At 39.5% G+C, this 143,859-nt stretch overlaps 7 protein-coding genes across 16 annotated transcripts in view; 6 read left to right on the top strand and 1 right to left on the bottom strand.

Moving 5' to 3' along the window:
- Positions 1 to 22,490, top strand: part of dlgap4b (discs, large (Drosophila) homolog-associated protein 4b) — a 177,499-nt gene extending 155,009 nt beyond the window's left edge. For all 4 annotated transcript variants that reach the window (XM_017697914.2, XM_017697911.2, XM_017697913.2 and 1 more), the window contains 6 exons: positions 13,302 to 13,705; positions 14,657 to 14,748; positions 16,062 to 16,573; positions 19,857 to 19,948; positions 20,502 to 20,657; positions 21,253 to 22,490. In XM_017697914.2, the coding sequence (XP_017553403.1) occupies positions 13,302 to 13,705; positions 14,657 to 14,748; positions 16,062 to 16,573; positions 19,857 to 19,948; positions 20,502 to 20,657; positions 21,253 to 21,471 (1,475 nt within the window). In that variant the 3' untranslated portion in view covers positions 21,472 to 22,490. The remainder of the gene's footprint in view (positions 1 to 13,301; positions 13,706 to 14,656; positions 14,749 to 16,061; positions 16,574 to 19,856; positions 19,949 to 20,501; positions 20,658 to 21,252) is intronic.
- Positions 22,491 to 29,433: 6,943 nt separating this feature from the next.
- LOC108427628 (homeobox protein TGIF2) lies at positions 29,434 to 41,341 on the top strand. Its single transcript, XM_017697908.2, has 3 exons — positions 29,434 to 29,763; positions 33,602 to 33,864; positions 36,723 to 41,341. The coding sequence occupies exons 1-3, from the start codon at positions 29,745 to 29,747 to the stop codon at positions 37,665 to 37,667; spliced, it is 1,227 nt and encodes a 408-aa protein (XP_017553397.1). The 5' UTR covers positions 29,434 to 29,744; the 3' UTR covers positions 37,668 to 41,341.
- A 539-nt stretch (positions 41,342 to 41,880) lies between these two features.
- Positions 41,881 to 49,657, bottom strand: myl9b (myosin, light chain 9b, regulatory). 2 transcript variants are annotated; one of them, XM_017697909.2, is made up of 4 exons: positions 49,530 to 49,657; positions 44,976 to 45,177; positions 43,474 to 43,635; positions 42,597 to 42,772 (listed from the first exon to the last, which is right to left on the bottom strand). In XM_017697909.2, the coding sequence occupies exons 2-4, from the start codon at positions 45,157 to 45,159 to the stop codon at positions 42,597 to 42,599; spliced, it is 522 nt and encodes a 173-aa protein (XP_017553398.1). In that variant the 5' UTR covers positions 45,160 to 45,177; positions 49,530 to 49,657. The 2 variants fall into 2 exon arrangements, with proteins under 2 accessions (XP_037390832.1, XP_017553398.1); XM_037534935.1 differs by lacking the exon at positions 49,530 to 49,657 and having other exon boundaries at positions 41,881 to 42,772; positions 44,976 to 45,159.
- A 2,467-nt stretch (positions 49,658 to 52,124) lies between these two features.
- zgc:123305 lies at positions 52,125 to 70,562 on the top strand. 3 transcript variants are annotated; one of them, XM_017697907.2, is made up of 20 exons: positions 52,125 to 52,246; positions 59,304 to 59,504; positions 60,420 to 60,515; positions 60,606 to 60,847; positions 61,507 to 61,614; positions 62,268 to 62,376; positions 62,477 to 63,368; positions 63,979 to 64,072; positions 64,787 to 64,998; positions 65,155 to 65,248; positions 65,372 to 65,441; positions 65,549 to 65,641; positions 66,124 to 66,197; positions 66,353 to 66,491; positions 67,607 to 67,755; positions 67,848 to 67,934; positions 69,048 to 69,200; positions 69,520 to 69,634; positions 69,715 to 69,818; positions 69,991 to 70,562. In XM_017697907.2, the coding sequence occupies exons 2-20, from the start codon at positions 59,313 to 59,315 to the stop codon at positions 70,130 to 70,132; spliced, it is 3,165 nt and encodes a 1,054-aa protein (XP_017553396.1). In that variant the 5' UTR covers positions 52,125 to 52,246; positions 59,304 to 59,312; the 3' UTR covers positions 70,133 to 70,562. The 3 variants fall into 3 exon arrangements, with proteins under 3 accessions (XP_017553396.1, XP_037391043.1, XP_037391044.1); XM_037535146.1 differs by lacking the exon at positions 52,125 to 52,246 and adding an exon at positions 59,034 to 59,123; XM_037535147.1 differs by lacking the exon at positions 52,125 to 52,246 and adding an exon at positions 59,084 to 59,104.
- Positions 70,563 to 73,022: 2,460 nt separating this feature from the next.
- trim107 (tripartite motif containing 107) lies at positions 73,023 to 76,165 on the top strand. The gene is made up of 2 exons (XM_017697777.2): positions 73,023 to 73,369; positions 74,523 to 76,165. The coding sequence occupies exon 2, from the start codon at positions 74,543 to 74,545 to the stop codon at positions 75,995 to 75,997; it is 1,455 nt and encodes a 484-aa protein (XP_017553266.1). The 5' UTR covers positions 73,023 to 73,369; positions 74,523 to 74,542; the 3' UTR covers positions 75,998 to 76,165.
- A 1,733-nt stretch (positions 76,166 to 77,898) lies between these two features.
- Positions 77,899 to 91,154, top strand: tpra1 (transmembrane protein, adipocyte asscociated 1). Of its 2 annotated transcripts, none has more exons than XM_037535151.1 (11): positions 77,899 to 78,102; positions 79,203 to 79,381; positions 80,738 to 80,870; positions 80,983 to 81,033; positions 82,776 to 82,848; positions 85,213 to 85,292; positions 85,434 to 85,544; positions 86,246 to 86,306; positions 86,409 to 86,511; positions 86,707 to 86,787; positions 89,109 to 91,154. In XM_037535151.1, exons 2-11 carry the CDS (start codon positions 79,215 to 79,217, stop codon positions 89,353 to 89,355), a joined length of 1,107 nt encoding a protein of 368 aa, XP_037391048.1. In that variant the 5' UTR covers positions 77,899 to 78,102; positions 79,203 to 79,214; the 3' UTR covers positions 89,356 to 91,154. The 2 variants fall into 2 exon arrangements, with proteins under 2 accessions (XP_037391048.1, XP_017553395.1); XM_017697906.2 differs by having other exon boundaries at positions 80,983 to 81,069.
- A 282-nt stretch (positions 91,155 to 91,436) lies between these two features.
- On the top strand, positions 91,437 to 135,810 carry chchd6b (coiled-coil-helix-coiled-coil-helix domain containing 6b). Of its 3 annotated transcripts, none has more exons than XM_037534794.1 (9): positions 91,437 to 91,645; positions 95,851 to 95,944; positions 98,071 to 98,119; positions 104,935 to 105,079; positions 108,677 to 108,697; positions 111,793 to 111,876; positions 124,453 to 124,523; positions 127,144 to 127,279; positions 135,464 to 135,810. In XM_037534794.1, exons 1-9 carry the CDS (start codon positions 91,562 to 91,564, stop codon positions 135,488 to 135,490), a joined length of 711 nt encoding a protein of 236 aa, XP_037390691.1. In that variant the 5' UTR covers positions 91,437 to 91,561; the 3' UTR covers positions 135,491 to 135,810. The 3 variants fall into 3 exon arrangements, with proteins under 3 accessions (XP_037390691.1, XP_017553393.1, XP_017553394.1); XM_017697904.2 differs by having other exon boundaries at positions 108,674 to 108,697; XM_017697905.2 differs by lacking the exon at positions 108,677 to 108,697 and having other exon boundaries at positions 91,438 to 91,645.
- Positions 135,811 to 143,859: the final 8,049 nt, after the last annotated feature.

Genomic DNA, 143,859 nt, shown 5'->3' with positions numbered 1-143,859 from the left:
AAACTCAGTTCCTCTGAGGGATATCTAGAGCTTTATCTCAGCATCTTTTCTGTGGTCTTTGTGTCTTTGTGCTTCTGCTGCACTTCACTTGTATGCAACTCAAGCTCCTCAATTATTGAATGGCTTCTGCCTTTATACAGCTGTGTGTTAGAGAGCTTCCGTACTGAGGACAGGATTGTGTTTGTCAATCTTTGAACAGTAAGAGGGATCTATAGTTTGACTTTGCATGAGTGGAACAAAGAAATATGCACTTATTTGAGCTATTTTTCACCTTAAAGAATGTGGAAGTGCAAAAGTTGGCTATAGTTTATACAGAGTTGCCAAGAATCCAGACAGAACATTGGCAGTGTGAGTTTGGCTTGGTTAATGTTTACAACATTTGTGATGTTAGTGTCTTTTTAAAGAAATGTGACCTTATATGCAAGCAGAGGCATATAAAGGTAACAGTGATACATTCGCATTGAACTTTTTAAAGTTAAGAAAGGGATCAACTGAAACCAGCTTTCAGGCTGTGAAAGCCTCTTAATCACAGGGACAAAGAACATGTTGTTTTCCAGATAAATTCCGCATAAACTGGCTGATATTACAACATATTATTAAATCAGTAACTAAGCGGGAGGTGAAAAAATATGTGATTCAAAAATCTGTTCCGAAATCTGTTTTCCTCGCACTGCATACGCTATGGGGAAAGTGAGAAGATTCGTGTCTGTGGCAACCAGCACAGCCCAAAAAATCATCTCCTAAAGTGTACTCACTGTATCTCTAAGAATAGCAGAAGTGCTCCTCCTTCACTTCCTACACTCCTTCTTTAAGAAAGCATTCACTGTAGAGATGCATGCTTAAATAAGTTCGGAGGAGCACTGAGATGAGAATGAGAACAGAATTAAGAAGAGAATCACAGTTTCTAAGCATTCGATTCCATTTGTCTCTGGTTCGCATTGCAGATCTGAATACTGGATAACTCTGTTGTTACTGTATATACTGTCCATCTTTGCTAAGTTATCCAGAAGCCTTGCACTGTATAACTTCAGAATTAGATTTTTCTTTTTGTTTGCACAAGAGATGTTTGTACAGTGCTGACAGAAGTTCTCTTCCGCACTGGAAGGTATTACTAACCGCGTGTCTAAATTATAGTGATTTTTACCATATGAGTTCAGAAAAGCTGAAATGTAGGCTAAGTCTTGGCTGGAAAATTGTGTAACTTGTGTAATGCCAGTATTGCATAGGTAAGTGGTGGTTCTGTATTTCAGTCATCACCTTATTTTATTAATTAATATAATTGATAACAATTGTCATATTTTTTTGTCTCAGAAGTGAGGCTAGCATTTTCCACAGCCATTATCATCACTGACAGCATAAATTAACAGGAAAACATACATGATTAAAACAGCCAAGCTGAAGATTAGCATTTAATTAGGATTCCCTTGTATTTCTCTATGTTTCTGAGCAGATGGTGTGGGTGAAGATGTTTGTTTTTTGTCAGAAATAGATAGGGACACTGTAGTTTGTGTGGGAAGGGGGCGTGCAAGGGCGGCACAGTGCCAGCATTTTTTTGGTTTTCGACTCGTGGGCAGAATGAGTTGGCAGAGCCTGAGAAGCCCCTCGTTAAGATGGCAGCTTGAGAGCATCCCCTAAAAGAGTTAAGGAGGGAAGAATGAGTAAAGATCTTCGAGCATATCATCACTAGGGACGGACTAGACAGAACAACATAATCCATGAAAGATAAGAAGTGAGCGAAAAAAGGCCTTCTGGTAAAGACGTGAGGGAAAGAAAGTGGAGTGAGAGACAGATCTCTTTATTTGCTTGAGCTCCATCCTGGCACTCTCCTTCTATTTACCAAACTACAGTTGCCATGGTTATTGGCCCTTTAGTTTGCATACATCATTTAACAACAACAACAGCAGTAAAAAAAGCTGACATAGCACTCTCCCATGGCTTCTCGTCTGGCGCTGGATAAAAGGCGGTAACCTAGTGAAAGCCTCTGTGGAAGAGAATGTGGGTGAATTTTGTGCAACATACCAAACACAATTTGACTCTTTTAGAGCAAGATTTTATGAGCAGCCATATGTTAAGCTTGTTTCAAAGCCAGAGTTTAAATCTGGCAATATCAGATAATCTTTGCCTCCATGCAGGTCTGATGGAGGCTTAGGTTTGGCATAGTTGGGCCCACAGCTGAGTTTGGTCTGGCTGATGATAATGATTAGGTTGTCTCCATCTGCCAAATTGCATGTTCTGGGTGAAAGAAAACTGGCAAGAGAAATCAAAATCCCTTCTCATGGTACAAATTGGAGTTTGTTTTAGGTCAAAAGGTCAACTTCCACCATGACAGCATATCTACATGCAATAATTGGCTGAATCTAAGCCCGTTTTCTGCTTGCCACTGTAGACGGAGACTGACTTTGAAAAGCTTTCTGCTCAGGGCACTAAAGAAGGCATGCATTATTTAGAATCCACATTTCAGACCTACATGGGATAAAAGATGCTGCACATTATGGAACGTCTTGCACTGAATGCAGGCTTCCATGAATATCTAATGTACTGCAGTCGCTCTGCAGTGGTTGCACATTCATTTAACTTTGTGGGACTTTTCTCTTAGTGTTTCTGTAAGGTGTTTTCCTTAAATGTGAGAGATGTTATTGCCTGTGCTCTTAAAAATAAAGGTACCTAAATGGCATTTGGTTTGGATGTGATTGTTATAGAACCTTAATATTATGTGGAGGTTCCTTAAACTTTAAAAAGGCTATTCAAATATGCACATCTCATTTATAAGCTTGATTCTTTTAAGAATTGTCTTTTGAAAGGGACTTTTACTTTAGGGAGCCAAAGGTATTTCTTATATTCGCTTACAAATGATTCCACTAGCACTAAATAGGGTTCCACTAGCACTAAAAAGGGTTCCACTATTGTTCCAAGTCATAAAATCTTAAATCTTTTTCTGATACTATTTAAAAACTTTTTTGCTCTGAGTATAAGGATGAGCTTACCTTATGGGTTTTAGAGCCAAATAAGCCCATATCAGATTTTTTGGACAAAAAGCTCGCACTGTGTAGGGTAAACGAAACACATGAAACACACTACCACGTTTCCAGTACTATTAGCTGAAGATGCAATATAATTAACATTTTTTGCGACACAAACTTATATCAAATTCTTGAAAGAGAAATCAGTTGCCTATTTAAATAACATGAATCAAATGAAGTGCTACATTGAAAGTAAGAGGCAGCTGGCTGTTTAGCACAATGAATTATGTATAATTATGCTAAGATATTTTGGAAAAGGTGCAGCAGCAGCACAAAAAAGAAAGTGGTGTGTATAGATGTGTTTTCAGTATTATAGGTTTGTTCTGGATTGTTAGTTTATATTTGGTCTCGATTAGTTACCTAGGCACCAAACATCTAAGGGTGTAGAAATATATAATCGTACATCGCTGCTTTTCATCAAGTTGTTTAAGTTCTTCAGTCAAATTGTCATATTTCTCCTGCTTCCACGTATTATTGATGTTACTGTTCAGAGTTATTTAGAGGACATGACATTGTCCAGTGCCTGGAGCATCACATGCAGGTCGGGCGGTCTTATTCCTGTCAATTTCTCTCTCTCTCTCTCTCTCTCTCTCTCTCTCTCTCTCTCTCACTCTCTCTCTCTCTCTCTCTCTGTCTCTCTCTCTCTCTCTCTCTCTCTCTCTCTCTCTCTCTCTCTCTCTCTCTCTCTCTCTCTCTCTCTGTCTCTCCCACAGACACACTCTTGGTCACAAATTTCATCATCACACCCATCACATTAATGATGACACATTCCTTTCCTGAGACATTGCTTGGGTGTATACGCGTGTGCGGGTGCTTATGTACATATTTAACCAAACCCCGCAAGTATCATAATTTGACCTCACAGTTGGCTTTCTCAGCCGGTGTCTTTTGCCTTGGCTTGGCTTTCCAGCCCAGCAGTAACACTGACCCATTAAGTGGGCACCAAGAGAACCTCTACTTCTGCTGTATGCTCTGCAGTTCAGTGGCTCACAGCTAATCCACTGTTACATGTTCCGCAGAGGAGATTACAGAAAACTAAAGAGGATGACGAGAGCTCATGCTGAGCCAAGACGGTGGATGAAAGGAGATCATGGAATGAGCTGCGTCTGTATGAATCTGACTACCCATGAAATGTTGCCAGTGGCATTGTCCAGTCTGCTGCTGTAATCGACTGTCATTTTTTTCGGTATGGACTAGACATCCTGTGAGCTCTAGATATTGGTAGTCTTTTTCCACTCAGCCCTCTCTGAATAATTTTTTGATGGCAGGAGCTCACAAACATGCTTAACGGTTCTTAAATGGTTCTTGGCTTAGATGTATGGTTCTAAGAAGTGCCTTTAAAGGGTATGGAACATATATAGTGTAGAAGTTGGACAAAGGAATGGTTTGGTGAAAAAGTCTGGAGTAAGCTGAATAGGTAAAACCATGATCAGCTGAGAATGTTTGGTGTCTCAATCTTTAATTTAGTGTTGGAACCATGAGGCTAATGTAACTAACACTAAAAGTCAGTAGTCACCCAAATCTTTTCTGGAAATACTCCCCCAAAAACCTTTTTCAACCCACTCAAACTGCATCAAGGTTCTTAGTAAGGTCTCGCAGACTTGCCAGTGTGGTTTACTCAACAGTACAACTTACTGCAAACTATATAAATGAATAAAACTTTACAGTGTAGCTGAGCAGTGCAGTGCAGTTCACTGAATCTGGATCTTATTTACGTGCATGTACATTGTATGGATGTTAGATTACACTTTTTCTGTTTGTGTCTGTTATCAAACATCAGTTAGAAAATTCAAGTTCAGTTATTAATTTAAAAAAGCCACAGAAATGGTAAAAGTAGGTTTTGAGGATGTATTTATGGAAAATATTTGGGTGTCTGTTGACTTCTAGTATTTGTTGCCATCATTTGTCAGTTTGAAGGTAGAATTTTTAAAAAGATTCTCTTTTCATTTTTAAGTAAGCGAGTCTAGGGAGCAGGCTGTATTTTGAGTAGAGGCTGTGTATGTGGTTTCGGTGTTTTAGGAGTGTAATATCTTAACAACTTTTTTATGTTAGGTATCATATGAACAGTAAAACTTGCTTTTGATTAATATGTGGTTAAGAGAGACAGATGAGGCCTTGCTTCTCCCTTGAGGTGAGTCATTTGATAATGACAATCTAAACTATATAAGCTCTCAGCGTTCTGTAGAGTAGATGTGTGTGTGGTGAGAGACAGGGTGTTAAGATCTAGATTCATTCCGAAGAGAGCAGCTGCATTTTAACAGCATGACTACCATTCACATTCCAACACCTCCCTGTCTCATCACTCAGGCTACAATCAGCAAGGCCATCAACAGCCCTTAGAAGTGTGGGCAACTTTGGTAATACTTCTGTCAAAACAGTATACCTGTCCCAGTCAGCCCAATTTTCTACTAAATTGATTGTTTCTGGCTGGCAAAGATAGCAGGTTGATATGTTCTGAAGCATTAGCATTGAAAACACTGCTAGCTCTGCTGTCATGGCTGTTTTCACCAACATTGGCTGTATTTCTAAACCCACAGCTGAACAGGAAACCTTAGGTTATTGTATGAATTGTAGGGTGGATGCCAAGACACATGTTCATTCAGCAAATTTAGATTAGGGCTTAGCAGCCTATTTGACTCGAAAGCTGATAGGTCACTGTTTTGTGGCCTTTGAGTAAACTGTAATTAGCCCCAGTTCAGCATTCTTTAGGCACAGGCCCTCTTAGAACATAGGATAGAGGCCCCAACCAGTCTGCACAAGGATCAAGTTTCTGTTTGCACAGTTTAGCTATTCTCAAGTACATCTCAGGTTAACACTGTTTCAACAGTAGACAGCTTTTCAGCGACTACACATTCCAACAGAGTTGAGAACAGAAACTGCCTGGCCGCTTTACATAGCTAAAGTCGGCCATCTCAGCTGTTTACAACATTTAGAACAATGGCACTGTTTGTCAATGCAGTTGTGTTTTCCTCCAGAGTATGAAAAGCTACTTATTATTGTCTAATAGGATTGAATCGTTCCTGTACAGCTGACAGGATATTCCAAATGAGGCCTGTAAAATGGGAAATGGAGCAGTATACAAAATGCTTTTGTTATTTTGACATTATACTGCTTCACTAAAACAGCCTGAGCTAAGGTTCTGTCATACCCAATCGATCGTTTGTGCAGGAGCTTGTTATATGTTTGTAGCTATTTAATTGGCTCATTCATTTCTTTTATTCAAATGTAGGTCATTCAGAACAAAAAAAAACATTGATCTCCACTCAGCATTTGAGTAGTGAAGCCATGGACTTTAAAATATCAGGAACTGTTTTGCAAACAGCTGTAGAAGTTTTCCTTCCTATCATGTGTAGCCTTCTTCCTACTTCCTCTCCTTTGTGTTGATTCCTGTTTAGCATGTCCCGTTTCATACATAGTTTTATACATGCCCCAGAAGTGACCCCTCCAGACCATCAATGAGCATTATCTCAAGTCACATTTGCGGCATACTTATGCCAGTGAACACTGGGAGGCATTTGTGTGTGTTTGAAGAATGACTTCAAAGCTCTCTTATCCTCAGTGTCTTCTTGAATTTCTTTGTTACTTTATGTTTCTTTTTACCATCCATGAAATTTGAATCTTATTAACCAGCTTTCTCTGCTGAATCTGAAGTCTTTGTGAGCTTGATAGTGAGGAACTATCAGGGGCTTCTAGGCCTTCAGAGATGGCCCAATGATTTCTTTGAAAGTATGAAAATACATGTCTTAATTTTAACTTCATTTTTGTGTAAAATAATCACATCAGTGTGGTATTTAAACTCCGCAAGCGTTGAAGTAGTACTGTGCTTCATTAAATGAAATGGAAAACAACAGCAGCTCTATGTCAGGATTCTTTAGTCAGAGTCACTTTAAAACTGCTATGCAGTAAATTATGTTACGTTTCAAATAAAACATGGCGTGTCTTTTACAAGCTTCGGATGTCCATGTTTTATCTAGAATGACAACAAAATGTCTATGTGAATCGCTGTTAGCATACTTTGTGTTTTTTGTCATGATTTTTAACAACTTTTGACATATATGCCCTGAACTGAAGGCCTAGCTTTAATAGTCATGGTTCACCACTGTTGCTCTAAGCTTATAGTAGTTGGGTAGGGCACTGCTTCAAGCCATGTGTTATCTCGTGTGATCCACGCTCAGTGAAATCTGCATAAGAAGTGATTTTGAATGCAGTTGCTTCACCTGGACAGCCAAACTCACAAATCTACAGGCAAAAATGCTTAATCAGCCGTCAGTGATAATAAAATTTAAGCCTTACAAGAGCTTCGCTAATTCTAGCCTTTTTCCCCCAAATCCTAATATGAGTCATTATGGAAAATGCAAACTGACCTGAAATCAGCAGATAGAGTCAGTCGCTGGTTCAACTCACTTATAGTCAGGGATCATGAATCACCCATATGAAAATATAATTATGCCATGTTGTTGAGGTCTACATTGAACATATTGTAATATATTTTAAAGCTTTTGATTTTTACGTAGAAAAGTAGAATGTGAAAGTTTGGAAGTCGACTGTGCATTCTGTTGGGAAAGAGCATGAGATAAAAGCTTGCTGAGATGTGTCCCTCTCAGGAAACTACATATTTTGAACCACCCTTCTGGGCTTAAGTTCATTTCTAGTCTTACACAATCCATTGAGAGATTATTATTAAACCACTGAATTCTGTCCAAGCTTGGCTGGGGCCTGGTCACTCACCAACAGTGGAGGTATCATTAATCATACAAGGTTAGTCATGATGCTGTAAGCCGTCTCCAGACAGGGGAGTAACACCACACCAGTGTAGACTCAACTGACTCAGACTAACACCAGCCTCTGTGCTCTGTGACTGGAATTCCCCCTTCCCCTACTCCCCCTGCAAAACTGATTCAGAAATCTGAACTCAAATTTGGGATTAGACAGAAAGTTGTAGTGAAAAACAGATGCAAGCTCTGTTACTATAAGTCCATATTATTAAGATTAGTAGGGATGCACCTACATTGTGTGCCATTGTCAATGTCGTTTTTTTTTCATGATCTGCTAGAACTGAATGATTTAGGGACAATATCCAATTGCTTTTAATGTAAAGTTTTAAAAGTAAAGTTTTTTAATGTAAGTTCAGGTCTAGGTCTGTCATTTTGGCCAAGAGGCTTGAATGTTTAAAACTGGGTGTTTGGTCACTTTTGATTATTCTAATTCATCTAAAGGCAATTCAGAAGCTCCATGTTAAATTTGCCCACTTTAAACCTAGGCAAATAGTGTTGATACACTCTTGGTTCTTTGGCTTGTAGCAATAGTGGAACCCTTTTTGGTGCTAAATAGAACCCTTTTCAAAAAGCTTCTATGTAGAACCATCTACAGCACATTCTCCATCAATTTGAAGAACACTTTCATGATACAGAGAAACCTTTAATCATGCAAAAGGTTCTTTGGGTGTTCATGGTTGTATATAGAACCTTTTTTTTTTACTAAAGAATGCTTGAAGAACCCTTTTTAGGAGTGTATAATTATAAATACAGCTCATGAAAATTGTGCTCTTTAAATTGACATAAAACAATCTTTCAGCCCTACATTGTACATTTATGAAATATAAAAATTGGGACTGCATCTATGTGGATTGGCTTTATGGAGAAATATAACATTGATTTCTAAAGAGTTGCAAAAGCAGTAAAATTAAAACTAATAATAAATGTTTTGTGATTTTAGCACAGTATGCCTGTGCCAGCTAAATGTTCTGCTCTTCTAGAGTACAAATGCTTCATCAATAATCAGTTTGAAATACGGGTCAAATTTAAACTTGTCAATGCCAATCGTTTTGAAACATTTATCTTCCAATACTGATATGATTCCAGTATCATTGTGTATCCCTTATGATTAGGGATTAGGTATAAATGTGAGTATCAAATGATCTTGGAATCAGAATGAAAATGGACAGCCTTACTTTTTGTCTTGCTAACTCAGACTGGTATTTAGTGGTGCAGTGTTAGTTGAAGGTGGGGGCCATGAGGCTTGTGTCTATGTCATGAGGATGGTATTTAAAGACTGTTCAAACTGTCCTCTGTATCCACTCCAGATATGTAGAGTCAGTCGCCTAGACTTCTGGAATCTTTAACAGAAAAATGGGAGGATAGTCCTAACACTGTTGATGTGAGTGCTTTCAGCAGATTTGACATGCAGTCCCATCTTACACATTGGGCAATAGCACGGATGTGTAATTAAGTTCATGACTACATGCTTTTTTGTTAAGCAGCATCGTCATCAGCAACGAATCAACATCATTCAGCAGTAATAATTCACCACTGAACGTGGATCAAATTCAACAACACCTTTGTCCTGCTTGTTTTCCTCAAACTCTCACATATTTGGGCAGTGGTCAGCAGTGACTGAGCACAGTTTGAAAATATACTGTCAGACCAAATAAGAAGAGGAGTGCAGATGTAGCTTTTTTTCTTCTCAACTTTTTAGGAGAGATATATGTGAGAAGTTGGAGATAAAAAAAAAAGTGCTTTGACACAGGCTCAAAAAGAACGTCCAGGTCAATGTTAAGGTCTTAAACGCAAAATGAACATTATACTGATGAAAATATGATGACAGTAGCAGACAATTGACTTCCATCCTTGGAAGACCCGTCCTTCACCAAGTTTTGAGTTCTCTCATATTCTCCATAGTCTCCATATTGCCCAAACTTACATAGTTGTGTTAAGGCTATGTTTCCTATTCATTCAGAGCACATTAAAACACACACTGACATACACAGAGTATGAAAAACTAAATTAGTATAAAACTGTAGTGTAGCACAAAAACACACCCTAATGTCTAGGTCAGTGTGTACAATATGCAGAAAGCAAAACAAACACACACACACACACACCATGTGGCGAGATTCCTGTGGTCTCTTTGCCATCATTTCCTTCTGATTTCAGGTCGGCCGTCTGCCAGCTCCACCCAAATCCCCCAAAATATGCCCGTGTCACCTCATGATGCCCCACACACACATACATAGACACAAAACCCACATTTCTCCTAGCATAACAAACACCTCTGCAGACCCCCCCCCCCGAATGCACCCGCAAACCCACAGGATCGCCTACACACTCATAAATTCTCTCTCTGTCTTTCTCTTTGTGTCTTACTGTGTGTCTCTGTCCCTGTCTCTCTCTCTGTCTGTCTTTCTCTCACTGTCTCTTTCTCTCTCTGCCTCTCTCCTTTGCTCTTTCTCTCTCTCTCTCTCTCTCTCTCTCATTCTTTCTCTCACAAGCACACACACTGGGCACTCACCCACCTACTGAGACCTCATAAGGGCTGGAAAAACAACAGTGGTGTTGGAAAAAGGGGAGCAGTGGAGTGAATTTGCGTCAGAGTGCTCTGCTACCATAAACATGGGCAGCTCACACACATGCAGTGAGAGATGGAGATGCTCTCAGTCAAAGGCCAAACTATGGATCCCCACTGCGAGCGGCCAATTTTCTGCAAAACAATCTCTCCTCCATTTATAGCTGATAGTAGAGGTGTAACAATATGCCCGTTTCAGGATATATGTATTGTGGTTTTTGTTGTGAAATATGACCATTTCATTTAACTCTTATGTATTGTAATGTAAATGGTTTCAGGCTGGAGATTTCTTTTTCTAATTCATGGTCTTTTAGGAATATCAAGGAGTGCTAAAAAAGGCTGCCTTAAAAGTGTGAATGAATTAAAATTCAAATAATATGTTGACCGAGCTTAAGACACAGATTTGTGTTCTGTTAACTTACCTTTTTTTACTGTGATGAAATGCAGCGATCTTGGAGTGTTATAACAGATTCTTATCTACTGACAAATTGTCCTCAATTTTTAACAGTTTATAACATGATTCATATAAAATGCTACCATAGTGGTGGGTGAAATAGCAAAACGTAATTCTCATGATACTTTAAGAAGTTTTCATGAAACACGTCTCCTGTATTTTCCTATATGACCTATAAGTTAGAACAGACAAACTAGTGCCATATCTGAAAATATCAAAAAATATCAGTACAATTATTTGTATGTTATTTGTAACTTTGCACATACTATGCTGCACAAAAGCCAGCTAAATTATACTTTTTCTAATCAAACATGAAATTGAGAAGTGGCTTTTGAGTGGTGCCAATATCTACGACATGCTCAGATAAACACATTGTGACATATTGGATAAGTATCGTCATATTACCCACCTCTAGTGCCACATTGAAAATAAGAGGCAGCTGGATATTTAGCTCAGTGAGTCATGCATAATTATACAGAAACGTTTTGGTCAAGGTGTAGTAGCAGCACTTAAATATAGCATGTGTCCAGTTACCTCACTCATGATATTTAAGTCATAGAATTGCATCACAGATCAACTAATTTCATAATAATAAACTGTTTGATTGGCAGTTACATGTGTGGAGCAAAATCTGTCAATTCCAATCTTGGTTGATTCCGGCTGTGCATCTCTAGTGTGGATTTATGTCAGTATGTTTGATATCACATATTGTTGTCTTAAAATCTAGCTGTTTTTTAACCCCTTAAATAGCCAGGACCTGCTAAGAGGCCCCGTGTTTTACTACACACTTCTAGAACCTAAAAACAGCTCCACCAGTTTGCATTGAAGTCCCTGTATTAAATGAAAAATAAGCCTAAGTATGTAATAAGCCTGAGTTTTTAAGGGATTAAGGATATAAAGATCCATATCATAGCACTCCTTGATCGCAGTGAACTCCCCGTCTTCAGGGATACTCATCTGAGCACGTTGTGTGCGCATGTATGCTGACGTTGAGACACAATTGCTTCTAGTCCATTATATACAGGATGTTGAACTTGTGTACCACTCATATAAAGGAGACTGTGTAAACCCCACTTAGTGCTTGAACAGCGCTTCATCACAGACTGTGTGAGGTCCACTTCATCATGAATATAATGGATGCTCTTGTAAACACTCAGCACACGCCTGCTTCAGCCTTTTGTCCGGGCCATATCACAAGCAAGCCTCAGTTCTGCTGGTTTAATGACCTGGAGAATGCAAAGTTGTGCACATACAGATTGATTTTATGCACATATAGGTCCACAGTTAACCTAATGGGTCGTTAATGGATGGAGAAACAGAAAGAGAAAGAGGGAAAGGAAGATGGATGGAGTAAGGAAGTGAGAGAGGAGAGAAATCAGAGAGAGAGGAGATCTTTGGCTGTTTGGTGTAATAAGGTTATCGGGGGGAACATTAGAGCCAGTGAATGGACTGCACTTCATTTCCTGTGTTTTTTCCCACTCACATTCTATCCCAGAATGCTTTGGGGTGTGGGCTGAATGGATCTTTGTCTTCACCATACCCTTTCTATGAAGCACACCCAAACAGATAGCTGTGAATACTTGCTGTTGGTCAGCTGTTTTCTGCATTTCCAGAAGGCCTGAAATCATATTACAGCTAATTGTATGTCTTCGCTTGTGCGTCACAGGGAGACACTGTGTAAGCAAATGGTATGTGGAAACTGTATTAGTTGGTTTGCAGTCATCTTTATAATACCAAAAACTGCATTCCCTGTAACTTAAAACAAAGTTAATATGTAAAAAAAACAAGTTGGAAGTTCTGTGGTAGCCATTTTTCTTACTTTCTGTATTATTAGATCAGTGGTTGCAAATCCTGGTCTGGAAGAAGCCTTGTTCCTGCATGTTTTAGTGTTCTGCCTGTTGTAACACACCACTACAGGAAGGGTTTCTAAATGTTTGATTAGTTATATCAGGTGTGTTAAAGCAGGAACAACACTAAAATGTGGATATTTTGAGGTGCTCCTGCGCGAGCATTGGGAACCACTGTCTGAAACCCTATACATGTTGGGGTAGTTTTACCACAGGAGGTACTGCACAGTAATTTGTAAGATATTTAAATGACTGATTAGCAGCATCAGGGTGCTACTTTAAAAATGTCTTCCAATATGGGTTATTTTAATATGTAATCTGCAACATAATCCAAATAATTGCTGAAATAAAATGCATAAAATAGGTAGAAATATGTTCATGTCTTAATACTTTGTTAAATATGTGTGCTTAAGCCTTAACTGTGGTAAGTGGTAAATCGAGTTGAACAGGACATATTTGTTACATAATAATAATAATAATAATAAGTCAGATAAAAACTATGGACTGTAATCACTTAAATTATGTTGTTTCACATTATTTCAAAGGTAAAAACAAATCCAGTTTAAACAGGGTTTTAGAGGTAAATAGCTGTATTTGCATGTTAGACTAATCTGTTACCCTTCCTGCTCTTCTCTACAGTCTCAACATGTATAACCACATGTAAGAAGGTAGCTCCACCCCCCGTGCCCCCTCGGACCACCTCCAAACCCTTCATCTCCGTCACAGTGCAGAGCAGCACCGAGTCAGCCCAGGACGGTTACCTGGACAACCACGACCGCAAGAGCGAGGTCAACAGTCAGTCAGGCCACAGCAACTCTTCGGACAGCCTCGACAGCACACGGGCCAACAGCTTGGCCAAAGGTTCGCGGCCGCAGCTGCCTCTCGCCACTTCCCGAGAGCCGCAGATCCCCGCGGCTGTTGTGGTTTCTCCAGAACCCCCTCGAGAGACCCATAATGACCAGGTGAAGGGGGGCGCTCTCACAGCAGACGAGCCCAGAACAGAGCCTGTACCCCGCCGGAAACTCTCCTCCATCGGAATACAGGTGGGTGGAAAACACAGACAGACCCCAGGCCCACCTTTTACTAGAATTTAGTCTACATTTTGTCATTAGTAATGTGGAGCTTATTCAGTCTCTGGTTGGTGGTTTGGGATTGGGACAGAATTTTGTTGGGCTGCAGTTGGATTTGGATTCAAAATTGGTCCTGTGGATTGATCTCAGATCTCAGACACAGTGTGCTGATCTTCAGGACTAGACCAGTATTTCAAGAATTCTTATGTATGGTTGTGAAGAATAGAAGTCAGGACCCTCAACAGCTCCTGCAGTGTTTTCCAACCCAGTCCTCAGGGCCCCGAGACAGTTCACATTTTTTGCTCCAACCTAGCTCACAACACCTAGGGCTAGAGGAAAAATGTGGACCATCTGAGGGGTTTTGGGTAACACTGCCTAGAGTATCAAGGGTTAATCATATGACTTTGAGCAAATCTTACACTGGGCTCAGGGATTCAGAGCCTAAGCAAGAGCAAGCAGTTTCCAAAGCAAAGCATTTAGCCCTGCAGCTATATTCCCAGTGTACCATTTAAAGCTCCTTGGGCAGTAACTTTATGTGTATGGCAGAGGTGCCAAACTTCAGCCACAGAGGACCATAGCACTGCCCAGATGTTTTTTCTTCTCTCCTTGTCTACAGCACTGCACAGCTTAGCACAGAGGCACAGCTCTTTTTTTAATCAGGTCATGAAGGTCTTGTTAATTACCTGGTGAGTTGAGTAAGCGTGTTAGAGCAAGAAAACACTGAAATCAGCAGAACTGGCCTGCCAGGACTGGATATCTGTCCTAACATTGTATAGAAACCATTAGTGCTCTTATTTCTGATTGCTGCCTGGTGTTTATGCCTGCAAAATACCTTGAACTTTTAGTTATATTGCTTTCTTCTGACATAAGTGAGCATTAGATTGAATAAATGTTCCTAAACACAGTCCTCTGATTAAATGCTAGGTGGACTGCATCCAGGAAATCCAGAACAGAGTGGAGACACCACCACTGGCCAGATTCCAGTCGATTGGAGTACAAGTGGAGGACGGCTGGACGTGAGTTTTTGCTGTCTCGCTGTTTTCCTCTTCCTGTTTCCTGTAATAAGAAACAGATGATTTTATTAATATGTGTCAAGCAATTAAAGTTGTTACCTGTATCGTACATGCTGTAGTTCTGTTTTTGTTTTTGTAGTATTTTGCAAGTGCAAGCATACATTTATTGTGTGATATATACGTTGTCATGCACTGCAGTAAAGATCGCTGTGTATGACGTAATCATATCAGTTTTGCACTGCATTTCCTGCCACAACCTCCTGCTCAAATCTGCTGCTCTGTCTCTGTCTGCTGTAACAGTAGATACAACACATATTCAGCACTTTTCAGTCAAGATTTCACTTTGTGCTGTTTCCCGTTGTATGTATTGGTTTTATATCAGTGACACGTAAGACAGAAGCCAAGGTCAGGTGCTAGTCATGCTGTTCCTTGACACAGCACTTTAACAAGAACCTGCCAGTCAAGACTAAATATGATACATTGCATGACTAGAGTTGAGATAAGATTGTTCAGTAGCAAAGTCATTACTGTTCACTATGGCAGCGTAATTTAACCCTGGGAATCTGGAGTTATTATTACAGTGTCACTCCAATGTTAAAACAGTTTCACTGAAAATGAAAAATGAGGCTCACCTGCCAAGCAGGTCAACATGTCTCAAGTTTATTGTCTTGCTATACATTTGATTGCTGCTGTCGCAATGAAAACTCATCTCCAAAATGATAACTTTAGAGCAGAAGGAAAAAACATACTTTACTTTTAAATCAGTAATACTTTGCTTGTAAGTCAGTACAAGCCATCTTTTAGTCTGTACATGAAATTTACACACAGTGTAAATGGCAACGAACATTTTCAAATTATGTCAAAAACTGAAAAACGACAGAAATGGAGATGCAAGGTTTTGTTCTGACAGCAATGATATATTACATAATTATTGAAATGTAATCACATAGTTAAATATTTACATGGCTAGTTTGCATGGCATTTACATTCACAGTTAAATTCAGTGTATATTCTGTATTGACAGGTTTATGTTTGCATTTCCAGTTTTTCCTATTTGTTTTGAATTCAAACGATAAAAAATGACCAAAATGTAAAGCTGTATTTCTTTCCTCAAACCATGACAGCACAATAAAGCCTTTTCTCAAATTTAAATCATAAAATATCGTTGAGATTGGACAGATATTAACAGAATTTCTCAGTTTGTTTCAATGTGCTACGAGTAACAGTAACTCGGACATAATTACAGCATGCTTTGTTGATTTGTTAATGGACTAATTCCTGATTTGTGTCCATTTGTGTGATTTGTGTGTACGCAGACTCAGCCGCTCCAGTAGTATGGCCTCGAAGCAGGAAACTGACTCAGATACACAAGACCTCTCGCTTACTTCTGTCACCACTGTCACGTCCAACAACACTTCCAGACCCGCCGAGAAGAAAGTCATGGTCAACAGCTCTAGTCAATCAGTGGACTTCTCCACACAACTCTCCCTCGACAATGGTAGCCATGACGACGATGTTGTGACAACCAGCGGCCCCTCTCGGCAACTCCTGACCAACCGCTCGACGACGAGGAGTAGTTCTTCCTCTTTCTCTGAGAGTTTAGACCCCGCCCTCGACCCCTCCTCACTACCCCCACCTGACCCCTGGCTTGAGAGTGGGAATGGGACCGGGAACGGAGGCCCCGCCCAGACGTCTACAGGTGGGATGTCGGCATGCAGACGGGATGGTCACTGGTTCCTGAAGCTCCTGCAAGCGGAGACTGGACGGATGGAGGGATGGTGCAAACAGATGGAGGAGGAGACCAAAGAGCATCAGCTCTCTGAGGAGGGTAAGAGGGCCTATATTGTGGAATTTTGAAATAAAGAAGCATGAAGTTGAACAAGTACATCCTGTTTGATTCAAAGGGGTAAAGTGTGGTTGGAAAATGGTTTTGATAAAACCACACAAATGTTATAGCAAAAAAAAAGCAAAAAAAACAAGAAAATGTAGCATATGAGCTCATTAAAATTGTTCTGAAGGCCAGATGTACACGTGCAGGCGCATTGCAATATGCAGGAGGAGAGAAACACAGAGTTTCTCCGTGCACATGGCCAGTAGACTGCACGTTTCGTACATAACATTGGCAGAATATGTCTAATTCAAGCCTGATTCTGGCACAAAAGGCTTAGCACATTGATGCCTGAATAGAAAAGTAACTGAAGGAACTTTATACACAGTAGTGTAATGTATGGTATGTATGTATGATGTGAATGTATGATAAAATAATGCAAGCACTTTTCTGAAGTGTTCACTTTCAAGTGTCCAAAACATTAGAGCTTACTTAATTGAATATTATCAGAATCGATTAGAATTAATTGAAAATACAACTCCAATACAGTTGAATTACCACCTTCAGACTGATGCATGATGATGAACTGATGCATTTTTACACCACTTCTGTGTGTGTGTCTGTCTGTCTGTATTTTTACACCACTACTCTGTGTGTGTGTGTGTGTGTGTGTGTGTGTGTGTGTGTGTGTGTGTGTGTGTGTGTGTGTGTGTGTGTGTGTGTGTGAGTGTGTGTTGCCATTGGCTAAAATAACTCATGCCTGTCCGAGTCCTTAAAACCGAAAGCCATGATTGGCATGCGTTTCCCGCAGGCTGATCCCAGAGTTCATCTCCAGGACAAACACATTTGCAATGTGTGCCTATGTGTGTGCACTCTAGGCTGCTGCTGTGGCGCTAATCTATGGTTTAATCAGGACCTGAGTAGATTATCATAATTCCTCAGATTACACGCCTGTCTGTCTGCTCACACCAGGTATCACACACACACATACATACTCCAGTCACTGCACACCCACACAATGGCTCCAACATCAGTCTGTATCTATACTGATGTACACACACACTGATGAACATCCATAAAATACACAAAGAAGCTCAAAGCCTAGACGTACCCGGACATTAAGACTTTAGCTCATTGCTTCTGTTGCTACATTAATTTAAAGGCTGAGGTTAGAATTAATTTCTTAAACAGCCCTCCTAGCCCTCCTAAGGTCCTATTCTGAAGTGTTTCAGAGATCCAGAGAGTAAATCACACTCAAATAAGGCCGGGTGTACACGTCATTCGGCCCATAACTTCATCAGGATAACTTGATTATACAGTGATCTGATTGCACGCGTACACACTTGGACAGAAGCTCTTCCCAGTACCTTCTTTCATAGAAAGAGGAAGAGTTTCACTGAAAGAGCAAGAGGGCCATGTTGAGTGGGTGTGGGAAAGATATATAAAGAGTGAAGGGCTTGTTTCAGGGTTGCTCCCAGCTTTACTAGAATGGTCATTACAGCAGACTCAACAGAGCCACGACGCTCCCCTACAAGAATTTGATAGCTCTCCTTAGTGATGCACAACTCCAGATTTTCAGGTTTTTCCAGGTACTCTACACCCAACTCCTTTGCTGCTGGATGAAGATGACTCCCTGACTCTTTAATCAATAGCCGAGTGGTAGATAAAGGGATTTAAGAGAGATTAGACCATTCTAAATGTAGTTTACACAGTGATATGAGAATCTATGCTGTCTGACTCACAGAGTCATTGGCCAGGACTTGACCCTGACATCAAAAAATGGACTCTTTTGGAATCCACTCTCCATCTCTCAACCTACAGCATAATGAAATGTCCGGAATGTTATGTGGGACCACTTTTTGCAAGATGGCGTGAACTACATTACTAACTGTAATGCTGTAATAAAATTCAGTTGTAGCAAAAATACAGTGACATACAATATCGGTGGCAAACATCTGCAAGTATGAACCATGGTTGGGATAGTGTAGTGGTTAACACCTTTGCCTTCTATGCTGTAGCCTGGGTAAGCACCCTACACTATACCAATAAGAGTCCTTGGGCAAGACTCCTAACACCACCTTCGCCTACCTGTGTAAAACAATCAAATTGTAAGTCGCTCTGGATAAGATCGTCAGCCAAATGCCGTAAATGTAAACCAAGAAAAGACAGCTCACTATTATGTCCATGTTCTCAGGGAGAAAGTGCAGTGCACAGAATTGAGAGCTGCTGGGGCTGGTAACTTTAGTTAGAAAAGGAAATAGTCAAAAAGAAAGAAGAGAATTTGCAGGTCATATAAAAATGCTGCTGGTATTCTAGGGACAATGAACTGACCACTCCATTGAATGTGTGTGTGAGTACATGGATCATGAACAGCAGAAAATGCAACCAACATTTACGACTGAACTTTGAAGGTATGGGAAAATATCCCTGCAAATTTCTTTGAAAAACTAAAAGCAAGTCTTCCAAAAAGAATGGAAGCTGTAATGAATGCAAAGCATGGACACAGTTAATACTTACAGTTTCATCTTATATAATTATCCATGAAATCTTTGTTTTCTGCTGTTTTCCTAATGCTGAAGAAATGAGCATACTTAGGCATTTTTACTGGACATTAAGTAAAAGTGGGGTGGACTTTTGGCACAGTACTATATGTTTGGGGTGAGGGACAATGGTGTAAGTGTAATATTTTGATGAACCAAGTTTCAAGTTTGTTTGTCATTCTCACAATATGTCAGGACATTTATGCACTGAAATGTGTGAGGTTTGTGGTGATGCTCAGGTAATCACTCTACAGAAAGTAAATAAGTAAAAGTAAAATATAAAAAAATAAATTGAAATATATTAAATATACACAAAATATAGAGACAATATACACAAAATATAGAGACAATATACATTTAAAAGTAGCTTAAGTAACTCAGTGTTATTGTTCTTTAAAGTGGCTTAGTGTTAATGTGTTATTGTCCATAGCAGAGATATGATATAATAATAATACTGACAGAGTGACTGTGTGAAAATGGTAATTGGGGAAGGACCCACAGCTTCACAGCTTGTTCAGAAGCCCGACAGCCTGTGGGTAGAAACTTCATTAACCGGGTTGTCCTAGCCTGTATGCTACGAAATCTCCTGCCTGATGATGGGATGGTGAACAGGCTGTGTGCTGGGTGATGCTGTCTGACCAGATCTAATTGTAATAAGGCCTGTAATCCCATAAGAATATTTACTGTTAATTGGTGTTTTTTATTTTTTTCTTTCCCCTGTGTGTGTGTGTGTGTGTGTGTAGTGTTGGGTAAGGTGCGCAGTGCTGTAGGCAGTGCTCAGCTCCTCATGTCTCAGAAGTTTCAGCAGTTTAGAGGGTTGTGTGAACAAAACCTGGTGAGTCTCTCTCTCTCTCTCTCCCTTTCACTCTCTCTGTGTCTTTCCCACTTCATTCCCTCCTTCCTATGTACACACACAGCAAAAGTACATAATCACAAGATTACAGACATTTCAAATTTTGACGTTTCTTTGAGCACACCTGCTGTAACCTAACCAGCACCACAGAACATTTGAGACTGTAGCATGCATTGAGGCCCACTGCCACTCTGTAAATGATGTGCTCTAAAAAAGTAGCGTCAAGCCACAGTATGTTGATTTACTAGGTCAGCTCATTAGTCATCAAAGGGCAGAGTTCAGAAAGTCCAGAGTTCAGATGTTCATGTTGTTTCAAGCAAGTTTTGAGATCAGATCAACATGATACAACATGATGTATAATAATGACTGACGTTAAGAATGAGGCGAGGTCAGAGTGCCTCAAAAGTGTAGTTTAAAACGCATGAAGATTGTGCTTATGATTAACGTTGTAACACTGCCCTCTTGTGTACAAATGAGGTAGGATAGGTAAACCATTTGAGGCACGTCCTTCATAGTTCTCTCTGTCTCTCTATAGAATGTGAATGCTAATCCCAGGCCCACGGCTCAGGACTTGGCTGGTTTTTGGGATTTGCTGCAGCTCTCAATAGAAGACATCAGCCTCAAGTTTGATGAGCTCTACCATCTCAAAGCCAATGACTGGAAATTAGATCGAGATTCACCCGACAAACAGGTACACGGTAAAGCATATGCAGTCATTCCTGGTATTATGTGTTTTGTTGATTTTGAAAATCTCTCTCCTCTCTACAGCTTAAATATGGTGTTTTATTTTCATGTTTTATGCACAATTTCTATTTATTTGCTGAGTTTAATATTAAAAAATCTAAATATAAAAAGTGCCAACTGAACGCACTTCATGTTTTAGTTTAATCAGTTCAGAAAAATAAACAGTAATTATTCATTTAAGTGATCTAAAGTACGTTCTCTTTGTAGAAACTGTTTTCATTTATTTAGAGTATTTTGCATAAAACTCTGCTTGCATACAGCAGCACACAGACATATTATACTGCACTACACTACCATCCAAAAGTTTCCTTTAAAATGTTGATATTAAGTATATTAAAAGTCATATTAATAAATCTTATTTTATTCAATTATCTGTCAGATAGATTGTGATATTGTATTGATAAGTGAAATATGAATAAACTGTTATGTTTTTGTTCAGTATTTAACTTTTTTTAGAACAATTAGACAATCTGAAACATCTGAAGCTGTTAGCATCACATCCTGTATCTTCCTTCATTGTGAATGTTGTGCCTTCACTTCAGGAGAACCAGAAGCAGGCTCCTCCTGTGCCGAAGAAGCCTGGGAAGAGTAAGCCAGTGCTGGGACGGGAGAAGAGCGGAGAAGCAGTCGATAAGCAGAGGCAAGAGGCCCGTAAGAGGCTGATGGCGGCCAAAAGAGCCCAGTCTGTCAAACAGAATTCAGCTACAGAGAGTGCAGACAGCATTGAGATCTACGTCCCTGAGGCCCAAACACGGCTGTGAGAGAGAAAGAAGGGGTTAAACGACTGGAGCAGGAAGAGAAAAGGGGGAGAGAGAAGACAGAACAGCGTGAGGAGACAGGCATCGAACAAACCTGCTCCAGCATAAAATGCTGCTTTTTTGGTGGCATTGTATAATCATGAAAGGAGAGACCAGAGAGAGTGGAAATTATGGACAAGACACATGAAGAGCTCTTTTTAGAGACTGCCAAGGAAAACCTCACACAGACTTTATTGTTAGTACATCAATTATTATTATTATTATTATTATTATTATTATTGAAAATGTTATAGATAATGAAATCACCTAAATTCTATATCAGACTGTTTTAAATGTTCTAATATCTTGGATAAGAGATCTTCTAATATGTGGTGTAAAGTAGCCACACCTTTTTTCTTTTTTTGCCCCCCCCCCCCTCCACCCCCCACTGCTCCCCCTCTCCACCCTCCACCGCCCCATTCAGTAAAAACAGCCTTCTCTGTAGTTTGCATAGAACACACACACCTACACACACACACAGGCTCAGAGGATTCCTCGTTGTGTCTGCCCTCTCTGGAATATTTGTCTTCCTGTTAATTCATGTGCTTTTTAAATTTCAGTCCATCACTGTCTCTATTATGAGCTGTAGACATCTTGAAGTGATGACAAGAGGATAAACACATGCCTTTCAGAATGAAAAAAGAAGGAACACAAACAAGGAATCATACACAGAATTCCGTATTGAAAAGGATTAAAGATCACTAATCAGTAGTATGTGTAGGATGTCACATGTTGGGGAGAAATAGATGCTTTTTCCATTTTGGAGAAATGATTGCATGGAGTTTTCTCTCTGCTCCAATATCAAGAGAAGTCTGTTACATGTGATGGACAAATAAGTAAAAAAAACATGTATTGCTTGTTTAGATTTTTTGTATTTTGTCATAGAGAGTGGGGAAGAAGAGGTCAACTGAACAAGTCTTAAAGGGGAATCCAGACAATTTTTCAAATGTTCAAATTGTTTTAAAATAAAATTCAGTTTTTCAGATGTAAGCCAAGTCATTCTAAGTAGGTGGGAAACAGTTTGTTGTGGAAAAAAACTGACTCGGTTTTCTTCACAGTGCTGGTACCAGGAACCAGGGGTCACAGTGTCTGCAACACCTATATAGCCATTTTATTTGTTATCCCAAACCACCAGTGAACCTACACACATTGAATTTTTATATTTTCATATGTAATATTGATGATGGTAACATTGTGGTAAATATTTTTTTAAATATCTCTGGGGAAGATTTTGCCTCATAACACTCTGCATGTACCCCTCCTCTATAAATGGATTGAAAAATGTGATGTCTACACCATAAATGGGGACTATTTTCTGTAATAACATTTATTGAGATAGCTTTCAGAGGCATTAAATGCTTCAGACATCTGGTTCCCATCACTACCCCATGAACAATTCTAACTGAACAGGTTTCGTTAGAATGGAGCATTTCACATCAGACCACTCTGGATGACTTTGCTTACATTTTAACAAATTAAATAAACAGCAATTTAAAAAATGCAGTGGAATTCCCCTTTAAGCACATTTACATGGAGTTTGGAACGAGCTGTTGCACACCTCAGGCCTAAAGTCTGTACCCCTGGTCATCTCAGCCATGTTGAAGACTCAGGTCCAGCTCCTTTACACATGTAGCTCTCCCTTTACTTCACACTGCTGCTGTGGACTGACCACAGATCAAAACAACTGTCTGCTTCATGCCTTTTGGAGAGAGGATGAGGCTTCTCAGTCCAGGTTTTTCTCTGTAAGGCTTCAGCTACAGCTCAGTGCAGTTTCAGGCCAGTCTAAACTGTTGACGCTGGGTTTTTTTCAGTCATTTTAAATATTCATTTCATAGGTTTGTAACTCCACAGCAATAGCAAATAATGTATAGTTCAAAGTAAACCATGGAGTGCCCCCTGTGGTGTATTTTGGTACTATAGGTTATAGGTGTTAATTGTTGTAAGCCCAAGTCCCTGAGCTGGTGTGGTCAAAGTAAAGGCATTTTATAATGTTTTGCATAGTCAAATAAGTTTTTCCTTCCTAATGTCTTTCAGTTTTATACATCATTACTCTTCCTCAAACTCTTTGATGAAGACATTAAATGATGTTACTTTTCAGACAAACTGGTTGCCATTTCAAGTTGTTTTTCAGTTGTTTAGGGAGAAAGTGCACAGTTTAAGCTTGTATTTAGGCCAACAGTTTAATGATTAGTTTAGCCACTTACCTACTTACTTTTTAAATCACTATGTGTAATCAATCATGCAGAGCCATGAGTGGGCAATTCTTAGATTTAAATTTATCTGTATTGCTTTATCAATGGTTTATTTTTTATCAATCAGCCTATGTAGTTATCAGTCCAAAGCCAGACTAAAAAGAGCACATTGTCTTTTCCTCAGGGGTGATGTGAGTTCATTTGCCTCGTGGGCAGCAGGAAGGAGATAACACCTTCATAACAAAATGGCTCCTGGCTTGTCAACACACAGCGGGATGTGCTTTACATGTGTCATACCAAGCAGTCACTGAATTGGACGACATTCAGGCCTCCGTGAAATGGAGATGTGGCTGTAACTTCATGAGCATTAATTACAGGCACTTTTTGTGTGCGTTAATGATTAAAAATGGCTTTCATTAAAGCAGAGCACTGAACATGTAGGATTCCCAGACACATGTGCATGAGTCATCCAGAGAGATGCTTTCTGTACAGGATGTTCACTCACTGCATTCATAGTCCAGTTAGGAATTTGACTGGACCAATATGGGTTTAACAGCAAAAGTCCTTTCCTCTGATGACCCTTCCCTCCACTTAAGAAGGAATGAGCATTTTTAACTAGGAAAGACCTCTCCTTCACCCCCACCCGCTTTCTTTAAAAACACTCTATACGGTGAGATGGTTGAGTGATTGGGTTCTATTGTCTGCAGTGTTATGTGTTAGCCAGGTCAGTGATGGCTCCCTTTGCTGTCTGCAATAATGGTGTGAATGGGACCTCCTCTGTCCTCTGCCTGCGTCCATTTGGTGCGGGGGTGGGTCATTGACGCCTGCGGCTTTGTGTGCTGACGGCCTGCTGCTTATCCCTCCTTGGGGTTTAAAGGCAATGTCTGATGAGTCTCTGCAGACCCATGGCCATCAGTTCCCCTTAGAACACATGCAGACTGGCATTTTGTGATGGATAGTAGAGCATGCATTTCTGCTGATAGAGTTGTCCATAGTTTGAAATAACTGTCAAAAACAGGACTGTATAAAATCTTATACAGTTGCATGCAAAAGTTTGGGCACCCCTGGTCAAATGACATGTTTTGTTGATGTTCTAAGTGAAAATAAGTGAACACATCATCTACAGTGAGCACAATTACGGTTTATTTGCTGCATTTAACATTTTGGGGAAAATTAAAACTATAAAATGTGGCCTGTGCAAAGTTATAGCACATTTTATAAATATATTTATTTTTACAATATGTATATTGGAAATAAATAGAAATTGTGCAGTAAAATTAGCAGAAAAATGCCACGTGTAAGTTTGTTCCCGTAGAGGATGTGCAACTTATTTTCACAAGTCAAGAACATTGTAATTTGACAGGTATTCAAACTTTCGCATGCAACTGTATCTCAAAATAACTTCATGACAAGAGACAAAAATGTTCTCAAATTTAATGTTGGTCAAGATTGACGTCATTTTGGATGATATCTATTGGTCCACTCATTGTAACAGGTTCACGTGATGTAAAGAGGTAGCTGGCATTCCCAAATGGTGAAAAACAAAACATTCAAATATTGGGGGGACTTTTTTGATGTGAATGAATCATCTACAGGTGCCATTGCTTTTCTCAGGAAAAATGTCAGATTATCACACAAATGCTGTCTAAGCTTCTCATGCTCTCAGAGACTAGGCCAGATATTGTTATAACAGCAGTGGCTGCTCTTTGATGCCACCTAGAAATGAAGTGCAAACACGAACGAGTGAGTGCCAGCGCACAGGTCCGTCAGTCCTGGTTAAAGCGCATCTGGAAGTGGAGTCATTTTATAAGAACAAGGCTGGGAGTGCAGATAGGAGAGTGAGGGATTTGACATGAGTGAGGATTTCTCCTTGCTTCAAGAAGGGGTGAAGTAATGTGGGCCGAATCTACAATACATTAATAGCAGTTACAGTGCAGATAGTGAGGAAATTTCAAAAGAGGGAAAGATAGCGTGGAGGAGGAAGACAGGTTTTCTTTCAAAAACCATTCAAACCAATCTCCCCTCTTGATTGTGGACTTCTTCCTACATCCAGGTTCCCAGTATTCAGGCCAGTGCCACATGGTGGTACCACCATTTCCATCTTTGCTCTGTTGACATAGTTGTTATAGAATTTATTTGCTTTGTACTTTCTTCATTTAATGTATTGTTTGTTTCACAGTTCTTTTCTCATTTTAACATATCAGGACATTAAAGAAAAGTTCTTATATCTTGAAATCATCTATTTCCTGCTTTTCACATGTTGAGCTCTAAATGTATTTTACTCTGCTGGTCTGTGTTCTTGATCATATTTGCGGGCTTCCCTTAGGACCACAATGGGCCGATGTACTTCATGTCTTCTGTGACAACAGAGTGTGCTTAAATCTCTGGAAAACAGCTGGGAATCTGTTTCTCTACTGTGCAACTTTTGTACATCACAGTTTGCACCCAGACATGGAATTGCAGGACATTCAACATTTTGGAAAAAGATTTCAATTGGAGACTCACTTCAGGGGGGACGTCCAGTTTCTTCTCCTTTCACGCTGCTTGGATTCTACAGACTTTTTTATATACCTCTTATGTGACTGGCACACAGCACAGATGCTAATATTGGTAGGCTACAATGAGGAGACAGCCCCAACACCCCCCTCACACTCCAGGTTAACAGAAGCACAGATAAGTGACCCTGCAGTAGGACATGAGTCTGCTCTTCTCCCTGGTCTTCATCAGCCTAACATGCAAAAATGAGCTAGTCATGCTCTCTGTCTCCTGTCTTTCTCTGGCTATGTTTTGCTTTGAAATCCATTTGGTTATACTACCGAGGTTAGGGGGGGTCAAGATAAATCGATACTCTTAATGCAAGAGTCTGTAGCAAAAAAAGAGATAATTGTTACTATAATGATCGATAATCAATATTTTATGAGACAAGCACATATTTTACTGACTAGGATTTGTTCAATATCTCTAATGCTATATAAATTTTAGGCTGTGTATGTCAGGGTATTTGTTTTAGTAAGAAATAAATAAAATGGAGTTAAGTTAGCCAAAAAGGTGTTAATTGTTGTTCCTTCCTTCCACTGTTCTCAGGGGTTTGCATACTTGTGTGTTAAAGCCTTAAATAAGTTGAACAAAAGCAAGAATGGGTGAGCAATCTCAAACTGAAGATCGCTAGCGACCACCCATTCAACAGTACTGTAGGCTTATAGTAGCTTAATGTATTTCCCTACACCCTACAATTAACTTCATACAGTCGCTTGATATTTAAAGACCTGGCTTAGCACTTTAAAATGAACAAAGTGAGATCAAATAGAAAAATACTTCACAAATTGTTACATAAATTGAGTCAGGTATCTTCAGACAGACATGATGTAGACTCTGCTAGAAAAACCAGCATAGACCAGCATGGCTGGTCACCAGCAAAACCAGTATTGTCCTGTTTGTCACAACAAAATCTCACATCTCCATTTTTGACATTTTTCATGATGAAAGGACCAAAAGAAATGGCCTAAAATGACTTGGAAAAATGTCTGGTTCCATTAACTTACATTACAGAACAAACTTCTCTTGTAAAGTTACCATTCTGGAGATACAAGGTTTTGTTTGGAGAACAGCAATGTGTTAAATGATATGTGTTTTGGATGCTGGTGTGTTTATAAACCAGCATGACCACCCTGGGTGACTAGCTAAACCAGCACTAGACCAGCATAAACCAGCTTAGACCAGGAGGGAATTCTGCTGGTCTCTGCTGTTTTTTCAGCAGGGATATTCAAGCGCAAGGAGGCTTCACGAAGGATACATACGAAGCGAAATGAAACCATATGCTTATCCCTTTCAAGATTTTTGAACACAGGCTATTCACTGTACTTAGTCATCGAATAAAGAGGCTGAACTTGTAAAACACTAGGCCTACTATTTTGTAACCAAGCATTGGGAATCTTGCACTGTAGCCAGTAGCTACAAGCTAACTTTATAGAGCATTTCATTGACAAGGTGCATCACAAATCTACTCCCCAGGCTAACACTCTGGATTTCTTTTTTTCCCCCAAAACATTTTCCTGTTGCTAACACAACCCAGATTTTTTCTCTGCAGCATATGGCTCTATCCATTAGCCCACTGACATGACAGGCTTCAAAAGAAAGTTAGAGGCCTGCTTTTAGGAACGTCCATTTCTTCTCATTCATCTGAATCGTGGTCCAAAGTAACAAAAGACAGTTTTATTAAACACATACATATCATAAAAAGTGAGAACAATGTTGGACATCATACAAAGAGAACAGATACATGATGGACAGACCCAAAACAGCCAAAGCAGCTTATATTTGCTGACACTATCATTAGTGGAATTCCAGTTTTTTCCATTTTTAAAAATTTCTGGATAAATCAATTTCCATATGATGTAAAAATGTCATTCTAAATGGTAAAAAATGAAATGGTGACGCATATTATCTCTGATTACTTTACAGTGGTGTTGATAGGAACCAGGAGTTGCGATGTCTGCAACACAAATATTATCATTTTATGTACTATTGTCTTAAATGACCAGTAAACCTACATGTGCCTTCTGGTTTTATATGTAATGCTGATGATACAACTAAAGCTATTTTTTTTTTATTTAAAACTACACTGTGGGGGGACTGTTTTGTCCTGCATGTACCTATTTGTCATGAATGTATTTTAATATATTACAATATGTTTTGAATTGTCTATCAGGTGGTTTCTAGAGGTATTAAACATCTAGTTCCTATCACCAACACTGTGAACAATTCTTGTTTCTAAGCAGTTGTACATCAAACCACTCTGTATGACAGCTTAATCATTCAAAAGTATTTTTCTTTTTCAAAATCTATGCATAATTCAGTAGTTGAGATGAAACCAGAGTCCTTCAGAGTGGTTTGGTGTCAAATGAAATGATTTCTTTACGGTGGTGGTGATAGGAACCAGTGGTCACAATGTGTAAATACAAATATAGCCATTTTACTTGCTATCCGAAACCTCGAGTGAACCTACATGTGCCTTCTGAGCTTATATATTTTCATGTGTAATATTAATGATGGTAAAATTGTGGTAAATCTGAAAAAAACATTTTTGGGGACTATTTTGCTTCCACACCAGACATGTACCCCTCCACCAAGAATGGGTTTTGAAAATACACTTTAAGTCGAAATACACTTAAACCTTCACAAAACTATCATAAAACAGTGTAATCGTTTTTTGTTTGGGAGAATTTAGAGGTGGACATCTGGTTCCTATCAAGACCACTGTGAACAGTTCTGTCTTGGTAAATTTCTCTAGAAAGTAGAATTTGAAGTCAAACCTCTCTGAATGGCTTTCTGTACATCTTAACCAACTCATAGTGCCAAAATTTGTAAAAGTTAGTGGAATTCAACTTTAAGCAGGTCAGGCTGTAGGTTATGTGCTTTGACATAATCAAAGAGGCTGCCTTTTGGCGACAATGTGCAGTCTAGCCACAAAAATAAGAACTTTATTCATTATTTCTGTCCTAAACAAGAAACTGCAACAGCATATTATATCAGACCCGTTAAAAGGCAGGTTGACTATCAGCGTCGATGAGTTTCTCGCGAATCTGTTGGCTGAATTTTGAATGAAACGCTTAAACTCGGCTGTCACTCATTAGGCGGTGATGACATCCTGTCGTCGCGTAGCAGCAGCCGGGGGTTCTGATTGGCTGGATGGCCACGAGGAGGCGGGGCTTAGGGGCGCCGCTGTCACTGGCAGACCGAGAGTTGGCGTCGCTGCTACTGCAGGTAAAGCGGGACAGATTTGTCAACAAGATTTGATGCTTTTGGTGGTATGCGCAGGAAAATGAGACGGATCCGCTAACGAGCTGCGGTGCACTTCGGCGCGATACACAGAGAGCGGCTGTCGAACAGACTGAAGGAAAGAGAGAGAGCAACAACACCTTGTCTTGGCGAGAAAGAAAAAAAGGAACGAGATCCCGTTGTCACCGTTTTGTCGGAAGCACGCATTTCTTCGCCAAGGAATTTCGAAAGCTGCGGATTTTTTTGTGAAACATTATCCAACAAAGGATGAAATCTGCTAAAAGAGGTAACTTGAAATTTGGCAAGTTTTCTGTTCTTTCGCAGAGCCGTTCTCTGTGGTGGACGACTGGCGAAGAGTGAGCGACTGTTGGTTTTAACAGGAATGTGGCTTTTTGTTGGGAGCAAATGCAGCGTGTGTTTGGGTTTGAATGCGGACGGGGCTGTTAGCTGTAGCCAGTTAGCTAACGTTACTTAACCTACAGCCAAGCATGGTGTCCATCTGGCGCTGCCAGCGAGGACAGTTGTGCATGTTTGAGGAGAGCGTGGCTGGATGTGTCCTTTTGTAGTAGCCATCGCGGGGATTGTGAATCTTTCCGAGCCTTGTGTGTTTTTCCCCTGTGAGAGCGGTCTGACGTGGTCCCTTCGTGCCCTTTGTTATGTCCCGTAGCATAATGCGGCTAATTTGATGTGTGCTGATGTTGTTGTGGCTGATTGTGGACGTGGTTTTTGTTTCGGACGCAGTTTCGTGAACTAAGCGGTTAGCTAGCTGGCTGCTTAGCACACTGGGCTACGGGGAATTCCACTTGGCTGGTGTTCAGTGTTTGGAGGCAAAACGCGAGCTGACTGTTTGAAACGGTGACAAAGTGCCGTCACTGGCTGCGCTGCGTGATGCACGCTTGGGAAAGTTTGTCGCCGCGTCGGTTGTGTTTGTAAATCTGAGGGTTTTAATTTAACCTCAGAGTTTTATTTCTCACTACTCACCGCGAATGTTTTTTGTTTTAAAACGACTGCAGTACAAACAGGTAGCTTTACTTCTATTAGTAACTCTTAAACTCATTTAAATGTGAGCAAGTCTCGAAGGGGAATTCCAGCGATTTTTCAAAATTTCTGCCTAATTCAGGGGTTGATCTAGGAATAGTCCTCCAGAGTGGTTTGATGTGAAACTGTTCATTTGCAGAGAAAGTTACCGACACCGTGGTGGTGATGGGAACCAGGAGTTCCGATGTCCACAATGCAAACATTTTATTTACTCAATGCACTTTTCAAAAACCACAAGTGATCCTACATTTGTTTTCTGAGTTTGTATTGTAACACTGATGAAGGTAAAGTAACGGCTTGGGGATTATTTTCACTTAGAGCACTCATCGTATATCCCTCCACCTTATGATTTTTAAAATTTTATTTAAAATGTTTTAGATCCAAACTTTGTCTTAAACTACCGTAAACCAGTCTTTTGGACACCAGACAGTGCATTTTTTTAAAATTTCTCAGTGAGGGAGTTTTTAGAGGCGCTAAACTCAGACGTCTGGTTCCTATCACTACCGCTGTTAAAATTCTGACTCTGCAAGTGTCTCCGAAACAAAGCATTTCACACCAAAACGCTCTGAATGACTTTGTTGACATGTTAATCATTTTAATTATACAGAAGTGTTGAGAAATGGGTGGAGTTCCCCTTTAAGGACACGCACACATCTCCAAAGCTCAAACTTTTTATCCCAGCCAGTATGACAAGAGCAGCAGCGCAGTCTCATGACTGTCGAGCCCACGCAGCCACAAACCTGCTGTCAGCGCCTTCATTTAGCCTCGTGTCTACTCGTTTCTAGTGACTTTCAGCGCAAAATCGCAGCAAAACTAGACGTAGATGCGGGTCACTAAAGCGTTTGAATGGTTTGTCGACTAGTTCTAGTTAATGAAAATGCAGCGGTGGTACCAGATTCGAATTTTCCATTCCACCTTAAATGTGTTGCGGTTACATTCTGGCGCATGTGCAGCAATATAATACGAATGCTGCACCATTTAAGGTGGAACGGGGAATTCGAAGAAGAAGCCAGCTTCAGCCTCGTCCACCGATGTGACTGTAGGCTGGCTGCACGTCCGGAGGGACGGAGGGAGGGGGAAATGGCAGCTCTGTGAATGGAAATGAGCACTAAAGCCCTCAGTGCTTCAGACGGATACTGCACACACAATCTCCTTTGTTAGAGGGGCACGTAGGAACTCCCACATTTCTAACTGCTCTTGAGGGCTTCGGGTTACACCAGCGGGGCGAAAGACAATCCACACCGCCGCATTTCTTTTCAGTTGTTCTCTGAGGAAAACTACTGTGTTGTTGCTAACATTTAGCAAGCACGCTTTAAACGGAGACGCTGCGTTATTGTTTCACAGGCAGACTGGTGTCCATTGTAGTGCTGTTTTAAGTCATGTTCAGCAGTTCAGGGGTTATGAAGTGGGCATGGACTCCCAGCCAAGGGCGTCACATCAAGCCTGGTTTTTCACAACAAACTTGTCAACAAATGGTTGAGGTAGAAATGTGGGATTTATTTTCCTCCCCTAATGGGGGGAATTGTGCACTTTAGCCCAGCGTTTTTCCAACACATCGAAGGCTCAGTGTACTTATGGTATTAATATTTCAAATGATTTAGTCTAGAGATTCATAATCTCCAAATATTTATTTGGACCAACATTGTTGATTAAGGTGCTAAATCTGAGGGCTAATTTTGAGTAATTGCAGAGTCAGAGACCTTAAGGACGGGTTTCCCGTGCAAGGGTTAAGCCAAGTCCTGCACTAGATGTGATTCTGGTTGGAGATTTTTCACTGAAGGGTAAATTCAGTCCAGGACTTGATCCTTATCCAGCAAACTGACCCTAGAAGTAGTTTTCCCTCACAGCACTTTAGGTGTTAAGACAGTAGAACTCCTGGGGCTGGTGTCCAAGGCCCACATTAAGCCTAAGCCTAGGCTAAAAAGATTTCAGTTTAGACCAATATTTGATTTAATCCATCCCCACAGAACCAGCCCATAATTCTCAGATTAGTTAAGCAAAAACTAAGATTTTGATTTCTGGCACTTGTTTGAAGTCTGGAGTATTTACTTGTGGATGGCCCAAATGAAGAAGAAAGCTAGCTGCTTAGCAATCCACACTTAAGTTTGATGGGACAGGCTGGAATGGTGCGGCCTAGTTCCCAGATTTTGTGTGGTAAATCGAAAGAGGAGGAAGCATAGGGGATGAAAGGGAGGAAATTAAAGGGTAGATAGATTAACTCCCACCCCACCTCTTCTTTGCCTTCACTTTAGGTAATCATTATCTAAGCTCTAAAGATGTGTGTGCTCAGTCTTTGTAAGCATATTATTCACATCTTGTCACACTGCAGTGCCAGGGTGGACATTTGGTTTCTGCATTTATATACAAGATGTTACAGCAGTCAGCCTCAGTCACTTTTAACAGCTCTTCCAGCTGGTTTTGGAGATGATCTGATGTTTACTGAAATTTGTGAAGCTCCGATGCATGGAAACCTCTTTTTAAAAACAAAAACAAGCAAAAAAAAAACTCCTTTATCTACCAGATTTCATTTTGACATGGCGATGTTGGAAAGTTGAGGACAATTGTGCAATTTTTGAAGCCATATTAATGCAATGCAAATTTTGAAGTACTGTTTAATTAAGAACAGTGGGTCTTAAAATATGCCTCCATAATACTCTTGTTATGCTGTAAGGGTTGATGTTGTAAAAGATGCATGCTGTGATATATCTGAAGTAATGGCTTTCTGTTCCCTGTAAAGAGTTGTTCTAAATATATGATTAGAATAAGGTATTTATGATATCTGCCATAGTTGGAGCTTTTCCATATTCTGACCACAATAGGGTTACCATCTGTGAAAATGTAGTAAATGTCTGGCCAAAGGCAGATCAATGTGTGTGGACATGTTTTATCTGATCCACTGTTTTGTCAACATGGCTTGTCATTAAACTGAAATGCATGCTGTATCTGTATTGTGTAAGATGATGCAGGAAAACCAGATCTATTCACTTGTATCCTCGAGCCAGTTTGAAGCACATTCCTCTGCCATTTCTATCCCATGTGTTTTTATTTGAGACCAATAAAATCCTCTGTTGCTCTGGTTTCCTCAGCCTTTGAAGAGGAGCATGGTGGAGAGACGGAGTTTTCCGCCATGTCGGACAGTGACCCCTGCGAGGATGACAATTACCCGCTTAATCTTTCCACTGGTTCCGGAGGAGCAGGGGGTTCCGCCAAGCGCCGCCGTCGTGGAAACCTGCCCAAAGAATCCGTTCAGATTCTGAGGAGTTGGTTGTACGAGCACCGTCTCAATGCCTATCCTTCTGAGCAGGAGAAGCTCAGCCTATCTGGGCAGACTAATCTGTCTATCTCACAGGTGAGCTTTGTAATGCACATCAATCTGCTCAGTATTGTGGGTGTAACAGTCTCTGTAGCATGCTTAGTGTCAGACAAAATGTTCACATGTTCCCATAGTCAAATATTCCCTGTCTCTACAGTGCCCATACATTTGCATTCAGCAATGATCAAACTGTCAAATCCATTAACAAAAATGGCATTGAATGGCTGGACACACAGGGTGGGAAATCTCAGCCTTGTTCTGTCCTTGACTGAGATCCGGGAGCTGCAGTGTTGTCAGTGTGAAGGAATGCAGGCACTGAGGCCTTTGCTCTGTCTGTGGCTTTGCATATTTCCCTCCAATCTCCATTAGAGCCAGCTGTTTGAAAGCATGGAGTACACAGTTCAGCCACTGGAGGGTGCACGCAGACACCCAAGGTTCTGTAATAAGCTGGAGCCAGGTGCTCTCATCAGTCTATTAAAAGAAAGGTTCACTGAAAAATCACATCTACTGTTTGCCCCTTACCTCAAATGTAGTTAATGAGCCAAAATGTGCTTGGTTTCCAAGATTTACTGCAAGACTAATTTAATCTGTCATTATTAAGTATTTTGGGTAACCTAGACCTTCATTACTCTACACATCAAACATGTCTCAGCTGATCAGCTGTGTTTGGTTTAAGGGGGTTTAAGTTTGAGTTTTTATTTATTCCTTGTCAAGTGAAGTAGTTCAGTAATTTTGTTAATAGCTAGTCAGATCTGAGCAGTCTCATTACTGATCCAAGTCTCTGTGTCAGATCAGAGCCTCCTACTCTGTAGGCTTTCTTGTTGTTGCATGTTTTCTGACTGCACTGTAATGAGTGATCTCATTAGAGTCTTCAGTGAAAAGGAATGTCGCTGTAAAGTTTGAACTAAAAGAAAATGCACTAAAATACTGAAAATGAGATGTAAAGTGAAATTAAATCTTAAAGGGAACTCCACTGACTCAAAATTACTGCTTAATTCAGAGTGGTTTGATGTAAAATGGTTCATTGTGGAGAAACCTACCAACTGGGATTTCTTTACAGTGGTAGTAGGAACCAGAAGTCACAATGTTTACAACACACACAGCCATTTTATTTAAAATTCATAACCTAGATTGTGAACTTAGCTGTGTCTTTTATGTAATGTTAGGCCTGTCACAATTACATAATCACCTGACCGCAGTCATTTAATCTGTCCGCAGTTATTTTTCACAATCATTAGATTTCACAATCACAGCAAGCATAATGTGAGCTGGATGCATTTTCATTCATTTGCCTGAGCCAAACAAATGTAAATAAAAGAAGTAACTTTTTCTAGTTCTCCTAACCTAGAGTTTTACACTTCAACTGCGTGGTATAAGAGGAATGTTTGTTAACCTGATAGCTAGAATAACTAATGCAGATTTTAGGATGCATACTTGCAGTTTTCTGCTCACATCTCTGTTGTCGCAATGAAAACTGAAGCTTTGGCTTACTGTGACTGTAGATACTTATGCGAAGTGCAGTCTGTCTAGCTAAGCAAGACAGCTAATAAGACAGTTTAGATGCTTTAGACTTAGTTGCCTAAAGTAAATAAAACACAAACCATTAATTGCAGTTATTTTTACAAGAGTTAATCTTCAGCAAAGAAATTTTACTGTTGATGGTAAAATAGTGGTAAATCTGAAACTTTTGCCTTACAGTACTCCGCATGTACTCGGTCATGAAAGTATTTAAAAATGATTTAAGCTAAAATCTTCCATTGGGCAGTGTATTCATAATCTGTGTAACGTCTTTCTGTAAATGAGCTTTTAGAGGCTTTAAGCTCTTCAGATGTCTTTCTTCTCACCACCACTAAATGTTTGTGACTTAAATGCAATATTCTAGAGAAACTTCACATCAAACCACTCTGAATGAGTTTGTTTAAATCTTGATGATTAAATTGTGGAGAAACTGAAAATATGGTGGAATAACGTTTAAAGGGGAATAACATGTTAGTTCGGTAAGGATGAAACTAATCATGAATGATTCCGTATGCAAGGCTTGTAAAATCTTATTGATGCAGAAATGTTGCTGTTGTTCATTAGTATCGGCTTATAGAGTAGCCACAAAAAGTATTAGGAAACCTTTAACCATTGAATCACATTTTCTAAACCTAAAGTTCTTTAGGTCACTTCATTAAATGTTTAGTGACGTTATCTCTGCTAGAAGTGCTTTTCTCTGAAACCATGTCAAACTAATGGTTGACACTGTGTGGAGAAATTGGGGAATTCTAAACAGACTGCACTGAGGGTATTGTAAAGCACTGACATGGGGCTGTTATTCTTACAGTGATGTCAGTGAGCAGGTGTTTATAGACGGGATCATGAATTCATAAGTAAGAGAGGGAAAGATATTTTGAACTATACCATGGGTAACACCGTCTCGTCCAAATATAGCCATAGAAGTGTCCAGACCTTCTGAAAGTTAGTAGAATTTGATGCTTGTGATTCATTCATTTTTCCAGGGGACTGACTTTGCTACTTGGTGTGAGACACAGAGCTTTATACACTTAAGTGTGGCACAAATGTCCAAATGATTTTTTGGGGCCACTGTATGAGCATTAGTACTCATTGACAGTGTAGTATAAACAGCAAAATAAATGGTATTAAAGAACTTGTTGTCACTTTGTAGCATAGTCGATTACAACAGATAGCACTCAAATTCAACGTATTTGTAATAAAAGCCAATGGGAGGGGGGCTTCAGTTTTTCTGTTGCTTTATTATACAGTTGTCTGCACTGATTAACTGCATGCTCCAGATGCAGCGCACAGATTAGGTTAAACACTGGGGCATTATTCAGTTTTGCAGTTTGGCATTTTACATTGTGTAATACTTCTATATTTTCTATTTGTGATAGATCTGTAACTGGTTCATCAATGCCAGACGACGGTTGCTTCCTGACTTGCTCAGGAAGGATGGAAAAGACCCCACTCAGTTCACCATTTCCCGGCGCGCTGGCAAAACAGACAGTCGACCTATCGGCTCTTCTTCTCCAGACCATGGTATCCCTCCTTCTGTGCCCACATCTCGCCCCTCTGTCATTCGGCCTGCCCCTACGCTGGATTTGAGCATGTTGGGTAATACAGCGACGGCCATTCTGGCGGGGGCTGGCTGCCTGGTGGGTTCCAGTTTGACAAATCGAGATGGAGGTGTCAAGGCTCTTATGCAGATGGACACTCAGGGTTTGTTGAAAAAAGAGGGTTTAGCTGGCTCTCCTAACCCCAGCATCACTACCATTCCACCCTCTTTATCCAGCAGTTCAAGACTGGGTACGATGAGCCCTAATGGGGTGCTGTTCAACACGCCACCCCCTACCCCACCAGAGCTCTGCCCTCACGATTTCAGTGACCTGAAGCTGTTGGTGGACGCAGCGCTACAGAGAGCAGCAGAGCAGGAAAGCCAGAGACAGAAGGAGCAGCAACAGCAGCCACCTTCAGCCACAGCACCCCCTGCTGTTTTGGGAGCAGAATCTCTGAGCAAGGACCTAGAGCAAGAAAGGAGCAGCAGAAGCTTGGTGTCCAGCAGCCAGTTGGACTCTGCTCTGAGCTTGAAGGAGAAGGGTGTTCTCCCAGTGTCTGTGCCAGTGTTAAATGCTTCAGCTCTAGCACCCCCTTCTGGAGGGCCCAGTGTCAGCTTGGCTTTGGTGCCCCAGAGGGTCACTTCAGCTGTGAGTTTCCAGCCAAGCAGTGTGTGGAGTGTGGTCCACAGCCCAGTGCGACCAGCCAGTCCAAGCCCAAGCAGTGTCACGCACACCTGGAGCTCACAACATACACTCCATGCAGTCAGGGAAACGGTAAATTGAGAGAAATTACTCTAGGACACGTGCATGTAAGCACACTCAGTTATAAGGGACAAAAAAAAAAATCAAAGTACATTCCCTTTCAACCATTTAATGAATGCAACATCTCTGCTGTGGATTCTCATATTCATGTAGTTGTCGAAGTCTCTTATTTAGGTTGAAGTAGGACAACCATGTGACAGCAATGTTACTGTTGACTTTGGTTGCCCTAATATTCCCCAGTTGTCATGGATGTGCTCTGATGGTTGCTAAACAACCAGCTGGAAACTCCTTGTCTGTGTGTCAGAACCTGATTGTAGAATCGGACACCAAGATCACCTTATATTGACAAAAAGGATGTTTTTTTGTTTTTTTTTTGTGTGTGGTGTTTTTTTTTTTTGTTTTGTTTTGTTTTTTAAAGCAGCAAAACTTTTAAATGACTTGAGCATTTTCATTACATGAGAGGTATTTAGTGTCCTATCACTTCTGCACAATAGCAATTGAGCATTTGATAATATTGGGCCTAAAAGGGGAAGAAACTCTAAAAACCTCCAAACCAACGTACCTTTCTCCAAGAAGGAAAATACTAAACTGGGCATTTTCAGATTCCTACTAACAGTTTTATCCTGAACTTCCATAAACACCAGCAGAGTTAGTCATGTGGTACAAGATGCATTTGTTATTTGTGTTTTCTATATAAGAGAAGATACTTTTTAATTAAAATGGTGGAATTTGCTTTCAGGACCGACATTTGGAGTTATACAAGTGGCCTTGTTCAGTATTTGCCTTAGAAATTTGTGAAAGTTCTTCTATACTTAAGAACTGCAGTTAGATTGTGTTTGCCTGTATGCACCAATGTCCTGTCCTAGGGTTAGATCAGTAGACTCTTATGTAGCATGGCTAGCTAATTTTATGTGTCTCTTGAATGCTCCTAGAAAACCAGCATGCTAAGTGTCTGATTGCTGGTGCTGTGAAAATCAGCATCTGTTGGAGAACTGAGGACCAAGCACCTGGATGTAAAATCCCTGTTCAGTCTAGGAGTCGATTTACTGTGTGTCCTAAAACCTCCTCTCATAGTGTAGCCTCGTATGTTATTTGATACCTCGTTCCAGTTGCCTGAAACCACTGCAAATGAAACCACTACTTCCAAGGATCACTTTTTTTTTTTCAGACTTTCTCTCACATCTGTGTTTTCGTATGGTCATTTGTACATTCTGCACTTTATTTCTATATCTTTCATTGCTGCCAGTACTTGTAAACACGATCATGTTCAATGTAAACTCAAACCCTCTTACCCTGTTCTTTCCCAAATTAAGGTCAGAGATTTTTTTTCTTACTCAGTCATCCCAAATCGTCTTCCATAGCCCAGTCTCTGCCTCTTTGTGTGCAGTGTCTAAAGATGAGAGCGATGAGACAGATGGGTGGGAAATTGATTGTACTGCAGAGCATATAGCTCAGCATGACTGCGCCTCTGCAGCCTCTGTCCAGAGAGATGGCAGCCGAGTGGTCATCGATTTCTTCAGAGTCATGCTGTATTTTGCCTTTCTGTGTCAGACACATTTTAACTGGGTTGTAGATTGTAGTCCTTTTACCAAATTAAAGGTGGTTGGTCATGGTGTTATAGGGCTGTGGCACACTGACCCAGTGTTCTCCAGAAAACACTTCCAGAATAAGCAGCATGAAGGAAAATATTTTCGAACAGCGTGACTGGAGGACCACCTTTATAGGAGACGGAAACCGAGGGCGGGAGTCCAGCGCGGGTTTGCGTTTTCTTTGCTCCAACATTCCAACCGAACCTGACCGTCAACTCAGTCAAATCAAGTGTGCTTGATCAGGAAAAACTCCAAACTCTGCAGGAATCCAGTCTTTCACAACCAGCGATTCCCAACTCTGTTCTAGAGACTTCCCCATGATCACACACTGGTGCACAAACCTAACTTTGTGTTTGTTGGTGTTTAGAAAACTTTGGGCTGGCGTGCTCCAGGTTTTAAAGGGAACACCGCCTCATTTTGCTTCCATGAGAGATGCCATTAATGTTTTATCTTGTTTGTATCTGATATCTGAAGACAGTACAAGAGGGATCAGAAGTGAGATGTTTCAGTGATCAGTATGGGAACTCTGTTGCTGTGAGCCTGTTGTGTTTCTCCAAGACTTGAGGGACGGAGTCACAAGTAGTATTTCCATACATGTATCGGCTGATACTGTTATTTTGGAGTTTGTACCTTTTTAAACCTGTATTCAGTAATGGGCAAAAGTGTACAGATTGTCTACTTATGTATTGCTAGAGGTTAAAAAGGATGCTTTATGGACAGCCACAAAGTATGTCTGTGCGTGGTATGCGTTGCTATCATGACATTGATGTGTTTGTGGTTGGCCTGTGTTCAGCCTTGGTCTGCATGCTGGTAGGCATTATTTTTAAGCCTTCTAAAACCTTTTATGGGATGGTGTGGGACACAAACCCACTTGAAACAATGTTTCACTTCACTTTCCTCAGTTTGTTGCTGATTTTATTGTAACCCCAGCCCTCTGATAGTGGCCTCATGTTTTTTTCTATGGTCATAGTTTCCATGAAACTGTTGTCATGTGTTATTGCCGACATGCCTTTTCTGTCCTGATTTGTGTTTTTAAAAAAATTCTGTTTGTGCCTCTCTAAGCATGAGGTATATGTATTTAATGCATATTATCTTTCAGTTTACTTACTGTGGTGCCATTTTCTTATGCTTTTTTTTTTTAAACCAGTTTCCATCAAACTAAGCTAACTCAATCTTGTGCTCTAATCATGCAAATGCTGTGTAAAGATCTACTCTTATGTTTTCTAATAATGTGTATGGTTATATATGATGAAGCTGGCCTTTTATCAGTACTGTTTTGTTTTGTCTGAGCATTTCTGCAGTACTGTAACCATTTCAATGTGGTGTCATTTTCTGTTATTGATTGTCAGCTTTGAGCTAGTCTCTCAGGTTGGGGTTGTCATTTGGTCCTCTAGTACAGTGTTGAGCCACTGGGTTATGAATAGTGAGTTTAAAAGGGTGTTTATTTGAGAATGGGTAATGCATTAGGCTAGTATTTGACTCAGAAGCCCAGCTTTGGCTCTCTGAATGCAAAACCATGACACGTTTTTGTGTTCAACTACATGATTAAACCCAGTGTACCACTACTTCAGATACCACTGTGAGCATTCCGTTAGTTGCTGACTTACTGGAACAATGATGGGTACTGGATGAATCCGTATATTTTTAAAAGATGCTCTATTTTTTCACTTCGGTAGAACGACTGATGTTAATATTCTAGATACTCTATCTATTTAGCTGAGAATGGGTCTTGTAGATGCCAATGTTAAGTGCATGTAAATATTTACTGGGTCAGGTTTTGTCTTTTTGGCATAGTTCTCATTTTTACTATATATATAACGTGTATCTTTTCTCTTTCTCCTTCTCTCTCACCAAATACATTAAGATGGATGTAAATAATTTGTTTGACATTTCATGTAATATCATGTGTATCAAGTAAATAAGTATGGACAGTAAACTTGGCATTTGTGCCTTACCTGAGAACAAGGGAATCTTCCCAGCTTTTCTAGAAATTGGACTAGTCTGTGCAATATCTGCCTTAAACTTGTGACTTTTTTTTTTTTTCCTTTTTCCTTCCCTCTTTTTGTACAAACATTTCAGAGAAATAAAGTCAAATTTTCATATAAAGTTGGCTGTATGAATGTGATTTGGTGAAAGTGTGGTGTAGAGAAACTTGCCTTGTCTGATTTTTATTTTATGTGCTCTGTAAACTACTATCCAATATGTCTGAACCTGCACTTTTTTTTCTGAAGTAATGTTAATAATGGAAATGTATGCAGGAATCTGAAGTTTTGCCTTACCACACCCTGGAAGTATACCTCGCCATATTGGTATGTATTTAAAAATACATTGTAGGCCAAAAGCTTTTCAAAACTTAGGATTACAGATGCTTCCTGATACCTGTGACACTTTTCATGTAAATACTCTGTGATGGAGCTTTTAAAGGTATTAAATGCTTTGGCCTTCTAGTTCATCACAATCAGTGTAAACAATTCTTTTGACAAGTTACTCCTAAATGCCACATTTTTGCATCAAACCACACCAAATGACTTGACTTGCATCTTAAATTATGTAGAAATTGTGAAATTGTAATTCTCTTCTGAGGGATGTAAAATGGTCTAGCTGCATGAGCTCAGCCAAATCCAACATGACAGAAGATCTGAAGATATGAACAGCAATTGTGGTTGTCTCCCATTTAATTAGTTATCTGAATGAAATTTGACACAGGTAGAAAATTTGCATCATTCACTGGTCCCACAATGACAAGCTAAGGCACATTAAAAGACCCCAACTTTTCAGAAATACCTCCAAAAAAATTTTTTGGGGGGGGAATTGACCTCCCATGTTCAAAAGCTTACTGGTTATTGGTCTTTGTCATTACACAGATGACTCGTGAATGCCATTAAAATCCTTCAGCCGTGTTTCAATAAATAGTTTTAAGTGGCATAAATCTTTGGGTCACACCACAGACCTGCAATTACTGCTGGAGGAAGAAACAATGTTATAGTTTCTTCTAAACAAGTAATCAGATGAAATTAAACATTGAAGTAAGTGATTCCCAATGAAGCTTAAAACAATGTTGGGTCACGATACATTGCATATTTTTTGATGCATAACTTCATATCTGTAATATCTGTTTAGTATTGGAAATAAACATCCACACAGGTCTGTGAACTACAGAATTCTTTAAGGCACAGCTGGAGAGGCAAATAAGCAGAGGTAAGTAGTTATAACCGTTGTTTTTTGTACTGTGATAATGTTCAAATATCATGATAGCAAATTTTTAGCTTTAGAACAGTTCATTTCTTTTTTCCATCTCATATGTACATCATTTATCTGAACAGAATGCACTCTGCAGCCAGGCATAAGAGTCTGTGGGAGATTAGATGTCGTCCTTGTCTTTGGCCCCGTGTTTGAGGATACGAGTGAACTCAGCATAATTGAAGTTTCCTTTCTTGTCAATGGGAGCCTCTCTGAACAGCTCGTCCACTTCCTCGTCGGTAAAGCGGTCTCCCATAGTGGTCAACAGCTCTCTTAGGTGATCTTCGTGGATCACACCTGCACAGGTGAAGCAAAAGTATCAACAAGACTGTAGAAGGACACATCAAACTTCAAAATGTTATACATTATGTACTAATGTCACGGTCATAACAAAAACCTTATATTTCAAAAATGGTAACTTTATAGAAAAAAAACACACATTTATTCTAGTTTTATTCCAAGTCATTTTAGACAGTTATTACCATTATTACTTTTTAAAATCACTTATCATGAATAGCAGCTGTTCACATCCCTATTAGTATTATTTAGTTGTCGTTATAAGCCATTATTATTATTTACAGTAATTGTCTTTTGTTTTTTTATCATAAACACTAGTGCTATCAGTGGCTTTGCACATAAATTCCTTTGTGATTTATACTGTGTAAATTATGATGCAACAAATCTAATCCTTATGTAAAGATTTAAAAGATTTACATTGTAGTCTTTGTGTATAATATTATATATTATATGATATTATATTATATTATATATTCATTCCAGTAACCTCAAGAATTAGTAAAATACCTCAGCATCTACTCGGATCACATGTAAACCTAAAATTTATCTTGCATAAGCATCTCAAAATAAATCCCTCCCCACTGAGATTAGTAACAAAATATGTTTCTGATATGAGGCCAGTTTTGCATCATTACTTTTTTGGAAACCGTGAAGGTGAGAGCTTAGGCCAGTAGTACAAGTAAGTGTCAAATTTGGCTCACCAGAGCCCTCTTCATCAAAGCAGGCAAATGCATTCCTGATCACGTCCTCAGGGTCAGTTCCGTTCAGTCGCTCTCCAAACATGGTGAGGAACATGGTGAAGTTGATAGGACCTGGAGCTTCACTCATCATGCCCTCCAGGTAGTCATCAGATGGGTTCTTACCTGCACACAGATACCAGATACATCAAACCTTTGCAATCAAGTGAAAATTCAGTTATTACTTTCACAGTAATGTTAGTGTGTCTGACATACAAAATGTCAATGTTATATGAACTCAATTTTGCATGCTGTTATATACCCCATGCATTAATATCAAGGGTCTAACATGTTAATTTCATTCAATTGTGATTTGAGATTTCAGGATGCGTTTCACCACAATTCGATTGTCATTAACATAATGAATACACAAACGTCACTGGAAAAACTATTTATACAGTAGTAGAATATAGTCAATAAAAATAATATATCCAGCTTTATACTCTCAAGAATAGATAAATATAAAATTTAACACACTTATAATACTGTGCAAAAGGCAGAGACCAACTTTTATTTATTGAATAATTTCCAGCTAAAATGTCTATTAATAACAAGTTATTCATTTTCAGGTGTGATATGTCTGAGGACACTGCATGTAAAATAATCCATGTACACAAAGAAGGAAAAAAAAACATGGGAGAGTAACAGGAAAAATAATAGGAGTTTAAACAGGAGTTCAAAAATTATTAAAAAGATATAGAGGACAGAGAACTCCCAACAAAATGACATGGCAGACCACCAAAGCGGTCACCATCAGATAAACAGTACTTAAAGCGTTCATCTTTGAGGAATTAGAGAAAATCAAGCTCCACTCTCGACTCAGATCTGGGGGAAAAAAATCTGTCCAGCCTTCCAAATGTAATGCTATGAGTCTGAAAAAAATAGTAGCTGTTACTGAGAAAAGAAAGAACATTTGCAAATCAAACAAAGGAGCTGTTGGTGTTCTCAGAACAATTAACTGACCATCCCAGAGTCTAGAACTCAGCATCATTGAATCTGTATGTGATTACTTGGATTATGAGAAGCAGAAACTGTACCCAACTTCTAAGACTGAACTTTAGAAATGTGGATTCCGATGCCTTTGAAAAACTGAAAGCAAGTCTCCTAAAAAGACTGGCAAAGGCAAAGTAGCAAGCACAGTAAATACTGAAAAACGTGATGCATTTAGTTGTTAAAGCTTCTGTGAATTTTCTGTTTACTGCTTTCTTCTAACACTGAAAAATGAATAACCTGTACTTTATGGCTGTTTTAACTGTAAATTAATAAATATTAATTAATTAATTAATTAATTAATTAAGGATTGTCTCTGAATTATGCACAGTACTGTAGATGCCGTATTTTAATATAAACCAATCCAGTAATTAGTTATAATAATAAATGCAGTGCCTTCTTGCATTTTCACACACCTATTATTTACATTGAAATGCGACCCATGAATGTCACTGTTTTTCTCTTCTCTGACTCACCCAAGGAGGCCAGCATGTCATGTAGATCTTCCTTGTCGATAAATCCATCCCTGTTCTGGTCAATCATGTTGAAGGCCTCCTTAAATTCCTGGATCTGAGACTGGTCGAACATGGCAAACACATTGGAGGTGGCCCTCTGAGGCCTTTTCTTGGTGGTTTTCCCCTTGGCACGCTTGCTGGACATGATGGCGCCTGGCTGGACCTGGAAGAGAGTGAGAGATTAGACACTTTGAAGCTGTCCGATGTCCAATATTGGAGCTTCTACTGGCTTGACAGATTTCCTGTTCTGCAGAGATATCAATGCTTGATGAGTAAAACATCTTTTATTAGTCTTTTGTTAGATGGTGCACTGTTAGCCAACATTTAGTCTTCAAAACAGGCCTCAGACTGGAGTTATGACCGATGAAACGGTGGAAGAGGAAACATGAGGGTGTTGTCACAGAGCAGCCCATGGAATCTTGTCTCTGTTCCAAACCATCATACTTACTGACCCCTCTGGGACATTTCTTTGTGATATTGACTCCAGAAATGTAGCCATGGCAGCACAGAAAGCCAGTAAAATCATGCACAGCCAGGAATCTTGCCCACATTTGAATGTGTAAAATGCCTGTTATTACTTCAAGCATGCAGTCTGGCCAAGCCCTGTTGTGTGTGCCTGTGTGTGTATGCATGCAGGTAATCCAGTAACTGTATGCTTGATTTCACTTTAGCAGAAAACAAAATTTCCCTTCTGCTTGTAAAGAAATAACACACACTATTTCAAACACTAGCTTTACTTTGTATGTTAAACAGCATTGGTGTGTTTGTTATTTTAAAATGTTACTGTGCGTCTTCCACTTCATCTGGGTGTTATCCTTCCTGTATTGGCAGATGTAAGTTATGTTAAAATCAGGCATATCATGGTATAACAATGTACATGTAGGGTATTATGGATATATTGTATACCTGAGACACTGTTTAATCATAGTGTTGTGACAAGCCTTCAGCCCTAAAGAAAACTTTTCACATTTACCACTATTTTACCATCATCAATATTACATATAAAAACTCAGCAGACATGTAGGTTCACTAGTGGTTCTGGATAGTAAATAAAACGGCTATATTGCCTCTGTAGACACAGTGACTCCTAGGTCCTATCAACACATCAACGTCAGTAAGTTTCCCTGCAACCAATTTACATCAAAACATTCTGAATAACTTTGTTTCTGTTTTAATTGATGAAGTTATGCAGAAAATCTGAAAAATGGGTGGAATTTCCCTACAAGCCTATGGAATCTATTTCTCCTTTGTATCTTTTCGTTTTATTCAGGGACCTCACTTCCTGTGTGAATTACAGGGCTGGAATCATGTTTCTGCCTAGTTTGACCCCGACTAAAATAACCCCTCACAATACAATTTGTCAATATAAGCCATGTCCAGCCCAGAACTACAACAACATCAACATAAATCATGAGCAACAGTACATTTTAAACCACTTGTTTTGTGCAGTGTGAATCAGAAGTGCAGGCCATCAGGCTTACAGTACTATAAATATATCCATTACTAATACCGGTCCATTGCTATTATCCAATGTGCTTGTTTTTAATACACACTGTCATAGAGATCAGAGAGACAGGTGTTAGCTAGCACTGACTCATGCAGGAACAGAAGGCCATGAGCTACACACTAGTATAGTGCAATGACTAACACATTGTTAATGATGATATATCACATCCTGAATAGCATATCATCACACAAAACCTTATATCTCTGATATAGTAACTTTACAGGAGCAGTTAAAAAAACTTTAACTTTACAGTATGTTCATTTAACTAGACATTTTTATCATGAAAATGTTCACACAATACAAAGCTGGCATTTTTAAATAGATTATATTAAAAGGTCAGTTTCTGTTTAACTGAGAAAATATGTGGCAGTGGCTAAAAAATACAAAATTTCTGCAATATTAAACAAGTCTCTTAAAATAAACAGATTACATCTTTTAATTTCTAAAATATATTTAAACAGTAATTCAGTAGGTTGATGTGCTCCAAGTCACTTGCTCACAGGAATGGTTATAGGAACCAGACATCCGGAGTGCTTAATGCCTCTAAAATCTCCCTCACAGAAAGCAATTACATGTGTTTTACAGTCTTTCAGATAAAGTTTTGACACACACACACACACATAATATATATCAGACCACTATTTTACCATAATCAATATTACATGTAAAAACAAAGATGTGTGGGTTCATTGGTCATTTAGGATAGTAAATAAAGGCTATGCTAATGGCATAGCTGTGGTGACCTCTGTTTTCTATCACCAACATTGTAAAGAAATAAATAAATAAGAAATAGTCACCAAGTTTCTTTATAAATCAACTTTCATATCGAACTACTCTGAATGCCTTTTTTGTACTTATTTACACAATGAAATCATGCAGAAATTTTAAAACATCAGTGGGTTTTCCGTTCAATGGCATCTCTTGTTACTGAGCATTAGGAGTCTTTGAACTGAGATGTCCGTGAAGGATGCAGTGATGTTGACTTAAATGATGAGCAGGCCCAAATATGGTCCTGTTTGAGCAAGTGGAGTTCTTCACTGTCCTTTCTAAACATTCATTAAGTTGTGCTCTCAATAAGGGCTTACTGTCTCAGAGTGTCAACAATAAAATAAGCAAATTCTTGTAAATGCTGAGTTGACACAAGCCTTATCCGATATGCAAATGCCCTGTGGTTGGCTCACCTTTGTCACTTTAAAAGCTTATAGTGAGGAAAATGGAGCAGTTACATGACAAAGAAAACCAAGGACCTCCATTTAAACTCACAGTTTTTCTGCTTTCTAAGGAGGTATACACTCTTTCTATGGGTTTTCACTTTTTCCATCCTATTTTCTGTCATCAGTGTTGTTTGGGTTTTAAACACTATTCAACTGACCTCCTACTGTAAATGTCAGGTTACATTTGGGTACGTCTGTCTGTCTTTGAGCTGGTCACCAACAGACTTGGGAAACAAATCCCTGTCTAACTTTAGAAAAGTTTTAAAGCAGAAGGCAAAAAAGGACTATTCCCAAACTTTTCACAAAGATTCTAATAATATAAAGCCTCTTTAGTCATAATAAATGTTTACTAAGACCTCCATGAGTGTGTTTAACCTTCGAGAACCCCATTTAGCTCTTTCAATATGGGTTAACATAACCAACATTGAGCTTTCATCAGTTAATCATCAGTATGATGATTAACTAGCTAATGATTTTGCTTTAGCTAATGATTTAGTTTTGTCAGTAGTTCCATTTTGTTGTAACTACCTTTGGAGTTAATCCACATTCTTCTCTTATCCGTGTGGTATTTCACAAAGGAGGATTTTCTCAGTTAGTCAGATAGCTTAAGCTCAAAGTCAAACACGTCTGGATATTCCTAAGGGACAGTCTTCAGCCTTTAGCTTAAAATTACCTGGAGTAGAACAGCACTTTGGGAAACAACCCTCAGAAATGGCTTTCTCTCTTAGGCCTCTCCACGTAGCCTTTACTCTTACAACAGACAAATCTCTAGCTCTAGGAGGATTATGAACTTTTGGCCAAGGCAAAATAAGCCAAAATAAACTCTCAATGCATGAAAGAGATGGTGAGAAATCCATCAACCTATTCTTTCAATGAAGGAGAGACACTTTGGAGCATTGCAAGCTTTGGCACAGTAGATCATTGCTAAAAGTTGTTTGATGATCTCACTGTATGCATCACACACACACACACACACACACACAGATCTGCTAGAGAAAGCACTGACCTCAGTCCTCAGTCTAAATGGGTCAGAGAGCTGGTGAAATTCTTCTTTCTGATCCACCCTGATGGAGGGAAAACCCCAACTGTCCCCTTCACTCTGAAGGCCTAACACTTGGCCAGCTTCAGTTGAGTTCAGCCCCCACAAATAAACAGCCATCTCACATGTTGCTTTGAAACATTACCGTGATGCTGACACACTTTGATAATGCTGATCATTTTCAGTCATAGATTAAATTCATCTATTATCTAATTAATAGATAATGAGCATTATTATTAATGATATAATTATCACAAAGTAGCAGTGACCCTGCTTCAAAGTGTGCTCTTCCATTCTATTTCGTGCACATTGCTCATGGTACACAGGGAAAACGTGCATTTCATTTGCTGGATGCTTCAGATGATAACCGGGTGCATTTGTTCTGCTAACCTGCCCATTTCCCCGTCATTTCATGGGAAGAAAACGGACCACATTAGGTTTTTAGGGCATCCTTTAAGCACAGAGACACACAGAAAACATGAGACCATTACCTTTGTGTAAAATAACTATCGTCTGATACATTTTGAAATTAGAAATCAGTCTCTCTCAGCGCTACAGGACAGCAAAAACACCTCGTCAGGATTAGCTTTCTACAGCCATGTAACTGGACATGCGTCAGCAGCTTCATCCACACAAGCCAACGGTCAGTCAGAGCGCAGTACAATACAGAACAAAACCCAACACTGCTGACCACAGCCTTTCTACCTTCTACACAGGTACGCAAAACAGCAAAGAGGCTCAAAGACGCTGCTCACCTTTAGCTTCAGGTGAAGAGGTGACTAGCGCACTAGGCTTTGTCAGCGTTTGCTGCGGAGAGGAGAAGGGAGGCAGTTACTACCACCGGACGAAAGTTTGTTGAAAGCATCAGCTTAGTGATACGCCCCGCCTATTTTACTTTGGGCCAATCAGACGCCCTGTTTGTCCCAAATAGGGCGGAGCCCAAGCGGGGATTTAGCCATATAAGGGCAAAGAATGTGCAGGCTGTGTCCTGCCCCTGTGTCTGTACACCACAGAATGGGATACTCATAGGAATGAGGCAGAATTGACAGAAACGCAGATAAGGCTGCCTTATTTAGAGAAAAAGAAAGGCCTGTGTGTGTGTGTGTGTGTGTGTGTGTGTGTGTGTGTGTGTGTGTGTGTGTGTGTGTGTGTGTGTGTGTGTGTGTGTGTGTGTGTGTGTGTGTGTGGTCGAGGGGGAGCTTTTACTTGGGATGGACAGAGAAGATACTGCTGGCGGTTCCCTTTCAGTTTGTGCTGCAGATCCACTTAGCTCCTACCTTTTGCTCCCTTCTTAGTACCTTTTATGGATGTCCTGGACACATTATGTGTGTCATTCTTTTACAAGTTTTACAAGTTTAATCTTTTATTCCGGTTTTCTAGGTTTAGCGTAGGGCAATGTGTTAAGCATGTAATGCAAACATAATCAAGTGCATAAAAGTAAGACATTTTGACTAGTGAGAAATACAGATGGGAGGAAGGAGAAGGAGATAGTTCAAAAGATGACAAGTTACGATGCTTGAACAGGTGGACACTATCTAGGTTTCCATTTTCCAACACTGAATTCAAGAAAACATCCATATAACTATTCAAAAACGTGTTAACCATTCTATGTCTAGAGCAATGTCTAGTTTTTACAATGTTTCTGTACCGATAAAGGCTTAGACGAGTAACAAGGTTGAGCGTTTAGCATAGAATGAACAAATTCACAAAATGTGGGTTAACCAGCATCCATGCTAAAGGCATGAGGACATGAACGACACTGGGCCTCACTCACCAACCGTTAAGAGAAGTTTCTTCCTAAAACCCTCCTACACCGTTTTCATGATGATTCTGATGTTTTCTTTATTGAGATTCGTTCTTAGGTAAGAACAGAATCTACACACACTAAAGAGCACAAAGATTTGAACAATTCGGCGGTTTGTGAACACGTCATGAATCTGACGTAAACGTTTTCTTAGGACCTTTCTCAAGAACAAATTTAAGAAAAAAATAGGAAGGTATTGGTGAATCAGGCACGTTTTTATGAGCAACTTAAAGTGTATTTTTAAATGAATGGTTTACTTTCAATCTATAATTCAGGGAATGGAGTTGAACTTTCAATCAGTGTCATAATATCACTCAAAATAAATCAAACCTTTGGGAAATTTAGATAATGCAAATAATTGTTAGTTAATATGCGACTTTCCAATATTCCAGATATTTCAGAGAGGTGAATGTGTTCAGATAGCAGGAGTGAATGTTGAAGGACAAAATTACAGTGTACATTTCTTACAACTTTAAGGAATGATCCATGAAAATGTTTCAAACAAAGATCTAAAATTGATTCACACATGAATGCAAACACAATACAATGTTTTACAGTATTAAAGTGATTATATTTCAAGATAAAGTGTAGTTATTGCATGCTACGACAGGCAAAAATACTGTTTTCTCAATGCCGAAGGGTTATTTATCTGATAATATAAATATCCTCCTTTATTTACATACATATTTACAAATGCAGTGGGTCCACTGTTCAATAGTAGAAGTGTTACATGAAGTGTTGTGTATAACTGACTACATTAGGCTTATTAGATATCACTCATAAGAGTTTAGTAGGGCCTGTTTAAAGTCTGGAAAGGAGAGTGTTTACACAGTGTTCAAACAGTTGTCTTAATGGTGGTGGGAAGACCTGTTATAAGTGTAGGCCTGGACGCTCAGTGTAGTACAGTAAAGAACAGTGTCCAGCACAAGTACAGTTTGTTTGCCCCACCAAAGATATGAAAGATATGGACTCTTACAACTGACCTAGAAACAAGAACAGTGGACCAAGTCTTTAATTAGGCATTTATGCCATTTAGAAAACAAAACCATCACCACAAATGATTTAATGCACAAATATATAACTTAACTACATACACACACCTGGGCTGCCCAGTGTGTGGTCTGTGGGCCAAAGCAAATGGTATTTCACTATATAAAACCTATCCAATTCTTATTTTCCTTATAAAAATGTGTGGGCACCCTTGATATACACAATACATCACTTCATCTTTTTGAATAGTACAGGCATATAGTACAGCTGTGTCTTCTGCAATACAGACCTAAATTTGAGGAAAGGATGTGTAGATTTAATAGAGTCTATTAAGCAAAAATGTAAACGATAAAACAATAAATAAGTTATGTATATTTTGAGTGTGAACCAAATGGAAGTCGAAGCAAGAAGCACATATAGAGCTGCTCTTGCTGTCAGTGTGGTGGCGTCAATGGTGCTTTGAGTTTGTGCGCCCTCTAGTGGTCATTATTGATATTGAACAGATCCGCGCTATAAACAGCCGAGCGCCAGAGGGCGGGGTTTGACAAATGACTATCACGGATTGGCTGAAACGGTGATTGACGTGTTTACGGATTCATCACGTCGTTTGTGTGTGTGTGTATATGTGCATAGCGTCCGGAAGTTTGATTGAAACCTACAGAAGTCGAGGTTTGGAAGGTAAGAGAAACTGCCTTAGCGTTTATGATGTTTTTTTCTTGATAAATGATAAACATGTTTGTTAATATACCACAGTTTATTACTTGACATGAAGTGTTATTTCATTTCTAAATGAAAAACCGAAGGCTGGAGTGAGCCAACTACTTATTCGCCAGCTTTTTCTAGGAATTTTCCGTTCCACCTTAAATGGTGCAGCAGTTACATTCTGTCGCCTGTGCTGGAGTTCGGACGTTTCGGTTCCCTTATTTAAGGTGGGACGGGAGATTGGAATGAGAAGGAGAAGCAGGCGAGCTGGAGAAATGGAGAATAAGTTTATCTGAGCGGACTTGGTGCTGGGCTGTAAAGGGTTAACATTGGCCTTATTGGTGTTAGGGGTTGTCCTGATGTCAGACTGACAACACGGTGACTAGCTGCGTTCAGCTCGTGAGCGAACATGACTCCGTAGCTGTAGCTCGTAAAGGCAGTTTTGCCAGATATACTGGCTTGTTCGAATGTATTTGTATGTCTCGTCTTTAGGTTTCATAACAAATACAGAGTTCCACGCTCTTATAACCTTGCAAATAAAGTTTAAACGTATCATCAGTTGACCTGTTTTGGAGGGTCACTGCATGTTTCGTTTAGCTACAAAACACACACACACACACACACACACACACACACACACACACACACTTCAAGTTATCCCTGTGCTACTGTGATAAAGGTTACTTGCAAATATGAATTCAAAACTAACCAAATCGACATACAGCTTGTGGCATCAGGGACAAGTTAAGGCGGGGCAAAATGCTGATTTGGCCCAAAGCTAGGCGTTTACCTAAGCAGACAAATAACCTGCGTTCACATATTCAGGCTGGAGTGGCATAAATCGGGTTTTTGCCTTGATCTGAGTCACTTTGGCCACGTTCACATTACATGCATCGTTGCTCAATTCCAATTCGTTGCCTAGATCGGATCTTTTGAACTTAATGGCTCCCATTCCTGTATGGAAGTGACTCAGATCTGTCATTAATGGGAACGAACTTATAGACCTATAGAATCCATATCCCGTTACTTGAAGATCTTCTAGCAGACGGTCAGTGTTTATACCGTTGATATATATTCCAAATGTTGGTAGATACCTGCTGGCTCTGCATTAAGGGTATTAAGGTACCTTACGGCTCGATGCTGGGGCTTTTACACCGCTCAAGCTGACGCTTGGCATTAGGCCTGGTGATCCTTAGGCTCGTGTGCTTCTCCGGAGCATCCCATTCTACTGTCAGTGCTTTTCTATGGAGATTATATAAGCTGTGCACAAACGAATGCATGTGTTAACCATGGGTGTCTGGATACTTTTGGACATTCAAGATTAAGATTAAGTGGCCCTTATTGTTCCCACAATGGGGAGATTTCATCTCCACATTTAACCCATCCGTGCAGTGAAACACCACATACACACTAGTGAAGACGCACAGTAGGGGGTTAGGCGCCTTGCTCAGGGGCACCTCAGTCATGTACGGTCAGCTCAGGGGATCGCTGGTAGGTTCTCTAACCTCCAGCCCACGACTGCCCCCACATTCAATGTACTTACAGTAAATAAATGGCATAATGGAATTTTGGAACTTTTCCAAAAATGTGTTCACAGTGTACCTTTCTTTTAAACAGTGTTTGTATTAGCATAATCTTCATGGACAACTATTTTCTGCTGGTACTTCTGTGAATCTGTGTTTGCTATTTGCTGACCCATGCACAGGATCTTTAATCAAGACCTCTTTCTGAACAAAGTTACCACTGTAGAAGTTCTGCTGAAGTTTGTGGTAATGTTTTCAGTAACAAAGGCAAATGAAACAGGAAGGAGACTAAACCAGCAGTAATGAATTAACCAGCACTCCGTAGCTGTTCGGCTGGTGAGCGAGCTCTAACTCCGTAGCTGTAGCTTGTAATGGCAGTTTTGCTAGATATACTGGCTTGTTTGAATGTATTTGTATCTCTCGTATTTAAGTATCCTATCAAATACAGGATTGCAAGCTGTTAAAATGCATCATATTTTTAATGCTGTTAGGTTGATAACTATCTAACAGCAGTCCTAGGCTTAATTTCAGTTGATGTGTTGTGGAGGGTCACTGTATGTTTCATTAAGCTAAAAACAGATACTTAAAGATATTCATGTGCTACATTGATAAAGGTTACTGGTAAATTTACATTCAAAACTAAACAAATTGACACACAGCTTGTGGTCTTATGGCATCAGGGACCAGTTGAGACGTGGCAAAATGTTGTTTTTTTTTTTGTTTGTTTTTTTTTAATAAATCCCAAAGCTAGGCGTTTAACTAAGCAGACAGATATAGTACAAATCTGACTTTTTTTGCCTTGACATAGGTCTGAGCCACTTTGGCTACATTCACATTACATGCATCATTGCTCAGAACCAGTATTACTCAGATCGGAACATGATGGTTCACATTTGTGTAGGTAAATAATTCAGATCTGTCATTATTGTGACCGAACCTATAGACTCATCAAAGACTGCATTAAACAAGCAATAGCATCTCTACTGGCTTTACATCCTAATAGGACATGAGCATTTGATCCATTACTTGAAGATCTATCTGTCTGACTGTCAGTGTTGGTAGATACCTGCTGATTCTACATTTTACTGAAATTAAGGGTATTAACAGGGAAGTCCTCAGCCCAGGGCTGGGGCTTTTATACCCCTCTAGCTGATGCTTGGCATTGGGTCTTGTGACCTTAGGTTCATGTGTGGCTTCCTCAGAACTCCAATTCAACAGTCACTGGTTTTCTGTAGCGATTATACAAGCTGTGTGTGTACAATTGAACGGCTGTGTCAGCAACGGGTGTCTGTATGTGTTTTTGTAGTGTAGTGTTTATAGTAAATGCACAGCATAATGGAACTGTTTTTATGGTCCCTTTAAGTTTACTGAGTGAGTCTTCTCTTGATGTTACTAGATGTGTAGCTGATATTTAATCAGACTGACTTTTCCAAATGTGTAAAATGTGTTCACAGTGTACCTTTCTTTTAAACAATGTTCGTATTAGCATAATCTTCATGAACAACTATTTTCTGCAGGTACTTTGGTGAATCTGTTTGTGTTTGCTATTTGCTGACCCATGCACAGGATCTTAATCAATTCCTCTTCCTGAGCAAAGCAACCACTGTAGAAGTTCCACTGAAGTTTGTGGTAACGTTTTCAGTAACAAAGGCAAATAGAAAAAGTACTAATACAGCAGCAATGAACTGATTTGCACTTATGGATGTTGCATGCAGGGCAATATGTTCAGACTGTCTCAAGAGGGATTCACATTATCCAGGAAAGCTTCCATGTACTTTGTATTTCAGCATATTCCTAGTTGACCTTGTCTGCTTTTTTTTTTTTTTATTGTGTCACTTCTCAGCTATCTTTCAGCTGATGTGTTGGGTTTTAGGGCTTTGCAGAGGAGCCAAACTATTTGCATCTGCTGGCTCTACAGCATATCAGTATTAGGTCTGGTGGTGTTCATAAAATTCAGTATCATACTATTTTCCAAATATAACAAAGTGTCATGATATCAGAGTTTTGTTTGTAATTTATGCGTAAAGAAAAACGTGTTAAAAATCTCCTGAAGAAGAATTTGACTTTTTTGTGGTTTTTTTTGGCATAATTAAAATGTTCAAATGTAATCAGAGTGATTTGGAGTGGTTTGAAATGAAACCTCCCATTCTAAAGAAACCCATTGTTCTCAGAGGTGCTGAGAGGAACCAGATGTTTAAGGTGTACAGTGCCACTATAACTTACCTCACAGGAGGCTTTTACACTAAGTGTAAAACATCAAACCACTCTGAATGTGCATGTTTACATATGTTATGGAAATATGCAAACATTTTGAAAAATCAATAGATTTCCCTCTTTATTATTAAAATTTTACCAAAGGGTACAACAATAATAAAAATAATAAGAACCAAAGTTAGTTTTTATGTATTTTACAATGTCCTTTCACAACACTCTGAACCAGCTAGAAAAAAGCATACATTAAAATTAATAAAGCTTTTGTTAACTGTTCTTATGTACTGCTAAAACTAAAAATGAAAATTCTGTGCTGTGTGATTGATCCACTGGTATAGATGCTGTTAGGCCTGGGCAATATGACAGTGTTTATTGTGATAAACTATATCATAAAATGCTTTTTCTAAACAAAATCTAAAAAAAAATATAAAAAAATTTTATAACATTTTTAAAAATATGACACAATATGACTATGAAACAGAAATATTGTCACATACTGTTTGTTGTGAAAATTTGAGGAACTTTATATCATGATATTATATTTTTGACATATCACCCACCTCTAGCATTAATCAGTGCTCAAAACTGTCTAGATGTCTAAAAATGAGTACTGTGCTGAAAAAGAGATACAATCAAACCGCAGTCTTACCTGTTTTGGTGCAGTGACATTGTGAAGAACCAGTTCTTATAAAGTTTATATAAAGTCCATTTGAATGCTTGTCTTTTATTTGGCAAGGTGCCCACAGTTTGTTATCCATCACTCACCTCTGGTGTCTCTGACACACACACACACACACACACACACACACACACACACACACACACACACACACACACACACACACAGGCCTCTGCCTGTTTGTGAATAAGCGCACAAGGCAAAGTGAAAAGAATGGCTGAGTCCGTCACAAACTGCTGGCCTAATTGTCATGTGCAGCAGGTGTGTGTGTTTGTGTGTGTGTGTGTGTGTGTGTGTGTGTGTGTGTGTGTGGGTGTGTGTGTTTTAATGTTTGGCCAGAGTGTACAAGCATTTGCATTTGTGTTTGGCTTATTGGGTGCCTTTTAGAGCCAGACTGTGTGTAGTTTGTGTGGTATGGGCGTGAGAGAACTGAATGACAAAGAAAGAGACACAGAGAGTGACCTGACTGCTGAAAAAGAAGTGTGTGTGTGTGTGTGTGTGTGTGTGTGTGTGTGTGTGTGTGTGTGTGTGTGCATGATTGGGGCTGAATGTACTGGGTCTCTCTCATAGTGTCATTATCAGCAGTATTGCCCCTCTGTCTGTTCCACATACAGACCTTACACTGCTGCTATCAGCCAGCAAGCAAGCGAACAGAGAGTACATGCACAATGATTGGCACTACCTAAAACTGGTACTCCAGGTGCTTGTTGGCGTCTATGAGGTAGTGCTGTTATCTATTAGCAGTTAGCAGGAGCCCAGTAGAGTGACCCAGGTCAGGGGATGACGGAGGTTTTGGCCCACGGATGGCAGCTGGAGGGTGGAGGGTATCAGACTTTGCAGGGAAGGGATATGTCCATCCGTCTCTGTGGGTAAGAGTTCATGCTTCCTCCACTGTGGTTTTACTGACATGTTTGGTAAGACCCAGTAATGCCCGGTCATTGTGAAGCATGCGGTGACTTTAAAACTAGCAGCAAATTGGTGCTAATGCAATGAATGATTATGCTGAGTGTGCATATTGTTGTTTGTATAATGTTCAGACAATGTTTAAAACAAGCTGTGTCAAATTACTTTACTGTATATTTGATTACAGCTGTATAAAAAACATTTATAATGCAAATGTGATGCAAAATGATACCAGAACCATATTAGTATTAGCAGACATTTGCAACAGCTTTGGACAGATGTTTAGATTTGACTTTATTTAGATTAGGGGCTGCTGTGCATTATATTCACTTTGTTACATTTGTAACCCCATAGAAATAAATGTTATGTTTTTCTGTAATAATAATCCAGACTTATCTATTCCTGATTTCTAAATTTTGTAAACGTTTTTGTCAGCATTGGCAGATATGTATAAGGAAAATTATTAGATATTGGCATCGGCCCACAACCCCCATATCCATGCATTCCTAAATTTAAGAATCTTATAAGAAGCTGACCTGAGGTGTCATCCAGGCCTTCCTGCAGTTTGCTAGACAGAAACTGGGATAAGGACTGACGATTAAGACTGTTAAAACAATTTGGGTGTCTTGGTTAAGGCTCCTTGGTCCAGTCTTGTGTTCTTTGTTAGATTATGTCTGTGACAATCCTCAGAGCTGGCCTATGATGAAGCACTTTTCACTGGGATGAGTCACAGTTCCAGCATGTTCTGCTGTCATTAGTCCTGTTGAGTCTTGTTAATATGGTCACACCTGGCAGTGAGGCACAAAACCAAAGAAAAATCATTTTGAGGCAGAAATGTTTTGGAGTCGAGTGTCAAAGGCTGGGCCTGCTGCTGTTACAAACCTCAGTGCTTACTGATGAGCTGGCATATTACTTGAACAGAGCTTTTTCTTTTCACATTCTTGCTCAAGGCCTTGTTTCTTTATGAAGCTGCAGAAATATAAAAGCTGACTGATGAAACAAATAAACATTTTTGGCTTAGATGTTATTTCTATCCAGTATCTTTGTTTGAAGACCACATGGCTCCAGATATTTGCTCTTTGAATCAACCATGTTCCAGATGCTCTTTGTACATCTATGGAGCACTGCCAAAGCCTGCCAAAGGCTCACCCCCAAGGAGTTACGCAATTGTTTTTTTTTTTGTTTTGTTTTTTGTAATCAGAAATCGACTGGAATGCTCTGAAAACAACAGGCTAGTTTAGATGCTGAATGTAAAAGAATTTGCTCTGACTATGGGCCCTTTTTACATGAATGAATTCATTTTTACCTGTTTGTGCACAGTCATGCTTTACTTCATGTGGCTATTAAGATGTATTGCGACCATTGAAGTAGAACCAGACTTTGACCTCTTTGTGGAGTGTGAAAGTGGAACTTACGATTATTTGTTGCCTTTGAAACCAAAGGTTGATACTGCATTTAAGTGTCTAAAGCATCACAGTTGGCTTTGACGCTTCAGAAGATTGACCCAACAAAAGGAGCGTATGATACGTTGTCTTTGGTATTATTTGTGTTAGTTGTCATTTACGTTCTTTGTGATTAGGTCATGCTCTGTGTTGTAAGATAAAATGATTAAGGAATGGCAGGCAGTGTACTGTAGTTCTTTTTCTGTTTGATAGCTTTTCCTTGTACTCTTGTGAATATTCTGATCATTGAATTAAAATTTCTCTTTCTCTCTCAGTCCCAGACCATGAACTACGTGGGGCAGTTAGCGGAGACAGTCTTTGTAACAGTAAAGGAGCTTTACCGTGGCTTGAACCCTGCTACACTCACTGGGGGCATTGATGTCATTGTCGTGCGGCAGCCAGATGGCAGTCTCCAGTGCTCACCTTTCCATGTGCGCTTTGGAAAATTGGGAGTTCTGCGCTCCAAGGAGAAAGTGGTAAGGAACAGTGATGGGGGAAGACTGATATTTTATGGGATGTAGAGACTGTCAGTGTTTGTGCTTTTACAGAGGGATGCATGTGTCTACATGAAAAATATTAGATATTCGTAGTAGTCCACAATATCAGCATACCCCTGTTCTCTGGCCTGGATACACCCAAAAAACCTTAATGATGTTCATATGGCAATAGTGTTGATTTGATTGATTGATTTGATTGATTGATTTGATTGATTGATTTGATTGATTGATTGATTGATTGATTGATTGATTGATTGATTGTTTGTTTGTTTGATTAACTGCCCCGATGTCACAATAGCAATGATGGCCTATATCAGCTGTGCTCTATTGAAGGTCCAAGAATCTTGTTTGATGTAAACACTGTTAGTGTCAAAACGTACCTTTTGCACATCAGGCCTGTAATCTCCTTAGCCAGACTACAGCAGGTTGGCTTTGCCCATTGTTGTTATTATAAGTCATAGGAAATTTCAGGTTTGACTGCTTTTTCTTCTGACAACATAAAAAGACACAGATCTCACAAGTGGACCTCAGGAGAAAAAGTAAAATCCAAGAAGAATGTAGTAGATGGGCCCCTTAATTATGCCATTTCAAACAACAGCACTGTTTTAACACTACAGCTTCCAACTGTATTCCCATAAGTAGGGTGAACAGTGACATGGAATGGTCATTAATTTCCTTTATTCAAATTTTGTTCACAATATCATGACAGTAATTAATCGTGAACCCTTATTATGAATTCTATTGTGAGTGTGCATTATTACACCCCTGGTCAAACAGCAGTGTAAAGAGCAGCATTTTTAAAACTGATGAGAGGAAGATTATTTTACAGTCTTATACTTTGAAAATATCTGGTGTGGTTAATCCTATGATGAGCTAATACCAGCATATTTCCAGGTGGATATTGAAATCAATGGTGATCCGATTGACTTGCACATGAAACTGGGGGACAATGGAGAGGCATTCTTCGTGGAGGAGAATGAAAACCTGGAGGTATTGTCTTAAACTGTCAATGTTTTTAATCTTAGGTACAATCTTAGTTACAATGGTCTGTAATAAATCTGTAATACCTGTGTTTATCAGGCTGCAGTGCCGGCACACCTCTGCACCTCACCCATCCCCACTGAAATTCCAGAAATTTCCGAGGTGGCCGAGTCTCCCTCCAGCACCACCTTGTTTTCCTCCAACCGGCGGAAAAAACGACGGAGGAGACGAGCTCGCTCTGACGCACACCTGCATGAGGATGGCAGCTCATCCTCAGAGGAGAGAGAGACTCCAGAGCAGGACATCCTCAATGAAGAGTCTTTGTCGCCGTTGTTGGCAAGGTTAGAGCAATCGTTATACTGAAGCTGTTGTTAGAATGTTGGCTGTTGCTTATAAAAGATCTAAATAACTATTGGTGTGTAGTTTCTAAAATATAATTTTGAATTACTTATGTGTAATCCCAACTGTTACAGGGTGCTTGTTATGATGTTCTAGTTAAAGTTTGGTCATGCTGTGGTTTAACAGTGCATAATTTAGTTCTGTAAATCGAATGTCATGGTTTTAACTTATTAAGCATTTTAAAAGCGTGTATAGCTTTGTCTGTCATAATTATTTTGTTTGTATAAGGACATGCATCTTGTCACAGTGATTTCTGGGCAAGTTTTGCTGCTGAAGCTGAGACCGGCCTCCCTCACCCCTCCAGACTCATCTAACACTTTACTTGAGTTAGTAAAAGAATGGCCTTAAGAAACTGAGGATTTCCTCTGAGGGGAAGTGACAAGGCATAGTGGACGAGGGCTAGTTAAAGCCAGCATTAAAACTAGAGGAGGAACTGAATCGGACATTGCCAGTAATTTGTGTCAGTTCTGCATATAGAAAATGATTCTAGCAAAATAAAGTTTTTCCATTTTTGTTCTCTGGATATTTGTCAAGTCTCTGTATATTCTGATCTAATTAGACACTGGTGCGTGTGTCTGTGTATGTGTGTGTGTTTCTGCAGTAAGTCTGTGTACTACTCTCTTTCTGAGGAGCAGAGTGAGGAGTTGACAGGAGGTCAGACCAGAGTGTCACATCCACACTCTGATGGAGAGTGCTCTCCAAATGAGAGGTAACAACTAGAGCTGAAAATATTTGACAAAATCCTATGAGCTCAGTCAGGTTCAGACATAATTTCTCAAACATAGTCATTGATGTTGGCAGTGAGGACCACTGAAGTCAAAGAGACCAGCATTAAAGATTAAGATTAGATTAAGATTAAGTGACCCTTATTAGTCCCACAATGGGGAAATTTCAACTCCGCATTTAACCCATCCGTGAAGTGAAACACCACATACACACTAGTGAGCACACACACACTAGGGGGGGCAGTGAACACACTTGCCCGGAGCGGTGGGCAGCCCAATCCGCAGCGCCCGGGGAGCAGTTGGGGGTTAGGTATCTTGCTCAAGGACACCTCAGTCATGTGCTGTCGGCTCTGGGGATTGAATTTTTTGTTAAATATGTTTAAATATATATTTTTTCTCACACTAAAAAATGAGTGGCCATTTTCACCAAAAAATAAACAAACAAGGGTGGTCTCTGACATGAAACATCTCTGGTCTCTGCATGAAACAGTAGGTTTTGTTTTTAAAGCATATTTTCACTCAAAGAAAAAAACACTGAAAATAGATGTTTTTTGTAATGCAATCAAATCAATCTTAACATCTCAATACTTAACACCCCACACTGTCACTGCACTAATGCATTTTTCCCTGTTCTCAGTGTGTTCTTTAGCCGGCCATCGTCTCCTAAGAGTGACTCAGAGTTGTTGGTGAAGCCGCAGGAGACGTCGGGGCCTCAGATGCAGTGGAATTGGGGTGGTTTTCCAAAGGTACCACTGCTTCTCTGCAAGTGTTCTCAGCATTGCACATATCACACATACTGTGCTTGCAAGTCAAAACTCACTGATGTTCTGTGTTTCACTGATGCAGGTGTGTCAGGCAGAACAGCCCCGTACTCCCTCCTCCCCGTCCATCCCTTCTGACCATTCTTACTTTCGCACCATTCAGCGCCAGGCCTCATTTGATACAGAGCCCTGCTTGGAAACGGAAACGGTAACCGTGGTGAGGCCGGAACCGTGGACTTTTGTAACAGAGCCCTGTCCATCAGATAACCTACCTAGCGTTTCACACTCCACCCCGAATAATACCTCAGGAACTTCCTCACCCACACACCAGATTTCCCCTCTCATGCTGCCTCTGGTGGAGACACTACAGCCTGTGGACTGTTCTGACCAGCTGCCGGTGTCAGGGCTGGGCAGACAGGACACCAATGATGCCATGACTAATTACACAGCTAACCCAGTTAGCACATGTAACACAGACTCTGATGATAGAATTGCTAATCCAGGTAACTCTGCCAATACCACTAGCTATGCTAATGCTGTTGGCTTAAGCAGCATTACTCACACCATTAGCACAAACGTGAATACTAATGCTGTTGTTTCAGATTGCCCTGGCAGCCAACTAAACCGCATTGTCAAAATTAGCCTAGCTGCTACTGCAGGCTCAGTGGCTGGTGTTAGTGTGGGTGCATCAGAAACAATAGCAACATCGGTCAGCACAATCAATGCCTTTTCTGAGGCTGCTCACCAGAGCACAACAGAAAGGGCAGTGTTCGTGGAGAGAGACAGTGGTATTGAACCTTTCGCAGAAGGACTTGCTGAAGAGGACGGAGAAGTGAGCATGGAAAGCCCTCCAACCAGGCAAGATGCAGAGAGTGCTGAAGTGGCTTGTCCTGTGGAATCAGTCATCCAGTTAGAGGAGCAGCCAGGCTTTTCCCAGCCTCCATCTAAAGCAGTGGAATTGCAGGATAAGAAAAAGGGTACACTCACCTACATGGAGAAATTCATTATTACAGTAATGCATTTTACTGATGTTAAAGGGAAATTCAACTGTTGTTTCATAATTTCTGCGTAATTCAGTGGTTGAGATGTAGTCATTTAGAGTGGTTTGATGTGAAATAGTTAATTGTTGAAAAATGATCAGATTTCTTTACAGTGGTGATAATAGGAACCAGGGGTTGTAATGACTACTACATACATACAGACATTTCATTTACTCCTGAAAATGGCTGGTGAACCTATATGAATTCATTCAGTCTTAGGCCAAAGTATTCTCTCAAAGCTATTGTAAAACATCAGTCAGCGTATTTATGACCATTTCTTGTAATAGCTTTCTGTGAGGGAGATTTTAGAGGCATTAAGCTTTTCACACATCTGCTTTCTATCACCAATACTGAACAACTCTGAAGAAGGTTCTCTAGAATGGGGAATTTTGTACCAAACCACTCTGAATTATTTTGTTTACTGTTTAGCCATTTAAGCAAAAGAAAATGACAAATCTGTGAGTTCCCCTTATCACATTACTTGTCCTAATTGTAGACAAACGAGTTTTGTTTTCACTCCTCTTTCTCCACTTACTTTTGTTTATAGGCAAGCGCAGTCAACATTTGGGACCAGCAGATATTTACTTAGATGACTTGTCCAATCTCGACCCTGAGATGGTTGCACTTTATTTTCCCAGAAGGTGAGATCTTGACTTTTGTTATATTCTGTTTTTCGAACATTTGAAATCACCTGTCAAAAGTTTAGAATCAAATCTATAAGGTAAAACCACTGTGTAGAATTAGAATGTTAGTCCTGTGCACTTTCACAGGATTCTATTAGTTTTTAGGAAGCTGCTAAAACAAAACCAGTGATTCTAGAATGTAGGCCTGAGTTGTGCATTGTAAAATGTTTATAAAAGCTGTATAGAATTGAGTTGTAATCTAATGAATATCCAAAATGCCTAATTTTTCACAAACAGTGATCAAATCTCAAGGTAAATAACAAAAAGCTAATTGTCAATAGATAATTACAGTAAGAAATCTATTTACTTCTATAATTTGCTCCCAATTTGCTTAATATATTGAAAATAACTAATCACCTTACAAATACCTAATCACCTCACAATCAAAACCACCTTTTTGATGTGTGATTTGTAATATTTAGCTACATGCTGTATAAATTATTAGAGCACATGAAATAAATTATTATGACCGTTCCAATCTTTGGAACCCCTTTTGTATTTTCATGAGGACATACAGTGCTGTTTATTAGTGGTGGGTTGTATAGAGTATTTTTCACTTTACTCAGAGAGAAATCCAGTCAGTTATGGAAAGTTATTAGAATGATCATAATAGCAACGCCAGCACTTTTCCTAACTCCACGCCTTTCTCTGTCTGTTTGTCTTTCTGTCCAGTGACAGTGAATCAGCCTCACGGTCTGGTGCTGAGCTCAGTTCTGTCCATCCACCCAGAGTCTCCCCACAGTCTGGCCAGCAGTCTCCTCAGTCACTGGGCAGTGGCAATGTGGACAGTGGGACAGACTATCTTTCAGATGCCACTACTGATTCACTGGATGTCACCATGTCTCTGTGCGGGACAGAGGGCCACTCCAGGCAGATCAACAAAGGTAGAAAAAGAGAAAGTGTGGGTAAAAGTATCTGGCAGGAGAGAACAAGGAGAAGAAAAGGAGAAAACCTCCTAGAATAGATTTCAGTAAGAAGTGTTGACTTATGAAGCCTTAGAATAAAAGTTCTGGGTTTCAGTTTGCTATTCTTTGTTGCAGAGAAGTTTATGGCGCATATTGTAAAGTATCAAGACCTTGTCAGCAACCCTGGAATTATTGATGATCCAAACCTTGTCTTTTGCATTAACTCAAAGTAGGTGCAATTCCAGTTTTACATCGTGTTTAGTTGTTTTAGGACTATTGCAGTATTTATATCTGTTCCCCAGTGAAAGGACCTGCTCTTTCTACAATTGATTTTTTGTTACTTATTTTTAAGCTATTACAACTGGGCTGTTGCTGCACCAATGATTCTGTCAATGCAAGCTTTCCAGAAGAATTTGCCAAAGGTACACCTCCCTATTGTTTGTATAAGCTTGTAGAATTTGGCTACGGCAATCTGCTCCTGGATCAGTAAGTGAATGAAAAATATACATCACCTCTTATTTGTTTGTAGAGTACAGTTGAACAGCTGATTAAGGATAAGATGCCTAAGAAGTCTGGCCGCTGGTGGTTTTCATGGCGAAGGAGAGATATGAACAGTAATCAGGTACAACTGTTAAAAAGAGAGTCAAAGTTAAAGCTTTGCTAACAGCAGAGTCATACATAGTGCTGGGGACTGGTACGCTGGACCTCATGCTGTATTCTGTTACTTAATGTTAGAGAAGTCTGTGAATTACTTAGCTTGAATTGCTTGATTTCTATCTTATCTCGTTTCTTCTCTGTCTTTCTCAGCTTCATTACCTATACTTGGCAGTGATAGTGTGGACTGATGTTTCTGAACCACTCACACTAACTCCAGTCACTGAGCCAGCAGTAGCAGCTAGGCTAAATTTAACAACGTGCTTTAGTTGGCTGCCAGGGAAATCTGAAACTACAGTGTTCGTACTCATGTTTGTGCTACTGGTGTGAGTAATGTGGCTTAATCTAGTGATAATGGCAGAGTTACCTGGATTAGCAATTATATCATCAGAGTCTGTGTATTTCTCTCTCTTTTTTTTTTTTTTTTTTTTTTTAAACAATATTTCTCAGCCAAGTTCAAAGCCTGACTCAAACGGAAACCAACTAGAAACATCTTCTGCACGTCCAGTTCCACCCTTACTCAAGTAAGCTCCATTTCTAAGCTTATTCAGAGCTCAAGAACTTTAGGCACAATGGACCCAACATTGTTTTTCTTTTCCATATTGTCTTAAAATGGCACAGCGCACTTTTCCTGTGAAAATGAAATCTTCACAGTTCTATATTGTATTTTTGTATGTAGGGATCACTCGGGTCAGCTGTCCAGTGATGATGATGGTACTGACTCTATAAGGCAGAAGACTATAGCTGAAACCATGACTACTGCACAGTGTCTGAGTCAGATGTACCGCAAATCGCTCCGTCTCACCTCCCAACAGATAGTAAGAGATGTTACATGGCCATCTTGATACTCTATATAAGTGTTATTGTTGGCTATGATTAGGGCCAGAAAATTGATCATTTATCTGATAAAATCAGTTGATATTAACTAGATATTAACAATATTAACAGCATGGGTGAAAATCCTACTGATAAAGCAGACAAGGGACAAGGCTGATAACCAGTATTGGCTGCATTAAAAACTGACATGATTCTACAGTGGAAATGTTTGAAGGGGCTCAGGAACACTTTTGAAAATCACAGTCTGTGAACACAGTTCATCACTGCATCCATAAATGCAAGCTAAAACTAACATGCAAAGAAGAAACTATATAAAAATAGGACCTAAAAGTGTTGGTCCGCCAAATCAAAAATTGAAACCATGGACATCTTCCAGGCTAAAGACTATCAGACTTGTTGGCAGCATACAGTTCAAAAACCAGCATCTGTGATGGTATGGGGTGCAATAGTGCACATGATGTGACTGGCACATCTGTGAATGCACTGTTAATGCTGAATGATATATACATGTTTTGACAACAAATGTTGCCTGTAAGACAAATGTTGCCTTTTCAGGGAAGTCCTTGCTTATTTCAGCAAGACTATGTAAAACCACATTCTGCAGATATTACAACAGCATAGCTCTATAGAAAAAAAAATATTATTATATATTTTAATATATATTAAATTTAATATATATATTAAATATGAATTGGAAAACATTTCACTTTCAAAACTACAGCAATCGATCTGGTCAGTTCCCAAATGCTTACAGAGTGTTGTTAAAAGAAGAGGTGGTGCAATACAGCGGTAAGCATGCCCTCAATCCCAGTTTTAGCATTTGATATGTTGTCTTGTTTTATTTTTAAGTTTTTTTTAAATATAGGGTTTAAATGATTTGCATTTTGTTTTCATTTACATTTTGCATTGGGTCACAACTCATTTTTGGAAATGAGGTTGTAATTTATTCTTTAAAAAATGTAGCAGCTGTACAGTATGTAAAAGTGTGTGTGTGTGTGTGTGTGTGTGTGTGTGTGTGTGTGTGTGTGTGTGTGTGTGTGTGTGTGTGTGTGTGTGTGTGTGTGTGTGTGTGTGTGTGTGTGTGTGTGTGTGTAAGGAGCGCCTTAATTTACGTGAGGGAGCCAACAAAATTGTGTTCAGTGTGACCACTCAGTACCAGGGCACCTGTCGCTGTGAAGCAGCTATCTACCTATGGAACTGGGATGATAAAGTCATAATCTCAGATATTGATGGAACCATCACAAAGTGAGTATATGTGTACATTTGTGTTTGGTTGATTACACATGACAAAAATATGTCTGTGTATGTGTAACACTTTTCAATCTGTTCAATGCTAGGTCAGATGCTTTGGGTCATATTCTTCCACAGTTTGGAAAGGACTGGACGCACCAGGGCATTGCCAAGCTCTACCACAAAATACATCAGTAAGAGAAAAGAGTCTGCCTGCAGAAGAGTTCTGTTCATGCTGCACATACTACACACTCAGCACTTATCAACATACACAAAGTTTACAGTTACACATAGCTTGTACCCACATTCATTGGCCAATTACCCACCAAACTATTTGTCAGCTACACCCCAGCTTATTCATCAATGGAAAAGGGGCCACCACTAGACCAGTGCTTGCCCGATATGATTTGGATGGTGGGTCATTTGCTGCACAGCAGTGCTGCTAACATGGTCATGGTATGTATGTTGTGGCATGGTCGTAGTAGCAAAGTGCCTCAATGAGGTATGCCTAATAAAAAGATCAGTAAGCATACACAGTGTTTAGAAACTCTCCAATTGTTCCACTTGTACCAGCACAACATACAAGCTAGTTGAATAATCAGTAAAGTGGTTTATATATTTAATGCATGTGGGGTCTAAAAATAACGTCTGTCAAATTTCATACACATTAACCTTTTAGCATGGAAAAAAAACAGATTTTTAACAAATATCAGAATATCTTTAAAAATTTGTAATTTTTGGACATGACTTGTATATCAATTGTAGAATTTTACAGCATCTACCCCTGTATTTCTGCAGAGTTCACCAGAATGCATCAGAATTTTTATGTCAAATTGAGTAAAATGTTCTCCTAGGAACCATGCTACAAGGAAATTGTTTCAAAATTTGTCACCTGTTTGACTCTCGTCTTTTAAATGGCTTGTGCATACAAACTTTTCTCCCAAATTAAGCAATTAATTTGATTTAATTGAGAAGCCTAAACTAGGGGAACAGTGTGTTTTGTAGAGTTTGTAGGCATGCTGTGAAGATCACAGCATCAGGGTATTTGATATTATTAGTCCCTTTCCATTGATGTACAGGGCAGAGAGCCCATAGATTGTGCAGCAAAAGCCAGTACCTCCAAAGTGCCTCTATATGATGGGTGTTTCATATAAAATGGCCAATGAGCATAGGCTAACGGTACCTTATAAACTGGCAGTTCAGCATATGATTACTGAAATCCATATCCATACAACAGAATCATAGTATGGTTATGGTAAGTGCCGTGTGTTAATAAGGTTGATGATGTATGTGCTGCTTTTCTCCAGGAATGGCTACAAGTTCCTGTACTGTTCAGCTCGTGCAATAGGCATGGCAGACATCACTAAGGGCTACTTGCAGTGGGTCAATGACAAGGGCATCGTACTACCTAAAGGGCCTGTCCTCCTTGCTCCTAGCAGCTTATTCTCAGCATTACACAGGTACATCAACACTCATATTAGATGATTTGTCCAGCATGTGATTGCTGTCAGAACAAAACCTCCATTAACGTCTCCTCTTTTCACATGTTTTATATTTTTATGTAATTGTCAACAGTGGATAATAAGTGCCATCTGTCTTGTACATTGTTTTAAATGTTAAAACTCTGTATATAGCTCTGAATAAAATTGTTACATTAACTGACATTCCTATAAAATTATAATTTTGGAGATACAAGGTTTTATATGTGGATGTATTTTCTATGCACAGGACAACTGAAATCTGTAGGATATTGTTCTGAACAACATATTTTCTATGCAGGGAGGTGATTGAGAAGAAGCCAGAGGTGTTTAAGATCACATGCCTGGCTGACATCAGAGACCTGTTCAGTCCACAAAGATATCCATTCTACGCTGCCTTCGGCAACAGGATCAATGTAAGCATGACTCGGAATGTTTTTTAGTTACGTTTTGTTACTCAGAGAGTAAAAGATTTGGGTGGATTTTTTGGGTGTAGGATGTGTTCGCGTATAAGAAGGTTGGGGTACCAGAGACACGAATCTTCACTGTGAATCCTAAAGGAGAGCTTATACAGGAGAACAGCAAAGGCTACAAGTCCTCGTAAGTGAAACACAAGTACTTTAAAAAAAAAAAAAAAAAAGTAATTAGCAATAGTACGCAAAAACAGGTACATTAGAACCATTCATGAAAAGTATTTGTGTGTGTGTGTGTGTGTGTGTGTGTGTGTGTGTGTGTGTGTGTGTGTGTGTGTGTGTGTGTGTGTGTTTCACAGGTATTCTCACTTGAGTGAGTTGGTGGAGCATGTCTTTCCCTTGCTCTGTAAAGGCCGGCCTACATCCTTTGATTACCCAGAATACAGTCATTTCTCCTACTGGAGAGAGCCGCTACCTGAACTGGACTTCTCCTCCATCTAGATCTCCACACTTTCTCTGATTTCCTTCTTAATTATTTATCTCTGCTCCCTGTTTCGGTTTCATACTCTATACCTGTTGCCCGTCTGCTTTATTATCACAACACTAAACCACTGAATGAACCCATGGGCTCACAATGCAAAGGAGTGCCTTGCATAACGAAGCTGTGCGTAGCCTGAATGAATTAAACTTTTCTGTCTTTGCTAATATGCCAAAAATGTAAATGAAAAGAACAAAGTCTAAGCTGAAGGAAAAAGTGTTCTCTCTTGTTTTTTCATGAAAAATAATCTCTATATGGATCATTCTACCAAATTCAGAGTTCAAAACACATTTCAGACTTTTAAGTAACTGGACTTTAGACCAAAATCCTTTTGGTTTGAGTGACTCTGTACCTTAATTATGTTTATTTTATTCAATAAATGAATGAACATTCCATTTTGTCACTTCATCATAAGTGATGCTACTGCTCACCATGTGGCCATGAGGGACAGGGCTGCAGTTTTATTTCAGGTCTAAAATAAGGCTCCAGCAATAAACTAATACTCTGTATTTCAGTAGTGACATAAAATGTGTGACATCATTTTCGGTAACCCCCCCCCCCCCCCAGTTCATTTTTAATAAATCAATATCTTCCAGCTCAAAAAAATGTAAAGTACCAGAAATGGGACTAAGTTGAAATTTAGGGGTTAAGGTTTGAGACAGCCACATCCTTTTAGAAAGCATAGTATAAATAAAGATTTTTCTATATTTTACCTATTTTACATACATATTTTGTATGATATTTAATTTAATTCCTTGGGACCACAGAAAAAGAGTCAAAATATCTTTACTTTAAATTCTTTTAGATATAAGCCCCCTTTGCCTTGATGCTGCTTGACACACTCGTCATTATTCTCACAAGCGGTTTCATTAGGAGCCACCTGAGATCTGTTCCAGCAGGACTGAAGAAGATACACATATGATGAGACTCTGTTGTTGCTGAAAACCGCTTGTTTGGGAGTGGAGCATTTTTTTTCTTTTTTCTTTCATGTTTTGAAATCAAATTTAAACTTTTATTTTGGAAAAAAAATGTCCATAGCTATCAGCTTCACTATTTCTATATGTATTTGAAACAAATCCCATTTGCATTCAGCATAAGCCTGTAGACCAGAATGTTAAAATTAAAGACATTTGATATACACAAATGTCTTCAAGAGCACGCAACATTTTATATGTGAAACCTTTTGTATACGTCAAACATGTAGCTTCACGCAGTTTGACCAGTGTGCCACCACAGCAAGATAAGTTGCCAGATTCTGCAAGATAAGTTCATCATAAATGCTGCAGCTGCTGTAATTCCCACAAATGTTCATTTGGACTCAAATAGAAAAAGATTTCAGTGGATACGCTTGGCTTAAGCAGGAATGACTCTTTCAGTGTTACATGAAAGAGGGGAATAGGATGTCTTGAGTTATTTTACTCACTCCTTACGAATAGATGGAGTCTTAATGTCAGCTTTTATGTAGGTATATATTTGCGTATTTGATGTTGATTGATTGATATTAACTTGAGCTAAAAAGATGTTTTGTGCTTCACTCATACACAATGACTAAAATTCTACTTTCAGAGAGATTCAGTTTAAACACAAAAACCTAGTCCAACTTTATAACTAATAAAGGATAACTATGATGTTCCTTCAGAATTACTGTAAGACTCCTACTGAAGAGAGATTCAGGTATACCATCCTACACTCTATAAAAAGGTGGTTCTTCAAGAGTTAGATTACAAAATAATGAACAAATCATATTAACCGAATTCCAATTATAGACAGTACGTGATATGATAAAAACGGAAAGCACCTTGTAAAGGAAAGCACCTGTAATGGGCATGCAAGCGCCAGAACTGTATCTTGGAGCAACGGAAGAAGTTTTCTCGTTTTCCTTTACATCACATGGATGGCTGGGAAAGTGGTGACACCAGTTTGCCCTGTGGAAAAAAGAGAAGCCAGTGTGAGAATGTAATGTTCTGGGCAATGTTCTGCTGGGAAGCCTTGGGTCAGGGCTTTCATGTAGGTGTCAGTTTGATACGTGCCAACTGACTCTACATCGTTGCAGACCAGGTACACCCCTTCATGGCAACGGTCTTCTCCCATGTCAGTGGCCTCTTTAGGCAGGATAATGCACCCGGTCACACTGCACGCAGTTTTTGGGAATGGCTTGAGGAACGTGACGAAGTTTTCAGTCCGATCAAACATCAGTAGGATGTGCTAGAAAATCAAGTCCAATTCATGGCACAACTTATATGGAATACATTTTGGAATGAAAGAATATTTTATATTATTATATCTCACATATAATGTATTTTTTTCTGTATGGAGCAACTGGAGCATCTTTCTCTTTTGAAAAATGAAAATGCTACGGGAATTACTATAGGATTCCTATAAGAATATTTTAGAAAATACATACAATGGATATAGTTTACTACACGTTATTATAGGTTGCTATAAAACAGTGCTACAGGAGTACTACATGTGGCAAAAATGATTAGATCAGATCAGATCAGATCAGATCAGATTAGATTAGATTAGATTAGATTAGATACTGCATTTTAGACATGGCATTGTTTATTGTAGCACTTGTTAAAAAATTTTCTAAGGGTCGTAACTTTTAACATTTTGCTTTTCTAGTCGTAATTCCTGTAGAAGGCATTCATCATCATATGGAAAAAAGAAATACATGTAAACATATGAAAATGGCTTAATCTATATTCGTGTTTGGAATGAAACACTGTGTTCATTTCACATAGAGAGAAAAGACACGCCCGTGTGGGTTATAATCTATAATCTGGGTTATGAGCCATAATATTGGATCTATATTTGCATACCGTTATCTCGACTTCCGTGAAGTGGAACTTCCTTGTTGAATGCTCGTTGGACTCCGTGGTTTTTCACTGTAAGCTCCTCCAGCAGCTCCACGCTGACGAAGACTGCTGACATTTTCTTGAGCAGCTCCTGCAGGCCAGTTCAGGGCATCTCGCGGACCTTACTGGGCGGGTTCTCCCAGCAGCTAATGTTTAGTCCGGGCGAAGGTGAAGCACACTGCCCACCCATAAGCGCCGAGTCCGGGCGTTAGACACCGACGTGGACAGGTGTGCACTTCCCAAAGGTCTCAAATCACGAGGGGAATCCATTGCTGTCTCATATGGCTGATCTACACGGTCCATTACGACGTGAGTGAACAAAAAGGAGGTTGAACAAAAAAGGCAAGTCATTGGTTTGTTTTCTTATAGTTGTGCTGTTTTCGGCTAGCTGCGGTTGTCATGGAGTCAATGGACGAGGCAAAAGTAAACAGAGATACTCAAGAAACGAAACTTACTGCAGACAGAGGTTCATGGACCTCGCTGTAAAGTTGGTTTTGTGATGGACGTCCATTGGATATCGTCTCTCTCTTGGTTTCTCCTGATTTTTTTCCCCGTCGTCCGAGGGCCTAGAAGCTTTGCTGAGGTGGCATAACTGACGCCACATATTTCATTCGATTCTGTTCCCTGTCGGAGAAAAGGTGCTCAAATTATTCATATTCTTAATTACGGCCGTTCTGAGCAGCCAAATCTTCACAGCAACGTCTGGTGGATGGTTTAGAACCATGAGTTCTAGCTATATAGAAACATTGAATGCTTAAATAATTCTTTGTATGGTGGAATGGTTCTTGTATTCTATATGGTTCTGTAGAACCTTTCTGAACATGGTTCTGTAGAGGACAATAGAGTTATTTTATTGTTACGATGTCAAGCTTGCAACAATAGCAGAACCATTTTGGTGCTACATAGAACCATTTTAAAAGTTTCTATATATAACCATAAACATTCTCCACCAAGAACCATTTCACCATGCAAAGAACCCTTTACATACGTAAATGGTTCTATATAGAACCATTCATTTACTAAAGAGTCCTTATTTTTAAGAGTGTAGTGTAAAACCTGTCCAGACAAACGTCCTATTAAAGGGGAATTCCACCAATGTTTTAAACTTTTGCACGATTAAGATGTCGTTCAGATGTTAGCAGTCATTCAGAGTGGTTAGAGGTCAAATACTCCATTCTAAAGAAATTTACAGAGTCAGAATTGTTCTCCGTGGTGGCGATAGGAACCAGATGTCTTCACAGGAAGTTATTATATGAGATGGTTATGAATATGTTGCCTCATGTCTGAGACAGTCATACATATTTACATTTTTTGTCCCCACTGAGAAAAGAAATTGTTCATACGAAATTCAGAGACCTAAAATGAATTGGATGGTTTTAATTTTACCCTTTGATTTAGACAGTATGTTTAGCCTTTTCTGCTTTAAAGCAATGACTTTGGTGTATTTATCTAAATGTAAAAACACATAATTTCATGCATATTCTATGTCCCACAGGGTTACCAGAGGTGCACACAATGGCTTTAGATTTCTCGGAGAGCTCCTTGGAACTGGAGCTCAGTTGCCCAATCTGTCTCAGTTTGTTTTCTGATCCTGTCACCCTTCCTTGTGGACATTCGTTTTGCCTGACCTGCGTGGAAGAGAGCCGAGTCTCTGAGGGCTGTGGATCTGACGTTCAGCATCACTGCCCAGAGTGCAGACTGGAGTACCAGGATACAGAATTCCCACAGAGGAACTTTAAACTTAGAAACATAGTCAAGAGCTATGAGGACACCATCGAGCAAACAGCTAAAGATTCACTCCGGGCAGGAGAAGTACAGGTAATAGATCCCAATCATGAGGGAAGTTCCTCTAGCCAGGCAGAACATGAGTCTAACATGGTGAACAACATAGAAGAGGACACTGTGGAGCCAAGCAAACACAGACTTAGATTAACTCCTGTAATGCCAGACCTCCAAGCCAAGATTGTTCTTGTGGATGAGCTGCTGGCCAAGGCAAAGGAAAGAGAAGCTGCAGTCAAGGCACTGAACACTGACCTTAGAGCAGAGATGAAGACATTACTGGAGGAGATGGTGGAAGTTCTGAGGAGCTATAGCACAGCAGGGATGGAACTACTAGAAGCTGAGCTGAAGCCCAGAGAGGAGGCTGTGGAGAGCACAGTCCAAAAGTTGTCAGACCTTCATAAGCAACTAAAGGAGACAGAGCTCCAGGTTAGCATGCTTTTGGAAGAGCAAGATGATGACAGATTTCATGAAAGAATCCAGGGTGTTGAGGCATGTGCTGCCAACTTAATTGTTGAACCTGCACAAATTGGATTTAGTGATGTGGAGGCGAACACTAACCTGACCAACATGTGTGGAGAAATGGAGCGCCGCAATTACCAGCTCCGTCTCAAACTTGGAGCTGTCCAGCGTCGCTTACAAGCAATTCTCAACCCTTCGGAAGTGACTTTTGACGCAGAGACTCTTCATCCTAGCCTTGTCCTCTCCGAGGATCTCAAAACAGTGTCCTTCAGTGTTGCCAAGCAACCATATCCGGCTGGACCCCAAAGATTCACAAGCTTTCTCCAGGCTCTGAGCTCTCAAAACTTTTCCAGAGGAGAACACTGCTGGTGCCTACAGGCAGAGGGCTGCTCCTGGGTCATTGGGTTGTGCTATGGGGGTTTGCCTCGCTCTGGTCCTGGTAGTGGTCTAGAGAGTAGCCGTGGGTCTTGGTGCTTAATGTGGTGTGATAACTTACTTAGGGCGTATGAGGGAGGAAAGGACACCCAACTCATGCGCACCCCATTTCTACAAAAAGTGGAGATTCGCCTCAATTTCAGCACCAACAGCGTGGCATTTTACAGCATTAGCAATGTTAGTGGAGCCAAAACTCACATATATACCTTCAGTGTGAGCTTCACTGAACCTGTCTATTTGGCTGTAAGAATGATGTCTGGACAGCCTAAAGCTCGAATAACACTGTGTGAATAAAGTTAAACCGTTTGTAATATTTGTTGTGATGGACACAGCTCATCTGTGGTTATTCTGAACTGCTATATAGTACACAGAAGCTTGAATGAACCCCTGAAAAGTTGCTGTTGGCTGTTTACAGTGTAATAAAATAAAATAAAGGCCTGCAGTTTTTTTGTTTACTTACAAGGGACTCTTTCTTTTACTTTATTGTTGTTATAGTTTTGTTCCAAAACAACATGTTATTTTTGTTTATTATTGTTATTGTTCAGGGAAACACTAATACAATATTATTATCATTGTTATTATCATTTAATTCTAAGTAACTACTGTGGGGCTATTACACTGGAGCCCATGATGTAGGGGGTGCTTGCTGCTCACGTAGATGCTGATGCTGACAAAATTTTACACTCCTGAGTTATGCATCACTTCTTAACAACATGGCTTAGCAGTTAGCATACATTAACATTACATAGACAATGCTACGGTGTAATTATACCCATCTTATTCATTATGCATCTTATCCATGGTAGCCATTTAGAATGGGATATTTCACCCCCTGCAACATTATACATACATTATTTATAAATATAAAATGTATATATAAATATAAAATTTATAAATATAAATATAAAATTAGTCTAACGTAAACATTTTGGTCAACTTCAGATGCTAGTGGGTGGAGTGGCCTATGCATTGAGTAATAGATAATCAAATAAATTACACTGTCATATTTAACCCTCTGAAATTAAGAGACACTTATTAGTCTCACAACGGGGAAATTCCACTTCCGCATTTAACCCATCCGTGAAGTGAAACGCCACATACACTCTAGTGAGCACACACATACTAGGGGCAGTGAGCACACCTGCCCGGAGCGCCTGGGGAGCAGTTGGGGGTTAGGTGTCTTGCTCCTCAGTCATGTGCTGTCGGCTCTGGGTTGGTTCCCTAACCTCCAGCCCATGACTACCCCAAATCCCAGGCTTATTGCATACAAATGCTTATTATTCAGTAAGTACAGAGATTTCAATGCAAACTGGTGGAACTATTCTTCAGAAGTGTGTAATAAAACTATGGCCTGTTAAGGGCTTAATCATCGAAAGTGATTTTTGTATGGAGTCCCACTATTTCTATATTTTTTTATAAGACCACCTCATCTCTCAAATCGAGCCCTGTCTGCAATGAAGTTCTAATATTGTGTCAGTTTAAAGAGGAACTTCACTGATTCTTCATAAATCCTACATAATTAAATATTTGAGATGTAAACAAAGCCATTCAGAGTGGTTTGTTGTAAAATGCTCCGTTCTAGAGAAACTTCTCAAGTCAGAATAATTCACAGTGGTGGTAATAGGAACCAGATGTCTGCAGAGTTCACTGCATTAAAAAAATCCCGCACAGAAAGTTGCTACATGAAATGGTTAGGTGTATGCCTCCTGATGTCCAACACACTGTTTTGTAATATTTTTATGATCAGGTCTTTAAATAAATAATTTTAAATCAAATTCTTTTTCTCCATTCATGGCAGAGGGGTACATTAAAAGGCAAAATAGTCCCCCATAAGAAATGTATTTTTCCACATATATGACTATTTTACCATCATGAACATTACATATAAAACTCAGAAGGCACGTGTCGCTTGTGGTTTTGGATAGTAGAGAAAATTGCTGTATTTGTGTTATGGACATTGTGACATCTTCGACCACCACTATAAAGAAATCTGTTAGTCTCTCTACAATGAACAGCTTCCCATCAAACCACTCGGAATGACTCTCGTTTACATCTCAATGATTTATTCAGACGTTTTGAAAAATTGGTGGAATTCCCCTGTAACCGTTGGGAATTTTCCACACGCCGTGTCGTGTCTTTTATTTTGAAGTTTCGCCCCTCTCGGACCTGTTATTTGTTTCTACAGTGGGTGTGTGCTCACGTGCATTGGTGCTGATGAGCCGTTCGCGTCGCTGGGCTGGTCTGATCTGATCTGATGTCGGAGGCTGTTGCTGCGCTGTTGTTTGTATCGGCTGTAAATATCGAGGCAGAGCGGAAAGCTGCTATGTTGCTTGCTTCCAGCTCTATTGATTTGACAAGGGAACACGTCGGATTCTGATCTGAAGTAGTTTCAAGCGAAGGTGAGGCAGCTTTATGACGAACGGAGCTAAAAGAAGGCATAGCTAGCGCAGTCGCTGCTAGCTCCGTCGGTTAGCCGTTCGGTGGTCGTGAATACGAGCTAGGGCAGATGACACAGCTAAGCTAACCTCTTCGCCGACATACCAACTGACACATTGACTGGCGTAAAGAGACTGTTGCCTACTTAACCTAGCAATATTTAGCGATAACATCATTTAGACAGAAAGCTTTGATGTTGATCAGTATGCTGTATGCGGTCAGTCTAAAGCTTGCTGGTTGCTGTAAGGTAGCTTAGCTAGGTTAAGTTAACTGAAGTAATCTGGCTAACGTTAGCTGATGATAGCTGACGTTGTTTGGTTATGTAAGTTAATTAAAACTTTGCAATAAAATATTAATTGTTTACAGCTGTCTTTTTTACACTGTTTTGATTGTGTCCCCTCAAAGTAAGACCGGTGTTTACATTTGCGCAACAGGCTGCATTTTAACATGAATAGCTAACTCCGTGTTGTGCAGCGGTGTTGACTGTTGAATGACAACTCGCGGTTTTGGCGTTAAAGCAGTTATTAGTTCTTAGAGGTCCTCTAAGACGGCGTTAGATAGCTAACTGAGCTAGCTACTTTACCGACAGCGAGTAGACGTCGTGTGAGGTTAGCAAACAGCTACTAGTTAAACTTCTGAAGCTGAAATCGGAATCCAGTAACGTGACTTTTGTCTCAGTAGCCTGGACTACGAGCCGCTAACCGCGTTTCGGACAGTCAGTGTTAATATCGTCATGTGACTTGTTCAGCTGAGCACCCTGTTTGTTAGCAAGACAAAGCCAATTATACGTTAGTCATACTTTTCTGTTAACGTCTGTTTACGTCCAGTGTTGCACATGTAAGGTTTAATTTAGTAGACAAACACGTTTGCTTGTGTTTTGTATCTAGTTAGCTAGTTAGCTAATTGACATCTCGCGCAGTTGCTTCTCTTCACGTACGACTTTTCTTGCAAACTGAACGCTAGCGCACATTTCTGTCTCTCCAGGACGTTTATGTAACGTTTGACTGCTAGCAGTGTTTTACAGTTCGTTATTGCTGATGAGCGTGTGCGTGTTGTCCTTCAGACTGAATGCAGAATGCTGGACACGGTGACCGCCGTGGTGAGGTTTGCGCAGTACGGCAACGGCACCGCGCTTCCAACGGCGGAGAACACGTCAGCTGTGCCTACATGGCCCTCTGAGGCGAACATCAGCCAGCCACACAGGTGTCTGCAGGTCCTTTACGAGGACATTGGCAACTCCAGGTATTGTTATTCTTTCAAGTGCTCCTGTTGCTTTTCATTTGATTTTTTTTTTATTCTGTGCAAGTGTCTTGACAAGTGAACCAGGTCATTCATTTAAATTCAATCCAGTTTAAATCAGTACCTCCTGAAGTGCTGCTTATAATGTACTGTGTGTTTGTGAACTTAAAATGTAGGGCTGCACTTCCCCTTTTCTACCGTTTATAAGCAAAAAGTCATGTGTCTAGCGTTTCCTTGTAGCTCTGTATTGTTGGGCATTTCCCACTGTATAAAAGAAAAGCTTTCAGTTTTGTTTGTGTGGTGGGTAAGCCTGGTTGTTTTATCACTGGTCTAATGTACTGTAAGTTACTGAGGCTGTGACCAAAATAAGCATTTTATGATGGTTTGATTTTGCAGATGCTGCAAGTCTCTCACAATACACTTGCAGTTTTTTAGTAAACACAATAGGTCACTTCATCAGCTGAATGTGTAACATACAATTCAGGTTTGTCACAAAGCAACAAATAGAGTAACATTAGCTAATGTTGATGGTGGCTGAGCCAAAAGCAAAACAACAGCTCTGTACAGTTAAATACAAAGACTCTAACATGTTTTCTGTACAGAACTGCTGTTTGTTTGTTTTTGTTTTTTTTTTAAACAGTGTTTTGTCAGAGCTTTGAGAGTCTGCATAGTTTTGTTTTCTCAGACCCTAACACGTTTACTGTCTGCTGCTTATCATACAGTGACAACGTGGACTGGTAACTATAAGCAGCTATCGTGGACTGAGAATAAAATGTGCAGCTGTAGTCATGTTCTGTACTTTTTTCCTGATCCTCATCTCCTGCACTTTTCAAAATAATTTTCTAATGCCAACAGTGCAGTTGTCACCAGAGGCCTGTTTTTGGAGAAGTACATTTCCTGCAGGCTTCAATTCTGACTGTATATCCCACTTTATCCACCTGGTTATTGATTTCATAAGCTAAAAGAGATGTGTTAGATTTGGGTTGGAGTTTAAACCTGTAGGAAGGTAGATTTCCAGGAGGACGGTTGGTGATCAGTGGTCTTGGCTATGCAAAAAAAGTCAACTTTAGTGTTTTCCTCAAGCAGCTAGTGTTGGTCTATTTATGGAACTGGTGAGTATTGACCAGGGCTGAAGATTAGAACGTTATGTTTCATGTATTGATTGATCCATTGGTGTATGAAGTAGTTCACCCATATGGCACAGTGCTAATCAGGGAGTGGAAATTCATTCTAATTCTTCTACTTCAAGGCTTAGATACTCGCATTGCTATCTGTTTTCTTTTACATTACACTATCACTTCAGTTGTGCTAATGTTATGCAATGACTGAATTAAGCCCACTCTCTGGCCTTTCTGTTAGGGTGCGCTTTTGGGACTTGCTGTTGCTGGTACCTAACGTGGCCTTCCTGGTGTTCCTGATATGGAAGCTGCCGTCAGCCCGTGCCAAAATCCGTGTTACCTCCAGTCCCATCTTTATCACCTTTTATGCGCTGGTGAGCTGCTGTTTTGAAGACATGTAAAACAATATTTACAGTCAGTGTCAAATGCCCAAGCTTTTTTGTTCTGCTTTACTGAAGTAACTTACTCTCTTTACCTTTGCTGTAGGTGTTTGTAGTGGCAGCAGTAGGAATCACTCGTGCTGTTGTCTCCATGACTGTGAGTGCATCCAGTGCTGCCATTTTAATAGACAAGGTAAATAATACACCACCTCTCTAAAAGAAACCAACAGGGGCTTTCCTTTCTTCCAAGAAAGCTGTGATCGTAATCGCCTCGAGTTGTAGTTTTCCATCTGAGTAATAAAGTGTAATCTTTACTTTAAACAAATTCTTGAGATCAATACAAATCCAAAGAGAACTTGCACATAAACAGCAATTCCTCAGAGAAGAAGCATTTTAATATTTTCATGCTCTAATTAACTCATCAGACTCCCCATATGCTGTTTCATAAGGTGCTCAGCACTGCTACTGTGACATCCGCCCTCCTCCTTTAACTTCAAATGTAATGACACCCCCACAGCTAATTTTCTGTTTCACCTGAAGACTTTGATTAGCTATGTCTTGTAGCCTAAGCTGTTGTCTCATGCTTTTTATGTTTGTGTGTGTGTGTGTGTGTGTGTGTGTGTGTGTGTGTGTGTGTATATATTGTCTAAGCTTTGGAAGTCTACTCATTTCCTTACAGAAGCCATCACAAAGGCAACTACCAGTGTTGGCAGAAAGCCATCTTTATGTGGCCTTCAACATTAATGGAACTTTGTTCTATGAATGTTGACTCATACTGTGTTAATACTCTTCTTGTAGCTCCCATTTCATTATATGACCATTGTTAGAAGTTATAAGCCTCTGTGGTCTGCTCTCATAAAGTATGTACTATGTGTTGTCTAAGTTTTTGTGTTCTGAACAGATAATTGTTCCAAATATATATGAATAGAACAAATACAAAAATTCACAGAATGACTGAACCTCTGTGGCATGGCTGCCCAAAGTGTGTCCAGTTACTTAGACATGTAAGTTTCCAAGTTAGCCTGTGTGGACATTTTATGATTTTTTGCCAGAAAGTTACCCTAACCCCAACTCCTTCACCCAGTGAGAGAACAAACATGACTTTATAGTTTATAACATTTTAAATTTGTATTTGTAAAGTATTTTTAGAAAGAAAAATATAGTGTAAAATAAATTACATTGCAAAATAAACATGTATGCTCGTTCCACTACAAACACTGCAGTCCATCCTGCTCTATGGGTGTGTTACCTACTCTTGCCTCAGTGTATGCTTTTTATCTTTCTGTTCTTTCTCATAACCATTTGTTATTGTGGTCTGTTTAGTTTTCATCTTTTTTTCATTTTGACTCATTTTCATCAAGACTTTAATTGCAGTTGTTTAGCTAATTTTAGTGCACGGATTGGCAGGTTTAGGCACTAGAGAACAACTACACCTACATGTTGTAGGTGTATAAAAGTGTATAATAGCCCTGCTCTGTTTCTTTGCATGAGGATGGTGAGACTCCATTAAAAAAAAAGCATAAAATTAACAAGTAACACAACTCAGAGACACACCAGTATGTACAGAACTCAAGGGGAATAACAAAGTGCTGTTGTTAGGTTCTAGTTATAATTAGTCAGGTGGTGTAATAGTAATGAAACAGGCCAGCATTATTACTGAGTCTGCATGATATGAAAAAGGGAGAAATGGGTATCTATTGGTGGCTTATAAAGGAACACATACTTTTGACTCTCACTTTTCACTTCTCCTACTCCTCCTGAATTTGCAGAACCTCTGTCTAAAACCTTGGAGATCTTTGACCCTCTTTTAGCATGGCAGAGAGGGAATCTGGTTGAGGGTGTGCTTTAGTGTTGTTTGTGTAGTAATAAAAGCTGATAAGGGCTGTGTACTGCTTACAGGTGCTGTGGGAAATTACTCGCTTCTTCCTGCTAACCATCGAGCTCAGCGTCATCATACTGGGACTGGCTTTTGGTAGGCTTTGCTAATTTTGGTCTTAATAAAGTGCTTGAGTTTGATGTTGGTGGGAACAGCGGTTGCTATAGCAACCTCACAGTAGACTGGGGTTCAGTTCCCCTTCAGGGAAGCATGCCATGCTATATCAGTAAAGTTGAACAGTCTGGTTCCGGATGCAAAAATCCCATTCATAGTTGTCATAAAGAATGAGGTTTTTAGCCATCAAACATTAATTGGTTTTAATCTTTAACATGATCTCTTAAATAGTGGTAAGTTTATGAAAAGTTGGTATACAATCGTAAGTAAATGTGGTTTCAACTTTGTTTTAAAAAAAAACATGCTTTAGTCCCTCATTCTTTGTAAGGAAATAAATTGCCTGTAGTCCTTAAAGAAGTTCCACCTGTCTCAGATGTTATTGTTTCAATGGAAATTTCAACTATGTGGTTTGATATCTGAGAAGCGTACAGTGATCTCTGACATAAGGCTGCATACTGCACCAGTTTCACTGTTAAATGTGCTGTGTTTATTTAGAGATGAGAAGAGTGTTTAAAGGCATATGCTGGCATGCACAAAAAACAGTTTTTAATGATTCTAACAAAAAATCATTAGTCATTAAATATTCTAAAAGCTATGCTTTAGAATTAAACAAATAGATAAAGTAACTTTGTATGGTATAGCTTTTCCCTTTCATTTCTTTAAATGTTGAAGTCTTGTGGGTAAATTTGCAAACAGCCTTTTACATAAAGAAGACTCAATATTGTTCCACTCAGCATTGATGGCTTCAAACAGTTGGAAAACACTTCTAAGCTGGTTTGTGTTTAACGTAGACTTAGTATTTTCTATAGGGTATAAAACTGGACCCGAAAACAAATAAATAAAACGATAAATAAAATTTATTAGCATGTTGTGCTTGGGCCCTTTTATTTTATTGCATGGGAGTGTACGCACAGATCAAGTCATCATGACATGCTGCTGCAAATATAATAAGCATGTAGACGACAAGAACATACCAATACACATTAGAAGGTGCTCTAAAAAGAAAGGTAGGTTTGTTTGTTTGTTTGTTTGTTTTTTTCCCCCACATTTGCTGAAGATTTGTTCCAGGAATGGTAGGGGGACAAAAACAGGGAAATATTTCACAAATATGTGTCACTGGCATCTAAAAAACAGAAATGATGATAGAAAGGTTGGAGATTAACTAAACTCTCTGGCTGCCTTCTGTCCAACAGCAGGATCCCCGTTTCCTGTGATAATCGCACAGTGATATAGCATTAGAGTTTACACACACTTCAGGTTCCCTTTCACTAATTATATTTACTCATCTGAGGATTAGTATAAATCTAAAATGTTTTCTTTCATAGTAACATGAAGTTAGCTAGACTGTGCAACAATGTTAAAAAAAACCCCCACGAAAACAGAAAGACAAAAGGTAAACACTATATGTACATTAAAATGTCCATGTAAAATTCACAGTACTTTTGGGATAAGTAGTTAATTTCGTTATTGAAAATGTTAAGTATGCAGTTTTCTACCTTTTGCCTTTTGTCCATTTATTTATTTTGCTTTTTTTGTGCTGAATTAATGTATTAAAATGTCATTGATCTCATAGTTGGTTGGTTCAGTTGAGCACTCTTCATATAAGTATTTTTCATAATGTCTATGGAGAAAATGAATGGGATTTTTTACTTCTCAAACTGGGGCTGCTGAAAACATGGCTGGTCACTGTTTAGCTCTATAAGAGTGTTTGGGCAAGTAGTCAGTGTACAGCTTGTATAGCAGTATAGATTTACTGTCCTCTGAAAATAAAACACAGCCATTAATGTCTAAATAGCTGGCAACACAAGTGAGTACACCTCACAGTGAACGTGTCCAAATTGTGTCCTGTTGTGTCGTTGTCCCTCCCTGGTGTCATGTGACTCGTTAGAGAGTGGTGTAAATGGGGAGCCGGGCTGTTAAATGTGGTGTTTTTGGGACAATTCGCTCATACTGGCCACTGGATATTCAACATGGCATCTCATGACAAAGAACTCTCTGAGGATGTGAGAAATAGAATTGTTGCTCTCCCCACAGATGGCCTAGGCTAACCATGAAACTGAGCTATAACATGGTGGCCAAGGTCATACAGCGGTTTTCCAGTACAGGTTCCACTCCGAACAGGTGTTGAGTTATTTTCAGAGGACAGTAAATCTATACTACTATACAAGCTGTACACTGACTTCTTTAGGTTATATCCAAGTTTCATTTCTATAGTGTTGTCCCATGAAAAGATGTAATAAAGTGTTTGCAGAAATGTGAGGCGTGTACTCACTTTTGTGAGATACTGTAGTACATTGAAGTGTGAGCTCATTGTGCTATAACATGAATTATGTTTTGTTGTGATAGGTAATTTGGAGAGTAAGTCTAGTATCAAACGTGTGTTGGCCATAACTGCAGTGTTGGCACTGGCTTACTCTATTACACAGGTAGGAATCAAAACTTGTAACAGGGATAAGTGATGGTTAATAAATTATTAACACTTATTACAAGCATATGTCATAAATAGCAAACTGTGTGTGTTATCTGTATCCCAACAAAATATGGTTCTTCTGTCTTTCCTGTTACAGGGTACACTGGAGATCCTGTACCCTGATCAGCATCTGTCTGCTGATGATTTTAACATCTATGGCCACGGGGGGCGACACTTCTGGCTGGCCAGCTCCTGCTTCTTTTTTCTGGTAATTGGCCAGTGGAAGGCCTGCTCTCATGTGTTTATGTGCACGCCAGTGGTTCACTATTAGTCTTACTAAATCTGCTAATCTAACGTAGATATGATTATGCAAATCATAGTTTGCTTGCCATGGTCTGACAAAGGTCTTAATTGACCTAAGCGTAGCATGATTAAAACATGTGGAATATGCCAGTGTTGGCAAGACTGGTAATTGGGCATTAGAAACCCTGCTCTCATTTACACTGTTTACATGTACTCAAGTGGTTCAGAATTTAGACTAAAACTGATTATCTAGCTAAGAAATGATGATAGAAAGCTCAGTTTAAAAATTCAAAACAGATTTGAGCACAAAATGCATACGTTGCTCCAAAATAAATTGCAAAAGGTGAAAGGATTCATACTTTTCTAAAGAGGAAAAAAGCAACAGAAATATTTTTAAACCATGGGAACATATGGGCGTATTTCACATTGTAAAGGCAGACTATGCTAGCGTACCCAAACAGGATTAAATATGGAATTTTATTTATACATTTATACAGCTCATGTAAACATCTTGGCTCCATCCAGTATCTTATTTAGGCTATTCTGTGCATGTAAACAGTTATTGTTATAATTTATTGTGTTTACAGAGATGGCTTGGTTTATTTTCAGCTTTATGTTTCTGCTGGGAAAAAAAAATGTATTTCCACTTATTTGCTTTTCCTGTAGGTTTATTCTTTGATAGTTGTCCTGCCAAAAACCCCGATCAGAGAGAGAATATCATTACCATGTAAGTGGAATCCTGATTCATAATTTCCAGGGGTGCCAAGTATTAACTACTATTACTGAGTGTGACTGAAAGCATCTGCTGTCATTTTTGCTTTTGCTATAGCTAAAAGGAGTTTCTATGTGTATGCGGCCATCCTGTCTGTGCTGAATATGGTGCAGGGTCTGGGCAGTGCTCTGCTGTGTGCTGATATTATTGAAGGCTTGTGGTAAGACATATTTTCTGTCTTTCCTCGCTCTCTCACACCCTCTCTCTTTGCAAACTTATTACACTTTTTTATATAGATATCAGTCTTTTAGTAAATGAGCTCTTGTTCTCACTGCGACTTCCCATGTGAGCACAATATAAGACAAGATTTGGCTGTAAATAAATTCTGACAGCATCTGTGTGTGTTTGTTCACAGCTGTGTTGATGTCACCACATTCCTCTACTTCTCCGTCTTTGCTCCTCTCATCTACGTAACGTTCCTCAAAGGATTTTTTGGGTATGTAACCATTCATAACACTGAAAAAAAAAGCATGCGCTGTTGGTCAGCATTGCTTTCATTGGTAAATGTGGTACAGAGGATAGAGCACACATTAGTCCTTGAAGCCTCAGCATCATCTAATTCCTTTGAAATTACACCAGCACTGCCTCTTGTTCAGTAATCTTTCTCTCACAGGCTCTTTGACAGTGGAATTAGATCATATTTTAGTATTATTATTTACCTTGTTTCCAGGCTTGAAAAAAGGCATCTAAAAATACATTTTTGTGTTTAGTTGACATAGATTAAAATATTAAAATATTATTCTGTAATTTATAATTGAATAAAATAAACATTAACATCACAAGTGATTCCAAGTCTTTGAACGGTAGTGCATGGCTGAGCATAGACTATCTGTGTAGGGAGACCTAGAGCTGAAGAAGTTGCAGGTGTTGTAGCACAAAGATTTGTTAATGATACACTATATTGCCAAAGGTCTTCACTCACCCATCAAAATAATTGAATTCAGGTGTTCCAATCACTTCCATGGCCACAGGTGTATAAAAACAAGCACCTAGGCATGCAGACTGCTTCTACAAACATTTGTGAAAGATTGGGTCACTCTCAGGAGCTCAGTGTCAATTCCAGCATGGTACTGTGATAGGATGGCACCTGTGCAACAAGTCCAATCGTGAAATTTCCACACTTCTAAATATTCCACAGTCAACTGTCAGTGGTATTATAACAAAGTGGATGCGATTAGGAATGACAGTAACTCAGCCACAAAGTGGTAGACACGTAAAATGACACCGCAGGGTCAGCGGATGCTGAGGCGCATAGTGTGCAACGGTTGCCAACTTTCTGCAGAGTCGATCGCTACAGACCTCCAAATTTCAAGTGCCCTTCAGATTAGCTCAAGAACAGCACAGAGAGCTTCATGGAATGACTTTCCATGGCTGATCAGATGCATCCAAGCCTTACATCACCAAGTGCAATGCATAGCGTGGAATGCAGTGGTGTAAAGCACTGCCACCGGACTCTAGAGCAGTGGAGACGTGTTCTCTGGAGTGACGAATCACGCTTCTTCGTCTGGCAATCTGATGGACACATCTGGGTTTGGTGGTTGCCAGGAGAACAGTACTTGTCTGACTGCTTTGTGCCAAGTGTAAAGTTTGGTGGAGGGGGGATTATGGTGTGGGGGTGTTCTTCAGGAATTGGGCTCGGCCCCTTAGTTCTAATGAAAGGAACTCTTAATGCTTCAGCAGACCAAGAGATTTTGGACAGTTTCATGCTCCCAACTTTGTGGGAACAGTTTGGGGATAGCCCCTTCCTGTTCCAACATGACTGCGCACCAGTGCACAAAGCAAGGTCCATAAAGACATGGATGAATGAGTTTGGTGTGGAGTGGAGAGGAGTCAGGCCTTTTCGTCCAACATCAGTGTCTGACCTCACAAATGTGCTTCTGGAAGATTGTTCAAAAATTCCCATAAACACATTCCTAACCCTTGTGGAAAGCCTTCCGAGAAGAGTTGAAGCTGTTGAAGCTGCAAAGGTTGGAGCCACATTATATTAAAACCTATTAAGAATGGGATGTCACTCAAGTTCTTGTGTGAAGGCAGACGAGCGAATACTTTTGACAATATAGTGTACTTCTAAAAAGTGTTAGTCCCAATGTAAAAAAAATGAAACAAGCAAAATGTAAAAGATTTGAATTTTGATGTTCATTTTGAAAAATGTACGGAGAATGAATTTTCTCCACAATAATTTTGCTTCCTCACAAGGGGGCACTATAAGCATGCAGTTCGCTTTTGTGTGTATAATTGGAAAAAGAGGAAGCCCTCACTGGCAGGAGCTCCAAATACACACGTGTCACAGCAAGAGAAATAGTAAATTATATAAAGGTATAGTGGAATTTAAAGTTAAAAAAAAAAAAAAGGACATAGTATCTATAGAAACTGTAGGAGGAGCTTCCAAATACAAACATGTTTGTGCTGACTTGGACTGTGTCCAAAATGGTGTTTAATATTGTGTACGCCCAGTTAGTGGGAATACTTCACAATTTACATGACTACAACTTCCTGGAGCAGAATGACCAAACATTTGGAGGGAGAAACTACATATTCCTTTCTCAAGAAGGAGTGTGATATAGTTTTTTTTCTCGTGTGTTTGCACAGAATTAATTTCTGCTAGTATGTGCAACAAGCACATGTAATATTTTTTTAAATACATTTTTATATATATTTTTTGTATATTGGCATTTAATGTTTTAGTAGTGGTTGATTAGAATAAATCTAAATCCTTTGGTTTTTGTCTCCTTTCTTCCTTTCGTCTCCTGGCTTTAGTTCAGAACCAAAGATCCTGTTCTCCTACAAGTCTCAGATAGATGAGCCAGATGAGCCAGATGTGCACCTGCCTCACACTTCCTCTGCTGGCCTGGGCAGCAGGAAAGATATGGAGCACAGTTCCTACTCCAACACTCAGATTGACACATCAGGGGCCTACCTGGATGATGTAGTCTCTGGCCCCTACGGAATGGGCCACAGCATCAACAGCATCGACAGTGATCGCTGGAGGGCAATCAATGCCTAAGTGATAGCAAGAGGAATGGAGGGATAAATAAAAAGGACTGGCCACAAGTGGCCTAGAGATTGGAAACCCCTCTGTCTTTCCAACACTGAACCACATTCCCTTTGAAAGTGGATTTGAGCTGAGTTTGTCACGGCCTAGCATTATAGGTCAGTATTTTGACAGTGCATTTGTGTTACTTTGGTCCTGAAGTGCTTTTTTGCCCTTATGAAGTGTTTTTTTTTTTGTTTTTTTTTTTTTCTCCCCTTATACCCAATACCCAATGTACTTAACTGTACCACCAATGTGTTTGAAGGCCTGTGCAGTTTTTTGGTACTGTGTTGAACACAGTACTCAGAGTATTAGTTTGGGTATTATAGTAGGAGTAGTAGGATTACAGATGGCTTGGGTATAAATGAGCTCGGGCTTAATTTGCTGATTCCAGAGAGGTGGATTGATTTTAAACTGCAGAACGGGTATTACATGGAGTCTCACTGTGTGCTGAGTTTCCTTTTTTTTTTTTTTTTAAACAACTTTTGCTGGAAAGAAGCAAGGCTAGATATATTATGCTGACCTGAGCCTAAGTCTGGACCCACTGCTTCTGTGTTCCCTTGTGTTTTTATTTATTTTAGTGATTTATGCTATTTTTGCCCGTCTTAAGTCACCTATCATCATTCCTCCTGACAAACACAGAGTAAGCACTATGGGATGCATCCACAAACAATGGCAAAATGCAGAAGTTCACAAAGATTGACTTGAAAAAAAGGAGCAAATGCTGAAATTGTCTTTATGTGTGAAACCGACAATGTGACAAGTGTTTGGTGCATTACCAATCCATCCAGCAATTATTATACAGGTTTTTCTTAGACCATTTGCCTATGCTGTTTCTACTTCATATGAAGACAGGTGTGTTTTACTGACCAAAAATCTGTATATATCTATCTAAATATTGTGTGAGTATAAATTTTCAAACTTTGAGTGTTTCTTGTGATTTCAGAAGTGGAATAATGCTTTTAAATCCTTGCTGAGCTCCTAATGCCCAAGATCAACTATTTTTAATCTCTTATTATGGATGCTTATGATTATTTATGGGTAATGGCAATACCACATTTTTTGTCTTTGTAGTCTAACAGCTGACAGATTGCAGATATCGCAGCTAACTGTTTGCCACAGAGCTCCTATGCGTGATTTGTTGTGCTGTAATATTGGCTTAGTTGATCCAAGCCTGCTTTCCATAAAAGCTGAACAAAAGATCGGGCTAGCATAGCAAACTGAGCATTGAATTGAGCACTTGTTCTAAAGAGACTTTAGATGATCTTAAAACCCCAGTGCTTCTTGTAAAGCAGGCCCTGCTTGGCAGTTATTAAAACGCCTTCTTTTATTCCGTGTAACTTTCCCTTAAAAGGTAGATCAGAGTAGTAAAAGACTACATCTGTTAAACAGGATTGTCTCCATGAACTATAAGACTGTTATCGTACAGTATGTAAACGAAAGATTTATTTTTCCATGAATGTGCATTGTTATACTTAGAAGTAGATCTTATCGCCACAAGTGTTACTGCAGTCCAGTGTTGTAGCCTGTTGGTTGTCCCAATGCATGTTGCACCTCTCAGCGTCCCTCACCTTTTGGCCAAGTAGTGTCTCTGACATGTTTCTGAAATTACTGTATTTGTGGCTTGTGAATATGTGATGATGCAACATCGCTCAGTCCTATGAAGAAACGTTTCAATTTGGAGGTGAATACGACGATGTTACCTATGAATGATGCAGATGATAATACAATTATTTTAAAATTTCTCCCAGATTAAAAGGATCACACAATAAGTTTGCCTCTGTTCATTTCTCTATGCTGTAGTATTGCAAGCGCACCCCGCTGGTCTAAAGCGGCACTGCAGAGAGCCTCAGACAGAAGCCAGAGAGCACGTGACGCGTATTAACTCTGGCTTTGAATTAACTGATCTGGCTCAGTTCAACAAACGCGGTTTTTGTCCGCTTGTGAAGTGACCGTTTCGAGCGAACAGCCGCTATTCAATACATTTCCCAGGTAGCACTCTGAGCACCATGTGACGCCGGATACAAAAGCTATTGGGTTTTACATTGTTTAATCAGCCTATGCGAGTCGAGAACACTGTACAGTCTTAGCGTAGTGACCCCTAGTCCATGAGAAGCTAGCGCTAGCGAAAGCTGTCACGCTAAAACTACTTTTTCTCTCAGGCTGGCACTCGGAGAACATGGGAGGCAAGGAAAGTACGACAAGGAAGGTGTCCTACGGCTTGGACCAGGAGGAGAACGTCACCGTTTTGCAGGGCATTAAGGTGAACTGAGGAATGTCACTGCTGTGCTGTGTTCAAGTTCATACTGACATTTACGAGCACCGTTTTCAGTTTCTCGGTGGTAACTGCGCCGGCTGTCGACAAGCTAGCATCTCTTCACCCTGTGAATGGCAGTTAGCGTACAGCTAGTGGACTTAAAGCGTTTCAGATAAGAAATGAATGAACTTTTACTCCCTCCAACTGTCCTCTGTGCGGCAGCAAAGAGAGAGTGACATGGGTGACTTGAACGCTCGGCTAACCGCTGGGTTACTCTGGGAACGACAAACCTTTCAGTGCTAGAATTTGTTCATTTGGACTGTCCACACACTAACCTAAGTAGCTCAGACTAAGTAAGTGGAGTATTTATGTGTGGCCGTTCATGTCATGATACGACAGCAGTTGCGGTGTGAAGTTGTTAAAGGGCTGGTTCACAAAATTTTAAAGTATTTTGGGTGAGAGACGTCCGATGCTTGGTGGCTAATGTTAGCTACATTAGCTTCGTAGCTCCAGTAAGCCCTTTAGCTAAACTAAAGAAGCACACTTTGGACACCAAACATTTCTTGGCCTGTTGATTACATTTTTGGGGAATTGAGTTTTTCACTGAGTCATTCCCATATCCTACATTTTTCCTGTGCTTTCCTGAGATCCGCTTATGACATTTGTGTGGTTTCACCTCATGCTTGTAATTCATTTTTATCTGACAGTTTTCCAACCTCTCTTTCTCCCTTCGAGCGGAACAGGCTATTTTTGTTCCTGTGACTTTGAAACTGGTACATTTAAATGAGCTCCCTTCTGATTGGCTGCACTGTATTGTAGCTACATCACTCAAAAAACAGTCCTGGCTGAAACACTCATGACTTAAACATGAGTAGGCGGGGCCAGACTGCTGTTGACTGAATAGTCGAATATATTCGTGGGTGTATTTGTCTATGTGACTATGTGCTGTTGATGCAGTTTAGTTTCCATAAATGGGCTGAGAGGTGGACAGTACGTGCCTTTAACAGTGTTCACATACTACATCAGACTCTTTCAAAGTGAAGAAGATTGATGTGGACCTTTTAAACTGACCACTGTATATTGGCAGGTAACTTTAAAAAGTGCAAAAGTAACTGCAATCCTGGAGAATGCTCTTACTCATTGGCCATGCATAAACATAAGTCCTGTACAGCTTACTTCTTCTTATCTCGCACCACCACCTCGCATGACCGCAGATATCATATGGGATCAGGCTATAGACTGAGCCCACTGCCTAGTGTAATACAGAAACAGCTAATGATGGCATTCGTAGCTGTCTTGGCAGGCTTTACTGGTCCTTAAAATACAGCTGCTGACCACGGTCTGAAGAGCAGGACTTATATCTGCCTGGGTTGTGGTGGTACTGCACTGTTGTCTACAACAAAATACTTCTAAAAACACCAATCTGTAATGTCTCTTTTAAGTCTGTTAGAAGTCATGTTTATTCTCTAATACAAAAAATGTACCATGCATGAAGGTTCAGAATTCTGTGTAAAGTAAAATCGGAAATAAAATGTTAAATAAGATTAAAAAATAAGGACCACTTTACTATACGACTATATTTATAAAGGGGTTTAATAATGGTTTGTTTTATTAATGGTTGTTTATTAGGTCATAGACATTTAATATCATTAATACATAGTTATAATGCATAAATAAAAAGGGTAGCAGTGACCTGTTGCTTGCCAAATAGTGAACCCCCGTTCATCTGTACTGTTAAACTTCAGATCGTGCTGGTTACTTAGCTTACTTTGCTTTCTTCATCAGCCAGCATTAGATCTTTCAGCATAATTGGATATTCATATAACAGATCACTGTTGCCTTTTTTATTTATGTTTAATTTACTTATTAATGATTTTTAAGGTCATGATCATTATTAATATAGCCATTTTAAACCATTAATAAAACCTTTATAAGGATTGTTTAACTGTGAAGTAGCCCATAAAAATCCAGTAAAAAAGCAAGTAAAATGCAGTCTTAATATCATGTAGTAGAGATGTTAATTGACCATTCAGTGTAAAAAAGATGCAGTTAAAGTAGAGCAGGGCGATATGGCCAAAAGTGTTATCACTATAAACAAAATTCATAGCGTTCAATATCGATGCATATCGCAATAAATGTCAAATCATTATTTCTTTCAAGTTTGAAGGCTGATTTTTGCTCCAGAGTGGTCAATTGTGGTTTTAAACTATCCTTTATGGTCAGAGCATAACAAATACTCACCAAACAGTGGAACATTTCACAAATCTGTCAGGAGACAGTGGGAAAAAGTTTCTGGTGAGCTGTTTTTACCAGCTGGAAAAGCACGGCTGCAGTTATTGTAATAATCATAATTTAAGAAAGAAAACAGATTAGTTTAGCTGTCTGGTGTCTACTGAGTGCTCACTATCCTGTTACAAATACCAAACAAGTGGCCAACAACAGTGCTAAACTGTGTAGTTTCTCAACAACATCAACTTAGTGAGAACATTAACTAGCTCAGTATGGCAGTGATGGGTCATACTGCCTTACTGTCATCAGTCCTACTGCATCCATGTCAGAGCAAGTTTCTCTGTTCTATTGTCGTAGTTTGAGAGGTGAACCGCAGTATATCAGACACTCGTTGTGTAAAAGCATTAATTGCAGTGTGACTCTGTCACAGCTGACAAACGGAGTCCCCATTGAAATCGACAACTGAAATCAGTGCTTTTGTGTCTTGTTTGATCTACAGTATCATCAATTCTCTGTGCTGTGCAAGTGATGGAGTGCTGCTTCAAGTTAGACAGCTGCATAAAACAGCTAGCCTGGAAAGATAGCATTCTCCCGCACTCCAGTGCCTCACAGCTTCCTCGGTTTATTTTCATTTAAATCAGGGCTGTAACTTGCATGAACCCACTTCTTTCTTTCACTTTCGTTGCTCATACTAAAATATGACTGGCGCTGTTAAACAGCGTTGGAGTTGTGAGGAGCAGACGTGATTTAACGCTGCTAAAGCTTGTTAGGATGTTAGTAAATAAGTGAGTTCACTGTAGAACAGTACAGTTAAGCCACTGTACAGTTAAGTCACTCACACTTGATCACAGGAGTGGACACTCTTGGTCACCGGTTGCTCCACTCAAACAGGGAATGTATAACTCGTGTATGTGTATTTATAACTTTCAGACGTTGCTAAAGTACACTATATTCCCAAATGCATTCGCTCGTCTGCTTTCACAAGCATATGAACTTGAGTAACATCCTATTCTTAATCCACAGGGTTTAATATGATGTCGGCCCACCCTTTGCAGCTATAACAGCTTCAGCTCTTCTGGGAAGGCTTTCCATAAGGGTTAGGAGTGTGTTCATGGAAATTTTTGACCATTCTTCCAGAAGCACATTTGTGAGGTCAGACATTGATGTTGGACGAGAAGGCCTGACTCGCAGTCTCTGCTCTAATTCATCCCAAAGGTGTTTTATCAGGTTGAGGTTTATCAGGTTGAGGCCAGTCAAGTTCTTCCACACCACACTCCATGTCTTTATAGACCTTGCTTTGTGCACTGGTGAGCAGTCGTGTTGGAACAGGAAGGGGCCCTCCCCACGCTGTTCCCACAAAGGTGGGAGCATGAAATTGTCTAAAATAGCTTGGTCTGCCACACCATAATCCCACCTCCACCAAACTTTACACTTGGCACAATGCAGTCAGACAATGCCGCTCTCCTGGCAACCGCCAGACCCAGACGCGTCCATTGGATTGCCAGACGGAGAAGCATAATTGGTCACTCCAGAGAACACGTCTCCACTGCTCTAGAATCCAGTGGTGGAATTTTACACCACTGCATTTGACGCTTTGCATTGCGCTTGGTGATGTAAGGCTTGGATTCAGCTGCTCAGCCATAGAAACCCATTCCATTATTATGTTTTATGTATTATGATTATTGTTTTATTACCCAGCTCTAAGTTAAAGAAATCTAACAAAATTATAACAAAATATTAAAAAGCAGCATACAGTTGAGGGAGCCATTGTCAAGAAAGCACAATAACATCCCCTGGAGATAAGTATTGCGGTTATAAGACGTGTACAGGTTTGTCATTTGGTTAACTGTGTCACAGGCTATGTCTGGAAAGCACACATTTAGGCAAATGTAGAGGGTCTGTTATTAAACCATAACTGAATCTCTTACAGTATGACTGATATTTTGTTGTCTAAGCAGTGTTTTGTATGTGTGTGTCTTTAGTTGTCCGATGATGTTCTCCAGAGGATGCGTGAGTCAAGTCAATCTTCAGAAAAATCACCGCCCCCAAAGCCAGACAGCCAGAAGCCTGACCCAGGTACTCACCATCATCTCTCCATAAAACTGCTGCTCTATTTCATTCTGGACACACTTTATGATTTCATTTATGCATGAATTCCAATTCATGGATGTTTGGTTTAATAGGTTTCTCGTTTTATGTTATTTGTCAAGGCTGCACACTATAGTAAAATACTCCAGTTAACCCTCATAAATCCAAAAAAGTGGACAACCTTTAGTAGTAGTGTCTTTGTTAATGACATAAAAGAATCTTAATTTATTTAAAAAGATTTCTTTTAAAATGGAAGATGTGAAGAACAGAAAAGGTCCATAGTCTGGACTTGTCCTTAAAGGCAGAAAGAGCTTGTCTTCCCATTAATACAGTCACTGTTTAAGAAAGAAGATTAATATTTAATAATTGACAGGCTTACATAATAACAAATTGCAGGGAAACTGAGGAATGATTAATAACAAACAATTAAACTGTTAATCATTATCAGTCAACATTTTCTACATTTTATGCTCTCGGCCAGCTTGTTGACTAATTGCAGTATTTGGTCAGTATAGTTATCACATTTTTTTAATGTATTTATTCATTTTTACACTGTAGGTGTTTCTGTAAATTGAGTTTTATGTAATATAGAGTCTCCATTTAAGTTTAGTCATTTTTCTGCTTTAATAAATGTGTTGTTCATGTGCATCAATCCTGCAATGGATACAAAGAGCAAAGCTGATGCAACATGACATTTGTTGGGGAGGAAAGTTGGAATTTATGCTTTGTGAACTTACAGTTAATCTTCAAATATGATGTAGGCACACCACTTAAAAATGTATGAAGCGTTTTCAGGCTAAACTAGAGACAACCATGCTTAAAAAGTGCAATTTAACAGTTTTCAGTAACAGTTGAAAGAATTTCAGTGAAAGCTGTCATTTAACTTACAAACTTTGAGTCCTTGTAAGTTCTGTATTTCAGTTCTTTGTTGGGAGCCGCTTTAATTCAACTGCTATAAGAAAAGTAAAGCTGTGAAACAGCATGGCTTTTTTTTTCTTATTTCACCCCAGATAATAAATAGCTTCAATTTGGATGTCATATTTTGAATTTACTTTGTGAACAGCAAACCCAAGAGTAGATAGTCACTGTAATTACATCTCACACTTATGCTGTATCCCAGTGAGTGAAAAAGATAAAAAACCCTGTGTTATATTTCTATTCAAAATTTTTGACAAAAGCAATAGAAATGGATTAGTGGGCTTATAGGGTCCCTCAACATCAAGTTAGAGTTTAAGCATGCAAAAAATCTTCCAAAAAGTCAAATAACTTATTGGTTGCTTATTTTAAAAACACAATGATCCAAATTTTCATTGACATTTTCACTAATTCTGTTTATCTCTTTGAATGCATGCCTTTAGTCAAAAACCAGTCAGCGTAGAGGGCAGCAGTGTTACCCACTATGCCAGTGGTTCTCAAACTGGTCCTCAGGCACCCCAGACATTCCACAGTTTTGCTCCAACCCAACTTACAGTGCAGAGGGATAGAGCAGGTGTGTGGACCATATGTGAGTCTTTGAGGACTGATTTGAGAACCACTGCACAACTTTATACCAACCTTTTCTTGCTAGGGTCACAAGTTTTAATGGTGGTCTCTCCACATTCACAAAAACGTGCTCACAGAAATATCTCAAAAAAGAAATCTGTTGGCTCAAAACTCACAGTAACAACTGAAGAAGATACTTGTTTAATTGATTAGATACACATTTTTTCAAATTCTCCTATTTTAAACTCATTTTACATTCAAATTGCAAGTAAGCTTACAGGGTAGATGATTTTATTTATCTTTATTGTGATCTTGGCCTTTGCAGTACTGATATAACAAAAGGTTTTACTGTGCAAAAGAGCCACTACCTAATCTTAATGTTTTTTGTACCATGCATTATGAGCATTTTGACCAATTACAGTTCCAAATAACTGTTTCTGTTGGTGTTTTGTTGAAACAAATTTTTTTTATGTAAAAATATTTTTGCAAATGTTTAGAAAATAAACGAAGTAGCAATATATTTACAATTCTAGTTCCAATTCATGTTATACAGCCTTTATGTATTATAACATAGCCATTACACAATGTGTGGTTACATTTCATTCAATGAACGCTCATGGTGTGTCTTACAGGTGCAGCCAGACCTTCTCCAGCTGAGATGCAGGAGGAACTAAGGAAACGGTCAGTGTGTCCATTTACCCTAACACTGTGTTTAGTGTGTGGAGTAGGACTGAAAGATCATTTTTACATGAAAAGCGCTATTTAAGGCAGTGCAGTTTCAAATCAAATTTTTTAAATTATAGCCTACATTTCAATAACATGTTAAGTTCTAAGAGGGAAACTGATCTGAACCTCAATTTATATAAAATAATCACAATTTAAATAGCAGTCACAATATTAGTCAGAAAAATCACAATTAGAAATGTTCCCCAGATCATTCAGCCCTAGTATGGAGTGTTTGTAGTGGTGCTGTCCAGATGTTGGGCATGAATGGGCTTTTGTGAGGATTAAACAAAGTTTTTAGTTAAGTGATGTGGTCAGTAACTGTCTGAGTTAGTTAGTGATTGTGATCTGTGGAAGTCATCTGTGGTCTGCAGTGATCTATAGTGGTTTGAAGCCATCTGAGACAGGATGACGTTGTGTAGCTGTCTGTGCTGTGTGTTTTAAACAAGATGTGGCCCTAGTGAGAGATTTTAGAAGCTGTAGAAATAGCCTGCTGTCCCCAGAAGGCTGTATGATGACAAAATGTGGTTCGTTAAAGTGCTTTATTCATCTTTAGTGGCAGACCATTGTGATCCAATGTGTTTTTCAGTGCACTAATAGTGATAGTGTGTCAGTCCCACAAGTCTGAACACTTTGGCAGGGAAAGAATTGTGGTGGTCTGTGGTAGTTTGATATGATCTTGTACTCCAGCCTCCCTTAAAAGCTTGGTTGCACACAGCATTGTGTTGTTCTTCAGAGTGCTTGGAAACAAACTAGCTCCCCTAATAATAGGGGAGAGCACCAACTTGTCATACTTCACTTCCACAATACTGTGGCAGTCCTGCAAACTACGTGTCTTGGAACAAAGAAGCAGCCCCTGGCTAATATTTTGTGTTTTGGGCAGTGCAGTATGGTATGGTTAAAATCCATGATTGTGCATTTTGCCATCATTTTACCAAATGTCTACCAAATTAACTGCACAGTGCCTGGATACCAATGCTAAATTTCATCACTCTTCTCACTGGGGTACCAAGCATACCGGGCCAGAACGTATGGGTGGAGCTGGAAATGGTGCGAACTATTGACTGGTCAGTTGATATTGTGACAGCATCATCACTCAGTGTAACTGGAGAAAACAAAACTAGCTAGCCAGAATCACTGTCTGCCACTCTTCACATAAAACCAAATGCAGAGTAAAAGGTAAATCAAAGCCTGAAGCTCCTCCATTGTTGAGATTGTGGTTTGTGTGTACTTTTAACACTAGATTCGTGTGAGAATTATGTGACAAGCTAAAGATAACTTTGCATACCTTCGCTGTTCTGTTTTGTGGTGGGAAACGGGCACAGATACTTGATTAGGCTACAGACAGTTTTGGGTGTGGAGTTGTAATCATACTGTGCTGTACCACACTGACAGGTGGAAAATGCCTTTAGATATAGGTGTTTTTGAGTCCAGCCATCCTCAATGATACGTCATATTCCTTTATGTTCTGATATTTGTAGGAAAATGTTTGTAGGAAGTCAGCCACTTTTACATTAACCTTAGGTCATCATATACTATTCCAGTCATCTGATAGAGGGGTATAAAGCACCTAAAGCATTGGGCTGTGGCGCAGTGGAACTGCGCTCTCTGGAGTGATGGAGCTCCATGCAGTGCCTTTAGGATGAGTTGTATGACATTAGTGATACGTCAAGTCATAAGTCACAAAAGTCTCCTGAGCTTCATGCATGCATTACCCCCTGAATATGAACACCTGTCCCTTTCTGCACTCCACATCATCATTTTCTTTGTAAGTACTTACAGTTTTCAGCACCAACTGAAGTGTTTTTTTATTTCATCAGTTTGTCTGTTTGTTGTTGTTTAGTTGTACGTTTGATCCATTTATAACCTTAATCAGCTTTTCTGGACACACTGTGGATGTTATTAGTATTTAAAGAACAAACAGCAAGATCAATAAAGGATAACATAATTAGTCCTGTTTAACTGGTTTTAATGCAGTACATAATGTGAACGTTTGAATAAAAATCATTATATCCAGGGTTTTTTTACAGCTGTTTTTAAATGCGGCCCTACCAGTGCCTCATGTGGGTGTGTCAAAACATGATGATGCCTATCGTGTATCATTAAAATGTCTTTAAGTATCATGGTATTTCTGCCTTATTGTCCACCCCTATACCAAAAAGTCATAATACATTTTTATGCAACCGCTTTCCAACCTCTCTTTATCTCTAAGAAGTAAACGGATTGTTTTTGGTACTGTGACTTTAATGCTGATTCTTTGTAAATGGGCTCTGTTCTGTCTGGCTGCCTTTTATTGTGCCTCATTCAAAAAGCAGTCTAGGCATTACTGGCTTCACTGTGTCAATACATCTAGATCATGCTTATTCATATGTTTAAATTCGTATTTAATATTATTTAAATGATTATAAGTGTTGTCACGGTGGGAGTGTGAGAATTTAACTTGCCTTTATTGTTCCTTCTCTGTTATGATGTGACTCTATAGCAGCTGTGAGTTTGAGCTTTGAGTTTAAACCATGACGGATTCAAATCAGGTCAGAAATCTCTTAGTGTTGATTGTAAAGGCTGTTTATATGAAGAGACCTTGACGAAATCAGGCGTCTCAGATTTCTGCACCTGACAGTTTTTAGAGTTCTGTAATTATACCACAGCTGTAGTAATGTGGTTGCCTATGGTGCATCTGCATTGTGACATCAGTCTTTGTGTGAGTGAAGGACTTCACTGTGATCCAAACACATCTCTCATCATTTCTGCGCCACTGGTCCTGCTAAGAATGTCAATAGAGAGTGACTGTAGTCAGTGTTGCCATGACAATTTCTCATTACTGATGTGTCTCCATGACCCTTTAAGCAAATAGCCTTTAGCCTTCAAAGCTGAGGCCAATCAACAAACAGTCTGTACTTTGAATTTACAGGTTTGTAGATGCCTGCTTATCCAACAGTTCCTCTGAAAGGGTATTAATAGGGAGTTTGTCCCAGATTTGTGGCAACAACCTCAACTAATCTGGGACTAGATATTGGAACATTGCTGTGGGGATTTAATTGCATTCAGCCATGAGCAGTAGTGATGTCAGCCATTGATGCTGGGTGGTTAATTCTGGATCACAAACGCCACTCCTACTCATCCCAGAGGTACTAGATGGGGTTTCATTACTCCAGAGAATGCATTTACGGTGCTCCACAGCCCAATGCTGGGGGCTTTATAACCCTTTAGCCCACACGTTGCATTGGACATGGTGTAATTATGGTCATGTGTGGCTGCTCCAGAGCATCCCATTCTGTTATCAGTGTGTTTGTATTGGGATTCTACAAATTGTCTGTAATTAATCACAGTCCTGTGTCAGGTGAATTCACTGGTGAGATGGGGTGTCTGGATATGTTAACATACGGTGTATTTCAAATACATTTTCAGCTATCATTTCTGTTTAACGCCAATAAAGCTAAATAATATAAAAGGTGATTATTCTCTTCATGATTATAATGCAGGCATTTCATAGATCCCCAAATGCTGAAGAATAGTGATTGTTCAAAAACAAATCCTGTAGCCCTCATAGAATTCAGAAAAAAAACCCAGAAAGGCACTCAGAGGTAAACCAACCAGTGTCTGTGCCTTTAACTTATCTGTGTTGAAGGCTGACTGAGATAGGCAAGCGGGCCAAAAGAGTTCCATTATTCTTTCCTAGAATTTCTGGGAAGAAAGCCAGTATAAAAATAAACACAGACTCTGTTGAGGAATAGTACCATACGGTGTCTGTTTTGGTGGAATATAGTTGTAGAATATAGTCCATTTGAGGGGTTTTATACATAATTTTTTTACAATGCTTTGAAATGCTTGTCGAAGTAGGCAATGCACATGACAATTATCAGTAATAGTTTGCAAATACCAACAAAACTTTTCTCTGTTCTTAAGTGGAAATGTTTTGACAGCAAAAAAGATAGGTAATTATAATAAATTATGTGTATACTTTATTATAATAACCTATGTTATTATTATGTGCAGAGGTCATCAACTTTTTGCAGAGTCAGTTGCTACAGACCTCCAAACTTCATGTGGCCTTCAGATTAGCTCAAGAACAGTGTGTAGAGAGCTTCATGGAATGAGTTTCCATGGCTGAGCAGCTGCATCCAAGACTTACATCACCAAAGCGTTGAATGCAGTGGTGTAAAGCACCGCCACTGGAGCAGTGGAGATGTGTTCTCTGGTGTGACGAATCGTACTTCTCCATCTGGCAATCCGATGGATGAGTCTGAGTTTGGCAGTTGCCAGAAGAACAGTACTTGGTACTTGTTTGGTGGAAGGGGTTGTTTTTCAGGAGTTGGGCTTGGCCTCGTATTTCCAGCAAAAGGAACTCTTAATGCTTCAGCAGACCAAGAGATTTTGAACAATTTCATGGTCCCAACTGTATGGGAGCAGGTTGGGGATGACCCCTTCCTGTTCCAACATGACTGTGCGCCAGTGCACAAAGCAAAGTCCATAAAGACATGGTTGAGCGAGTTTGGTGTGGAACAATTTGACTGGCCTGCACAGAGTCCTGACCTCAACCTGATAGAACACCTTTGGGATGAATTAGAGCGGAGACTGTGAGCCAGGCCTTCTCGTCCAACATCAGCGTCTGACTTCACAAAAGCGCTTCTGGAAGAATGGTCAAAAATTCCCATGAACCCTACATATACCCTGCATATTAAACCCTATGGATTAACCTTTGGAAATATTGTGTGTGTGTGTGTGTGTGTGTGTGTGTGTGTGTGTATTTTTTATATATATATATATATATATATATATATATATATATATATATATATATATATATATGTATGTAAGTATTGTAATGCATGTATTTAGTTTACAAATGTGCAATAAAGACTACACCGTACATTGTACTCTTCTAGCTATTGTGATAAGCTCATTGTTAAGAGCTGCAATGACATAATGAAATCAAATTACCTCATGTGCCAGAGTGACGAAATTAGACTGACAGTCTGATATTATGGGTTTTAGAAGCTCAACGAGTGCTTTCATGTACTGAGCCTGAATGCTGCTCTCCCATGTGGAGAACATCTATCTTAACTAAATGGCCAATTACAGAACTCCCACATGCACAGCTCAAAAACTGCTCTATCTTTAACTGCAAGCCTGTAAAAAATACCTTACACCTGATGACTATTCTCACACTCAGTGCTGTGTAAAATGTGTGGTGCAGTACTGGCTCCTGTCACAACAAACGTACATCACTATAGGGAGTGTTTATGGAATAAAAAAAAGTTATTATATAAATAATATAAAAATATTTCAGTGCACAAAAAAGGTGCAGTTCTGATGTATTAGTATTGCATTATTTTTATTAGGCACAGTGGTTAATGGTGGATTTGTAATATTGTATTTTTAGCTATTTTACTGCAGCCATATATAGGTAGTACAAAATTTGCCAATGATGAAATTCTTGATTGAAATGTGCCAAACACAACTTTTTTCTTCAGAAAAGCTAGAGATGGCATGAAACAACTGCTAATTTTCTGATACTGATACCAGTATTGAAGCTTGAGTATCGATCGATGCCGTTCCAATATTTTATTCTTTTAACCCTTGTGTGGTGTTCATGTTTTTGTTACTCAGTGGTCTGGTGGACCTACCGCATTATTGATTTTTAAATCAATACAGCCATAACAATTCATGTAAAAAATACCAGATCCAAGTGTCCAGCATACGTTTCTCCTTTAGCAATTGTAGCCTGTCAGCAGCGTGTCCATGTTGTCCACCCTCACACACACATACACATATAGAAACACACACAGACACACACATACTAAGAGCAGGCCATGTAGGAGGAGAACAGAGTGAAGGGACCCAGCACCTCCACACTTTTATTCTCCGAAGGTTCACCCCAACACCACGTGTCGGTGGTGTACAGTGTGAGGTCATTAAAAATATGGTATTTGCTCATTTTCTGTGAAGAACATATAAAAGACCAAGGACCAATATAAAAGACCAATAATGTTTTCTTTTGGTAAACACTGAAAATGGGTCCCACAGACCTAAACACCACACAAGGGTTTAAAGTACTAAGTTTTAAATGATTTATTTTGAATTGAAGCCCATCACTAAAGATGACAATAAACTACTCAAATACTCCCCACTGGAAGAAATACACAGCTAAAAACTAGGCCAGTAGCCTAGTTGTAAGAGAGGGTAACCAGAGGGTTGCAGGTTCAAATCCCAGGACTGACCAGATTGTCTGGTTGTGGTCTTAGACAAGGCACTTATGATCCAGACAACACTTCTCTGCTGTGATGCTTCCAGACTGGGTGCAGTTAGGCAGCAAAATGACCTGTTTCCCTCGGAGGATCAATAAAGTAGGATATGACATGACACAATGTGAATGGATCCAAGCTTTTTTTTTTTCCTTCCAATTTGCAATCCAGCATATCTAACACTGATACCCATCGATGCAGATATGCCATCTCTAGGTAAAACAAGACCTCTCCAACAGCTGTTTTTTTGGAGGAAATGATATTATGTAAAGCATTTTTATCATTATCACTTTGCTGTGAACAAACTGTGAAGTTTGTACACCTTTTCATTTTATCAGTGGTAAATTGTGCACACAATTGTTGAAACCCTATCTTGTGTAGTTGTCTACAGTACACTTCACTGTGTCAGTCTGATGAGCAAAACAGTGCCAGTTGCTGATGTATGCAGGAGATGCAGGAGGTCTGTAGTTGTCATAAGTGTCCTTTTGCGCTGTTGGCTTGTAGTGATTGTTGCTGCGTGTGTTGCAGGTATGAGCGCGAGCAGGCTCTGGTGAGGGAGGAGTTGGCGCGGCTCGCCCGCAGAGAGAGGGAGGCAGGGGGAGATGATGCGAACCCTGCTGTGATTAGAGAAAGAGCCAGGACCACAGAGGAGCTGGAGAAAGCACAGAACCTGGTGAGACACAAACGCACAGAAACAGTCCACTAATTTTCTTTGAAGTAAACTAAATAGATGTAAAAACAACCATCTCCAATCTCCAACCATCTGTCCTTCTCTCGAGTCTTCTTGCTTCCCCCTTCACTTAAAATTGATTCGCTCCATGTCATTCTTCTCTGCCTGGCTCTAAGTGAGCGTAATGATTATTGAGTGTAGGACGCTTCTTCTTCTCCTGTGCTTGTCTGTAATGGTGCAGGTTTGTAATGAGGCTATTCACCGTGGCTGATTATATTAGCTTTCTCATCCACAGACAGAGACGTCAATACTAGTTAATGGTCACATTCGTACCAGAGCTAGTTTTATTATCTACCGGTGAGACTTTGCCTTCCATGACAGGCTGTAATTGAGAAACTTTGTGATGCACAAATTGGGTGTTTACACGCTCGCTGCCCGATCAGATCACTGTTGGTGCTTTGGCTGCGGCAGAAAGGCTTGGGTGTGTCTGAGTCATTTTTAGTGCCACTAGATGGCAGCAAAAGCATTTGCTTTTCAGTCTATGCAAGTGTTGGAATGTCAGGAGGGGCCCGTAATAGCAAAACTGGACAAATACGATTATATTTCATCCTCTGACTCTCATCTCTGTCCTTTCTTTTTTTTCTGCCAGTCACAGAAGATCTACCTTTTGCATTCCTTTCTGGAATCTATCCATTTTTCTCTCAGCCTTCTGCTTCTCTCCAAAAAAATATTTTTCTGCTAGATATTGGTCTTTGTCTTCATCCATCATATGAAGTTAACCAAACGGCTCTTGCTTTTAAACATATTCAGCAAGTGCATTTTTAAGCTTTTCTTGTCAGCAGCTGCTCTGTTTAGTAAGAATAAGATGACTCAATGACACACACACATAAAAAAGATTAACTTCAGGAACAGGAAGCAGAAGGAATAAGTGTTTGTGATACAGAGAGAAAGAGAGAGAGAGAGGGAGGGAATGGTGTTGATGAGATTTAAATGCATGCAGAGAGAAGGTTTTTGCCATGCTCGACGTAGCGTCGCTTGTTAGCTGTGAGCCAGAGAGAGAGGGAGAGAGAGAGAGAGAGAGAGAGAGAGAGAGAGAGAGAGAGAGAGATTGCTTCAGGCGAGAGACAGAGAATGGAGAACGTGCTGTCTGTCAACTGGAGGAATTCCACACAGAGAGAGAGAGAGAGAGAGAGAGAGAGAGAGGTGAATAAGAGAAAGCAGATAAATGATTCCTGAAGGTTTTCATTTTAGAGGAACTTCACGTTTGTATTTAAATTCTGTTCAAATGTATTGTGTGAAAGTTAAAGTTGTCAAATGTATGCAGACCGGCAGGTTCACTTCTCACTATCTCTTTTTCTGTGTTTTTTTTGCTCTGTCTTTCTTTCTCCCTCTTTCTCATTTTCTCTGTACATCTGTCTTTCCTTGCACTCTTTCTTTCTCTCTGTTTGACTGTATTTTCCAACCCTGTCTCTCAGTTCATCTCTCTTTCTCTCTGTATCTTGCTTTCTCTCTTTTTACTCTTTGTATCTTACTCTATTTCTGTCTCTCTCTCTCTCTCTCTCTCTCTCTCTCTCTCTCTCTCTCTCACTGTCTCCCTCTCCCTCTCTCTCTCTTTCTCCCTGTCTTACTGTCTCTCTCTCCTTCTCTGTCTCGTGCTCCCACTCTCTCCCTCACTCTCATACTCCTCCTCTCACTGTCTCTCCCTCTCTCTCTCTTGCTCCCTCTCTCACTGTCTCTCTCTCTCCCTTTCTGTCCCCTGCTCCCTCTCTCATTATCACTTTCTCCCTCTCTCTCTCTCCCTCACTCTCATACTCCTCCTCTCACTGTCTCTCCCTCTCTCTCTCTTGCTCCCTCTCTCACTGTCTCTCTCTCTCCCTTTCTGTCCCCTGCTCCCTCTCTCATTATCACTTTCTCCCTCTCTCTTGCTCCCTCACTTACTGTCTCACTCTCCCTCTCTCTTCCTCCTTCGCTTGTTTCCCTCTCTCGTTTCTCGTTTCTCTCTCTCTCACTTCTTACCTTGCCACCTTTTAAACAGTGGTTTGTATAGTCACTTTATGTTCTGTCTGTCTCTCTCTGTCTCTCTCTGTCTGTCTCTCTTGTTCTCTGTCTGACTCTCTTGCTCTGCCTCTCATCTCTCAGCCTCTGTCTTACTTCTTTGCTCTCTGTCTTCTGTTGTTTTCTGTCTTGCTCCTTCTTGCTTCTTTCTCTCTCCTGTTTTCTTTTTCTGTCTTACTCTCACTGTCTCTCCCTCACTACACAGTAAGACCCCCTCTCTCTCTCTACTCTCTCTTTCTCTCTTTGTATCTCTCCCTCCCTTTCTCATCTTTGTTTCTCTACCGATTTCTCTCTCTCTCCTCTCTCCATATATCTTACCCTGTCTCTCATTGCACTTTTTGTCTAGCCAACTTTTTGAACAGTGATTTGAATAGGTGCTTTTTTATGTTCTCTCTCTCTCTCAATTCCTCTCTGTCTCTCTTGCCCTCTCTCATTTTCTTCTCTCTCTCTGTCTTGCTCTCTCTCTCTCTGTCTTGCGTGTTCTCTCTCTCTCTCTCTCTCTCTCTCTCTCTCTCTCTCTCTCTCTCTCTCTCACAGTTTTTATAGAGTAGTCTTTTTGGAGAGGTAGTGAATTGAATAGCCTCTTAAAGATTTTCCCTCCCTCTCTCTCTCTCTGTTCAGCATTCTGGTGAATTTCTCAAATTGTTTGATTGTAAGAAGTGAAGTGTTTCTAAAATTGTTCTAAAAGTGTTGATAAGTCCAGATAAATGGTGCTGTTCTCTGTGATAATACCCACATGAGCATGTTGAAAGATACATACACACATTGCAAAACTGGATCTGCTGAGTTCAGAGCCTGAGCAGAGCAGATATGTAGTAATATAATACATTACAATAGATCTTCAGCTAATATCTCTTTACTACATGGTAAAATGTCTTTAGCACAGGAGTAATGCCTATCTGCCATCTGTAATCTCAAATACTGGTTGGTTTAATGTAATACTGTTAATCCTTTCACTAGAATATCCTCCCTCTCTCTCTCTCTCTCTCTCTCTCTCTCTCTATCTCTCTCTCTCACACACACACACACACACACACACACACATACTCTCTCTCTCTCTCTCTCTCTCTGAGTTTTCCACTGGTGACGATAAGACTTGCTCTGACTACGTCTGGAGAAAAATCTCTTTTGTGCAGATTACATTATGTTCTCCTTTTTATTAGAGCAGGGAGAGCTGTGATCTACTCCTTTAATCATGAAGGGATATTTCAGTCGCTCCGTTTAACCCTTTTATTTTATCAGTGCTAAACCTTATACAGCCTAGCAGCCGTATTAGCACAACAGTGCCATGAATCAGTGCCTAACCCAGCCTAACATGCTTTTCTCTCTCTCTTATTCTCCTTCTGTCTCTGTCGGTGTCTCTCTCTACCACCCTGTTTCTTCGTTCTCTCATTATATCTTCTCTCAATATCTCCTTCCCTATCCGTTTGACGCTCGCTCTTTTCCTCTCCTGCGTTGTCTTCTTACACTTTAATATCCCTCTTTTTCTCTGTCTCATTTTCTCTCATCCTCCGACATCCCCCCCCCCTCGCTTTTTTGCAGCAGCCAGCTGAGCTGAACGCTTGGGTAAGCAGAAGCTGCTCCCTGTTAATCTTACTTTTCTCTCTCTTTATTCAAATGGCATGTTTTCATTGTGCATTATAACAGAATGGAAGTGCGAGCGCATACACACACACACACACACACACACATACACACATAGACACACTTGCACGCGCACACACGCACGCAAACAGATGACACCTCCATCACAACACTTGGAGCTATTCAGCTAGAAAATTGCACATCATCTGCATAGCAGAGTGAATGGAACCTTTCTGCCAGCAAACACTAACTGAATGAAGAAAAATGGGCAATATGATTACACTCTATGTAATTACGTGTGTGTGTGTGTGTGTGTGTGTGTGTGTGCAGCCTCTGAAAGCCAGGCTATTGTGTGGCGTTTCATTTATGTGTCACACAGGCATTAGATGACAGTCCTACAGGTGTCATTCCAGTGGACGAGGCTGCACGTGTGTTCATATACATGCATTTCTAGCACAGTAATAATGGGTCAGTAACATAAAAATGGATCATAGATTTGAAACAAAGTACAATGTGGGGGTAAGGGCTGTAATTCAGTCCTGTCATTTTTGACCCCCGGTTGAAATCCTCCTGACTTTGGAGTACAGAATTTAATCTGTCAGTAGCAAACATGTTATTATATTACATAACACTTTACCTTGGCCTTGAATTCTGCTACATCGAGTGGGTTAACAGTAGGGGTGCGGCATATGACAGTATTTATTGTATCATGCTAAGTGTTGCCACAATCTGCTTTTTCTGAGCATCATTAGCATCCTCAGTACTTAAAGGGGAAGAGTCTGGTTTGTCTATTATTTTGTCAGAAAGTGCTGTGTCAAAGCCATTTCAGAGGAACAAAAGCAAGGAAAAAGCAAGATCTTCAGTCATGGCCCAAACAGAAAGAGAACTACCAACAATCACAGTGGCAGCATACAATGCACAGTCTGTACCACAAACATATTGTAGCACAGTTTTTACTGGCAGTCTGTTTTTCTGTCTCACTCGAGTCCACAGAAATACTAAAGTTAGTAAAGTAATAAAATAATAAAGTTCCAGTCTGGTTTTGATGCTGGCTTTAAGTCTAAAGTTAAAATGCTTCTTGAAAGCTTCAGGTTTGAAATGTTCTGAACACCTACCATTGTTTCTTAGAATAAAAAAGATGTGTTTTATAGCAGTTCTGGGAGCAGCGACCTTGTAGCTGTTACCTCTTTTACAGTCTTTGGCCCAATCACATTTCACCCCTCGCCCCTACCAAATTAGCCCATTTTGCACATTCATGTCTAAAGGTAGGGTGTCTTGACTGTTATTGAGATTCCAAATGGATTGAAATGAAGAAAAAAGGAAAAGTTGGCTGGGCAAGCGTCCAAAGAAATCCACAAATGTGAGAATTTTCTCTGTTGAAAACTTACCATCAAAAACCACTGTATTATCTTTGTTTAATGTCATTTCAATGTATTAGGGTCCTTTTCTTTATAACAAGCATCAAAAATCACTATTGGAATGCTGATAGTAGCTATCAGCTATTTCCCGTTCCTTAAATGGTGCAACAGTTACATTCTGGTGCCTCATATGTCAGAACTGCTGTATCATTTAAGGTGGAATGAGAAAATTTGAACAAGAAACTGGCGAATAGCTGCCTTCGGCTTCGTATCACTGAAGAATTAGGGGTGGGCAATAATTAATAATTGTCTCATCCCCCCTCTTTGAAAGCAGATGCCCTAAAGTTAACTAAAGCCCAGCAGTGAAGTTGCTGAACTTTACCCTCCTCTGCTGTCACTGCGGACTGGCGGGGTCGCCTACAGAGCGCCACTAGCCTGTTAATGAAGTAATAAAGTTCTTCTTTATTTGAGGTGTGTCCCGTTTTGTAGGAGAAGATTTTAACCACCAACCCTTCTAACTCAGAGGCCATGTGACACTCAAAAACAAGGGGTAGGGGTAAAATGAGAGATTGGGCCTTTGAGTGGTGTGCAAAAAATATTGGCTTGTCTTTCTTCACAAGTTGGCATAGTGACTGACTTAAATAATAGTAGTGACTGACTTGAATAAAAGTGTTTGTTAATTCCTCAGAAAAAGTAGAATGTAATGTTTTTTTTAATTTAAATGTTTATTTAGAGGCCTGGAATATCGAGCAAGACAATGTGACTGCATATTTCATCACAAAGAGAGCAGAAGTAGCCCTTTTTAATTGGATTTGGTGCAGGGCGGGATGTAAAACACTGAACACAAATCACTGTATAGTTTTTAGTAGTATTTTAAAATGTGGCACTGCTGCAGTTCTTTCCTGTCCCAACTTATTAAACCTCAGCAAAACGAGATATTTTCGTATGTATTGTGGAACAGGAAACATCACCCACCTCTAGTTAACTGCATTGTCTCTCATTTATTGGTTGCCTTACACTCTCTTTCTCAATGCCTTTGTCTCTTTCTCTTTCTGTTTCTCTCAGTAGAATTGCTGTCTTGCGACTGTGCTCTGCTTGCTTTTCTCCATTTTAATCATTTCATTTCTGTTCTCCTCCTGCTTGCTGCAAAGGTCTTTATGTGCTGGATGGCTTTTTAAGGTAGCTTCATTTTCTCAAATACACCTTGCTTCATACTTCGACTTCATACCATATGACTGGTTGTTGTTGCCATGCAAACACACAGCTTGTGTAGTTTGGAAGACCAGTTTGGAAGAGCCACACCAGAACATGACCCACCTCAAGAGCACATGAACTGGTTTAAGATCAGCCATGTCCTCTGGGACTGTTACACAGCTGTCATACCACATACTACATAAGAAAATCCATCAGTTCATCAGCTCTAAGGTTCCAAACATGGCCCTGAAGCCTCTTTCACACTACATTAGTTTTGCCGGTTGTCCAGATATTGGTGGGGGAGTTGTATTAATTTATATTCAGTGTGAATGACATTCCAGAGCATTGCAGAACAAGTCTTGTAGTGGGAAAAGTGTTTGCAGAAATTTGAGGTAGTAATGTGGAATGGGCCACATCTGGAATACAACTCAGTTTAATGAGAAATGTCAGGGAGTGAGATTACATAGCTGTAAGTGTCTCTATCGGTGTCTCATTGGTTCTCTCTCTTTGTTCTGTGTCTCCAAGGCAAAGCAACTGGCAAGGAAAGATGCTGAGTTGAAGCATCTGGCTGCTTTCTATAAAGAACAACTGCAGCTGATGGAGAAGAAGGTAACTTACATACACACACACACATATACAGATGGTTAAGAAGGCAAAACCAGTTGTGAATTTACTCAAAAGTGAAGAGCTCAGATGGTGGTGAGGATAATGAAGGGCTACCCCAATATAAAAACGGGCCACTATGGATGATGCGGTGGCTAATTTTTATTCTTTTTTTTTGAGTGCCTTATCACTGCAATATGCAAATTCATCACATTCAAACTTTTGAATGTTTCTTTATGTATTTGATATAAGAAATAGGACAAATCACAAATACAGAAAAAACAGACAGCGCGAACATACTTACTTTTAAATGTCCATTTGTTGAGAACATTTAAAGGAAATTATGCCAGTGCCGCAGCATGTTTCCGTATTTCTCAAGGGCTAAAATAAAACCTGAATTTTTGCATTCAGAATGCTGTTTTACTTTACTTTCCTTTGAGAGTACCCATCTGGATTTTTGAAATGAAAATGCCTTTAACTGTCCAGTAGCAAAGCTCCCCTGGAGAAATGTCCCACATGTCATTCTGAAAGACCTTTTAGGCTGATCTGACTAGTTTGTTTTTCATTTGGCTGTGTTTGTGCGCAAGTGGTTCTGAAAGCCCAGTTGTGGTGTAATCCAATTTGCTCCACTTTGTGGTGCTGTGCTTATCAACCTTGTTTTGTGGTGCAGGGTCATCAAACAAATGCGACCAGGGACCAAGATAGAAAGTGATGACTTCTGTTGTGCTTTCAAGAAATTAGGGCTGCATATAGTTTAATGAGTCAGCGAAAGATTTTCGTGTCTGAAAGCCACCACGGTGACGTTTGTACGGAAGTGCTCTCCCAGCAGCTCTTTCTGAGTAAAAGCCCTGACCTCGAGCTGGAGATGGGCTTTGTCAACACCCACGTCCTTCAGAGCACTCCGAGTCTGAATAGAGAGAAAGACGCAGGCCAGAAGGGAGAGGTGGAGAGATTGGTGGGGGGTGGGCTGAGTGATCAAATGAGAGAAAAAAAAGGTTAGAGGCTAAATTGAAGCACATGTAAATAATGAGGTATAAATAGACGTGCATTTGAACCATTTCTGCTGTTGAAGTATCCACATATTTACGAAGTAGTATTAACGTATCCCCTATATTTGATGTTATAGTCAGCAAAATAATAAAGGTTTAACAGTTGTTTATTGTGTGCACTGGCTTGATTTGATGTGTACTTGATCGTTCGGTCAGTTTAGAAGATGTTTTTATCGCCACAGTTTAAAAAAGAGCACAGTTTTAACATTGTTGCTTATGTGCAGCTAGCATAAGAGCTGTACCTGATCATTTGGTTGATTTGGTGATTTGTGTGTTTTATCAATGATTGGTGGTGATTTAGCCCAATATCAGTAGTCATGCGGAACAATGACTTCCACAGCTTGCGCCGAACAAATTTTGTGTGAAATTTCCCTAACTGGCTCTGCTTGAATATTACAATTTCACTCAGTGAGAGATGCCATCTCAATTTCTTGTAACTCCTGACATTCTCTTCAGTTCTACATCGCACTCACAGTTAAAAACATTACAAGACAACACATTTACTTCATTTGTTTATTCAACCAATGCATGCTTCATTTTAAAACTTAGTTAATTAATACTTAGATGAGTTTGGATATCTGTATATTCAAACAGTCATTTCCAGCCATGGAAATGTTGCCCAATTTATAAGGATAACTACTTTACCTTAGAAAGACAGAAACAAAAATGCCTTAGACGTTTTACTGATAGGGTAAAGGACTGAGAGGACAGATGTAGAGCATTGAGCTGAGGCATTGGTGACCTCACATTATATGATGATGTTATTCCTGTCATGATCATTTTACATCAGAATACACATTTCCAAGTGTACTATGGGTATCATCAGTACTTTTGGAGCACTGAACAAGTGAATGTATCATAAATGGATAGATTTAGACTAATTATAGACAGCATATAAACAGTTACAGCTAGGGATGCATCAGTACTGTATCAGGTATTAGCTTGATACCTTGCTCTTTCACTTGTACTCATACTCATAAAAATGCACAATACTAACATCTGATACCACCTAATACTGTGTAACACTACCGTGTTAATAAACAAACAACTAAATCTGACACTGAATGTGGGTTTGCTCGCATAGCTAAGTGTAGTTGGTGGCGTCAACAGTATATTGCCATCTAGAAAACACTGAGTGATTTTAGCCTGTTTTAAACACACACCGTCACAATCCGAAACATTTCCCACCATCCATCCATCCATCCATCCATCCATCCATCCATCCATCCATCCATCCATCCATCCATCCATCCATCCATTTTCTCACCAAATACAGCAAAACAGAGTTAAAAGTCAACAGTCCATATATACCAACTTTTATTCTGTTTGACTGAAGAGTTTCAAGGTATAAATAACGACAACAATATGCAATATGGAGATTTTTAAACTGTCTTTGTAAAATAGGCTGTAGAGAGACTGCATTGTCCTACTGTGTATATTTCACAGTATGGTTAACCGGGTTGCTGTAGCTGAGTTTCTCAGCATGTTTGCTTAGTACTTGGGTACACAGTATTGTTTTGAATGAAACAGCTTTATTGGAAATTGTCCATAGACAAATTTATCTGTAGAGGCTGCTTTTCACATAGCAGGTCACTTGTGTTGTGCAGGTCAGACCAAGTGTTTTTGTGCTGTGTAAGTATATAAACGGTAGGCTTTGTTTGTACACGGCAGTCTTTTCTTATGTACTGTGTACTGTGTGAGTCACCAAAGAACAGCGTATGCCTGCCTTTAGAGGACATTCAACTTCAGATCAACTGGTTAATCAACATTTAGCTACAGATCATCCAGCCAAAAACATTTCAACAAGACATAAAACTCCACAAGTGAGGTCCTTGGATGTGATTCCTGCAGTTACTGAGTTACAGAGTTTGGTATTGATGCATCACTATTTACCACCGTTGTATGGTAAGAGAGTAACATGCATAGTAAGAAGCAGTTGATTGGATGTCAGCCCCTTTGTGCCATTACCATTTTACTAATGTATATTTTTACCTATTGTTTGATTTTCTCCTCGTCTTTCTTAAAGAGGAATTCCATAGCTTTATCAAAATCTCTGTATAATTAGCTTTTTAAAATAAACAGTCATTCAGAGTTGTCTGAGAAACTTTCTTAGTTTAATGCCTCTAAAATCTACTTCACAGAAAGTTAGAATGACATGAAATGGTTACAAAATGGTTACTGTTTTATATTGCATTCTTGGTGGAGATGCACATGCAAGGTGTTGTAAGGCAAAATATTCTCCAAAATGTTTTTTTCAGATTTACCTCTATTTTATTATTGTCAACATTACATATAAAAACTCAGAAGAGATTTAGGCTCACTGGTTGTTTTTGACAGTAAATAAAATGGCTATATTTGCATAGTAAATATTGTGACCCATTTCCTATCACCATCACTCTATAGAGAGAGTTGGTTTCCTACAATAAAATGTTTTTTAGTGATGAATTCTGTAGAAACTTTGGAAAATGATTATACTTCTAATACACTTCACAGCTTTTTAACATATGGCACTGCTGTGTTGCTGGTGTATTTTGTCTGTCCCAGCTAAAAAAAAACCCAAGATATCATTGTACATGTTGTGGTGTTATAATTCCCATATATTTTGCCCGCTCTCACCTTGTGCACATGGGCCGTTTCTCTGTGGTGTATCAGGAAATGAAGTGAGGCAGGGTTCCTCTCCCTCTCTATCCTGCCAATAGGCAGCTTTTGAACATGCTGAAGCTGAGTACTTAGTCTTCCTCTCCAAACACGTTGATGCACTAAGCAGTCCTGTGTGGACAATTGTTCAAACAGATGCAGTGACAGGCTGCATATCCATGTGTGGAGGAGTGTGTGGCCTTCACCATCACACACACACTGGGCTGCTGTGCTGAGATGGAGAAAAAGCATCAGGAAATGGCTGTGACTGATTTGAGGGTAAAATAAAAGATATTCTAAAAGGGTTTGCTACGGAATTGGATGTGTAACCTGGGGGGAGCTTTTTATGCCTGTGGGTTGAACCTTTATATTAATAATAAACAGTCAAATAAAAGGTGCTGTATGTTGTTAAATTATTCATTGCTTAATTATTTGTACATTGTACATTGGTATTTGAACATTAAGCTATTTTATGGCTGCTTCTGGGCAGACTTCTCTGCTTTGCCAAAAGCTTTGCAACATCAAGAACAATATGACGGCTCGTTTTTTCCCCTCTCTTTGAAGCCTTGTCATGTGTTTCATTCCTTTTCATGGAGTAAGATTTTATTTTAGACAGTGTTAGCCTTCCTTTCCTTCACCTCATTCCTCTGAGAGAGAGAGAGAGAGAGAGAGAGAGAGAGAGAGAGAGAGCTTGTCGTGAGCTGTGTTTTGCAGTACTGGAGTGAAATGGAGCAGAGATATTGGCTACTGAGAGCCACCAGGCTGCCGCTCTATTTGCACAGTGAATTAACTCAGACTCAGGCAGCTGAATTGTTTTGGTTTTATTTCTTTTTTCCCCCTCTTGTTCATTCTTCCACACCTTCATAACTGCTGCTCCTGCGCTCCCTTATCACCCTGCAGCATTCCGGGGTATTTAACATGTGAGTAAACCGTTTAAACGCTACAGTTAGCGCTACTCAAAGAGGGAGAGCGAAAGAGAGAGAGATAGATCAAAAGAGAAACGGCACAAGAGAGACAATAGAATTTCCTCTCAAAAGACAATAGAACCTCTTTTCTCTCATGGGTTTTGCGGTAAACAGTACAAAGTTTATCAGTGCATGTACATGATATGATTTTCAGTCTTAGATTAAGCCTAGTCCTAATCCAAAACAGTGGATTTCAGTGTAGAGCTTTCTCTTACTGTGAAAACACCTTTGGCCAAAAATCTGATTTACAGTTTCCATCTTACCCAAAACATAGTTGATCATCTAAGACATAGCAGGGTGTTAATGTAGCCAAGAAGTGATAGAATTAGCAATTAATTATAATTAGCATTGTGCAAACACAGTCTGGTTGTTTAGCGATATCAGGTAGACTTGGTTATGTGGTTTCTGACACATCATGCAATTTGCATGTCTAAATCATCGCACAGTTGCCTCAGACTGCAAGCTGTTTGTTGTTACGTAATGTCAAATAGATTTGCTTATGTGGTTGCACATTGTATCCCATCTGATATACCATTATATTTAAAAATGAATAATAGAACAAACAAAATTCAGTCATCAAGATGACCAAAAAATTGTTTAGACATTTCTGTTGCGTTTAGGCATGAAGTTGGGCATTGGTAGCCATAAGCTTCATTACTCATTAGGCACTTCGGCTTTGTAGCTCTAAACTAAAGAAGCAAACTCTGGACACCAAACTGTCTTGGCTGATCAAGTACATTTGTGGTAAGGGGGGAATTCTACTAGGCCCATGTGATATGGCAGTGCAGGTTGAAAAGTAAGCCGATGATGATGCTTCAAAGATGGTGATCACCACCTTTGGGAAGGAGAACTGATGGAGAACTACATTTTGAAACAGCTTGCTAAATAATAGGGTTGAAAAATTGATCATTTTTAAAATGAAATCACAGTTTCAAAGAGTGCCATTTTCAAAGAGCAAGAGCTGCAGTTTTTATATTAGAATGCATCAACAATCTCAACTTAATAAGGTTTAAATGAAGAAATTTAACCAAATAACACAGAGCTTGTGAAATGCCTGTAGATGAGTTAGTCCAATCAGAAGCAATAAAACACTCTTGTTCTCTATACCGTCTCTATTCAAAGAAAAACATGTATCTCCATTTTTCATTCCAAAAATACTCCAGAAATATTCCAAAATTGCATGGAATTAAATGTATTTACATTAACTTACATTAAGAGTAAAGACGTTTTTTGCCTTCTCCTTCCATTCTCCAAGCCACTTCTCCGTCAGGGTCGCCGGGGGGTACTGGAGCCTATCCCAGCAGTCATTGGGCAGAAGGCAGGATTGCCTTCTCCTTAAACTTAGTAATTTGGAGATACTTGTTTTCCACTGGACAGCGATGATATGTGACATTACACCTATCACACCTGACACATCTGATACACTCAGCATTCAAGCTTCATGCCCAAAAAGTGTATATTCTGGTTTTCCTTGCCAAAAAATGGTCTAGAAATTCATTTGTAGAAAATAATTTTAAATAGCAGCAATTTCTTTCCCTTTAACTGATAAAAGAGTGGATTATTACAAAGCATTAATAAGCCTTGAGGCTGCGGTAGACTAAATTTCCCACTCTTTCTGCTGAGGGCTTTCCCAGAGTGTGATATTTTTCATCTCTAATATATAATATTTAATATCTAAAGCATGTGGAAATGATGTTGAGATGTACTCATTTACTGCTCACAAGTAGCAGTCTGAAATTTTTCCACATGGGAATGCTGTTAGCGCAAAAGTCACCTTGAAGCCACGCCAACAGTGTCATGAATGACCGTTTTCTATCCCAGAGGTGAAGTAGTTTTCAAAAGGTGGCCACTCTGTATTTCTTGTTTAATATGTGATTTCCGATTTATAATAATTTTTCAAAAATGAAATAAGGCAAAAACAGAATAAAAATTGGTCTTAAGCTCTATGTGCAATTGTAGGAGTGGGGGGTGATTATAACATAACATGTTGGAGAGTCTTATGACTATTTAGAAAAAAACTGAATTGAAGTATGGGCACATTTGTGGGTTACATGTTTTGTTGTTTTTTTGTGAAAATAATCCTCTAAAGAAAACAACTTAAATACAGCATTTTTTTCTATAGGTTTTACTGAACTGTTTCTATTGTATGTTACATCTAATATATTTATAATATATATAATATATATCAAACATATTTAACATGTTATGGGGAGAAATAAAGCAGTATGTTAATATTCAACAAATAAACAGTAATAGTACATTACCCCCTTAACATTCCAGGCTTAATACATTCTGAGGCTTATTATTCAATAACTACAGGGATTTCATTACAAACTAACAGAACTTTTCTTAGATTATAGAAGTGTGTGATGAAACTTTGGGCCCATCAGCGGTCCAATAACCTGTTAAGGGGTTAAAATGTGCCTGAGTTTGTTCATTGTAGGAAATGTGTAACTTGGTTTCACATAGAAAATCAACAAAAGCATGTAATTTGACCAGGGCACCCAAATTTTGCATATGACTAACAGTTTTTTTTGTTTTTTTTTTTGCTTTCTGTGGTTCTGTGGAGTGTGTCATCTCCTCTATCTCTCTCTAACTGTCTCTCTCTCTTACCACTCAACACGCATAATTCATTGCTGTGTCAAATTACAGAAAAACGTTTTGACAGCAGCTTTGCTCTGAGTCCTATTAGGAGCAGACACCCTTCTAGTCTATTTACCTCAGCACACACACTGCCTTCCTTACCTTCTTATTACACACATACAAACAACTTGTACCTGCTCCCTCGTCCACATCTTCACTCCATCACACTCACACATGAACACACACACAATACAGGTACACACACTCTGCTGTGCGCTCTTGCTTACACAAGCAAATGAAAACATGCAAGAACACACTTCGCTTTTAATCTCTCTTTCTTTCCTTCTCTTCCGTTTTCTCTCTCTTTCCATGGCTTGCTCTATTGAGGCAAGCCTTTTAATCTCCTCTCGGTTGACATGTGTGCATCGTACTGCTATGTGTGTGTGCGTGAGTGCAGAAAGTGTTTTGATCGACAGCTCAAACACACAGGCTTTTTAAGATTCAGCATACACACACTAATCCAGCACACTCTTTGTTAAGTTCTGCTATAGAGAGTAATCCACACACACATACACACACACACACACACACAAATACGTGCCCCTCTAATCCTTCTGGGTCTTCTTCCTGTCATCTCTGAGTTTTCTGTCCACACTTTTATTGCTTTTATTTACTGTCTCATCACCCAAAAAATTGTGTTTTTGTACATTTTCAGGACAAAATGTTCTGGTTTGGTAAGTAAACTAAGTGAACTTCTCGTTACATATTAGTGCTTACAAATATGTAATACATATGGGACATATTATTAATACAAAAAGGTACTTACATAGTACATGTGGCACATGTTATAACATATAAGTGTGTGCATATTCGTAATCTATACAGTGCATATTCATAATACATAAAGGTAGTTTCATACACACTATATGGTAAAGAAGCATGCGAACGCCTGACCATTACACCTGTACAAGCTTGTTGGACATCCTTTTCCAAAACCATGGGCATTAGTATAGAGTTTTGTGGCTGTAACAGCCTCCACTCTTCTGGGAAGGCTTTTCACAAGATTTTGGGTCTGTGGGAATTTGTGTCCATTCTGGCAAAAGAGCATTTGTGAGCTCTTTTGTGAGACACTGATATTGGTTGACAAGACCTGGCTCACAATCAACATTCCAGTTCATCTCGTGTTATGTGGGGTTGAGGTCAAAGCTCAGTTCCTCCACACCAGCTGTATCTTTAAACTGTGCCTTTATGGACCTTGGTTTGTGCAAAGAGGCAGAGTCATGCTGGAACAGGAAATGGCCATCCACAAACTGTTGCCACAAACTGCACACAAAAAATATCTTTGTGTGTTGCAGCATTTACATTACCCCTCACTGGATCAAAGGGGCTAAGCCCAAACCCTGAAAACAGCCCCAGACCGTTATCCCCCCTCTGCCAAACTTTATTTTTGGCATTGTGCCTTCCGGTAGGTAGTGTTCTTTTGGCATCTAATACATTTCCACTGTTCCAGAGTCAAGTGGTAGTACACTTTACACTAATCCAGCCAACACTTGGCAGTGCGCATAGTGATCTTAGGCTTGTGTGCAGTTGCTCGGTCATGGAAACCCATTTCATGAAGCTCCCAACGCACAGTTCTAGTAATGCTGTTGCTTGCAGGGACAGTGTGGAACTCTGTAGTGAAGAGAGAGAGAGGTATAAAGAATTGTACAGACTGTTACATCACCTACTTATAATATATGGGTCATAATTTTATTACGTATAGCTATTTCCATATATACAGTATGCAGTGGGACATGCATGACCCCAAATCCAAACACTGTATAAAAACAAACCTCTGTGTTAGGCCATATACTGCTGCATGCATTCATATGCTTGTCACCGTTATTCAGACCGCTCTCTTAAGCACTTGTGCATTTGTAAACGACTAATAAAAACAGACTCAGCAGCTTATCTCTTGTGGATGAGGCTTTTTGGAGATGAGGAGCTGTGGCAGGGATATCTCCCCCAGTGAGAGAGACTTTACCTGGGCTAGAGGAGTGAGGGGCTCCCCCTCTCACCCTCCACCTCCATCCTCACACCTAGCATAAGCCACCAATCCATGACACTCTACTCCAATCTCGCATTCATTTATTCCTAAGCCTCGGGGAGAGATAGCGGCGTGTTCTCATTCCATATTCCACTTTTTATAAACGCATTGTACGTTTTTATTTTATCCGACATAAACATTCCGGAAGGCTTTAGGAGGAGGGGTGGGGGTTGTGGGGGGATACTGTAAACCAGCCTAACCACTTCATCTGCGGTGGCACACCATTTAATTAAGGAGACGCATACGCAATAGCAATATCCAAACCCTGGCACTGCTGTCAGTGTCTTATTCAGTCTTGCTGGAGGTGGGATATCATTGCCTTTCTTTTTTCATTCAAGATTACAGCTAATCCGTTTTAGCCTTGAGAGTTGCAGAAAAACAGACGAGGGTTCACAGGTGCTGGTTCTGAGGTGTAATATGGAGAAATGAGAATTTAGTTGAAAGAGCCAGGGTCAAGAGACTGAACGATGGAAGAGTCGAGATGGAAATGTGGATAGTGGAGTGAGATGAAAAATGAACAGGAGAAAGGCTCCCATACTGAGCGACTGGAATGAACTCTCCTCATATTTCCCCCTTCAGAGACTAATAGGTGAGAGTGGAGGATTATATGAGCTCAGCGAGTGTGAAATGTTAAAATTAACTGAGAATCCGGGGGAATTTAACGGCGAGATTTTGCATGATGGCTTCTGATCCCAGCGTTTTTCTCACTCTCTTTTCTTCAATTATTCTTCTTTCTCTCCTTCGCTCACTCACTATTCCGACTGGGAATAGTGGTAGTAATTATCCTGCAGAATGAAATAGCCTCAGCCATTTCCACCTGCGTTTGGCATTAGGGCTGAGAGTGAAATTTTAATGCCAGCATGCTGACTGTTTTGTGGCACCCTGGCTCTAATTGTTTTATATGCCAATTGAGACTGGATGATGACAAAGATTTTGCAAATTAAAAATTCAAGCCCCAGAATTACGATCACTAATAAGGCCATGCAGAATATAAAAGATAATTCATTAATAAACGTGAATGTATTTATTGCTTAGTTATATGGTTACAATGCATCATAGTAGGTTATAAAAGATGTTAAACAAATTCAATGTCAATGTTAAAAAAGTCAAAGAATGCTTTTTCATTATAGTGTAGCACAGAAACCCTTTCTCTAAGCGCTCCTTTCATTTTCTCTTACATGCACCTGATCGAATGCAGGCATTCTTCTCTTTTTATCATTGAGCAAACGGTTATTATTTAAAACCATTTGTCACTTCTTTTAGAAAACATTCTCCAGCCTGAAAGAGTACTCTGAAATGTAGATCCTGATACTGTCCATTTGGGGTGAGGGGAGGAGCAACTCCTCAGAAATGCGTAGTAGAAACCTTTAGCGGCCCTACAGTAGTCAAAGCTGTTGAAGTTGTAGTTGCTGATGTAGCTCAGTTGTGTGTTTGATAAGATGATGTGCTCAGTAGATAAAGTGAAATGGAGGCAGAATAATCTGCTTCATACTGCAGTCTGTTTCTCACCTTTTCACTCTCTTGCTATCTTGCTCTCTCTCTCTATCTCTATCGATCTGTTTGTCCCTTTGTCTCTTTCCTGCTCCCATTCTCTTTTCTCTCTTCTCACTCTCTCTCTCTCTGTTCTGTCTATCTCTGTCTTTCCTGCTTTCTCTCTCTCTCTCTCTCTCTCTCTCTCTCTCTCTCTCTCTCTCTCTCTCTCTCTCTATATGTCTCTCTCTTTCCCTCTCTTCCTCTCTTTGTTTCTTGTATCTCTCTCTCTCTCTCTCTCTCTCTCTCTCTTTCTCTCTCTCTCTCTCTCTGCCTCTCTGTATGTCTCTCTCTTTCCCTCTCTTCCTCTCTTTGTTTCTTGTATCTGTCTCGCGCTCTCTCTCTCTCTCTCTCTCTCTCTCTCTCTCTCTCTCTCTCTCTCTCTCTCTCTCTCTCTCTATGATCAGTAATTGCAGTTTGAATGCCTCTGCTTGTCTCACTGAATAAAACTTTACTGCGGCTCACAAACTCTGCTGTGCTACAGTGATGAGCTGATGGAGGTGCAGACCCACTTTAATGGCTTTATTTAACAGGGTTGTAGCCGTGGTCTTCCGCAGCCTCCTCCTCCATCGCTTAAGACCAGAGGTGCAGCAATACCTTTTCATCTGAGAGTCTGGAAAAGTGGTTTAAATGACCATAAACAATGCAGTAGCTCTCTGCTCTGTATTGGAAAAAAATATATTGACACTTAAAAGTGAAGAGTTATTGTCTTATTTAAAGTAGTGGCATAATAATACAATTAGCCACATAGTTTCTATGAAGAATTATACTTACGTTCAGTTTGATTCTACACTTCACGCTTTATTTGTGTTTGTATTGATGTCTGCAAGCAACAAAAAGACAACAAACGGGTACAGAGTACAGAGATTATACACAACAATAATTGAATAGTTTTATTCCAAAATGCTGTATATCCATTTGTACCAGGTGATGTGTAGTGGAAATCACATTTTTATTTTTCTAGTAACAGTAGTATCCCACATCAATAGTAGTTCCACTAAATTATATAAAAAAGATTCAGGATTATTGAAAGTGCTGTTAATGCATTTTGGATTTAAACTCTTCAAATCATAATTAAATATGAAACGGAATGAAAGTGTATTTTGGAAAGAAAATCTGTGTGTTTCAAAAAGAAATTAATTCATCCTTAATTTCACTGTGGCTTTTAACTGTGACTTTAAAGGGGCTTAAAGGGGAATTCCATTTTTTTTTTTTTTTGCATTTCAGCATAATTAAATGGTTTAAGTTGTAAACAAAGTCATTCAGAGTGGTTTGATGTGAAACGCTCAGTTCTGGAGAAACTTATCAAGTCAGAATTGTTCACAGTTGTGGTGATAAGAACCAGATGTCTGAAGCTTGCCTCTAAAAGCTCCCTCACAGAAAGTTATTTAAACTAAATGGTTATGAATATGCTAAGTGATGGCTGAGACAATGGTTTTACAATAGTTTTGCCATAAGGTTTTGGTCTAAGACATATTTTTAAAATCAGTTCATTGTGGAGAGGGACATGAAGGCAAAATATTCCCCAAATAAAACATTTTTTCTCAAATTTACCACAATTTTTATCAACATTACATATAAAACCTCAAAAGACATGTGGGTTCACTGGTGGTTTCGGGTAGTAGATGAAAAGGCTGTATTTGCCTTATAGACATCATACCTTTTGATGGAATTACGTTTTCAAGGGGATGTTTGAAACCTCTTTCTCTCACTCTCTCTCTTTCTGTATTAGAACATGGAATACTACCAGCAGACATCACAGATGTACAACAAGGCAGCAACTAAAGCTGAGGGCAACATCAAGTAAGTGTAGTAACAACCCTTCCACTCCTAATCCATAATCCAGAGGCACCACTGGGAGGCAGAAATACAGAGAATGCCGTTGATGAGAATTTTAATTAACAGTGACATAGATGGCTGGTTTAGCCAGACGTTCAGGGAGGTTCTGAGTGGGTTTCCTCAGAGGATCTTTCTCTCTCTCTGTCTCTCCTTCCCTTCCTTTCCATTTCCCTGTGAGTTCTCCTTTTCTTTTCCTCTTTCTTGCACATTCGCACACCCTTCACATTAAACTGCCTCTGACTAAATAAAGTTTAAGCTTTTAACTGAAAACAGGCTAAAATGAGTTTGTGCTGGTTGCCATGACGTTTCTTGCACATTCTCTGTATTTGCTATTCTCTGTATCCTAATACAGTGTTAAAGAATGAGTCACCAAGCTAGCTGTGAATAGAATAGCTTGTGTGAGTATAGTTGTGGTACATAGCACACTGGCTTTATGGTCAGTAGAGAGATGGATAACCGAAGCCAATTAGGCTGCACATACTCTGCTGTCTCTTCGTGCAAACACATTCATTACAGCAGGCAAGGTCATTTTATGCACGCTCACACATGCACACAGTGGGCTTACACAGTGAAAGTATGAAAGTATTTTTCACTCTTTATAGTTTCTCAGGCTCCTCACTACAGCTCATTTCATCTTGCTGGTTCTTGCCCCTCTCTCTAGCATTCCCATTCTGTGTTTCGTTTACTTTTTCACACTCTGTCTCTCTCCCTCTCAGTTATCTCCATCTACTGTACTGTCCCACCACTGAGGTGGAATGAGAGCATATTGAGTGAGTAGATGAAACCCTTCATCAGAGTATAACTCTGCTTATCTTGTGCCAGGACACAGCTGGCTGCAGTAATCCTGTAGTATCAGACCAGACTCTGATCCTGCATCTCCACACCCATGGAGGATGTTATGTTAATGAACTCCAGTAGTAGTGATGTGATGGTGCATGCACAGTGGGGAGACTGCGCTGAAAAATCTGGGGGGTTTTTTTTGAACTTTTTTAAAAAAAAGTTTTAGAACGTTGAAAAATAATTTCTTAAAATAGTAAAGTTATGGACAGAAAGTTGTTATATTGATTATATAATTTGTTATGAAAACAGTATATTAAATAAAAAAAATAATTTAAAATGTCAAAATTCTCAAGAATTTTCAGTAGAGATCACAGATGTTTGGATTCCAGTATATTTTCAGGTCCAGTTCAGAGCTCAGGACTTTGTTTTTCAGTATTTTATCTGAGGGCTTCAAGGGGAATTTTGCTAAAAATGAAATGAAACCTGTATTAATTTGTCAGTACCTGCAAAACAGTTGAACACACACCAGCGACAAAACATCTGAGCAGGGAGAATAAGAGACATAATGTAATAATGCATTGCATAGCAGTAATACATTCAGATTCAGATTTCAGATTCCTTTATTGATCCCAGGGGGAAATGGCAGTAAGACTAAAACATACCAATAAACTAATCATGAGTGTGTTTACATGCACTCAGTAATCAGATCATAATCAGATTTCTAATCAGTTGTCTGATTAAATGATTTATGATTAAATGGTCATGTAAACAGCATACTCCAATTTCTTAGATCGGAGTAAGGTCTAGAAATCTGATCGGGGCATCTGCTAAAGAGAGCTGGGGTGTAGCTCAGTAATCAGATTTCTTAGTGCATGTAAACTCTTACTCTGATTTCTTTCGGATTTCTCAGCGCATGCGTGAAAACAGACAGCAGTATGGGAAATAAGCAAGCAGCGTTGCCGAAAGATGGCAGCAAAATGTTTTTGGAGCAATGCTGAAACCCATTACATGCTTGACAAATGAAGGATTTAAATATTCTTTATCTTGTTGAGGATGTATGATCATATTTTCAGGTAAAGTGGCACGATGTTTTAAAGAGAAAGCCGCAGTATGACATTTGTTCCATCACTAAAGAATCAGTCATCACATGCCATTATGTCTTGGTACAAAGTACATGTCTTGATGACTCATGGTTGAGGCCTGTTTGAACATAATAGAATTGAGCTAGATAATACAGTGTTCATAATGGGTACTAGACTTTATCAAGGACACATTGTTTTCACCTAGTTAACACTATCACACCACAGTTAATTTAATTTGCTTTGCCACACTCCTGTTAAAGCTAATGTTACATATGCTGTCTTTTTAAAATCATCTGATAGACATGCACTTGTTCATAGTTTGCATCATATTGGTTTGATATTAGACTCTGAATGTACACATTTATGGCTCTGCACATTTACAAGAAACATTAATATAGGTATTATTACCATGGAAATAGTAGAGAGCCAGTGTTAATAACCTATCATAATCTCATAATGAAAGTATCGTAATCCCCTGATAATGTTTCATTTGATACATTGCCTCAGCATTTATGTAATGAATCTAAAAAGACAGTAACAGCTGATCCAGACAGAGAAATGTTGGCTGTCAGTTTGGTCCTGTGTCAGAACAATAAATGAATGGTGTCAGACACTTTCAATTCACATGACAGTTGCATCAGACGCTTTATTACCTTATCTGTCGCCATATTTGTAGTTCATTGTAGTGGTGTTTTACATTGATTTTCTGTCTTTTCTCTCAGGCCCAGGAATACAGTTCCCATCTGTCTTGAGCTGCAATCTCAGGTGTTGAACTGCTATAAGGAGAACAGACACCAGACTCTGCACTGCTCCGCACTGGCAAAGGAGTACATGACCTGCATTAACTCTGCCAAGAAGGTGCGTGTGTCTGTCTGCATATACTCACTGTCCACTTTATTACAAACACCTACATTGTCCATTTTCCACTACCATATAAGTGCATTTTGTTGTTTTATAATTACAGATTATAGTCCCCCTGTTTCTCTCCACAGGACCACCACTGAGTAGGTATTATCTGGTTGGTGGATTCTATGCACTGCAGTGTCATGGTAGTGTACACTTACTGTCCACTCTATTAGACACCTGCCTGTGTTGTCCACCATGTAGGTTGGAGATACACAGTAATATCAGAAGCATATTGGCATCAGCAAATATTGGCATAAGATAGATGTTTAGATTTGATTGATGTTTCAAACCAATATTTGATGACTTATTTATTGTATTCCAGAAGGACAATGGGCTGTTGCAGTAAAATGTCTGTATTATATAAATGTAGATAAATAATTGCTATATTTCTCTGTAATGCTAATCGTGGTGGATTTAGTCTAATTTCTGTATTTTATAAATGTTTATGTATTGGTATTGGTATCCATATGAGCATATGTATGTGAAAAATATTGGATATCATCCCACAATTCCCAAGTCAGTGCACCTCTATTGTAGATGCAAAATTAGAGACGATAGCTGATCTGTTGCTGCAAGTTTGTGTTGGCTGTCCTCTAGACTTTCATCAGTGGTCTGTTTCTGGTCACAGGATGCAATTGGCTGGATATTTTTGGCTTTGGCTATTCTCAGTCCAGTAGTGACACTGACTTGATCTGATCCTGATCGACTCTGTGCAGCACACGACACTTAGATATCACTACCACGTCAGTGTCGCTGCAGTGCTGAGAATGATTCACCACCCAAATAATACCTGTTGTATTGTAAGTGGTGGTCCTGTGGGGATCCTGACAAATGAAAAACAGGGTAAAGGGTGCTAACAGGTTATACAGAGAAATGGATAGACTGCAGTCTGTAATTGTAGAACTACAAAGTACACCTGCTTGGTAAGTGACCTGATAAAATGGACAATGAGTATAGATACAAGGTAAGTGTACCTAACAAAGTGGCCAGTGAGTATATTTGGGTGCATATTTGTGTACATATTTTAATGTGTTTATATTTGACACTGATGGCCATAAGCTCATCTTGAATGGCGCTTTCCTGTGTTAAAGCCAAAATCATAAAAATGTGCATTTTTTTGTGCTAATGTGTGAGAGGACGTTTGTGCCTCATGAAATGTGTTTTGATAATTTTCACTGGGGATATTGAAATGCAGTGGACTTTATTATCTTTTGTGTGTGTGTATGTGTGTGTGTGTGTGTGTGTGTGTGTGTGTCTGACGCATAAAGCCTTTTATCTCTGTGTACAACACAAGGCTCCTTTTAATACAGGCTCACTCATGCATTTTGCAGAGGGAGAGAGAACAACAGCTTTCATTAAAGACAATCTGTGTGTGTGTGCATGAGCGCATGCGTCTGTCTGTGTGTATGAGCTTATTGCACACGTGTCTCAAAGACTGCGCGGGTGAACGGTCGAGCCCTCAAGCTCTAAGGCTGGCGTGTGGTGTGGCACGATGCCAACTGGAGCGGGCAGGCTGCCAGCCGTACAGCTTCTAAACTGCAGCAAAGTCTAGTACTAAAGAGAGAGTGGAATATCAAGGTCTTGTGCTAAAGAGAGACCAGAATATCAGAGTTTAGTCCTAATGAGAGACCTGAATATTACTATGCATTGCTAGAGACCAGAATATTAATCTAACACTTAATAGAGATGAAAATATCACTATCTTATTCAAAACAGACTAGAATGTAAGTGTCTAATGCTAGAGAGACAACAGTATCAGAGTCTGATTTTAAACAGAGTCTTTTTCTGAACAGAAAGCAAACTATAATGGCCTAGTGCCAAAGAGAGACCAGAATATTAGGGTCTAATGCAACAAAAAGACCATAAGATCAGTAGAGAACCAAAAATAGACTAGCATATGAGAGTCTGTTGCTAATGCTATTGTAATGCTAAAGAGAGACTAGAATGTTAGAGTCTAATGCTAAAGAGTCTCATAGAATTAGAGCCTAATGCTGAGGAGAGACCTGGATATTAGAGTTTACTGTTAAAGAGAGACTGCAATAAAAAACGTTTAAGGCTGAAAACAGACCAGCATATTAGAGTGTAATGCCGAAGAAAGACCCAAATATCAGGGTCTGATGCAAAAGAGAGAGCAGAATATTAGTGTCTCAAGCAGAAAGACTAGTTTTAAAATGGATATGAATTTTAGCGTGTAATACTAAAGAGAGACCAGAACAAAAATGTAATGCTAGAAAGAGATAAGCATCAGTCTAGTACCAAAAAAGACTAGAACGCCAAAGTCTAGTGCTGAAAATAGAGCAAAAAGTAGTGTCTAGAGCTTGAGGAAGATTAAAGGAATATAATTCATTTATGAGAGGAGATGGCGCAAAATGAGAGGGCTCATGAGGGGAGACGATGCAAAAGAGAGAGCAGTCATGAGGGCAGGCAGTGCAAGAGAGAGCAGTAAATATTCCAACAGCATGACCTAGAAAGGGTTCCAGGCAGCGCACTGTTGCACACTGCGCATTAATTCTGTGTTGTGCTGAAGAGAAATGCACTGACTTACATGCTAAGGAGAAGGAATTTAATCTGTCATCATTTGCTTGACATTTTTCTTTATTCGTGCTGCCCAAATAGCAGGTAAACAAAACAGATAAGAGAATGTAGACTAAATTAACTTGCGCTGTTGACTAAATTAAGGTACCCTATTACCAGTTTCCCATATGCAACCCATCCTGGCACTCCAGAGAGATTAAAGCACTGATGTCATAACTGTACCAAAAAGAAACCATTTACAGTCACATATGACCATTATCACTACTGTGAGAGATCGTATAATGTTTCTGAAAAGGAAAAAGAGATGTCGTTAAGAGAAGTAAAAAGGGAAGCAGGGCTAAAAAAAGACAAGCAGAGGCATAAACATTAAAATGCGATGTATCAGTGACATTTCCTTTGGCGTACTGGGCATATATTTCAGGCATATCTCTGGGTGCCTGACTATCATGCTCATAGATTTAGTGAGTCTGACAGGTATTGTTTCAGCCTTCTTCTTTCTAAGCTGTGGAAATGTTAAGACTGTCCATGGGAACCACACTGCCTGTGATATTATCTCACTGTATTATCTCTTCTTCGACACTATCCATTCCTATGCCTGCCTTGTCTTAAGGATATCTCATTGTGCCTTTCCGCTCTCTGAATGCAGCTGCTGTAGTTCTGTCACAGGATGCTGCTGGTTTGTTGTTTGATAATTTGGGTAGCAGGACCAAAGAGAAATGTCAAGCAAATGACTGGTTTCATTCGTTTCCTTTTTTTCTCGTTCTGTTTCTCTTTTGATCTTCTCTCCCCATAACCACCTCCCCCCATCTTCTCTGACTGGCTGGTTATTTTTTTTTATCCTCCCTTTGCTCTGTTTGTGGGTAAAGCCTTTCATAAAAAGGACTTTGACTGTTGGGAAACAAAACCTTATGTGAAGCGTATTGACCAAAGGTATCTTCTTGACTTCTTCGTGCAGGTTTTTGGTTGGTTGTTTCTTCCAGTTGTGTTCTGCTAGCTCTCTGGTGTCCAAGGCACTCTTACTTGCTCTATCCCTGTATAAAGGCTTTTTGGTTTGGGCTGTTTCAGAACCCCTCATTCTCAGCTATTTTCTCTGGGCTGCTAACCTGTTTGTATGCTGAGCGCTGTTGAATCTCCTGTCAGCGCCTCTTAAAGTCTCAATCTGGCGGCTGAGTGTCGAGCTTCAATAAAAGTGGCTTTAGCGGCTGTTGTCACTGAATAAAGACCGCACACGATCTCACAGACAGATCCTAATGACAAGTGCCTGAACTTTTCACGGAAAGAGATAGACAGAAAGAAAGCAGGGAGCAGATCTTCAGATCTTCAGTTATCATTGATGGCAAATACGTTCAGTATTTCATGTCCATGGCATGCTATTGTTATCCCACACACTCACGTTCCAATAGAGCAGGTTTGCAGTACGGTTTTAACAATATACTCTCATTAATTTTTTTTTAAATATCTGAGGAATATCTGTAAACAGCCTGTTGCTGCAGTTTCCCAGGAAAGCTTCAGGACAATTCAGGCACTGTATACATATGTGTGTTTGCTAGTTTTTAGCTTTATTTTTTTCACAGGTCTTTCTGATGTTATAAAGATATGACGGAGTGATGTCAGTAAAAGCTGTGCAAAAGTGAGAGACCACCCTACGTATGAGAAACCATAAGTAAAAAGGAGTTTTCAAAACTGGAGTTAAAAATAACTGGAGATCTTTAATAGATTCAGAGAAACTGTGTCACCATCAGATAAACAGAACTTGAAGTTTTCATCTTTGAGAGAGAGGAGAAAATCAAGTTCCACTCTTCTGTTTCTGTCAACTGAGAGAAGACACCTCAGCACTAGCCTGAAAGGATGTGCAGCTGTCAAGCCATTGTCTCAGAGAAAAAGACACGGACAAAAGTAATAAAGAATTATTGCAATTCAAACTTAAGTACTGGTGTTCAACAATGGACTGGCCACCCCAGAAGACTGAACTTTGAAGGAGGATATAAATATTCCCGCATATTTCTTAAACTGAAAGCAAGTGAAAAGAATGGAAGCTGTGTCTGGGTCGGCACACTAAATACAGAAAATTTTGTTATGATTAGTTATTGGGAATGTTTTACCTAGCAATTAAATAAATCAAGTGATCTCTGACTCTTGCACAGTAGCGTAATAGCAGTGTGTATTAGTGCTATTGACACATTTCTAGTTTATTTTTCCTATATTTATTAACTTGAAAAAACCTGTTTCTTTTCAAACTGTCATTTTTCATTAGAAATTGAGCCATAAACATGGGCCAAAATCTTATTAATTTACTTTAATATCCCATTACCTAACATTAAAAGTTAGGAATGACATTATTGGAATTTCAGAGATTATAGGTTTATGACTGGGACAGTCATAAAGGTTTTTAACAATACCAAAAAAATACTCATTTTGGTTATGATATTGTAATAGTATTTTTTTATACCATCCCATTCCTGATCTGCAGTTTTTTTAGCTGTTCATAACATACTTCTACTAAGTAGAACAGCTGTAAATATCCATTAGCATGGTTTAGATGTGCCAGAAAAAATCCCCTCCAGGCACTTCATATAAGAAACTGTGTTTTTCCTGAAGCTTTTCTTAAGGCCATTTCTGTCTACCATGGTGAGACCAATCTGTCACAGTGGATGAGTGTGGAAGAACAGAGGAGGAATGAGTGATGGGAGGGGGTGAGGAGAACGAGACTGATGGGAAAGGGAGAGCCATTAAAATAATCTCATAGAGAAGTGACCTGGGCAGTTGGCAAAAGGGCAGTGATTGAGGGAGATAAAGGACGCACACTGAGAAAAACACACACATTTTTCTGTCTCAGTCAGAGAGTTCAGACTTTTTCTGTCACTGTCTTTTTCTTTACACTCCCTCATACACACACACACACACACACACACACAAACACAAACCATTAGAGTGTTTGATCAGTGTCACTATAACACAGCATCGTTACCCCTCCCACTGAATGTATGACATACCATCCTAGCTCTGCTTACTGATAATGTACCGTCCAGATTACTGCAGCTACATCAGGGAGCCTGTAGACAGGCCATAAGTAACACACGCACGCACACGAGCTGTAGAACCAGATGAACTCACTGATCTATCTATCATAAGGTCACGGCATGGTCACACTAAAGATGACAAAGTGCTGCCTCCCTTTATTATTGCTTTAATAAAGAGGCCATCTCCCTGACCCACTCACTCTTGTCCTCCCTGTGTTCACTCTCTGTGTTTTCTTCTACTCCTGCTCTACTAGGTTGTCTTCATTAACATATTTTAGAGGATAAAAAGCATGTTTAGCTGTATTAGGAGTGGGCAATATGCCAATATATATGTTTAGATTTTTATAACATATGATTTTAATATCATAATACCATAAAACCTATTTTATGATACAAAATACATATTACGATAGTTCATTTTTGATAAACTAAAGCCCGGGCTTATAAAGCTAGCTCAACAGAACAGATGATGAATAGGTTGTGCCTCCCGAGGGATTCTGGGACTTTGAAATAAATAGGGCTGATATGCTCTCTTGTAGGAACTTTGATCTTTCAACAACAGGAAAAAACCTTAGGGTCATGTGATACTTCTTTAGTAAGCCTACACTGCCGTTTACCTTTTGTTTATCTGGAGGATTAAAAGCTTAGTTCACCAGAAGGCCTATCAGGGCCAAAACATTTTCTGCTCCTTCTTCTGATTTTGCACAAGACGGTCAATTAATGAATATGTGCTCAGTCTACAACTGCATCCAGAAACCTTTGCTAATGCTCCTGTCTTCCCTGTCCCTTCCTACCGCTCCCCTCCTATCCTGGAACAGAGGAGGAACAGAGAGAGTGAGCAGTAATTGGGGAAACAGGGCAGCTGATCCATGTCCACGTCATCAAATTGGTTGTCGACTATTGATGGATAAAGCCCATAACAGCATTCACATGAAAACACATCCCTTTAGAAGAGGGTGCTCTGTGCTTTTTTGCAGAGAGAATATCTTCTTTCCCCATCATATCCAATAACTTATGATTTTGCAGTCATAAGCTGGATACCGGAGACACAAATGGAAATAGCAGCTGTAAACAGCTCTCTACTTCTGATCAAGATGGAGTTTAATACCTGGTATGAACAGATACTTATTATTTATCCTGAGAAACAGGTGATAGAGGTGGTTGTCATGGCTTATTGAGTCTGCTGCTGCTGTAATTCCATTCCAATAGTGTGTTGCCCCCCCCACCATTTTAGTTGGTCTAACAGATGCAATGGGTAGTTTTTGAGGACATGCACAACAACACTCTGAACCCTAGATGGTCCACATTTTTCGAGAAAAGTCTGGATGCAGACATGCACTCTCAGCCTGGCATGCACCGCCAGCCTTTTGATGACATCAGTGTGCGCTCTGCCACAACAGTGTTTCTGTCAGTTTTACGAGGATAAACAGCGAACCATGTTCTGTTGGGCAACAAGAGGTACTCTGATCATATATTAACATTGCCATGCTGATAATAAGGTAATTAAATATGGAAACTTTCACTGTAAAACCAACCACAATGGTAAGACATGAATGTTGCAGAAAATGTTGCAGTAGTACAGATTACTTTTGCTGTCTCGTCAATGTTGTCACAACCTCCTGGAAAGTTGTCAGACAACATGAGGAATTACATTTCAACATTGTGATAATGTAGAAAAGCACCAAGCAGACAATGTTGTGGGCACCAAAACAGTATACAACGTAACTGTGTTTGCAGGGCCATTAGGAATAAAACCTGATGGTTTTGCTTCCTAAAGGGAACTGGCTTGATAGTTGCCATTAGAGGCCATTAGGAAGTGAACAAATGTATCTGGAATCAGTCCCAGAAGATCAAACGATTGGAATCCTTTACACTGTGGTATCAACTCATCAGGAAAACAGAATGCAGAGACTACTGAAAACCACCAGGAACCAACAGACACTTTTAATGGGTTCTATGACTTTTTTCAACAGGGATGGACATTAAATGTAATTCTCTAGCTGTGTTATGGACGAAAAACAAATTAAGTGATTATATTATATTATATTAAGTTATGGTGCCATTGGGCTGCTTCTGCCATTGTGGCAGAGCGTGCATGTGCACGTGATGTCACTGGGGCGGAGAGTGTATCTGGCTGAGAGTACATGTCTGCAGCTAGACTCTATTGCATTTTTCTTCATGATTATGAATTGCAGGTGAGGTTGGAGCAAAATTGTGGATCATCTGGAGGGTCCTGAAGATTGGGTTGGGAACCAATTGCAACAAATGCTAAATACCCTTGTACAGCTACTGCACTTGGAGCCCCCAGCTATGTTTTTTATCTGTAAAAAACAGATGTTTATGTTGGTTAGCATTACTTAGGTAGTGATGGAATTTGCAATGTGCTCAAAACTGCTTATTATGGGATAATTTATCATAGTAGTGATATTATATTGTCATATCACACAAACCTAGCTTGTTCCCTGTGTAGGATAAAATAATAATTGTAGATCATGTAGGAGGAGTAGAGCTTGGAGGGAGAGAGCCATCAGCGAATAATGAATGTAAACAGGAGGGTATTCTGTCTCTCTCCTCTGTGCAGAACGTAATGGTCAACCATGGATCATGAGGAGGAAGATGGTGAAGATAATCAAGACGAGAAGAGGGACGGCATAAAACACTGCTTGGATTCCACAGAATCACTTTTAACCTGTGTGTGTGAGTGAGAGAGAGTGGAACTGTGCGTGTGAGTGTACCTGCACGCTTGTATATGTAGTAAGAAGCATGTTTGAAAGAATTCCCTCTTTTGGTCTCGGAGTGACTGCAGGAGGAGGATGTTGTGGGATTATGTGTGTATGTGTGCTGTTTGCGGATGATGTTGATTTGCTGTGATGTGCTCGGTTTGGCAGTGGAGCATCTCTCACAATAAAACATCTGCAGTACCACTCATTTCAGTGTGAACACTCAACCTTTGTCCTTTAGCAAAAGGCTGCATTTTAATGCATCTCTCTTTCTGTCCCTCACAAACCGTGCTGTACAAAAGTCAGAAACTCACCCTTCCTTTTTTCCTTTTTAGTCAAAATAATCATTAAGTACTAAATACGTTAAAAATAGTTAAGTAACCATTAAGTAAATGCTCCAGCATCTTCAATAAAGCTGAAAATTATACATAAGCCTCAACATCTAAATATAGTACCTGCAGTTTTAGTATTTATCGTATCCTTTGCCTTTATTACAGCTTCCATTCCTTTGGGGGGACTTTCAGTTTTTCAAAGAAACCTACATTTCGTTCTTCTCATGAAATAATCTCAAACACCTTCAGTGATGTTGAGGTCTGGACTGTGGGATGGTCGCATCATTGTTCTTAGAACACCAGCAGCTTCTTTGTTTGATTTGCAGATTTTCTTTTTATTTTTAGTACTAGTGACATTTACTATTGTAAATCCTTTCCTGACTTATGGAATCATTGAATTGAATCGTGTCGAGGTTAATGTGTTGGCACATGGTACTTGAACAGTAGCAGATGAAGACAAATATCTGATAAATGATGGGGGCTGCTGGCTCATACAGGATTTTACAGGATTCAAATACTCCTTGATATTTTTTACAACTTCTCAAAATCACTCTTTAAGACAGTAATATTTGAAATATTTTGCTGCTAGACGCACATCTTATGTTTGTTGTAAACACAAGACTATGGTGAAGCATAAACTCCATAGGGATCCACTCAATGCTACTTAGTTTTAAAGTATATTCAAATTATATTAAAAAACATTAACACAACAATATATGGTGTAGTATTATTATTTTGTGTGTGTGTGTATATATATAATATAAAACGTTATGCTTTGATGATATTGGTGATTTGATTATATATCAATAGAATTACATATAATTATAGACATACATATATATTCAAAATAATATATTCAAATAATTATTCAAAATAATACTTTTCTAAAATGTGATTATTTCGTTGGTGTTCTAATGGGGTGTGTGGGCTACTTTTCTCTGATGCAGCTGTAAAAACAAATGCATAATAAGATCTGTTCTGCTGATCTCACCTGAAGCAGTTATATGTTGGAGCAAAGTCAGAGGCCGCATGGATTAGTTCAGGGGTTCTCAACCTGCTCTTCTAGCAGCATCGTGACGCTATATTATCAGCATAATCTGCCCATTTAACATCTCACTCTCTACAGACTTTCATTTGCTATTATGTAATGTCTGCAGCACAAGCATGAAATAATAGTGAAGATACACGTTAGATTTTGGCTCATGGATAGGAACGTATTTTTGGCCAAGCACCATCGGCCTGAGTGGTGTATTGTTATTGCTGATTGTGACGTCGCTAATCCAAAAGCCCAGTGAGTGGAGTGGAGTTTAGCTATTTCAAATGAATTATAAAAACCCTCAAAACTAAAGAGAAATGTCAAGACCAGAGGGAGTGTAGTATTTTCAGTGAAAATGCAATGTAGCTATTACAGCTCCACATCTACCTCACACATTCTTATTCCTTTTCCTTTTTTCCCAATTTTTAATGTTTTTTTTTTTTTTTACATTTTTTATGTTTTTTAACGTATTCCTAACTGGAAAGGTTGGTTTCTCTGATTGAATTGAGTTAGTTTCTCTGTGGCCTGCTATGCTTTGAAGTTATACACAGATGGGCCTTGGGGTGGAAAAGATTGAGAACCCCTGGATTAGATAGTACTCAGATAAAGATCACTAGTCTGACATATTTAAATTGACCTTTCGTGACTTTATGGTATACCAACCTCATATCACAAATTTAACACTGAACAATGTTCTTATCATCCAATAATTTAAAGTGCCTCCGCATTTTCTCTGGCATCTGTTCTTTCTTAGTTTCCTGTGCTCTGAGGTGAAGCTATGAATATATAGTGCATTCAACTAAAGCAGCTACATTTTATTTATTTTTCCCATGTATTTAACTTCCATATATTGTAGCTTTTTTTTTACAATCACTAAGAAGCACTTTTCAGTGCCAAGTTCACTTCTTTTAAGCTCTTCACACCCCTTTCTGCAGACACATGCAGCTCAGAACAGCACTTGATTTCATGCCCAAAATGCTCCACAGCTATAAAAGCACTGCAGTAACATCTCAAAATAAATGAATTCCGTAAAACATCAACACTAGTGCTCATATAACCGGAAAACTTTGTGAATTAGAGTACAGTTATCCTCAAAAACATTAAGTGGAGTTTGGGGGAGTGCTGTGCCTGAAACTCCTCCTCTTTCCAATCTAATGCTCTGTAAATTCTCATCCATTCTCTGTGACAAAGTTTTTGTTCACTCCCCTTCCTCTATCAAGTCTTCCCTATTGTTGAAGGCACAGTCTGAACTCACAATCAGCTGTTGCCATTAAGATTGATACACTATTTTATGTAAAGCTGTAAAGACAAAAAATTTGCCTGGACAAAAAATTTGTCACCTTGCATATTTAAAGTGGTGACAAATTTTTTGGCCAGGGATCTTGTGAATAAAAATTGCTTTGTTTCCAGGCAAGAATTGCTTCTAGAAGTCAATCCAGGTCCTTCACAACCAATTTCTGAAAGAACACTCCACAGAGAAGCCAATTTTATTCCTGCCAGCGGTCCCAGGGCATCAGTTTTGCCTTTTGGCTGTCAGTTTTGTCTTTTGGCCACAATTCACTCAATTTCCTTTAGGCTGTGATTTTTCGCCACTCCACTGCATTGAACTGTATTAACACATGCATCGATTACACCTGCAAATTTAGTTACTTCGTTCACATTCTGGCCTTTGGCACGCACAATTGTACAAGGAACAAGACATTCACTGCACTGTACCACCTTTTCTCAATCTATGAATCCTGTCACGCAGCCACAGGTATACACAGCCTGATCATCCTTGTGCAATGCCGTCTGCAGGAGCCTAAAATTACTACCATCTTAAACAGGCAAGGGGACTCATTTTTTGTCCAAGAGCTTATTTGCTCTGTAGCTTTGTTTTGCTTTAGTTTATTATTCTTTAACTCATTGTGTAAATGACTGTAAAGTGTGAATCATGTCAATTCAAAGTGATTTGACATTTGAATTGATACAAAATATTGATTTTGTTAATCAAAACTCTGCTTTGTGTTATTTCATTAAAAGTATTTGACTTGGGTAAAACCAGTTTATTTTCTTGTTACCACAAGAAACTTTTTTTTTAGGTTGAATTGACAAAATGACAAACCTGAGAAGTAAATTGAAGAATTTTGGAAAGTATTGTCACTGGAAAATGTCTTGGTGTGGTACAAACAGAATGTTGTTGTGCAAACTGTGAAGAAAACTGAAAATGCTTGTTAGCAACTGGAAAAAAACTGTAACTGTCACTGTTCTAACTAAAAGGCCTTTGCTAATGAAATGTATTTTTGGTTATAGAACATGTGGTTTAAAAACAATCCTGAAAAGAGAAACAAATACCAATTTAATGAACCCTCGAGTATTCAGAATGATTCAGGCCAGTCCTATAGATGCAATCAGTCTTAAATAAGTGATCAATATTATAGTTAATAGTTAATATAGGTTAAGTATTATTTCTCTTTAATAAGAGGAGAACACACAAATTCTTATGTGAGTTTTTGACATGCGCTGTTCTCCTGTGAGCTGCTCTTGTCCCTTCACAGCTCATCTCCAAAGCAAATTATCTGCTGGAATCCTTAATGAACTCGCAAAGGTCTGTTCTGCAGTAACCCTGAAACACTAATAACTTAGTGTCTCTCCGTCTCTCTCCCCCTCTCTCTCTCTCTCTCTCTCTCTCTCTCTCTCTCTCTCTCTCTCTCTCTCTCTCCCTCCCTCTCTCTCCCTCTCTCTCTCTCTCTCTCTCTCTCTCTCTCTCTCTCTCCCTCTCTCTCCCTCCCTCTCTCTCCCTCTCTCTCTCTCTCTCTCTCTCTCTCTCTCTCTCTCTCTCTCCCTCCCTCTCTCTCCCTCTCTCTCCCTCTCTCTCTCTCTCTCTCTCTCTCTCCCTCTCTCTCCCTCCCTCTCTCTCCCTCTCTCTCTCTCTCTCTCTCTCTCTCTCTCTCCCTCTCTCTCTCTCCTGAGTTTCTGCATTTCCTCTCTCTAAGCTTGAGTGCAGAAACGTTCAGGTAGCTCTTACAAGTTTTGACATCTCTCAGCATTGTTCAGGTAATGTTGCCATGGTAACTGCAGTGTGTGTATGTGTGTGCGTGTGCGTGTGTGTGTGTGTGTGTGTGAGTGAGTGTGTGTGTGTGTCTTCGGTAGAGAGGTTCAGAGGAAGTGTGATAACCTTTAGCCTCCAAAGTGCAGTGCTCTCTCCGTCACCGATTCCTTTTATTAAATGCTGCTTTCTCCTCTCTCTCTTTCTGCTTTCGCGAAGCGTCGCCGCTCTTTGTGCCTGTGTGCAGCACCGGGAGTTTCTCTGAGCTGTTTTTTGACCCCAATAAGCACTGCTTTGGTATGGAGGATTGAATCTCTCGCTCACATAAATGGGAAGAATTGGCCCTCAAGACCTCCATGTGCCCCCTCCATCTTCTCCCTGTTGATGTGGCAGTGGCTTCGCAGTCTACCAAACCCTGACCACGCTAGGCAAAATGACAGACTGCAATGCAGCATGATATAACATTAAAATAGGTTAAACACTAGAGGGCGCTACCGAGCAAGTCCAAAATGGATGGGTTAAGATGAAAAATTTGAGCAAAATCGTCAGTTCTAAATTCCGTTTTTAATAAAAAAGAATACGATTATTTTCTGAACACAGAACAGCATAAAAAAATTTAGCACCACTTTTAGATTTTTAAGAGCTTTTAAACTTGAGTTTACATTCATGATGTTAGTGAGCGCAAACAGCCAATGAGCTGCTTTGCTTGCCAACCAATCAACACTCACTAGCAGTAATACTAGCATCCTGCTGCCAAAAACCCATTTGCAGTAGAGAAAAAAAAGCATACAGGTAACTTTTCTTCGCTCGTTTTTTAGTGAAATTCATCCTTATCCTTCTAAAATCAAAGGAAAGTTCTGGGCAAACCACTTTTTGCGATTTACCCCCATTTATTGGGGACTCACTCGTGGGTGCCGGTTTGAAGTCATGTTTTTGATATAACAGGAGAAATAGGAAGAGGTCTGGCCCCATAAACCTCATAAATGGTATTATATCATGGCATATGGCCTGCAGGTTGTCAGCACCAGAAACATCAAATGCACGTCAAAACGTAAATAAACCACAGACCTCTCAAAGAAGAGCTGCTTTACAGTTGGTAACTGGTTATGTTGTATCCCTACATTTAACATCAGCAGTCTAAATAGCACAGTTTAAATGGTATTTTACCACCTTGGTGTTGGGCAGCTCGTTTTGCCCTTACATCAACTTTAATCAGCTAACCTAACTAGCTAACACAAATGGTATTCACCGCTGGTTAACTTCCAGCACTCTGGCTGTTTCTCTCCAATTTGTTTACTGGAAGACTAATCGAGATCCTTGTCTTCTCATCTGGTTTAGGGTGGAACTGCTGAGCGGTGCAATGTCAGTTAAAAACAACGAACTCTGCTGCTCTGAGCCACTACACAGCTTCATTGATTATAATGGAAGTGTTAAGTTTTGTTGCTCACGTGCATCACTTGTTGTCAGGTCTTAGTTCATTTTTCCCACTATGTCACTATTAAAGCTACCAGTGAGACAAAGCAGCGGTTCGATTTTCTCAAAATTGCTCGCGAGTACCCCCTAGTGGCTCAGGCTCCTGCACATGTGCCCATAAACCCCATTTGATGATCCAGACCTGCAAACAGAGCGTTATTAGATCGCATAGTACAGCAGTCGACTGATCGTTTCAGATTGTAAATAAAACGGCTCTATTTGTGTTGTAGTCCTTGTGACCTCTGATTCCGTTCACCACCACTGTAAAGAAATCCACATTGGTAAGTATCTTTGAACCATGTCATTTCAAACCACTCTGCATGACTTTTTTCTACTTTAGATAATTTGTTTCGCTGATTGAGTTATACAGAACTCTTTGAAAAGAAGTGTCCTTTGAAGCCAATTACCTGCATGTACAGGATTTTTTAGTGCTTCCGTCTAGGAGAGTCTGTTTAATGTTCAAGCCCCCATGACCATCTTTTCATCTTTTTAGTCAATGTGATCTAGGCAACTTCACAAAAGCTGAACTACTAGCATTTTCATTACATTTACACAGAAACCAATGTATTAGTAAGGTTACACATTTAGCAGGGGAGCAGGAGCAGCCAGGACTTCAGAATGTCAATTTGAATGCAGTGCAGTCTGTAAGTAATTAGACCATAAACGTTTTTCATTTATTTATTTATTTATTTTGGTTGAAATTGGAACAGAGACAGATGAAGTTAAAGTGCAGAAAATGTGTGATTTAATTAGAGGATATTTACAGTCTTTAGGGATCTGCATAAGAGCCCTTTTCATACGTAATTCCTCTATTTGAGGGTGCCGTATGTAATTGGACAAATGAACACAGAATGTAATACTTGTTTGCAAATTCTTTGCAGTTGATGCCTATCTGAAATCTATGAGTCACTAATAAGACACTGGGGATCTTCCCGAGTTATGCTCTACGAGGCATGAAAAGCAACCATTTGGTTCCTGCTTGTTCGAGTGGCGGCTTCAGTCTGTATCCTCAGTTCATGCATGCACCTGCTGTTGGGCTGATTTGGGTGACTTGCATGTTGTACTTTTTGGTCTGAACTCCGTTGTTTTAGCAGTATGTTTGGGGCCATTATTCTGCTGCACATTTATGCGTCATTCATTAATTTCATTTCTTCATGATTGAAACTAGGGATGCAGAGCAGAACCTTTTCACCAACTATGCAATTAGCAATCAGTAGATTTATTATTTTAACTTTGGCTGATTTGGTTTTCTGATCAATATAGTGTAAGCCAGGTAACTGTTTTTTAATGCTATTGCTACATCTATAGCAAATATTGTAGCATAACAATTCATAACTCATTGTTTTAAATAGCCAGTTAATTCTTACTTTCAATGCAGAATGTTATGAGATTTATGTAATATAAATAGACAACTGATTTTCTATTTAAGAATTTAAAATGCCATTTTGGCCATTTCACCAGCAACTAATGTTATTTGTACTGTGACTTTGGCTGATAGACAGCACTGCAGATGTGCTAGTGTGTTTCCTGTGTTCACTTAGCCAACACACTACCTACGTTTCCATCCATGTTTTTGCTTAAACTGCTAAAATAAAATTCTTGATACAAAAGCATGGTGGCATAATTTTTGTGTTATTGCTAAAAGAAGTGTTGGGTGACATGCTTCAGTCTCTAATATCAGGTATTTTGCAGCTGTGCATTTGGCCTCCCTGATTTTCCCAAAGCCACTGAAAAGGGCTCTTTTTCAGTAGAAGCGTTGTACAATGGACTGCATTTCTCTGGCATATAGAGCTGTTTGAGCATGTTCCATTTAGAAAGGCTATAGTCTTTCTGGACAACTCTGTCTTTAAGAGCTGAAAAGTGGCAGTGTTTCTTTTACAGACACTCTCGTCAGTGCAGCTCTGCCTCTCCACTATGCTGTTTGTGTTTCTTCTAAGAGTCATGTGAGGGACGTCTGTCACTAAATGTATTATTATATCTCCTGAAAACAATGAATGAAAAAAGGTTTTTTGTCACATTTTGGGTAGGGCTGAGCAATATGAGAATATATTTGCTATTATAATAAATTATGTCCCAATAGGACACAGTATGCTTTTCTGAATACATCATGGATATAATCAGATCTTGAAGAACACTGACCAACTGCATAAAGAGAGTAAAATTTGACCTGCCTAACTGGATGTAGTGTGTAAAATGTTGGATGAAAATCATTGTGTTGAGTTTTTGATAGTAGTTTGGTTCTTTTAGCTTTGTTCCAACTAATCAGAAGTTCTCTTAAAATAATGAATAATAATTATCGTGACATATTGTGTATCATGAAAATGCCTTCAAGTGTTGCGAGTTTTGCCAAATCGCTCACCTCTGATATTGGGTATCAACAAACACCAT

This window comes from Pygocentrus nattereri, chromosome 26, assembly GCF_015220715.1.
Source record: "Pygocentrus nattereri isolate fPygNat1 chromosome 26, fPygNat1.pri, whole genome shotgun sequence".
In the NCBI taxonomy this organism is placed as follows: domain Eukaryota; kingdom Metazoa; phylum Chordata; class Actinopteri; order Characiformes; family Serrasalmidae; genus Pygocentrus; species Pygocentrus nattereri.
This window is presented reverse-complemented; position numbering and strand designations above follow the sequence as displayed.

Excerpts from the sequence above, each read along its gene's own strand:
- LOC108427628 (XM_017697908.2), top strand. Across the intron at positions 33,865-36,722 it reads CTAATCTGTCTATCTCACAG|ATCTGTAACTGGTTCATCAA; the intron begins GTGAGCTTTGTA and ends TATTTGTGATAG.
- myl9b (XM_017697909.2), bottom strand. The coding sequence starts at position 45,159 with ATGTCCAGCAAGCGTGCCAAGGGGAAAACCACCAAGAAAAGGCCTCAG. Across the intron at positions 43,636-44,975 it reads TGACATGCTGGCCTCCTTGG|GTAAGAACCCATCTGATGAC; the intron begins GTGAGTCAGAGA and ends ATCTGTGTGCAG. Across the intron at positions 42,773-43,473 it reads CTTTGATGAAGAGGGCTCTG|GTGTGATCCACGAAGATCAC; the intron begins GTGAGCCAAATT and ends TCACCTGTGCAG.
- zgc:123305 (XM_017697907.2), top strand. The coding sequence starts at position 59,313 with ATGAACTACGTGGGGCAGTTAGCGGAGACAGTCTTTGTAACAGTAAAG. Across the intron at positions 62,377-62,476 it reads ATTGGGGTGGTTTTCCAAAG|GTGTGTCAGGCAGAACAGCC; the intron begins GTACCACTGCTT and ends TCACTGATGCAG. Across the intron at positions 69,201-69,519 it reads TTATTCTCAGCATTACACAG|GGAGGTGATTGAGAAGAAGC; the intron begins GTACATCAACAC and ends TTTTCTATGCAG.
- trim107 (XM_017697777.2), top strand. The coding sequence starts at position 74,543 with ATGGCTTTAGATTTCTCGGAGAGCTCCTTGGAACTGGAGCTCAGTTGC.
- tpra1 (XM_017697906.2), top strand. The coding sequence starts at position 79,215 with ATGCTGGACACGGTGACCGCCGTGGTGAGGTTTGCGCAGTACGGCAAC. Across the intron at positions 85,293-85,433 it reads TGGCTTACTCTATTACACAG|GGTACACTGGAGATCCTGTA; the intron begins GTAGGAATCAAA and ends TTCCTGTTACAG. Across the intron at positions 86,512-86,706 it reads GATATTATTGAAGGCTTGTG|CTGTGTTGATGTCACCACAT; the intron begins GTAAGACATATT and ends GTTTGTTCACAG.
- chchd6b (XM_017697904.2), top strand. The coding sequence starts at position 91,562 with ATGGGAGGCAAGGAAAGTACGACAAGGAAGGTGTCCTACGGCTTGGAC. Across the intron at positions 95,945-98,070 it reads CAGCCAGAAGCCTGACCCAG|GTGCAGCCAGACCTTCTCCA; the intron begins GTACTCACCATC and ends TGTGTCTTACAG. Across the intron at positions 98,120-104,934 it reads CAGGAGGAACTAAGGAAACG|GTATGAGCGCGAGCAGGCTC; the intron begins GTCAGTGTGTCC and ends CGTGTGTTGCAG.